Source organism: Parasteatoda tepidariorum, chromosome 3, assembly GCF_982258835.1.
Source record: "Parasteatoda tepidariorum strain Cologne lab strain chromosome 3, Ptep-v5.0, whole genome shotgun sequence".
Classification (NCBI taxonomy): domain Eukaryota; kingdom Metazoa; phylum Arthropoda; class Arachnida; order Araneae; family Theridiidae; genus Parasteatoda; species Parasteatoda tepidariorum.
Window position 1 is genome coordinate 69,341,108 of NC_141757.1, and position 129,596 is coordinate 69,470,703.

General features: G+C 28.0%; 4 protein-coding genes and 1 long non-coding RNA gene across 12 annotated transcripts; 1 reads left to right on the forward strand and 4 right to left on the reverse strand.

The window, feature by feature from the left end:
* Window positions 1–25,826: 25,826 nt before the first annotated feature.
* On the reverse strand, window positions 25,827–33,250 carry LOC107454161 (uncharacterized). Its single transcript, XM_016071234.4, has 3 exons — window positions 33,100–33,250; window positions 30,441–30,503; window positions 25,827–27,670 (listed from the first exon to the last, which is right to left on the reverse strand). The coding sequence occupies exons 1-3, from the start codon at window positions 33,109–33,111 to the stop codon at window positions 27,173–27,175; spliced, it is 573 nt and encodes a 190-aa protein (XP_015926720.1). The 5' UTR covers window positions 33,112–33,250; the 3' UTR covers window positions 25,827–27,172.
* Window positions 33,251–42,135: 8,885 nt separating this feature from the next.
* Window positions 42,136–61,933, reverse strand: LOC107454182 (deubiquitinase DESI2). 3 transcript variants are annotated; one of them, XR_015432596.1, is made up of 6 exons: window positions 61,642–61,933; window positions 56,231–56,303; window positions 49,224–49,317; window positions 48,052–48,193; window positions 43,007–44,723; window positions 42,136–42,868 (listed from the first exon to the last, which is right to left on the reverse strand). XR_015432596.1 is itself a non-coding variant. In XM_016071278.4 (5 exons), exons 1-5 carry the CDS (start codon window positions 61,678–61,680, stop codon window positions 44,529–44,531), a joined length of 543 nt encoding a protein of 180 aa, XP_015926764.1. In that variant the 5' UTR covers window positions 61,681–61,933; the 3' UTR covers window positions 42,136–44,528. The 3 variants fall into 3 exon arrangements, 2 of the variants coding, with proteins under 2 accessions (XP_015926764.1, XP_015926765.1); XM_016071278.4 differs by having other exon boundaries at window positions 42,136–44,723; XM_016071279.5 differs by lacking the exon at window positions 42,136–42,868 and having other exon boundaries at window positions 43,295–45,240; window positions 61,642–61,929.
* Window positions 61,934–64,695: 2,762 nt separating this feature from the next.
* On the reverse strand, window positions 64,696–87,176 carry atms (RNA polymerase II-associated factor 1-like protein antimeros). The gene is made up of 13 exons (XM_071180972.2): window positions 86,969–87,176; window positions 86,548–86,640; window positions 81,968–82,089; window positions 80,602–80,668; window positions 79,377–79,478; window positions 77,658–77,763; window positions 76,369–76,437; window positions 73,942–74,030; window positions 72,712–72,828; window positions 69,945–70,070; window positions 69,727–69,832; window positions 67,323–67,494; window positions 64,696–65,120 (listed from the first exon to the last, which is right to left on the reverse strand). The coding sequence occupies exons 1-13, from the start codon at window positions 87,037–87,039 to the stop codon at window positions 64,873–64,875; spliced, it is 1,488 nt and encodes a 495-aa protein (XP_071037073.1). The 5' UTR covers window positions 87,040–87,176; the 3' UTR covers window positions 64,696–64,872.
* Window positions 83,157–85,325, forward strand: LOC147813888 (uncharacterized). Its single transcript, XR_015432303.1, has 3 exons — window positions 83,157–83,292; window positions 83,738–83,825; window positions 85,315–85,325. It is a non-coding gene; the product is annotated as an uncharacterized LOC147813888 (long non-coding RNA).
* Window positions 87,177–90,395: 3,219 nt separating the features above from the next.
* Tbce (Tubulin-binding cofactor E) lies at window positions 90,396–121,265 on the reverse strand. 6 transcript variants are annotated; one of them, XM_087159505.1, is made up of 15 exons: window positions 121,242–121,265; window positions 118,930–119,026; window positions 117,173–117,257; window positions 115,271–115,465; window positions 112,783–112,971; window positions 111,067–111,166; window positions 108,921–109,096; window positions 108,599–108,728; window positions 105,726–105,875; window positions 101,074–101,227; window positions 99,677–99,742; window positions 99,309–99,368; window positions 97,243–97,334; window positions 94,594–94,694; window positions 90,396–90,483 (listed from the first exon to the last, which is right to left on the reverse strand). In XM_087159505.1, exons 2-14 carry the CDS (start codon window positions 119,021–119,023, stop codon window positions 94,602–94,604), a joined length of 1,584 nt encoding a protein of 527 aa, XP_087015631.1. In that variant the 5' UTR covers window positions 119,024–119,026; window positions 121,242–121,265; the 3' UTR covers window positions 90,396–90,483; window positions 94,594–94,601. The 6 variants fall into 6 exon arrangements, with proteins under 6 accessions (XP_087015631.1, XP_087015626.1, XP_087015627.1 ...); XM_087159500.1 differs by lacking the exon at window positions 121,242–121,265 and adding an exon at window positions 120,314–120,452; XM_087159501.1 differs by lacking the exon at window positions 121,242–121,265 and adding an exon at window positions 120,314–120,452 and having other exon boundaries at window positions 94,590–94,694.
* Between the last annotated feature and the right edge of the window lie 8,331 nt (window positions 121,266–129,596).

Here is a 129,596-nt window from a genome sequence, read left to right on the forward strand (position 1 = left end):
GGCGCAATATAAGGCGACGAATTCGCTTAAAGTTTATAGCTATCCGTTTATATTTTCACCTCGTTTGACCATGATTTTACACTTTCTTTTATGACAATGCCAAGTTACTTCTGCTTCTATCCACATTTTTTAGGCATGTGACAAAATATCTCGATTTTTTCTTTAGAAGATAGGTTTTTTTTTAGAAAAAAAAATTGGTTTTACGAGTTTTTATTTTCGCGATTAAGAAACTAAACGTAAAATAAACATTACATAATTAAGAATATTCAAATTTATTTCATAACCACTACAACTCATATAACGAAGTAAATATAATACATCGTTAAAATTATTGGACATCTACAACATTAAATTCTATATTCAAGCTTTCTTCAATTGAAATTCTAATTGCGAAATTGGGAATATGTGATTGTTCACTGTTTTAACATTATACACTCTAAATTTATGTATATGAATTACATGGTTGCACTATTATAATTTATTTTTAATATGATTCATTATACGTGCTTGATATTTATAATAATGTATTATATACATTAATATACAAGATATATCTGAATTCATGATTCAAATTGAGAGAAGTGATAATGCTAGTTGAATTTTCGTGAATTTCACCTTTTGTTCTGTGGTAAATTTTAAACAATTGATAGCTTTATCACCTTTCTGAATTTGCCAGTCCAATGACATGTTTAATATTGTTGAACGTAATTCTAAATGTTTTTAATATTACATGCAGCTTTATGCATATTAGTTACATGATGGCATATTGCAAATTCAGTTTGTTCTTCTTGTTTTTTAATATAATTCATTGTATTTGCTTGTTATATTTTTGCATATGTATTCAAACATAGCATTCAAGCATAGCAACTGAAAATTGAACTCAGATACACACTATTTGAAAAATCTTGCAAATAGAAAATTCCTTTTTTTTTGTCTTTAAAAAACTAAATAATAAAAATAACGTCACTGAAATGCCATATTTCACAAAATGCTGGAACAAAACACGGGAAGAATGATGGATTATCTTTCTTGTAAAGAAAGAAAACTTAAAAATATGAATTCATTGCAATTCAAGGTGCGAACATTCTTTTCTTAGAAGTAGCTATAAAAGTTATATATCACTGTATGAATCCTATGCATGAATTTTTTAATTTGATGTGTTTTTTCCTTCTAAAGATTCATCTGAATAATGTAACAGTAAAAAATAAGTGTAACTATTCATTGTTATTTTTATTATTTTATTTATTATTTGTTTGCTTCGTGTAACAAAGTTGTCGTGTAACAAAAAGCACGAGGTGGCTAAAAATCACACTGCAAGGAAGCATGATTTGTAGAACAGATGGGCATCCACATAAATTCTTATACAAATCACAACTGAAGCACTTGCGACAGTTGTTTTAAGCACATATTTTATAGAATGAGTAAGCATTGCATGTTAGGCACTAAAACCACTCTTCCTACCAGTTGTAATTTCGATAGAAGTCTGCCTTTCCTCCTAGCGCACTATCAAAACAAGTATTAAGTCGCAGCATTTCCTCTTCATCCATATTGTAAATATGAGAAACCTTGTTTGTCATATTTTCATTTTCAAAGTTTGCAAAGGTGTGTTTCAAGAAATAGAAGTACTCGTATACCAGCTTCTTGTCCATGCTAATGGTTCAAACCCTATACAGATGTTTTTTTTCTCCACAACCAGTAAAAACTCACGACTAAGAACACACAGAGTCAATTATTAGTCAGCCATTTTTATTTTATATGTGTTGAACCAGTGAATGATATTGTTGATTTCGGTAAAATTAAAAGCTAATTTTAAATGATCACTCTTAGTATACACAAATCAAATATTTTACATTTTTACTAAAAAAGATCTTTATACGTTTTCTAATCAAGAGTTTTCTTGAAATTACCAACGACTTCTGTTGGTCCAAGGTTTTTATTTTTATCGTATTCCAAGTGAAGAGAAAACTGCAATGTGTGTCACTGTAATATAAAAAAAAGTCATTGGATGAGAATCTGCCAATTTTTTCCGACTGCAGCTTGCTCATCTTCCGAAAAATTGGTAATTTTGAATGTATTGAGTCAGGATAAGCAACAAAAATTGATTGCCTTGAAGTTTGTGAAATGAATCTATGCAACCCCACTTGACTTGATCCTCAAGCAAAACTTTGAATATGCAATACTGCATAAAAAAAAGGTTATCTTAAAAATGTGCAAAAATGTGCAAAAATAGTTCCGAAACAAATAACAGTCGAATTTAAAAACCCCATGTATTCAAAATTGAAGCAACCTATGTTTATTTTTGAGCACGGTCTCAAAATTGATGAGTAGGTATAGGAAGAAATATGTGAGAGAGATTCTCGTTGACTACCATCGGCAAGATTCGAATCGAGGAACTCCGAGTTCGTAATAGGATGTTCGAACCACCAAAGTAGCACATAACCCAACTCACTGAGAGTTAGGAGACTTTTCATAGTGGCTGCCGCAATCACGCATCATGATACACAAATTTCGAATTTCACTGGTATAAAGAATTTTAATTTATAAAATATAGTCCCAAAAGAGTGGCTGAATGTTAGCGTTTCGCACCCCTGTGCCACAGGTCCTGGGTTTAATCCTCGGGCCGGGCAACGTTAATTCAGTCTTTCATCCCTTCAGTGGGTCGATAAATGAGTACCAAGCATGCTTGGGTACTAAACACTGGGGGTTCCGCGTTCGGCTGACCACGAACCGGAACATCTGCTCTCTCACCCCAGAGCCCAAGGTCAAGAAAATTGAGCTGGGCACAGTAGGCCTTGGTCTTCTATGACCTGTCACGCCACTGAGTTTGGTTTTTAGTCCCAAAAGCTTTGTCGGGAGATTTTAATTTCACATTTCGCTTATTTCACAATATCTTAAAAACTTTTAACTGCGACCACTATATAATAACTTCCTAACTCATTCTGAACATGGGTGTAGAAGTATGGTGGTTATGACATCCAACTATAATTTCGGAGGATCTTGTTTCGAATTCTGCTGGCAGCCAGCGAACATCTTTCTCATACATTTCTCACTCCACATCACTTCTGATGCGTTTTGCTCAAAATTGAGAATATCCCGTTTCAATTTTAAATAATAAGTGTTTTCATATTTAACTTATATTTATTTCAGAGCTATTTTTGCTCAATTTTGAGAAACCCTTTTATATAGTGTACCTTATGTAACTACTTTAGCTTTTAATGAAGTGAATGGAGCTTATTTTTTCCTGCAATTTTGCTACTCTCTGAGTTGTATATTGCTTTTTCTTACTGTTTTCTTCTGTTAATATCCGTACATTTAATTTATCTTCTCTGTTTCGAACGCTGTGCTACCATCTAATATGCCAAATAAGAATTTTGAGGGTTCGCCCATTTCTTTCATATACTTTAATTTTGAAGTTATATTGTGAATTTATCATTATTCGAGACCTTTTTTACGTATTGAAAATTTCACAAATCATTTTTTTTATGCTAACTTACTAATGGTAAAAAAGTTCTCTTTAAAATTAAATTTTTATATAGAAATTAAAATAATATTCATTTTTCGAATGTACTTTATTAATAAATTTAATGATAGAAACATGCAATAGAAAAACTAGCCATGCCAAACTTAACAATATCTCCTCTATAGTCCTTGATGTTTAAAAATCATTTAATAATATCTTTACAAAAAATACTTTTAATTATATTTTTTAATATAAAACAAATTTAAGATTAACCTTATCTTTAAGTAATTCTAAAGAAACTATTCATTTTGTGTAATTGTTCAGAAATCATGAAGCTTTCCCTTAATTTAAGAGCAAAATAAAAATGTATTAATAACTCTTAGAGCTGCAAACAATGTTATTAATTTATCATTAAAAACAGAAAATGAAAAAAAGATCCCTCTAAAAGATAATAACATGATTGCTAAAAGAGTTTGTCGAATGCGGTAATGGCGTATTACAATAATTGCAGTAGTTGATGAGACATTGCCATCAGTAAAGAACAATAAACACCGTGATTGATTGAAAAATTGCTGCCAAAAATTAATTCCACTTAATAAAAGAGCAAACGATATTTAAGAAAACTTAAAAGAATTATTCCACTTCAAGTTTCAAGATGAGGGAAAAAAATCGTTTGAAAAAAATGTTATCCTGATAAAATAACTAACTCTCTTCCCCTTTAAATTTTTTTGTGTCGAATGAGGGTGAGGCAAAGAATGAAAAAAAATAATAATAAAATTATTCTTTCTTTTTACACTTTTATTCTTGAGGAAGTGGTAATGTAATTTGCCAGTCGATATCCCGATACAAGATTAGCGTCATTTGGTCATAGATCACTTCACTTCAAGGCAAAGTCATCAACCACTACTTGAGCAGACGATATCTTAAAAAAATGAGAGAGGATGAAGTGCTAGGGTTGAAAGAGACGACAAGAATACGGTCGTAAAGGCAAACGACCATGAGTTGTTAACTGTCATTTGCAAAAACCTTCTCTGTTCTTTACAAATGATGCCTTTCCACGCGTTCGATTCGCTAATTCTTCGGGATGATGATGATGACTTCATGCGAGTTGAATTGCTTGCTTGCTGCATGTTGAGGAGAGAAAAGACGGTAAAAGATTTCATTTCTTTTTTTTTCTACTTTTCCGCTTTTGTTTCATAATCATTTTTTCCCTTCCTACCCCATGAAGAAGATGAGTTACTTTATTTTATTTTTTCATTTTATCTTTGCTCATCCCTATAGAAAAGGGAGAAAATGATGAAATGGAAAATAAAGAAATCATGAAAAAAATTATTAAATTTTGTTGCATGTGTGAAACTCAAAACGACGCAAACGATGCCACTGAATGTCTCACAGGGAGCGCCACCATGCGTGAATGAAAGTTTTCACGGATGAGGTAGTCACCTCCCACCTTACTTTCCCCTCTCAAAATCATAAAAGTAATTTACAGCAAAAATGGAAAAAATTAAATTTCGAATGGAAGGAATTAAAAAAAGATACTTTTAAAATAAAGTGTCACTGACTAGTTTTGGATATCATTAGAATAAATTCTAGATTTTCTTACAAATGATGACAACTTTTGAATATATATTGATTAATCCTAGTTTTACGATATTTTATAGAGAAGTTTAAAAAATGACTATTTCCATTTAACCTTTCTTTAATAGGAAATAAAAAAAAATTTATAAAACTTCAAACATACGTATTTTATTGAAAAAATAAAAAGCATTTAAAAAAAGTCAATTTTTATTTCCAACTTTAAAGACATGTTACAAAAGTATAAATTAACTGGCCCATGCAATGATATTTGATGATATATTAATGATATATAATGATGTATTAATGATAATTTTAATGATATATTAATCTTAGTGATATCAGGTTGTAAGAAATAGTTAAAAATTCAATCTGAAACCTTTAATAAAGAAATAAATTAGAAAAGTTTAAGTAAATCTGAAAAAGGAACTATCTCTGTTGTTCAAATAATTTAGACTTCGTACTCCTTTCTATTTCTTTTTTCCTATATTTATTTCAAGCAAAGATACCGAATTAAAAAATTTCACTTACTGGGCATTTACCATATAAATTTATGAATCCACCTATTATATTTAAAAAAATTTTCTAAAAGCATTTATTTGCAAATTTAGTGTCTTTTTTTACCGTTAATATTTATTGTAACAATACTGTTATAATGATGTGTTTTTTTATAATTTTTATTTTGCTCGGAATTTATTTTAATTTTCTATTCTGTACAAATTAAATATTAAAATGCGAATTTGTTGAATAATTATATGCATTGACGAATTTAATGCAATTATTATGCATTTAGACCATAATGCCCTTTAACTGAAGCTGTGCTATTTGCCGCCTGCTGCTTTAAGCTCGAATCTTAACTTTTTTTTACCTTGTTTTAAAAATCTTAATTTAAAAATCTTAACTTTTCGCTGAAGAACTTCCTTTTTTTAAAAATAAAAATATTACTTAAGTTCTATAGAACCTCCCTTTTCACGAAGTCTATCAGAAAGTTTAAATTAAAACCGACGTTTAGATACAGTATTGTTTTAAAAAATATTCTTAACGTTATTTTCTTCTAATGATAAAAATGAAAATGAAAAACATACCTTGTCTTGTCGAAAAATATACTTTAAACAAAATTTGCTTTGGAGAAATTTTCAAAGGAAATGTGTTTTCTTTACTTTTCACATTAGGAAACAATAGACTTGACTTAAATCGAATTGTTCGTGCTCTTACGAACAATGTGATAATAATCCTAATGTTAGCATTGCGTAACTCTTGTAGAAAATGTGAATATAGAGTTTACCTAGAAGTAATATTAGGTAACAATTGCCTTAATAAATATCGTTTGCAATCTGAGTGCGATATAATTATAAATCAAATGCTAATTTTTAATAATTTTTCCAGAAAACGCATATGCAAAGCTTATTTTAACATTAGGAAACAACCTTTATAATGAATATCGTTTACAATGATTATAAATCGAATGCTAGTTTCGTCCAATTTTTACAGAAAACGAGAACATAGAGTTTACCTATACCAGATATGGTGAAACTATTGCACACGTGCCACTACGTGATGAGTACTTTGGAGACACACGTAGTAAACGTTTGGTGGCATGCTAGTGAATAAAAGAATTTTATTCACTAACATCATGGAAATCAACATTTCATAAAATCTCCAATACTCCAATTATCATACTTGGATTCAGAAACAGTTACGATTTTGAGTGCCATTGTGACATTTCAAAAACTGTAGTACCCTCTCAACTAGGAGAGTTAATATTATAGGAGAGAATGATTTTTCTTGGACTGTAGTGAATATTATAAGCATAGGTGTAGCGTGACGAGAAAAAAAATTGGGAGAGAATTTATTTTTAAAATCTTCTAATATAAAGAAGAAGAAAATTAAATCTTCTATTTAAAACATAAAATAAATAAATAAATGAAAAAGAACAGACATTAATAGGTCGCCTCATGATTTTCCTAACATTTTTATTTTATAATGATAAATTTATTAAAAAAAAATTCAAATAAAGCTTTAAAATTTACTTTTTTTTTTTAATAAATTTTATTATGAATTAAATAATGAATCGAAAAACATGATAACTAAGCAAATATTTATCACATAAGGTTTTAAGTTAAGATTTTTATAAATGAAGGTAATATACCCATTATATTATTACATTTATAATATTCTCTCGAAAGAAATGACACCATTTCAAAACATACTTACTAAATCAAATGAAAAACATTCTATCTAAATGTACATCTATTGAACTTTTAGAAAAAAAACTATTTCTTACGGCAAAGTTCGTTAAAAAAAACTACTAAAAATGTCTTATAACTTATATGAAAGTAACAACTGAAACTGTAGTCAATAAGTGAACACACTGAATCCAAATTGCACAAAATTCTCAAGCATGTAAAAATGCGGACAGTTTGAATTAAATATGTAAACAAGTATGTTAAAAAAATAATATTAAATAGTATTAAAGTCAATTCCTACTTAGGTCAACAAAGAAAAAAATTAATTAATTAATTAAATTTATTTAATTAATTAATACTTGAAAAAATTATTAACATCAAGTTTCACTCATTACAAGTTTTAAAAAATGTATTTGAACTTGAGTGGATGAATAAAAAGTATTTTATTAACGATAAAAATTTGAACGAGATATATAAATATATATAGGAAGAGTGAGAACTTATAGTAGGAATGGAAAATAAATAAAGTGAGTTATTTCAGTTCATATTCGAAAAACATTTATGTGTATTTGGAAATTATAAAGGCAATTTTGCTTACATTAAACGCTAGAAATACTTTTATAACATCTGCTGGATAGAAATGACAGCATTTAAAAAACATATATACATAATCAAGTGAAAAACATTTAATCTAAATGTATATTTATTGAAATTTTTCTCAACAAATTATTTCTTAGTGGAAAGTTCGTTAAGAAAAAGACTACAAAAAATGTCTTATAACATAAACGAAAGTAACAACTGAAACTATAATCAATATTTGAACACAATTATTTGCACTGACGCGAAATTACATTTACGCATTTACTAAATTGTACAGAGAATTTACCACCCCGAGAGCATTTCACAATCTTATAATATGCTGTGAAAAACGCATAATTGCTTCTAAGCTTCCTTGGAATATAAGGAGAATATATTTTTTCTGATGTCATATTTCGATGTCAATTTCCGATGTCATATTTCGTTGTATTAAAAATAGAAAGTAAATGAAATAAAATATTAGTAAAAACATGATTTGAAGTGTAATATGTATTGTAAAACATAGTTGTCGCATAGTATGTGGAATTTATGGACTTTATAGTTTCGAAAAGAAGGATACTTTATTTTTGATATATTATCATTTTTAAGGATAACAAAAGACATAAGAAAACATAATTTCAAAAGAAGATAGCAATTTTTATATCACTTTCATGGACACTAGGAGGGGAATTAATTAAAATAAGTAACATTAAGTCATGTAATTCAAATATAAAATATTCTAAATCAAGAAGAAAGGCATTTTAAAACGAAAATATTTTTTTAGAAATAAATATATAAAAGAAGAGAATTATTTACTCTGATTTTTAGATAATTATGACAACTGATATTAACGCGCGTAAGAATCAAATTATTCAAAAATTAGTCAAATTCTTTAACACTAAGTGTGCATATTTGAATTATGTAACTAAAAAAATTTTTAAATAAAAATAAGCATTACTAGAGAAATAAAAAAAATTTAAAACTTTATCTTATTTAGATAATTTAATAACATTTAGGTCTTATGAAATATGATCGATTTTATTTTTTAATTTCCTTCGGTGTGCTAGATTTGCCCCTTCCAAGGATTTCTTCAAAATTAGGGGAGATTAATCGGAATTTTATGCTATCACTGAATATTTACATGTTTGGTCGGGTATATAAGGGTAAAAAATGCATGTCACGGGCACGTCGGGCAATTTAATTTTCGAGCCGTGCTCACAACAGCATTTTAAATTTATGCTTTCATACTTGAATGCACTACATATATAAATATAAACTTTAAAAAACAAAAACAACTATCTAGAGGGAGGAAAAATGTCGAATAAACAAAACTCTCATCAGTGAAAAAATAAATAAATAAAATAAAATGTCGAAACTGAAATTACGAGAACACTAAGACATTTTTCACTCCAATCTTTATTTTAATTCAAACAGTAGCTAGATTAGTGACAGTTTAAATTGAATTATGAATATTCATAATTTATTATACCCTTTTATTTCCTCCTTAAGTATCAATGATTGTATGGTAATGAGTTTCTCTCATAGAAGCTTTAACTTTTAAAGAGTTTTATATAAATAAATTCATTAATAAATAAATTCTTTAAGTATCAATGATTGTATGGTAATGAGTTTTTCTCATAGAATCTTTAACTTTTAAAGAGTTTTATATAAATAAATTATTTTTTATGGCGATATTTATTATATTGAAAAGGAAGAATTTTATTTCTTCCCTAACATCTGCAGGGTTATTTCTTATGCAATTATTATTATTATTTATGTCCTGTTTTGTTTTGATTCACACACACACACACCTTCTGAATTCAAAACTTTTACTAACTTGAGTTTTATCCACATAAAATTAGTATGTATACCGGTAAAAATGACTAGTTAAAAAAATAATGATAAATTTGTAAAATAAAATTATATATTATTACTAAACATTAATGTAGCTAATACAATTTCCAATAAATAATTTTTCTGTAAATTTCAAGTAAAAATATTTTACTCATCTTAAGGTTAATGCAATGTTTTTAAAATGGAAAAAGATAAATTTTTTAAAGGGAATTTTATTTTCTAACGAGTGGTAACGTTCAAATTTTAAATGAAATAACCGATTTTGTTTTGAAGGACTGAACTTACGGACGAGTAGAATTCCAGAAAAGGGTGCATTACCGAAGTCTTAATTAGTAATTAACGATCCCTCTTACCCTTTTAAAAAAAATAGACCGATATTCACTTCACCTGCTTTTTCAATCAGCTGCCATTACCAGCACCCACGAGTTAGTACATGGAACAAAAATACCCTAATAGCTTCTTAAAGCGAACGACTGTTAAGTCAATAAATTAAAATCTCTTTCCCTTTTTAAAAAGCGACCTACATTACATTAAGTACGTACATTAGAATAAACATTAGTGCATTAGATTAAACCCAACTAAAATATTAATATTATTAATAATAATAATAAGCGGGAAGAGATTTGAATAAAAAAAATGGGATATTGGATGTAATAATCTTAATTTTTGTTCAGCAATTAAAAAAAAAAACAAATTTTTTTAAAAATTTTAACGGTTTTTTCAACTGTGGAAAAATTTGCATTTTGACAAAATATTAAGGAGAGGGGCACCCCCGATGCTACGCCTATGGCTCTGAGATCTAAAGAGGTAACCCAAACTAAATTGCAAACTATAAAAATGCTTCCAATTTGTTACAATTTGCACAATGTTGTGAGCAGGTGATTTATTACATATTTGCGTAATAAGTTTTACAAAATCGACAAAAGAAAAAAAAAAACTGCCATGTTTCAGATTTAAGATAGTCTTCTATATGTTATCACAAGCAACGAGTTTTACCCTAAATATAAAATAACATGACTAATAAGGCACGGCACAACAAGTGTTACACTAAGTAAGATTAAATGTATGAAGTTTTTAATGTTATAATGTAATGTATGGTTTAAGTATATGCTTTAATGAATGTATGTTGAAAAGTCAAAATCATATTTAGTTACAGCGTTTCAAAGAAGGCACCATTTTCAAGCAAAAATATAGAGGCGAAAAAAAAATTTGAACTATATTGACACAACTTAAAAATACATTAAATATTAAAGACTAAGAATTAAAAATATCTTAAAGTAATTTCCACAATTTTATTTTATAGCTTATTACATTTTAATATTGTTTGCAGTCTGTCTGTATGCACTATGATTATAAACTGGTTGGCCATTCGAGAACGCAACGACCCATAGGGGGCGTTGTTATTTGAGACGAATGACTACTAGCAAAACAACACGATCATCAGTTGTACAAGAGATTTCTTCAGTGTAGCATGGTAAAGTTACTTCTTTATTGTGTTTTATTGAATTTAAAAAAGAAAAAATGTTTGATATTCTATCTTATGCAAGCGAACACAAAATGGAATAGCTTTTTTTAGAGAAGGAACATCCGAAACACATTGGAAAAATATTTGTAAACAAACAGAAAAAAAATATGTATCTTTTTATTAGAGTTAAAATCTAATGCCTGTAAAATAACTCTATTAAATTTAATGATCTAATATGAAAGGTCTATTTGAACTTTATATTCCATACTTTTCCAAATCATATAGCTTCAAACATTAAAATATGCAAAAAGTATATAGAAAAACATAATGTTACATCGTTTAATTTAGCAGAAAAAGTTTTCGACATTAATTTTCATCAAAAAGTTTCAATAAAAAATCATTATTTATAAACTAAAAAACGTAAAATAAAGAATGCTTACGTAAAAAAAAAAACGATACTAAAAATTCCTTATATTGAAATAATAAAAATTTCATACTGTTTTTTTTTTTTTTTAGTTCTTAATCAGACGTAGAAAATCATTCTGTAGAGAATTATCCTCAAATTAGACGAAAAATATTAACAAGCAAATTTTTATTATTATATAAATCATAACACTTACCTGCTTTATAAATCCCGAGAATTCCAAATTGAAATATACTTCCCTTGAAAATTTTATTCTCAAATAATACATAAACATATATTATCTCTTCATTAATTTAAAATGATATACCACACAATAAAATTTTATAATTGCAAGATCTCGATACTAATTTCGAGAACTTAAAAGCAATGAGCTTATTTAACTTAAAAACAGAATAACTGAATTTAAGTTGAAATTAAGCATTCAAAATTAAAAAATAATTGCCAAGAAAATGATAAAAATTTATTAATAATCAACACAAATGATATTATTTCAAGTAATTCGAATGATTCTTTATTGTTGTTCTCCGTATTATATAGACACAGAAATACATACTATTCTATAAAGAGGAAGAATATTCTAGAACTATTACAGTTGTGTACTTTCTGAAATCACATTTATTCATTGGAATAAAGTAAGCAATGTGGAATGAAATATCTTCCCTTTAATTTATAATAAACTGAAGACAAAACAAATATATTTTACCTTAATACACACATCTTTAACAGTGTGCGATCATGAAATCGGAAGTTATAGGTTGCAGGTTTGTTGATAATGAAAACGAAAAAATTATTGAGGAATTGCTCTTTAAATGTTGGACACGTTCTGTTTCCGAATGATTTACCATTGTTCTGGGTTGTATTTTCAAGTTCTGCGTTTTCCTTAGGGAAATTTTGATTCTTATTTGCTGCTAAAAAAAAAAGTTCTTCTCTACCAATGATTCTGATAGAACTAAATGAAAAAGTAGTAAATAAAAGCCTGAAAATATCGTCCCCACTAGAGGACGTATTCAAGTGTTGCGATCACGAATTTTGAATGATTTTAATGGAAAAGGTCGTCAAACATCGTTTGCAATCGATACGCTGTGTGATTATAAACTGAGTAGTATTTCTGAATAATTTTTATAAAAATGGGATTGTCCTACAATGGGAAATATATTAAACATCGTTCGCAATGTGATTATAAAGTCAAAGCTAATCTTGAATAATTCGAATAGAAAAGATGAATGTATAGTTTATCTAAACATTAGGAAACACTTAAATAAACATATATTGCAATCTGTATTCAGTGTGATAATAAACTGAATGCTAATTTTAAATAATTTTTAGAAAAATTTAAATTTATAGAATATTTCTAACTTTTGGAAACACTTTAATGAAAATCGTTTGCAATTTCTATGCAATGTGAGTATAAACTAAATGTTCATTTTAAATAACTTTTCAAGAAAAGATGATTTTATAGCATTAGGTAATGCATTAGGAAATACTTTAATTAACATCATTTGCAATATGTATGCAATTTGATCATAAACTGTGTGCCAATTTAATTAATATTATAAGAAAATGAATGCTAATTTTGAATAATTAAAATAGATATTTGTATTTAAAGTTTGTCTAATATTAGGAAACAACAGCTTTAATAAATATTGTTTGCAATTTATATTAAATGTGATTATAATTTTAGGCATAAGTTTTTGATTTCAAAACTTTATTATTATTATGCTCGAAAAAAAAAAAGAAATACATATAACAAAATCAATTCATGTTCCTCAAGACTCTAAGGGGGAAAACACTATATTTAATCCCCATATGTTCTCAATCAGAGAGAGCGATGAAGCATGGTGAATGAAAGTAGGCATCTGACTCCTCCATTTAGAGCTCTAAATTGCCCGATGAATAGTTACAAAATGAAAACAGCAAATGAACGAGGGAACAAACGGGATGACTGACTAAATCAGTTTTGTTTCCCTCCTTTCTTCTCCAACTTCAATGAATTTATGAGCTGCAAGAATATTTTTTTCTAATCCATACGTCGCGCTCCGCACCTGTTTGGACTAAAAGTGTAATTTTAGGATTTTTTTTGCTCGCAATCGTGACTCAACTGGTTATTAAAACAACTGTTCGATACATTGATGAATGCTTTCATAATTAAATTTACTTGGATTTTTTCCATGTTTTTAATGAATTGATTTTTTGAGAGCAGCAGTTGTGTTCAATTCTTAATGCCTTGTTCATATTAACAGCTTGTTAAGCAATAACAAGAAATATGTAGGCCTACTGTTGCAAATAGAATTACGAAATATGTTTCAGTGCTGTTGTTCCGACATTATACAAGGATAACATTATGCAATGCCTTCCATGAATTATTGACTATTATTTCGTTAATCACTTTTAAGAAAGGCTTAGTTTAACAAATTAAGTTTTAAGTATTTGCTAAAAGCACAATATAATGTTTAAAACTATTAAAAAAAATTATAATGTTTATGTAAAAGTCATAAAAATTGGTGAAAGGGTTATACAGTGTGCAAATGATTAGAAATCAGTAAAAGAATTATGTAATGTGCAAATGATTTGAAGCCAGTGAAAGGATTGCAGAATGTGTAAATGATTTAAAGTTATAACATGTTTTAGCCAAAAACATATAAGTGACATGACATCTAAAAATTATCTTTTCTGAAAATGATGTTTCTGCTTCTTATATCACTTATCAAAAAAATATTATTTAGTTTTGAAAATCATATTTTGAAACATTTGTTAAAAAAAATGTTTAAAGTTTAAAAAATAATATTTTTGTGCAAATGATTTGAAGTTATAGAGTGTTAAAATTGACATAAATCATATTGCGAAAAAAAAAGCCTAAATGGCTTGACGGATTTTATAAATGTGTTTAATAAAAGTAAAATTACTTTTTAATGTTGCGATAGTACTTTTTTTAAAAGTTAGGATGTAGATGAATTTTATTTTTACATTTTAAATAAGGAATATATCAAAGATGGTTTTCAAATTTCACATAACTAAAAACAGAGGTTTAAAAATTTAAGCGAAAATTATGTGAAATTGAAATGTTGTATTTTTCCATTCTTTTATAAGCATATTGAGAAGAAAAGTGTGGTCAAAATTACCAGGATATGATAAAATTTATGTGTTTCTGGCTCTATGAGAACGCCAAAAAACCCGGTAATTTTTACCGAAGCTCTTCGGTATGGATTTTAATAAAATTAACAATTAAATATCATTTCATGTGTGTTAAAATTTGCTAATTTTATTATTATACTTTAGTACTTGAGATAAAAACCACTTATCCACGTATACATTTTTATATATTTACTAGCTTACCCGTTCTTCGCGCGGGGCGAATAAAAAATAAGTAAAGAATAAGTAAATCATTTCTGAGAAATACTAAAAAATCAAACTCAAAACTGAAAAGCATATAACAACACAGTTAAAGAACTTGATGGAAGGACCAGGTAAGGAAAATTTCTAGGGCAATTAATGAATCAGAGAAAATAACGAAAAGTGGTTGCATCAATATGGATGTGTTTAATGTAACAGAACTGTTTTTGCCTTCACTTTAACCTTAACATAACTAATCCACAACAGTTTTTAGTATGCTGGCATGACTTTTATTTCAAATTAGACAGTGATAAATAAAATAAAGCAAGGAATTATTAGTCCCGCTTCTAATAAACTGGTAATAAAATAGTTCGGATAAAAAAAAAATTTCGTTCTGAAAATGTCACTTACCTGGTTCGTTCACTAAGTTTTCAATTAATATAGCTAAAATACTTTCATTTTTTAATGTAATATAATTTGTGGCACTTTTCGGTGTCTTACGTTATTGAAGTAAGCAAAACTCAGCTCTTGTTGTTCATCTCAATAAAATAAATATAAAATGTACTTAGCATCACTTGGCGTGATGCTCGCGACCAAAATAGTCAGAATTTGCTGCTATCACGCAATTTCTATCGGTACATATGCCTTTTAATAACACTTATCCCCTAACTATCGGTATTGAAAACTACTTAGCATCGGTGCTGTTATAATCATCACTAAATATATTAATATAATATTAGTATATTTGATACTTATTACATAAACCTTCAAATTTGCGTTGCGTGAAAAATACATTTGACAATGACAGCCAACTAAAGCCTAATTTATTTTTTTTTTTTTTTAAAGAATAGAATTCTAAGTCGAACTTTATGAGGATTTTGGAGCATGACCATTTCTCAATCTGACTTTTAATTTACTATTGAAATATTTAGAAGTAGTGGTAGAACAAAGTTCTTTTAATTCTAATTCATTAAAATATTAATACACTACCTCTTTACCACTGAAAAAAATATCTTGTGAATCTACGGAACCAGTTGTAGAATTCTCAACTGCACCAATGACCATTTTACTAATAGTACATATTACCGTCAGTAGTACACAATAATTAAGTGTCATCCATAAATGGCGATTTTCTACTGTTTTTCTAAAATTTTCCAATAAACTTTTCCAATAAACTTTCCAATAAACTTTTCCAATAAACTTTTCTCCTTTAACTTTGCTTTTTAGCCAAACTTTGGATAATTCTCCTGACCAAACTATGGGGATTATCTTTCCCATATTGCTGCTACCCTATAATTCGTGGGCCAGAAACCTAATTACGTCGAAAAAAAAGTATGTTTATTCAGAGAAAGTACGGTTTTGTGTCTGATTTCGTAGCTTGAAATATCGCCTGAACCAATTAATTAGCATATTTAAGGTCACCTCCTCGAATCATTTAGATGAGTTCTAAAATTAGATCAAACATTGTTCATGATAGTCCGCTTTTTTTTTCTTTGGTGCACTGTACATTGGCACAATGCATAAAGCATAATATATTAAGTATAATGAAACAAACAAAAAAATGGCTGGGAAAAAATAGCCATAAGCAGGGTTTACTATGACCCCGCATTTTAATACATTTTCCTTTTTTACCCTTTCGGCCCCACCGGGACATATAATTAATATATTACCGCTGCAGATATTTCCCCAAATACCCTATGAATTAAATAAGTCTGATTTTTATACGAATGCATGTACTACTAGTTTTCTAACTACATGGTAATATTAACATTTTAGTCTAGTTGGAGAATATTTTTACCTTATTTGATATATTAAAGTCTTAATTAGCTTTTTTATAGGAAAAGAAAAATTTGGTCTTGCAAGGTTTTAAATGGATTTTAAAATTTTAAAACTACATCTACTTTACTAAAAATACACACTATAGGGACAAGTAACAAAGTGAGAAGCAATTATTTATATTGCAATTATTTACATTGCAATCATTATATAGCCTAAACATAATAAAAATCGAAACAGCTGGGCTGGTAATATCTTCGGAACAGCTAAAAATATCTAATTACGTGAGTATAAATTACACATACAATAGATTAAGTTTTCTTTAAACTTGGTCATATTTCATAATTGCCAATTTCATTTTTTTCGGATTTTGCGTCCAGCAACGTTAAACTTGAACAACTATTGAATAATCAGAAGAATGACAAGCGTTTTGTTTTAGTTAATTAGGTCGAGATCCTTATTATTGTCTTTAAAATTAAAAAATTTCTTGTTTTCAAGTAAACAATAAAATGGAATTCTATGTTCAATTATTTTTACGATCAATTTACACAGAGAGAAAAATTCTGGTTAAATGTCCGTACCGTATGGTAATGACATTTCTGGTGGAAAAGAAACAACATAATTCTGGTTAATAAAATCAAAATGTACGATATTTAAACCATTCATTTAGTAATATTTTCGTTCACATGGTTTACCGGATATCGTGGTCTTCTAAATGATAGTTCTTATTACCATACATATTACCACAATAAAAAATGCATATCTGAAAAGCAAATTAAAACGAATAAATAGTTTTTGAACTATACTTTAAAGGTATCGTGATAAAATTACCAAATATTACCACATTTACCAGGTTCTAATTTTATTCAAAGCATAATAAAAAACAATATTTTATTGTTAATTTTACCAAAATTATTACCAAAGCGAGTTGGTAAAAATTATTACGCTATTTGGTGCTCCAATATAGCCGGAAGCATGGAAAAATTTCAAAACGAACAGTGTGAGTATATAAAAATAAAAGAAAGAAAAAAACGTAATGGTGTAAGATGGTCTCCATAGTTATGGAACTAATAATTCTCTATTTCAACTTCTCTATTCATGTATCCATTTTTAAAATTATAATTTAGTATATATATAAGTAATATAAATTTGATATTTTCACCTTCCTTTTGATTGATTAAAATTTAAATGAAATGTATATTATCTCCTTTCATGAAGTGAAATTTGCACTTAATCTTTTATTTTAACCACTTGTACTTACGTACGGCTGGTTTCGAGATGGTATTCATTATGGTTGCATAACAAGTACTACAGGAATTCCGACAATAAAAGCTAAAAAGAAGAAATTAAAGAATTTATTTGAAATATGCTACATAACAGGCTTTTTACAATAGAAAGAAAGAAAAAAGAATATCAAAATATGTTGACATCCTTCCACAATATGCCTTTTTTTTTTTTTTTTTTTGAATTTTCTTATTGGCTGTTTCATTCTTTATTTACATATTGCTCCACTGAACTATAAACTATAGAGCTTTCTAATACCACGAATCTATTTCTAAGAATTTGTAAGTTAAATATATATAAATCACAAAAATCCTGTTTAAAATAAAAGAAACGGTACTCTTTTCCAACTCCCAACTCGCGCCCATGTTTTATTTTTGTTTCACTTCAGTTAATGTTTTGACTCGCATGCGTGCTCGCTTAACGCGTCGCTAAGAACGACGCGTGCAGCCTGCTGGTATCATCAGTTATTAAATTAACTTAGCGTTTCAGACAAATGGAGGGGATGATTCAATGGTTGTGTAATGGTCAATTACTGGCACTAAATGATGACCAGAGAACTTCTTTTTTCCTTACAACCCATTATTTTCTCAGCACCGTCAGGTGCAGAGATTTTTTTTTCCCTTCACCTTTCGTATCCATAAGGTACGACATGTGGTTAACTGGGGATAGAAAGTAGGGTTTCATGGTTGGAAAATTCTCTTCTATTTTTTTTCAAATCTGTTTTGTGTTGAAACTCGTATATTTGTACTAAAAATTTTATTTATCATATTATTTCAGGAAATCTTTTGAGTCCTTGTTTGAGTTTTCAAGTTAATGGTATTTGCGTACGTAAACATTTATATTTGTTTATATAAAGTGCTGAAATTTCTTCGGAAGATTTCTTCAGAAGATAATAGGTTTATGAGAGTAAATATAAAGGGGAAAAAAACGAAAGAAACAAAGAAAGGATATGTGATGCTTAATTAACTATGCTTCTCGGAACTTTATTTACCCCAATTTCTCAAGAAGGTAGTCAAAACTTAAAGTCTAGATATTAAATATTTACAATTTTGTCTTACTTTTGACGTCAATTTTCTTCTCTATTCCAATCGAAGTATTTTACATTTCCCGTAAAAAAGCAGGCTGGCTTATTTATATATTTGTAAATGAAGTTTTCCCTTCTTATTTAACCTTTGCCAAAAAAGGAAGCAAAATTCGAAGAAAAAATATGTGTAAGTAAATGAGAAAATGAAGTGATTTGCTTATTCTTAAAATAAAATATTTTGCTATGCTAACACTATTAAATAATGTGCTGTTTTAAAGATATATATATATATATATATATATATATATATATATATATATATATATATATATATATATATATATATATATATATATATATATATATATATATATATATATATATATATATATATATATATATATATATATATATATATATATATATATATATATATATATATATATATATTGTATGTACAAAGCTTTAAAGATTGAAAGAACAAAATTATTTTAGGCCATTTCATTTGGTGCATTTTTCTTTAGTTTTTCAGATTTAATTTACAATTTTCACGATCGGCCAAACTTTTAACCTTAAAATTAGGTATTAAAAATTAAATAATACATTGTTATTAAATTTACATATTTTAATACTTTTAATAATTTACTTCTAATTTCTGTACTATTTTTTTAATCGTTTTTTTCTAAAGAATGAAAATGGACTAAAATTTTTTATCTTTAGTTGCATTTCAACGGACAAGTTTGGCCAATACATTCTTTTTTCTTACTTCAAGTTTAACAGTAAAGTTTTAATAATTCCAGAATTAATCATCGAATGTTGAATTTTTTTTTTAGTCCATTGTACTCCTTGTACAGTTTTTTACACACCTTTGTGATTTTTGAAGCTTTTAGTTTTTCCGCAGCAAAACAAGATGTAACATATACACACAGATGAGCACCCGAAACATCTTCTGTACTTACGATTTTATAATATAAAGAGATAGTTAAAAATGACCTTTTCTTGTGAAATCTTTATTTCAATCAAAATAAAGATTTTCAATATACATTATTCAATTTTCTTTGAAATGAAAATTTTGAATTAAAACTAATGATTAAAGTAAATTGAATCTCTCTCATAATACCTTTGAGTTCCAGAATTTGATTTAGTCTGAGATAAAAACAGCCTTCAACATGTTTTTAGTATGCAACATAATCAGTTTTATTCATAAATTACTCATTCTTGGAATATTTTTGATTTAAGCATCATTTGTTCTGGATCAAAAATTCGAGCAACTTTCAAAAGTATAATGCTAGTTGCTGAAACTTGGGCTCGCGTTTTACACTACGTTTGAAGAATTGAAATAGGAAAAAAGTTGCAGGGGGGAAAAAAACGTAAAGATACACCTTTTTTAACATTTTTAACCAAATTTTTAAAATTGATTCGAAATATTTTTAGTAGTATATTTATTCAATCTGAAATAAATCATAAAAGGAAAGAAAAAAAAAAGATAGATATAAGAGTTTTACTAATTAATTTTTCTTCCCTGTTTGCTCTTCCAAGAATGCTTCAAAGATTGCTGCTGCCATCTATTGTAATAAATAAAAACTATTTATTTATTTGGTTAAAATGCTTAAAAGTATTACCATATTGCATTACTTTTTGTAATGGTATTTCAAATAACACATTTCAATGTTACGTTTCAAATAACTCAAGTTTTTAGATTGTCTTATTTTTTTGCTGTCTTAATTCTTGATAATTTAATTATTAAAATGTTAATATTTTTGCAGAAATTCCGCTCGCATTGTTTAAGTAAAATATTAAAATTGGAAATATATATATATAAATTACACGAAATAAACATTCATAGCACAGACCATAATAATGTGAAAGAAAACTACAAATAACAAAAAAGCGTACTTAACCTCGCTTTATTTTTGAACACTTCGTGGTTTGAAAATTTTCTAACTTCCGAAATTGGAAAAACTGTAATTTTTATCATTGTTAATCTGATTTTGACGATTTTTTTTTCTCTATTTCAGGAAAGGTAACTTTTAGTTTTGTGGTTATCAATGTTGGTTCCAGTCCAGCAGAGCTATCGAAGGCGGTGCAGCCGGTCATATTCACAGGTCCGAAACCGATTTCTTTTATTACTAAAAATCATAAATATATCAATTTTTTTAAAAAAAAAATCCTTTGCTGTTTTGTTCATAGATAGTTGCCATACTGGTCAGGAATAATATTTGTTAGACGAGCATAACATGCAGAATAAAAATGAAGGGGGGAAATTAATACTCCTAAACGTAATTTGTCAAATTGAGGGGATTCAATTTATCGACTATGTCAACTTTTATCTATCAAAAGGTACCTCTAGTGGTTTCAAATTAACATGTGTTATATACTAGTGATTTGTTATTTAATATTTGTAGTGGTAGTTACGCCACAATACTCCCCTTTTAGAATTTTATCTGTGATAGAATTCGACGAATGGATACCACTAGTTGGTCATGCTGTCTTATTTATTTATATTAATTTTGCTCATAATATTTTTTTTCTTCATTTTTTTTTTGCTTATAGCAATTCTCTCATTATTATTTTTTCATTATAGCATTTTGCTCATTATATTTTTTTTCTTCATTTTCTTGTTTGTTTTTTATTGACCGGGAAACTTAGTTTACTTCACCGGATTTTTTTTCTCTTCATTTTTCCTAGAGCAGAATATTTTTAAGCAAATCAACTGTTTAAAGTGGATCATCCATCGAAATTGACATGTTCTTCTCACGTCCGGGTCGCGTATTGACAAAACATACCGTAGATTATAAAAGGGTTGGCGAAACTTTCAATTGGCGTTAAACGAACGTTCTCGCAAATTGCCAAACAGCTGTGTGCTTATGTTTTTGTTTTGTTTTTTGGTATCACGTATCTATCATTCACCAAGTTACATATGGGTGTGACATTTCAGAGTTTTAAATAAGCTGATCTTCATTAGATTCTTCTGCATTAAATGAAATATAAAGCGTATTTTTTTGTTATAGCTCCGACATAATCGTTTGTATCTGTTGACACAATTGCGTTTATTAGCGTTTTTTAGAAGGTCGTAATAAAACTAAGATAAAAAAAATTATATATTATAACCTTCATAATTCTGTATTTTCATAACTTTCATTAAATGTATTTCGAGTAGTGAACTTCTTTACCTACTCATCCACTAATTAAAATTAATAATTTCACAATAACCTCTAATCCTTAATAATGAAATAATTATTACAATAAAGTTTGTTTACTTAAAAGATTAAAAAAAAATTTATTGTTTAGCAGAGACTTTGTTACTAATTCTATATCAATTAATTAAACTTAATGGTTCTGCTCGTACAGATTATTTAGCAATAATGCGAAAAGCTGAAATTTGTAAATGTATAATGTTTATAAATGTTTAAGAGAATTTTTAGCAGCTATTTTGTATTAATTATTTTAGTTGAAATGTTCATTATACACAGTTTTATAAAAATAATCGTAAAATTCATTGAACGATTGAGTATTACATTTTAAAATGCAAGTAGAATTCAATAATTGTTTCATTTTATAATTGCAAAACGGTAGATAAGTAACTTCGTCATAAAGTTTTACATGATACGAGAATATTATGCGATTGCTTTATAATGAAAGAACAACATTTTGAGTTTTAAACTTTTTGTGAAAAAGAAGAAAAAAAAACAAATTTTTTTCCTGTCATCGGTTTTAGCGATTAGAGAGTGTTTTATCGTATAAATATTCAGTCAGTACTGTTCCATTTTAAATAAAAATGCATTTTGCTCCGGAAAAAAATTATTTTAATTTGTCAATAGAAATTCCCTAATTATTGCAGCAAGAACTTTTAAATTTCTAATCAAACTTTCCTTTCTTATAATTTTGTGCAAATAATTATTATTAATAATATAAATGACTATTAAAAGGAATTAATTGAGAATATCCAATTTTAATAAATTAACTGTTTACGCAATCAGATGAATAACTTTTTTCATAATTTACAAATGGAGAAAAAGTCTTTTGCAGTTTAAAAGTGAAGAGAAAAATAAAGTTGAGACTAAATTTATAAAGTAAGCATAACTCGAAGGAGGTTGAAGTAAGGGCATTAAAATCAAAATTTCAAAAGAAAAAAAAATCACGTTTTAGTGTACCGTGAGCAGTAAACGAAAAATCTAAAACTAACTTTTGATCTAATGATCAGATGTTTACGTTCTAGGACTCAAACTTTAGATTTAGAATTTCCTTAATTCCCTACTACTATTGTAAGATATTTACTTTTCACCTAATTTGCAAAATTATAAAGTTTAGAATTCCTTACAAAATCACTCAGGCAAAGAGATTGTGTTTTATTTAAATATTATTTAGAAAGAATTTTTTTAAAAGTATTTCATTTAAAGTTTTTATCAAACTTTTGTTTTTTATTTATCTATAGTTATTGAAAGTTAAGTTGTTGATTTTTAAGTTGAAATGAATGCCGCCCTGCTTTGCATATTTCAAATATTATTTCTAAAGAAATGTATAACTTAACATTAAACACCCAGGACTTACAATTGTAAATCAAACAATCACTACATTTATTTATTAGAAAACACTCTTATGACCTGATAATAAATTGATTTAAGTCTTAAATGTGAGTTTCATAACATCTAATTTATTTAAACTCAGCACATACATCTAACCTCTGTTGTCGCCAATGTCTCAATTTTAAAATATAGTTTTTCTTTTAGAAATTTTCAAATATGTTCATATCAAGGATTGTATTAAATTCGAGAATTAAAAATTTGTGTGCAAAAAAGCTGTTAAAAATTATAATTATTATTAATATTTGACAACAGGAAATTTTTAATTGAAGGCTGACATTTTTTTAATTATGTTATTTTTTTAATTACGTTATTTTTTAATTATGTTATTTTTTAATTATATTTTTAATTGCCAAACTCATATAACAGTATTTAGGAATCTATAAATTTATGTTACGTATGATAGTTGCAGAATAACCTGTACGCAATATATGTAAATAAAATATATTTTTAAAATTGTGCATTTTCTATTAATTGCATTTATTATTCTTATATTGAAAAAGTATCAAGTTATCTATGACCTCCATAATGAATGAAGTATTTACCGACTTTTATAAAGGAATTGAATCAATTTTTCACAAAGCTTAAGATCTCATCTCATTGCAAAAAAAGTTTTTTAATAAAATTATGCAAACAAAGTAATTTAATATAATTTTTTTTTATAATGAATGCTTCTAGTAATGAAACAAACGCTTTCAAACTTTATTTTAAAAATATTGTTTATTTCGTTTACAAGAAACTATTACTTTAAAGCGTGATAACATTTTTGAATACTCCATTTTTTTTCTAGTAAATAATATGTCTTTGTTAATTTCTAAAATAAATAATCTTTATAAAAAAGCTCACATTATTCTTTTATGGAGAATATTGATTTAATAGAGAATATCACTAAAATAAAACAGTTTATGTTTTCTTACAAAAAAAGCTAAATAGAATTAATTCTTCAAAATAGCGTTTCAATAAAACATTGTATTAAAATGTTACATTATTTTTTGTGATCGGTTCATTAATAAATTATTTTTATTTCTTCGCAAACACAATTCTTGCGAATTGCCAGCACAATTCTTCTAAAAAAAATTAAAAAATTGAATCTGTTATATCAAAAAACTAGATCGTTTTATAAAATATAAATTAGACGCGTTTAATAAAATATGAATACAGTGTATTTGTAAAGTGATCCTGACAGTAAAAAGGTCATTTTCTTTTTTAATTCTCTTCTAAAAAGAATTAATGAGTTATTTTTATTCATCATGGCTAGTCGAGGAGGGGGGGGGGGAGAAAAAGAATATCGAATTACACTGTTTAGGTTAATGTAATTTCGTTCTCCCACCACATTTACGCGTAATCCATCGCCAATTCCTCATGCAATCGCCACGTTTATAATCTACGGTATGTTTTGTCAATACGCGTCCGGGTCACCAATGAAGGGGTTTAATTATCGTCCATGTCAACCTTCATCTATCAAAAGTTACCTCAAGATGGAATCAAGTTAACATGTCTTATATACTAGTCATTTGTTATTTAATATTTGTAGTGGTAGTTACGCCACAAAATATTATTTTGAATTTTATATATTGTTTAAGCCTAAATCGTTAATGCCTATAGACTTTAGAGAAATAAAACTAGTAGCTGTAGGGGCTGAAATTAGACATACGACAGGAACTTTAAAAGGAGCTTTAGTAGCTGACAATAGACATGCGACAGGAACTTTAAAAGAAGCTTTGATTAGATATACGACAGTGATGGCTGATATTTGACATATATGACTGTGAAGCAAAGGCGGCTAGGGAGCGGTGATGACCACATTACCACAATTATGTGGAATCTTAACCTCCATGACCCCTTTGGCCCAAAACAGGCTATTGCGTGGATGTTTTTTTTTTTTAAATTTTATGTTTACTTTTAACGGAAAAACTAACACCCTTTTGCAAAAAGAAAAAAAAAAGCTCTCTATGTGTGTAATTGTTATAACGCCATAATATTAATTAACTTTTCTTTTCAGAAACAATCAAGTTATGAGCATAATGTTAGAGAACAGAAGCTTTGAGCGTTATAGAAAAGCAGACATTTTTTTTTCTTTCTCTTTTTCCTCTTTCAGCTAAACATAGGCGTAGCGTCGAGAAGAGAGCACATGCCTCCTCAATAATTTTTCAAATCTTCAGCATTACTTAAAAGTTATTTATTTTAAACCCAGAAAATTTTTCTGTTTACTTAATGTAAGATTAATAATTTTGGATAGTTTATAGATAATTTAATGTAATAATTCTTTAAGAATTCAAATTTCCAAACTCAAATTTCAGAACGTTTTATTGTCTAAATGAAACAACACAATAAATGAATATGATATGTATATTTACAATGAAAAGAAATATTTACATGCATATGTGTATTTACAAGATTTTATGCTGATTTCCTTACAATGAATTTTTCAAGAACACAAAAATAAACAAATCTAAAGTTATCAATACTTTTAAACAACGTTAATTCTTTCTTTTTCAGCGATTCATTAACCAATTCTTACAAGAAAAATAAAATAATTACATTTTCGCCATCCCCCTTAAATTCGTCAGACATCACTAAGTAGTACAATATCTGTTTTAAAAATTTAAATCAATATCTGTTTTAAAACTTTATTTTAAACAACTGAAATGAATTATCTAGATTATTAATACTTTTTTAAAGTTTGGCACGTATAAGAATGTTTTATCTTCTAGGGGTAGGTACAAAATTCTTTATCTAATTTGCATGTGAAACGATGCGCACTTTCAAGAAAACGTTCCCAAAAGATGACTCATTTTGGAAATCAGCTGCAGAATATAATTAGGTGAGGACCAGCATAAAGATTAAATAAAAAGTTAAATTGAATCAGTATTTGCTAACTCTCAGTTGCAATGTGTGATCAAAAAGCTTTCTTGTACCGAGTCGTTTTTAAAACATGAGCTCTTTGAGTAAATTTGATTTATGAAAATATTGTTAGCAAATAATTATGCAATTTTATGAAATGTTTGTTAATTTGCTGTACGTGCTGTTCTCAACAGCTATTATGTACTTCAAAACAAGATTAAAGACAATTATTAAATTATACAATATAAATAAAAATGTGAGAATTTAAATTCAAGCAAAACGAAATCTAAAGATAAACATGTTAGCAAAAACAGCACTTCATCAGGGGACACACCGCCTTGCCAACATGCTGATGCCGTTTTGGCTAACATGCGCATTTTTAGATTTCGTTTTGCTTGCATTTAAATTCTCCCATTTTTATTTATATTGTTTAAGTAACACAATTTTGGTTGCAGCTGCTTTTTAGCGCTTTTCCATTTTGACTTACTGCTTTTAAATTAAATTTTGTTCTTAATTTTTGTTTAATTCTATTTTCATACTTTGATCAACGAGTCTCCAAAATCACGAATTCGCCACCTTAGCAATCGGCTCTTTCGTGGCAACGATACAATCTTAATTCCATGTATTATTCTCTAAAATATTCCAAAGGGTTTTAAATACAGAATGCAAATATAAAGTAATATTTACACCTAAATGGATGCAGATTTGTAAGATTGAGTTATATATCTCATTACACGACATTGATAAAAATTAGATGCAATCTAATTGTAAATAAATGATACAGGTTCTGTTCAAGCAACGGCGGCTACTTCCATAGGAAACCATGGACTTTGTAAATGACCATTAACCACATAGATGGGCGGAGTTGACTCTTCAGCAAATTTTTGGTACTTGTAGAACTTCTTTGGCTTTTCAGATTTCTCTACATTATTACTTTCTGATGGTACACGTCCATAGGGGAATGATCTGACAGGTACTCGACCAGAAGGTGTTCTTCCATCGGGTATGATGTTCTCAACTCCATAGATGGAAGCATCGTAGTCGGATGGGGGATCAGCAATCATCAGAACATCAGCGGGATTGGGCATATCCATTCCTGGCTCGTTGGTTTTGATGGCTGCCCGAAACCCTAGTTCGTCGGCTATGTACTTGACCTCACGGTGTTGGCCATAATTATCAATGTAGCCATATGAACCGTGGACTTTTCCCAATCCATCGCTAATTTCCGATCTCCATTGATCGCCGTCTTTGTCATGAACTTCATAACCAAATGTATAAGGTTTGGGGATCTAAAGAAATTTAAAGATATAATTTTTTTAAAAACAAAATGCCTTTTACTTTACTTTGAGCTTTTTTTTTAATAATAATTGTACTGGCATATCGAAAATATAAATAACTATAAAAGTACAGAAAATAATTGAAATCTTTCAAAGGTGTTTCTAAGCTACCTTAAGCTTTATTGAAAACTTTTTTACAATAACTGAAACACGTGCAATTTTTTTTAAATTTTTTTTTAGTATCTTTGTTCATGAGGTAAGAAATTATAACCGTCGTTGAACAGACGACCCAATTTCGAGTTTACGACTACCAATGTTCAACTCCGTAGCTTTTTTTTTTATATATATATATACCCGTCGTTGAACAGCCGACCTAATTTTTGGGTTTATTACAAATGTTCAACTCCGTATCCTTGTAATTTTGAATCCAATCCAGAAGACAAGGAAACTCCTGGATCAAGTATTGGGAGAAATTTGCCTTTGTGGAGGACTTTCTAATGGAACTAACCCGCATTTGCGTTACATGGAGAGGGAGACCACGAGAACCTCCCACGGTTAGCCTGATGGCAAGGGGACTCTAACCCATGATCCGTCTACCATTGAGGATGTTTCACGTCAGCACTGTGGTTGCTGCAAGCCGAATGTCGAATTCGCATCGACCAGCCATCGCCGGCATCGAACCCCGGTTCACCTCATTGGAAGGCGAACGCTTTATTCCCTGAGCCATCACGGCTCAACACCGTACCTTTGTAATTGTGAACCCAATCCAGAAGACAAGGGAACGTCTAGATCAAGCATTGGGATAAAGTTGTCTTCGTGGAGGACTTTTTCATGGCACTAACCTGCATTTGCGTTATATGAAGAGGAAAACCACGAAAATCTCCCATGGACAGCCTGATGGCAAGGGGACTCTAACCCATGATCCATCTGCAACTAAGGATATTTTTATGACAGCACTGTTGTCGGTGCGAACCGGGTGCGGAATTCGTATCGACTAAGCATGACTAACATCAAACCCGGGTCACCTCGTTGGAAGGAGAGCTCTCTATCCCCTGAGCCACCACGGCTATGGGGTAAGATAGAAAAAAGTAAAACTAATATTCATAGTGCCCAAAATAAAAATATTGCACTGTGAAAAACTAGAGTCCAAATGATCGTATTACGTACTGAGATACACTATATGGTTCCATAGATACAACTAAAGTATCTTAATGCTGACTATAACTTAAATTACAAAATCAGACATAAAACACAGTGATCTCTGAGAAAAGCAAGATAGCTTGCTTTTACCGTATTCAGATAACTGACCTTTAAAATCCAACTAGGGACAGTCTCAGTACCTTCGAAGTTGGAGAACCAATAGAGAAAAGTAAAAATAAAAAGTAATCTTATGAATGCAAAATGTGCCCATGTGGAAAAAAAAAAGACATAGATCTACATTCTTAATGAGATTAGTGAGTTTAAGATCAACCAAACCAATCCGAAAAGGGGTGTACAGTTTAAACCAAAGTTAAAGTTCAAGACATCAAAAAATGTTTGGCCATCACAAAATAGGTCATCAATGACCTCAAGGTTACAGAAGTAATTCCAACGAAGGGAAACCCTCGGAACAGCGAACAATCAAAGAGTCAACTCAGAGTATAAAAGAATAAAAATTTTAAAAAGTAAAAAAAAAAAAAAGTATAAAAAATGTTCAACGGATCTTAAAGTATCTTAAAGAGTGTATTGGATTTATTTATCGACTGCGTCAACCTTCATCTATCAAAAGGTACCTCTTGATAGAATCAAGTCAACATGTCTTATAGAATAGTGAATTGGTATTTAATATTTATAATGGTATAGTTAAGCCACATTACTCCCCTTCCAGAATTTTATCTGTGATTGAATTCGATGAACAGTTTCCACTAGTTGATTCATGCTGTTTTTCTTCTTCTTCTTTTTTTATTTCCTTTTGCTCATTTTATTTTTTCTTTTCTTCATTTTCTGTTTATAGCATTTCGCTCATTATTTATTTATTTATTTTCAATATTGTTTATTGACCCGGAAACTTTATTTACTTCTCCTTTTTTTTGGGGGGGGGGGCAGTATTTTTTTAAGCAAATCAACTATTTAATGCGGACCAGCCATCAATGATGGCAAGTTCATATCATGTCCTCAGGTCACCATTATTGGAATTTATTTATCGACTACGTCAACCCTCATCTATCAGAATGCACCTCTTGATAGAATCAAGTTAATATACACTAGTGAATTGGTATTTAATATTTATAGTGGTAGTTACGCCACAAGTAAAAGATTTTAAAAGAGTAAAAGATTCTAAATTAAAAAATCAATATACATAAAACAGTGAGGTCAAGTAAAATATCAAATGTTAAAAATTAAAATGATTCACATAAAACATATAAAATCAAATATAAATGTTGTAAAAATAAGCAAAATAGTCTATTAAAAGTTCCAGAGTCCCCTTTCAAGGTAAAATGCTACTCGGAGTAAAATATTCTAAGGTATACTAAAATTTCTCTGGGTAAGGTATAATCCAAATAAGATAGAAGACAAAAGCAAGGGTGCTGAAATCCTCTAAAATTCATAATTTCATTTTGGGTTAAAAGGTTAGGTTTTTTATTTTATTTATTTATTTATTTTTCTTTTTATAAATAAAAATTCGTAAATGAATTTCGGAAACCAACATGCTAACAAAAAAACATTTTTAAAAAATATAAGTAGATAGTTAAACGAGTACGTAATTCAACAAACTATGAAGGTAATAAAACTAACAACTTACTAAATCTTCAGCTGTTAACGAAGAAATCTCAGGAATCACGGCTGAAAATAAAATGAACAGCAACTAAAAAGAAAAAAAAATATGATACTTAATTTTATAACACAGTGAAGATTTCTGAAATTTTCTTTAATTTAAGCCATTTATTGTAATATTATCTATTATTTAGTGTTTTTTAACGTAAATCAGCGAAATTTTATTGAATTCACCAGTTATATAGATGTCGTTTAGTCATGTAATAATAAAAGTTTCGTAGCTTAAAGTTATTTTTGTAAAAGGATTTTATAAAAATAATCTGACGAAAGCAAATTTATTTTGAAAAAAAAAAAATAACTTTTACTTTGAAAGAAACTTTTTTTTTACTTTGGTAAAAATAATAGAATTTTAATTAATTAATAAAAATGAAATAGATGAAGATAAATGCAAGATGATAAGATGTTATGTAATATTCATTTCACAAAATAAGTAATAGGATAATGTATCCCGATTGATAAAATATTTTTTTTAAAAAGTTAAGTTGATTAAAAGAGAGCTTTAAAATTAAGTTGATATATCTAAATTATTAAAACCACATCCATCTGCAATCAGTTAATTTCAAATGATAAATTGTTAATTTGTAGCATAAAAAACCCCATACAATCTACACACTATTTAACAAATACGCTTTAAAATATAAGCAGAAAATATATTCAAATCAATTAAAAAATATTAAAAAAACTTTTTAGGTCAGAACCCCATTTGTGTGTCCAAGTTATCGCAAATGATTTTAAACAGCTGATTATTTATTTATACGTTCATAAAACTTACAGCAACTACAATATCAAAAATAAAATCGAATGTAATAAAACCTTGATAAGTGATTAATTGTAAACACTTTATAAAAGTTTTTAAGTTGTTTTTTGCATCAAAATAATTTTAGTTTTTCGCGTCTTAAAGACTAGTTTGATTTCATATCTTTTCCAAAGAGTCTATCATATTATAGGAATTCGTGCTCCTGTGTTCGACTCAATTTTTTCTTATAAATATTTGTTCTAATAAAACTATTAAAGAAGATTTTTGTTATCATAGCACAACATTTTTTTTTAAAAATACTACTTTTTAACTACTAAATGAGTGTTAGAAATAAAAAATTATATAATACAATTTCTTGTGTATTTAAAGTATATCTATAGTCATTTGATTTAAAAACCTTTGGAATTCATAGAATTAGGATTCATGTTGTAATAAATTTGCATAAACTGAATTAAAAATTGTGTTGATTTACCAAATAATTCCATTTAATATTCACCATGTTTAATACATAATCCATTTAATTGATCTCATATGAAATACATGCTTAATTTTCCAGGCATTCATTTTATTTAAAATTGCGCTATTTGTTTTCTTTTTTAATTATTTGCATAAAACTGCGATAAGCTAAACTTTATACTTCTTAAAATTTCATATACTTTCAGTCCTTTATTCATTAAAACCAACGAGCTAGAAAAAAAATATTTGTTTGTTAAAAAGAAAAACAACGTGAGTAAAACAGAAATCAAGTACAGTAAAGGACAAACTATAGTTTCAGTTCTCTAGACAAGAACCTTCCTCAGTGTCACCAAAACATACCTCAGTGTCAAAACAAATTTAGATTGAGAACAAGAACCTTTGTCAGAGCTTAAACACCAAAACATAGACACTAGGGTAGGTTCTTGTTTCTAGAACCGAAACTCTGGCATGCCCATTACTGTGCTAGATTTGTGCTTTATTCACGTTGTTTTTCACTTTAGTCTATGTAACACGAAGTATACCTTATCCTTTTAGATATTCTGGTATGAACTTGCTTATTAACACGTTATTTTTATTGATGGTATCAATACAGAAAAGTGCAAATCGAACATCATGTCACATTATTTTCTTCTAACAATCTTGAACCTCTGTGTTTTTAAAGTGAACATGAATGAATCGGCCAATGTACCTTTCTTTTCTTAATAGAAAAATTCTTTTAAGAAAGGAACATGAAAAGATTATTTTTAGAAATCCCAATTAAATGTGACTTTTTTTTACTACCGTGCCTTTTATTCCTCTTCTATTTAAAACAATATTATCAATAACATCTATAGCTATTGCCCACTATTACACTTAAGTCTTTTTATTGCTATTTTAACGTTAAATATATGTATATATTTGCTTTAAATGACGGAATCGCTATAATAGCAATTTTACCATAAACTATCGTTATAACAGACTTTTACTGCACTTTGTACTTTTTAAGCTACAAAATATAATTAGTACAATAATCAATGAAAAATATCTTTAAAACTATTTCTTCTTTAGCTATTACTTAATATCAAAGCAATCAAAATATAATAAATAAAATAAAACAGTATATTTCCAAATTTGCTAGTAATTTTTTCAACAGAATTATTTATTGTAAAAAGAATGAAGGTACACATATTTATGAAATAAATTTCTGTAGTTTTAATAAAAAAAAAAACGGAATAGAATGACAAGTATAAGTAAACCTCAGATATTGCCACAAATTAAATCATTTATAAAAAAAAAATTTCGTCGTTTGAAAAAAAATTCGTAAACAAATAAATAAATAAAAACACCGAGATGACAGGTTAAACCTCAAATGTATTTAATGGCGTTTTAGGTACGTGTAAATTGGTAAACTTACTTGAAGTTCCATTATTCCACAGAGCAAAGGCAGACGATTTCAAACGAGAGATGAAAATTCAAAACTGAAAATGAAAACGATTCGTTAGATGTATTTAGTCTTTAAATAGACATTCTTCCTGCTCCAATGGCCACACACGTTTAGTTGACTGATAGTGACGCCCTTGGCAGTGGAAAGGATTAAAATATGAAGTGGTTGTTGTCACTGTGAATTTAAGGAAACGACTACATTTTGGAAACAGATGAAATATGACTGAGAAGTTCATTGCTATGCGTAGTTTTACACATGGTTGCATTTAAGAGAAAGTAGTATTAGTTCTCAACAGGTAGTACATTTAGACTTATAATGTCAGAGAGTGTGTAAATACCTTTCCCTTTCTAATAAAAGCCGCGGGGAAATAAAAGTAAACTACTCGAAATTAATGATACTATTGCGTTATTATACTATCATTAAAATCCATTCTATATTGTAATTTTTTATTTCAGCAAACGGGACCGTAAAATCGCCATGAGTTTTATATAGTAACCTATCTTTTTAACTCTCGCCAAGGAAGTTTTTTGGGTTTTTCTTTAATTCAGTGTAATATAAATTGAGTTGAAAATAGTAATTTATCACTGCATCAGTTACAAAGCGATTTATGACACTATTTTGGTATAACCATTTCTAAGTTTCCTCATAATAAAAACACAATTATTCAAATTATTCATGATAACTCCATATATTGGAGAGAAATAAAATTGTGTCGATCAATGATTATGATCAAAGATTTGACGGAAGGCTATGATTTTGCATATGGAATGTCCCGTAATTTTGTATTCATGAAAGTTGCTTTAAAACATACAAGTTGCCTTAAATTGAAAATCTGTTTCCTTTCTCAAAATGCATAAAAATGCCATGATCTAAGGAAAATCGAAGATCCAAGATATAAATTTCATAAAGAAAAATAAAACAAAGTAAATAATGAACAAATTTCAATGAGTAAAAAATAAATAAAACAAAACAAACATTTATCATGGTTCCAGAAAATTAAAGTCATGGCTAAGATATTCACTATTGATATCCACTATAGGTGAATGAATCCACTATTTAGTATACTCATATTTTTTCCTAAGTTATTAAAAGAATTTTTTATATCAAACTTAAATTTTCCTTTTTTCAAAATTTAAGTTAAATTAAAAAAAAATTAGGTTATTGTAGTTTATTTACGTCGCATTAGAGCTGCACAATGGACTATTGGCGATGGTCTAAGAAACATCCCTGAAGATGATTCGAAGACATGTTATCACAATTTTGATCCTCTGCGGAGGGGATAAATTTTTTTAGGTTCTTCAAGGTAAACATGTATATAATTTGAAAATTAGGTACTAGCCAACATTCCATGCGCAATTTGGTAATGGCATAGAATTACATTATGTTATGACTAGAACACATGAACCGAATCTTAGGCTTACAGGTTTCGCTTGTTTTTTCTCATTTTTTAAACACTTTTCATTTTTAAAAATTTAACCCCCTGTGCAAGTTTGTACAAAAGTTTCTTTTCTCAGTACAATTTATTTTCTGCAAATTACTAGTAGATGTCTGCATTTGGTAATTAAAATTTAGATTAATCTCATAAGACCTTTTCTTCTTTTTTTTTTTTTTTAAGTTTTCAAAGTCTATTGCCCATAAACACCACCGCTTTGTAGAGGAAAATTCAAGACTCTGGTCAATGAAATTCAGTCACATTTTTGCATAACAGATCATTTGAAATTTTTGACAAAATAGTGCACTGGATTTATATATAAGTCAAAATATAAGTGCTAAACCACACTGGCCATTTACCCAATATGCTATTAGGTACATAAACCTATATTAAATAAATAAAAAATAATTATAAAAAATATTTGTGTTTTCCTTGAAATTACTTGTGTGAGCTTTGCGACACCCTGAAATATTTTAGAATTAATATTTTTTCAAAAATTAAATATTTTTAAAATTAGAACTTTAATACCCAGTTGATCTCAAACTAAATTCATTTGATTCAGAAGCTCATTTAAAAAAAATTTTTAGAGGCATATTCCTCAAGGTCTAAGGCTATTTTTTATCTAGTAATGATATGTTAAAATATTTCTTGGATAGAGATTGATTTATAAATAGAAGAGCTTTTTTTCATGTGAATGTAGAAGGGATTTTCAAAATTCTACCACTCGCGACAATTGGCCATAAAAGTGAACTTCTCTGCCTATAAAAAAGTGAATCTATTCATTTTGTGTTTAGAACTACAAACAGGACCCGGCATAGTAATCTCGGGGCCCTGGGCACAAAATCGCTTGGGGGCTCTCTAAAAGAGTCGATAAGCTTCAGTTAACATGCATAGTTTTTAATCATAGAATCAAAATATATAATTTTTTCCACAAAGGCAAATTGTAAACAACGTGAAGCCTAATTTAGAAGTACATCATACACAAATTCAAAATTACATTTCATTTGCCTAAACTATGAAGATGAAAAAATACTAAAATAAAATTAATTTTCAATATATCTATTAAAATTTTAATGTTATAAAAATTAATTTTAATATATATATATATATATATATATATATATATTATATGGCATCCCATCGACATTTAAAAATACGAAATTGGTGGTAAGTGCACTTACCACGGCCTTATAAAGGGTTACTAAATGTTTTACTATTTTAAAACGTTCTAGTTTCTACTCCGTAAATTGCTTTCACATCAACCCGTGTGTTAAACATTAAGCTTTCAGTTTTCGTATTCGAAATAGCAATAAAAGGCGATCTATTAAAAGAGTAAATTAACACCAGTTTCAAGCGAGACAAATCTTAATTTTACAACTCTTTATTAAGGAAAAAAGAGTGAAAGCACGGCAAACAACGAAAGTGTAATTTATCAACGGGTTGTATCTTAGGCTTTCATTATCCCCACAAGCGTGTCGGCTATTCTCTCAAAATAGCATCCTTTCAACATCATCTTGATCCGCTTTATTAACTTAGAAGGTTAGGACGAGTTAGTAAAGTAAAAGATCTTTTTCCGCTACTTATGAATAAGATGAAAAAAAAATTCGAACAAATTTCATGCGGTTTTTAAGGAGGGTTCAAAGACCAGAAAGCAATGAGGGGAATGTCATTATTTACCCACGAAATTGTCATATTCTCATTCTATCCCCTTCCTCCTGATCTCAGCAACTATGCTGGACTTCTGGCATCCCATATTCATGGAAATTAAATGTGTATTGAAGTTCGAGAACATATTTTCATTGATATGTTTCATCATCAATAAAATATTTTTGTAGAACTCTTTTTTATGACCGGTGTTGAGCAGCGAACCCAATTCTGAGTTAACGACTTAGAATGTTCCACTACGTGATATTGTAATTTTGAAAACCCAGAAGACAAGGGAACTCCTGGATCAAGTATTAAGCCTTCGTGGAGGACTTTTTTGATGGAACTAACGCATTTGCGCTTCATGAAGAAAGATACCACGGAAACCTCCCGTGGTTAGCCCGACTGCAAGGAGATTCTAATCCATGAACCGACTAAAATTAAGGATATTTTTCGTAATCACTGTGGTCGCTGTGAGCCAAGAGAATTCGTATCAACCAGACCAGCCACTGCTGGGAATTTGACTTTCACGTCAGAGGGAGGTGAATTAGGCAGCATCCTTCGATACCGCGCACAAAAAAAGGCCGCCACCCAGTTAGAATTTGAAATATAAAGCGCGGTATTTATATTTTCTATGATTTTTCTGACAAAATGATGCGAATATAATTCCGTAATCAACAGTCTGTGATAAGGAATTAAATAGTGAACAGTTTTAAATTTTTAAAAGGATCTTTGTTTTAATGCTATTAGTTTTAAAGTGATTTTTTTAGCGTCACCCATATCGGTGTTCATCAATTTAAATCAAAATAAAATTAGATTTTAAAAAATCTAAAAACTGAGAAATGTGTGGTTTTAAATAACTAACTCAAAACCACAAATTGCATAATTTCATTGCTTTAAAGTAAGGAGGAAAAATTCATAGAAGTTCTAAAAGTTATCAAGCGCTCTTCAAATAATAATACTCTCTTTCGTCTACTAATACTAATATTTCGACTAATACTTCTAATAATATTCTGTGTAATAATACTACTCGTATATCATTAAAAGTTTACTCAGCACAAAAATATATCGAGAAAATACAAAGTAAATATTAAATTTAAAATTCAAGATGGCGAGAGTAGAGGGCTTTAAACACTGTACTTGCGATTTATCGAACAAAATTACACACTTGCTCCCCGCAATGTACTTAATAGATAACAGGTTTTAGATTAACATAAGTAATTTTATTATTTGTTACAAACTCAATTTTCTAAAATGGGGCATCAATTAGGTAATTTTTAAAAAAAATTCAGAAAAAAATCATTAAGGTATCCGACTACCTTAAAAACGAGGATTTTCACAAAAAAATCACTTTTTTATTTTATTGCTTTATAATAATGCCCAATTTTTCTAGTTTTCAAAACTGTTTTGTTTTTGAATGCACGTCAAGCAGAACCTTAGTTATAGCTATTTTAGTAACAGATGACAGCTGTCTAACTTACCGGAAATTACAAAAATGAAACCGGTAGTAGTAGAAGTTTCGGTTCCATTTCTATTTGTGTGTTTATTTTTCTAAGATATTTAATTTTTAAAAGCTCTTAAACTCTCAGGTAATAATCTGAATTATATTTTAATTAGATTTTACGTTTCGTGGTTACTGTTTGTGGGTAACATGAAAAAATAGCATATTTTCTGATAGTTTGTTTACATTTGAAGCGTACTTTCTATATCTTGATTTTGATTTGTTTTGAAGAAATTTATTGATTTCTTTCAAAAAAATTTGTTATTTATTTTGATAAATTTATTGAGATGGGTAAAGGACGTACTTCTCGATCTAAGAAACGTAAATATTACGGTAATCAGCATGCCAACAAAAGCGATGATTTGAGTAAAGTTGATTATACCATTTCTTCAAAATTGTGTAAAGCTGATGAATCTATTACTTCAAGCTCTTCAAAATTATCGATTTCTATGGATGTCAATAAAGAACTGATCCTTTTGGATAAAAACAATTTGTGTGGCAATCGAATAATTGATATTTAGATCCTGATGATTATATTAACTTCAGTATGTTGTCCGGTTTGCTATGATAACAAATTGCATTTAGAAGAAAATTCTAGATTTGTGCTATTATAAATATTATAAAAAATATTTTTTACTTCTAATTATTAATAAAAACTATATTTAGACATATATAATAAAGTGTGAAAATACAGTAAGATGGTTGTTTAATAAAAAATTGTTCCTGAGTTAAATGCTTTATAAGTAGTAGACTTTTGATGTTATTCACTAAATACTTTAAAATATCGCTAAATAATTCGTTAAAATATCGCTACGTTAAATATCGCTAAATACGTTAAATAAAACTAAGAAAATATGTGAAGGAATGTGCCCCCTATAAAATATAATAACTTCCTACCGACAAACATTCATAGTTTTTAGAAAAAATGTAATTATAAACTTTAATTGTGTTTTTCTCAAAATGAAAATTTTGCTGTTTTTTGTCTACGGAAAACAAGATAACTCAACTAATTATTATAAATTTGTCTTCAAACTTTCAGAGATTGTTTCTTGTATTGGTGGTTATATAACAGACCTCCAGAATTCAGATAACTGCATTATTTTTTGTTTTATGAGATATTTTGCAGTTAATAATGTAAAGAAAATGTGAAAAAAAATGGAAAAATATGCTTAACACTCCATAAATTTTTTTAATTTCATGATATCATTTAAGTTGAGGTTCATAACACTTCAGAGGGTCATATGAAACAGCTCAAAAAGTTTGATAGCTTTATGTACAATAGTTTTTTGTGTAGAGTGTTTTCCGTTAATGAGTTATTTTCATTAAAATTATCTAAAAAATACTCTTTAAACAAAAAATTTCCTGTATATTTAAATTTTATCTATTAAATATGTTTATTTAAATTAATATACAAAATAAATTGCAATAATGTTGTGGAAAATATTTATTTTTCAAAAATTTTGTCCCGAAGGTAGTCGGATACCTTAAATACTCAGATTAAAAACCATTGAAATTTTTTAAAATTAAATTGGCAAATCAAGTTATCAACTAATTTGCTATTGATAGCAAAAATAACGAAATGAATAAATAGTTTTTTTTAGGAAATTTCGAGAAATAAAAACCAGTTTATTTTTTAAAGGCCCCGTATTCAAGCTATCATTTGATAGACCCCATACTCTCAGTCCGTTCTTAAGTTTTCGGATTCCAAAAAAAAATTTTTTTTTAAATGTTTCAAACGATTCCCTATAATGTGTTAAAAATATCTGTGTAAATTTCAAATTCTTAAAACTTTTACACAAAATGTTGAAAAAATACTTAAATGGATTATTAAAAATTAAAAAACACTATTTCAATGAAACGACCCATCGAACAGCTGTAGAATTGTATGTACAAACTTTATAAATATACAGGCGTTCCATGATATCATCTCCTAATAATCTTTGCAAACAATTAAAAACTTTGTAAACTATTTAAACTTTTTAACCTACTAAACTTAGTGAAAAAAAAAGAAAAAAAAAGCATTTAGATAAGAAGACGAAAACTAATATTCGATACAAAGCCGTTTTCTAACTATGACCAACCATTATTGAGCTCAGAAACAGCAAAAGTAGGATTAAAATTATTAAAAAATAATTTGTTTAGTAGAACTGGAATTCATTCATCTTTTTCAAGGATCTGGTTTTAAGCTTCCTAGTAAATTAAACCAATTTGAAGTGATTTTAATTTCTCCTTCACTCTTATAGTGATAAGCTGCAGCATATAGTTTTTAGTTTCTCTTCTTAAGAGTGATAATTTTAATTTATATTCCAAAAAAAAAATTTTCTTTAAAACCATTAAATTGATGGTTACGAAACTAATAATAGAATCACATTAACACACCAGTCTCTTTTAATCGGTTATTCATTTAATTTATACTTGAATATAGTCACTTTCTGAATAGTCCCGTAGTGGACTGATCGTTAAGACACGGTTCCCAGCAGTCTGCATAGGATCAGTCTGCGTAGGGATCGAGGGTGTGCGGTATTGGTCCTCGTTAAACTGTTCTACCGTAAAGCGCTCGACTTCGCGCTCAGGTCGTCGGGCTACCGAAGCGGGGGTGCCATTCCCTCCGCAGAAGATCAAAATTGTGATGGCATGTCTTCGGATCATCCTCCGCGGTGTTTCCCAGACCGTCGCCAATAGCCCAGTGTGCAGCTCTTGTGCGACGTAAATTAACAACAACAACACTTTCTGAATAAATAAAAAAAAGCTTAAAAAATGAAAAAAAAATTCGTAGGCGAGTGTTAAATATTTTTGTCAATTTGTCTTCGCTTCAAAAAAATTTTTTTTGTTAAAATATTAAGGTTTGAGCATATTTTTGTAGAAATGACCTGAAAATTGAGATTAAGTCACGTGAGTTAAAAGAAACGTACGCTTTGAAAATATAAGAAGAACGATGTTATTTTGGATGTCAACATGGTGTTTCACTTTCTGGGGTTGCTAAAACGGATCTAAAACGTTTGAAATTTGAAAATTCCTTGAAAACCAACCGGAAAATACGATGACATATTAAATATGTCAAATAAAAAAAGAATCTAAATTTATCATGAGATCAGCCCTGCCTTAGTTTTCTTAGGTATGAAAATGGTAGTGAAAGTCATATTGTGTAAAACACCATGGGTACTCTCTCCCACTATATTAATTTACTCATAAGTTGTTAAATATTTTTTGACACTACTATCTCGCTGAACATAGCACGTACATTTGACGAAATATCAAATGTTCACACCACCACATTTGACGTCATAAATATTCATTTTTTGAACGTTAAATTTGTAAGCCTGATCAGAGACTACCAGCTCACTCGCTTCTGAAAAACACTTTTGGATTAATATTATCTTGCATTTACGTTACATAAAACAAACCTCTCATGGTTAGCCCGAAGGCATTCGGAATTCTATCAGTGGGGATATCTTATCAGCACAACATAGTCACCAAAGGTTATTGCACTTTAAAACTTATTTTATAAAATTTCCTTTCTCTTTCTCACTGAATTCATGGGATTACGTAGTTCAAGTATCTACCCTTAAATAAGCTAATTAATTTGTACATATTTTAAGTTAGTAAATCAGACAAAAAAAAAACACTCTCTCTGAATTAGCATTTCTTTTTTTTTTTAAATGGATTCAAATTCTGAATCCTCTAAACATGGGGAGGGGGGGGGGAGCAGAGCAGTTGCCACAGTCTAAAAAAAAGAGAAAGATAATTTCGTGCAAAATATAATTTTCAAAAATTATTTATAATTCTTTACAGTATAATTTAATAATGAAAATGCTTGAATTTAAAAAGTACACAAATATTTTTCTCATTTGAAATTTAAAATAAGCAATATCAAATTAAAAACGTAAAATTTGAATAAAATAGGTCGAATGATTGAGCAAGTAAAACTCAATCAAGTATTACTTTTAAATGTTCACTTCTCAAGAACTATTCTTCCGATTCTGCCCAAATTTCGAATATTGTCATTGAAAATTTATAGTTCAAAATGAGCTAAAACTTGTATATTTTGCAATTCAAACTCTTTCGAACATTATTAAATTGTTTGGTAAATTAAATAGTAAAATAAGATATAATTTAAAAAAAAAAAAAAAAACTGCTTTATTTTCGAATAAACGAGTTTATTATATTTGTGCATCAATTTTTTAATCCTTTTAATACTTTCTAAAATATATATGGCGATATATAAAAAAAAGAGAAATTAACCACCAATCAACATAAATTAACTTAAAGAGAGATCAACATTAATCGAATTTTCAACCAAGCTCCTGATCTCTTAATAAATAAAAATCTGATGTATCATAATACAACTGCTGAATACTATATTGTCTCATGAACAAAGGTAGTAAATAATTAAAATCTTATAGTTAAAATTTAAAACAACCACAACGTATTTAAAAAAACAACCTTTATTTAATTATCTGAATTAAAATTTTCCAAAAACACAACACACAAGTATAAATTAGTACATCCTAAAACATTTAAATATATGCCACAAAACAAAATACTGAGCGTATCAAAATCACAGTCACAAAGCAAATGAAAGTTGAAATCGAAACTTCCACTCATATGGAAACGTGCAGCATAAAAACAGATTCATAAAGTTTCATTACAATATAATAATTGATGATTAAATGCTACAAAAATGCAATAAAGCTAAAAAATAAGACATTCCTGCACTTATCAATTAAAAAATCTTGACTATAAACAACATTAGAGACTACATTAGTTTTCTCGATAATAGCTTTATAATTATGAAACAGAATGGCTCAAATTAGACAAATTCCGCTACATTTTCCTATGAGATATATAATATTCTGAAAAGCATTTACTTTGCCAGAAAAGTAAATTAGAAACAGTAGCAGAATTTCTATAAATATTGGGACTTTTGGCAATAAAAAACTAAATAAATGTACTAAATTAAAATTTTGCTATACTAAAAAAAAAAGAAAATATATACCTAGAATGTCCCATATCCGTATCGTCGAGATTTCAGCAAGTTTGGGAAAATAGACTTTTCTTAACAATAAGTTTTTAAGGTAAACAAAGATCAAAACATGCATTATTTAATTAAAAAAAATAACGAATGGAAGATAATTAACGGTAATTCAATACCATAACGTTCTCTTGTAGTTGAAATGATCTTTGGTTAACTAAGAAGTGTTTTGTGATTTTCTTTAGTTAACTAAGATTGATATATACAGGGAATAAAAAAAGTTAGGAAACGGTCAAATATCTCAAGAAATATTCAAAAAAGTGAAAACTTTAAAGGTATTCAATGATATAGAACTCAATCTTTCACCCGCAATCCCTTAAGGCGAGGTGGTGGGAGCAGCTTTGACATTTTAAATATGAGCTTGTATATTTTATAGCAAAATTCAGATTCTCCAGGAAAAAGTAACTCTATTTGAGTCTTAGTTTCATGCATTTTGCTTCACAGATGGCGCTGTAACCAAGAAAAATTAAATAGGGTACAAGCTGTTTAAAATGGCAAATTTCAAAATCCATCAAGTTAAGAAGATAAAAATAGATACGTTTAAAAAAAATTTATCTTTTTTTTTTGGACAAAAAAATACCGAATTTTAATTTATTTATTTAGCAATCTGATAGGTCTCTAGTTACCAACATTTTAAACAGTTTGCAGCCTATTTTAATTTTCTCCGTTACAGCGGCACCTGTAAAGCAAAATGCATAAACCTACAACTAAAATAAAGTTACTTTTTCTTGGAGAATTCGAATCTGGAATAAGAAATAGGGGTTCATATTTAAGATTTCCAAGCTGTCCCCATCCCCACCAGGGGATGGGGGTGAAAGATTGAGTTTAGATCAATTCTAGAAGTAAATTTAATAACAAAAATAATAACAAGGAACAGAATTGTGAGTAGATTTTTTAATGAAAACATTTATAATTTAAAGGGAAACAAAGAGCGTCTCATAATATTCTTTTCTGATGGTAAAAAAAAATTTTTTTTTTTACTAATTCCTTTTTTTTAACGCATTGCAAATAAATAAATAAATAAAGATGAAAAGAAATGTATGCATTTTGTTTGTTAAAAAAGTGGGTAAAAATAGTCAAATAGATGTTCATAAACCAACATCCGGATATGGAACTTAGTAGTATATAATATAAAAATGCATTTTATATAATTTGAAATGAACAAAGCTTCTAACTTTTAGAGGACTTATTTATTCAATGACAGTAGCATACAATTCCATTTTATTTAAATATCAAAGTTTTATTTATTGTATTTTTGTTAATTTATTCAAAACAGATTAATGATAGTAAAAAGTTTATTTGACTTTTTACATTGTACCTACTCAAATAAATTATAGTATTGTAATGTATGTTCATAACGAAAGAAATGTTTTTACTTGCCCATATATAGCCATGTATAATATGTTATTTTATTTACTATTAGGTATTGTTATTTAAAAAAAATTTAAATAAATAATTTTTTGTAATAAATAGAATTTACTGTTTTTAAAATCGAAGAAATATCATGATGTGCAAATGTCAACATGTGAAAGATTATTTCATCATTACTGTAATGAAAAACAAAATTGCGTTGATGCTGAAAATTTCCACATTAATAGCCATCAACGTATAAACAGCACAGTAGCAAACATGTTGATGACGATCTTTCAAATTATGATGATTAGATTATGACAACAAGAAGACCTCAAAGGAAATCATAGAGAAATTTGAATAATTTGCAGTCATTGTATACTTGTAACTTTTTGATTTCCCACTTTATTCCATGAGCATATTAAAATTAATTGCAAAATTTAATCTTCATGATTATTTCTTCTACACTCTGAGGAGTTATTCGATGAATCCATGCTATCACGATCACGTATTGATGCTTGTAAGGCGATTGGACTCATCCACTCTTGAGGCAAACATTGTTGTAAAAAAGGAATACAAGAACTAAAGTAAGCTAATCTATTCACCCAAGATGGAATATCTTGCCCACAAAGTATCTGTAGGAAAATCAAATTAAAAACCAAACTTTAATTTAATATCGTTAATTCATATATAAAACCTGTTAATCAGTAAACAAATGAGGTTGAAATTAAGTTAAAAATCAAAATTTAAAAAACTTTTTTTAATAAAAAAAAAACATAAAGGTAAAAAAAATACTTAACAACCTATATATTTTGATAATGAACATTAAAATTAGGATGATTAGAACAATGCAAAACAATTTTTATGATTAAATTATCCCATAGAAAATCATATTGAAATTTGAATAATTTGCAGCCAATGGTATAAACTTTTTGGTTAGAATATTTAATAATAATAGGAAATTTAATCTTCGTGTTTGTTTCTTGTAGACTCGGAGGAGTTATTTGGTGAATCCATGCTATCATGTATTGATGCTTGCAAGACAATTGATCTCATCCATTCTTGAGGCAAACATTGTTGTATAAACGGAATGCAAGAGCTAAAGTAAGCTACTCTATTCACCCAAGATGGAATATCTTGCCCACAAAGTATCTACAGAAAAATAAAATTAAAAACCGAAATTTAATTTAAGATAACAAGTTCAAAGAAAGAGCCTGTTACAAGTAAGTTAATTTTAAGAAGGATTAAAAAAAGGGGTTGTAACACAAAAATAAATAAGATCTCCGGCAATGTTTGATTACTGAAATCTGTCTTTTTTTGTGATTTGGTAAAGTGATCAATTAACACAAGATGGCAACTAAATATTGCTACATTCAATATAATTCAAACTTATTTTACTGTTCAAGAAATTTCTTATCCACTTGTTTATTCAAGTGCTAACTTTTAAATACTTCAGACTGTTCATTTTTAGATATTTAATCTAAAATTATAAAGATGATTAAAACAAAAAAATAAGATGATTTAACAAATTTTTATCTTGAAAATTTTAGAGCAGTTAAAATTTCCTGGTTTTAAATGGAAGTTAAATCCTACATTTCTTAAATCAAATGAACAGGCTAAAAGCAATGGTAAAATAATTAAGAGAAATTCTTAATGTTACTTGCATAAAAAGAACTCCAAAAATGTATTATTAACTTATAGTTAATTATTACTATCACGATATGAAACTGATATAACCTTCAAAAAACCCAACTGTGATCATTGTTTTCAAAGATCAAAAAGAAACATAAAATTATATTATTTGCAATCCGCTATTTGATTCTACATTAAAGAGCCAGATACTTAATCGCAATTTTAGACCAAGAATGAATATCATAACTCAGACTCAAAGTCACAGTTCAGGCCAAAAATAAATATGAATCAAGAGTCTATTACTGACCATATAATTTCAATTGATTTATTCCTTCTGAACATAATATTTCATTTCTAAGAAGTAAGGTATCTGGAATGTTAATTACCAGCTATAATATTTTTTATTGAAAATAATTAAGCTTTGGTTAAAGGAAATTTATTAAAAAAAATACATTCTTAAATATGTCAAAAATCAAATAAACATGCTAAAACATTCATTAAATAATCCCAAGAAAATGAAGTGGTAAGACATTACATGTTTAAAAAACTCCATTGCTTCAAAAATGTACAGATAGAAGATAACAATCCACATGTTTTAAGCGCTCAAAAATAGGCACCCATTTTAAAGATTTGCCAAATGCGAATGATAAGAAACAAAAGTGATTTCAATTGTAAAATGTAAAGTTGCCAATGAAAAAAGTGAGAAACAAAACTAGAGAATCCTCAGAAGCTGAGTAAAAAACTCAGTAACCTTTTATTCCCTCTTGGCTACTGAGGTTTTCCTAGTTTTGTTTCCATTTTTATCTTCCATTTTTTTATTGACAACTTTACATTTTACATTTAAAATCACTTTTCTTTCTTCTCATTCGTATCTTTCAAATCTTAAGATGGAGACCTATTTTTGAGGTCTTGTAACATGTCGACTGTTATTTCCATTCCGTAAATTTTTGAAGCAAATTAAATTTTTTTAATCAGGTAATGCTAAAATGTTATTAAAAGCTATTTTTATTTTGTACGAAAAAAGGTGGAAAGGTAGCAACAGTCTGGTTACCCTACATGCATGTATGTTTCTCCTAAAAAATATCCAAGTATAAGTATATTTATCTAAGTATTAATTATACTTATATTTTATCTATTGTACAGATGGTTGTTTATTGAATATATATAACAGATGTCTGGAATAATAAAATTCAGTCACTAAGTTTTATCTTTGAAAAAATTATTAAAATTCTTTATTTCCTGAATTTTCCATATTGATTAAATTGATTTATTGATGACGCATAATAAAAAACAGCTATATACCCTAACAAGTACTAACCATAAAATTACATCGTGCAAAAAAACTGGGTTTGAAAACTAGGGTCAAAGTTGAAAAGTATAGTAAGTAAAAAAAAAAAAACTATTATATACTATTCTTAAGGAAAAACTGTCTTCAAACAATCACAAAATGGATTTTCAAAGCAATTGGGATACAGGCCAAAGAAGAGTTTTTTTGAGTCTGTGTATCTAGTTTCAAATTTTCTCAGAAAATAAAATTTAAATCACTAATTAGTGAAAAAATTTATTTATTATTTTCCAAATACATAATGTAATTTTTATACTTATCTCAACGAGTTTTTGAATTAATAATATTCTTATACATTTCTTATAAACTCATTATATGTAAAAGAGTTTGCCATGACATAAAAAAACAGACATATCAACTTGATAAACATAACAGAAGTGTATATTTTGATTCATTAGAGCAGAAGTTTTTTTTATTTTTTTTATTGAAAGTATCATATTTGTTATATTCAAAAATGCAATGTATTTTGGGAAAGAAAATTTATTTTAAGTGCAACATCAGAGTGAAAAATTTGAGAAACACTAAAATTGAGTTATGGATTAGAAGTAATGTAAAATTTAAAAAAAAAAAAAATCTTTTTAATATTGCTGGTATTAAAAAATGAAATAAAAAGATCAAATTGTTAAATTCAATCAATGAGTAAAAATTTATTGAAATTAAATAACCCTAGCAAATTATAGCCTCTCTTAATGAGACTAATTTTTTTTTTAAATATAAAATAATAAAGAGTTTAACGAAAAGGTATTAAGTTAACAAACAACATTGTACTTATTTCGTTACCTCCAATTTGATATTACTTTGTTAGAGCATAATTTCCCAGGCTAGACAGTTAGATGAAAAAGAAAAAAGAGACTTTAATTGCTATTAGCGATAAATTATAGTTCAAAACTTTCAGAAAGCACATAAGACCAAAAAAAAAAAATTCTGATTATTCAACAACAAAAAGTTATAAAAGTTTTTGAAACATACAATATGCAATATCATACCGTAGTTAATCGTCCACAAAAATTATTGCAATTCTTATTCATTAAATGATAGCCATCTCCTTTGAATTCTTTTCCCAGCTCTTCAATTACACGACGAACTTCTCTTTCAGTAAACTCTGTATAACCAATCAGTATGGCTTCCCTAACAATAGAATTAGTTTTCATTAATAAACAATATGCAAAATTTTTGTATCTATTATCACAAAATTTCAAATATCACAAAATTATTTCTATTATCACAAAAACCAAATGTGGTTGATTTTTATTAATAAATCCCAAAAATTTTTTCTAATACTAGTCGAATGAAACATTATAAAAAATCACAAATGTAATACATACATGACTGAAGAAGATCAAAATAGCAACTTTTTAATTTTTAACATGGTAACTTAGTTAATTTTCTTCTAAAGTTAAACATTCACATAAATACGTTTTTTATTTCTGAAATTGATGAAATGCATTCAGCTTTTTTTTTAATAATCTAATTTTAAATTTCCATATATCACATCAATAGAAAATATGTTATCGTAAAATAAATTTCCTCATTAACTGCAAAATTAAATGATACAATAACCAGAGGTAAATAAAAACTGCAGAGATAATCCTGTAAATGGCTAAACAATATAACTTGCGTTGCCATGTTGAAACCTATCTTATTTGTTGTTGGCATTCATTTTTTAAATATGTTATTACTGAAAAAAAAAATCTCTTTCAAATTAACAATAAAAAAGTAATAAACACATTATAAAAATCCTATTAGATTAGAATATTAGGGTACAAAAATAAATAAAATATAAATATTTATAATATTAAAATTGTTAACAGAACCATATCTATCATTCCACCTGCCTATTTTGCCTATACCTACAACTTCATTGTTAAATAAATATCTAATGTGGTAAATATCTAATTTGATATAATTAGAATAATTTAAGTAGTCATAACATACTTTATTGTGATACAAAGATATTGAACATTAACTTTCCTCAAACAAATGAAAATGCATCATTTACTGTCCATGTACCATATGTATGTTCACTTTCTATGTAACAAATGTATCATTTGTTCCCCCACATTATTAAAGTTCTTTAAAATGCCCAAAAGAAACAGCAATTTAGTACCTAACCAATATCCTGTAGATATAAATAATAAAGTATTATAATTTAACAGACCTGAATTTAAAATGATCACCTAAGTCACCAGCATCTCGAGGAACTATTTCAAATATCCCAGAAAAATTAAAGGGATGGCCTCCATATGCAAATTCTGAAAAGAGAGTGAAAATTTTGAGAAAAAACTATGGATTTTTTTCCCCAGCTAAAATACATACCTACTGAAAAATAGTAACTTTATAAAATTTTATGTTTCACGAAAAATGGGAACATTACTAATTTAAAATTATTGAATTATTACTTTGAGTACTTAAGTCTCTCTAACATGTGCATTGAAAAAAGGGACTTCTGATGTACGATTTCAATTATCATTCGAGTCGTGATATAATTTCATTTTAAAATTATGCAAGTACGCAGCAGATGAAAATCTAAGTTAATAAAAGTAAAAATATATTAATTAGATTTGTCCTACTATCTACAGTGCTTAGAGTTTCAAAAAATGTTTCTTACTGTTTTGTCATTCTAGGTTAACAATGGTAAAGCCTATTGGTAATTTTATTTTATTTATAAATCAGTTAGTGCACATGTAAAAATATTTTTTATTATTTTTTTTAAATTATTTCTATTAGTAAACAAAATTTTATCTAAAATTATAAATTTAATCTGATTACAAAATTCTATATAATATTAGTACTCAAAAAAGTGTAAATTTAAAAGTGATTTTCATAGGGACCATTTAATTATAAAATAAATATATAAATCATCAGAACACTATTGTAAGTATCTAATTCAGAATTGGGAAAAATAAGTTAATGAATTGCCTGTCAAATTTTTTTTTTTTGGGGGGGGGGGAAGAAAGCTGAAGCTATTCATATAGACTCAGACTTTTTTTCCCCCAAAAAGATAAAAGGCAATTCAAAAACTACATTAATTTATATTTATGATTCTTAGCTTGGTGACTATTGGCAGTACATCTACAAAATATATAATGTTTATATTATATATAATACAATGAATAAAATAGAATGAAATAATTTAAAAAATAGAAAGAATACGTAGAAAAATATCCATCTTAACTTACTTTTTGTTAAAGGAGCAAGAATTTTTACTTCACTTACTAAATTTCTAAAAAAATAACATGGCGAGAAACAAGTTTTGTAACTAGAGAAAGCAAGTGAAAAATTTTAGGTCAAATACTGCAGCGGCTGCTGCGTTTGAGCCGATTTCAAGCTAAACGCCGAAATGTGGCAAACTTACGTCGCCAGTTGGCGATAAGGACAATCACGATTGCAGACCTAACTGCACCTGTTTTTCTCCTCAGTTCGGTCTGTGACGACGCCTGTGTATGTTACTGGGACAACCTGTCCGCCACGATGTTTAATCTGGAATTAACTAACTTGTAACCTTAATTGTTATCCTTTTATTAAATTTATTATTATTTAATTATGGCTGGCATTCTGTTAATTGTTTCTATTCTTAATCAACTTAATTATTCATTTTTAGATCATCTCTCTATTTGAATATTATGTTTTATTTTAGGAGTCGCGTTAACTTCCACGTGTCTCCTCACTGGTGACCCGGCTTTGAATCTATGCAATCTTTCTAAATTTATGCGAAGACCAGCTTTAATTTTTAATAACTTTTGCTCCTTTAGAACTAAATTTAAAATTTAGCGTTATTTTTTGAATTTTTTTTTATTTACAAACTTGTGATCGCACGGAGATATGGATGGATGGACACATGGATATTTTAAGGGTATGTTATCGAGTTTCTGCTGTCTTTTTGTGATTGGTCATTTCAAAATTACTGTTGCTTTAATATGTTTAAATTAATGTATTAATTTAACTTACTGCTAGTATCTCTGATTTAAACTTACTGTTAGTATTGATCTACGGCATGTACGGAGTCTGTTATCTTAGTGCATTATCTTCCGAAATGTTTGAAAATCACTTTCATTAGCAATAATTATTTGAATCTTTTACCATTTTTAGTAAATGTATTTGCATTATTTTCGAGTTTAATTTGATCTTTGCGCTTATCACTGCATCATACAAATTGTTTAATTTTATTTGCTGCACTAACACTTTAAAATAATGCCGAATGTGGTGGAGCAGGTTAATGATGCAGATAATGCTGCACGTTCTTCAAATGCATCTCAGGTCTCCCATCTTTCGGTAAAAATTCCCCCGTTATGGAAATCAAAAATTAAACTATGGTTTATTCAGGTAGAGAGTAATTTTGAGCTAGCTAGAATCACTAATGATTTAACGAAATATAATTACCTCGTTTCATCAATAGATCCTGAAACTTTATCCTCAGTGTCCGATATTTTATTTGCGCCACCTGCTGCGGATAGATACAACACTTTGAAAGACCGGTTAATAGCCGAATTCTCTGCTTCGGAAAACGAACAAATTCGCCAATTAATTTCTGAATTGCATCTTGGAGACGTTAAGCCGTCCCATTTATTGAGAAAAATGCGCGAATTAGGGGGTAAAAGCGTCAACGATGATTTTTTGAAAACTTTATGGTTTCAGAGACTGCCTCAAGAAATTCAAACAATCTTATCAATTAGCTCTGAATCTTTGGACAATTTAGCCAAAATGGCTGACAAAATTTCAGAAGTCCGTACGACTCCGACAGAAACTGGCGTGTTTGCTATTGGGCAACACACTACGGAAAGCTCACAGCGCAATCCTCCGTCTGAAATAAGCGTTTTGCGAAACGAGATAGCTTCGTTAAGTGCAGAAGTTAAGAGATTATCTCGCGAGCGTAGTAGAGATCAGTCTCGATCACGATATAACAAATCTCCCCACCGACATCAAACTCCTTCAAGATCGCGAGGCGACCCAAAATTTTGCTTTTACCATAACAGATTTGGCGCTCGTGCAAAACATTGTAGAGAGCCTTGTTCTTATAATCAAACTAAAAATCCGGAAAACTAGATTCGGCTATCGAAAAACAAGTGTCTGCGACTGCAATCCCGATAGCCAAAAACTCATGTCGCCTTTATGTTTACGACAAGCGTTCTCATTTAAAATTTTTAGTTGATTCAGGATCCGATGTATCTTGTATCCCCGCGCCTAAGGTATCTAAAAAATTAAGACCTGAGCCTTTGGAATTATACGCTGCAAATAACACGAAAATTAAAACTTTTGGCTCAAAATTAATCAATGTTGATCTGGGTATTCGACGAAATTTTAAATGGCATTTTTTAATTGCAACTATTCCAACACCCATTATAGGTGCTGATTTTTTAGAGAATTTTGGCCTCTTAGTTGATTTAAAACGTCGAAAACTTATTGACAGTGTAACTAAGTTAGAAATACAGGGTATGTTTGCCCAACCTAAACCTATTAGTTCAATTAAACTCATCTCCGGAGAATCAGAGTATCATAAAATGTTAAAAGAATTCCCAGATTTAACTAAATTGTCATTAAAACTAAAAGATTCTAACCATAGTACTGTGCATTATATAGAAACCACCGGACCGCCCGTTCATTGTAAGCCTAGGCGATTAAACCCTAGATTATACGAATCCGTTAAAAAAGAATTCCAATTCATGATGGAGCAGGGAATTTGTCGACCATCCAAGTCACCGTGGTCTTCTCCGCTCCACGTGGTTCCGAAAAGTTCCGGTAGTATTCGTGTTGTAGGAGATTATCGCAGATTAAATGCGTGTACAACTCCGGATCGTTACCCAATCCCGCACATACAGGACTTTTCAAACTCTCTCTATGGTGCGAAAATTTTCTCAAAACTCGATATTGTGAGAGCATATTTTCATATACCAGTGCACCCGGAACATGTACAGAAAACCGCGGTATGTACACCATTTGGCCTTTTTGAGTTTCCCTATCTGAACTTCGGTCTTTGTGGAGCAGCTCAAACGTTCCAAAGATTTATGAATGAAATTCTTGGTGACTTTTCCTTTTGCTACGTTTATCTCGACGATATTTTAATTTTCAGTGAAACTGAAGAAAAGCATAGAAAACACGTACGTTTGGTTTTTGATCGTTTGAACAAGTATGGATTAACTATACAAACTTCCAAATGTGTTTTCGGTGTACCTGAAATTTCATTTTTAGGACACCTTATTTCTCAAGATGGTACAAAACCATTACCCGACAAAATCAAACCAATTTTAAATTATCCCCAACCTCAAACCGTTAATGAACTTCAAAGATTTCTAGGAATTTTAAATTTTTTCCGCAGATTTTTACCGAATATAGCACAAAACCAAATACATTTAACCGCGTATTTAAAAGGAGCCAAAAAGAAAGACAAAACGAAACTTGAATGGACAGATCAAGCTGATAATGATTTTAAACAGTGTAAAAAATTAATTGCAAACGCTGTGCTGTTGTCGCACCCTAAACCGAATGCCAAATTAATTTTACACGTGGATGCGTCGGATTTCGCAATAGGAGGGGCTTTAGCGCAAATTGTTAACAATGATGCACAACCACTTGCTTTTTTCTCTCGAAAACTTTCCCCAACTGAAAAAATTTACAGCGCATACGATAGAGAATTATTGGCAGCTTATGCGGCAATCAAACATTTCCGACATATGCTTGAAGCGCGAGAATTTTCTCTTTTCACAGATCATAAGCCTCTAACTTTTGCATTCAGAAAGCGCTCTGATAATTGCTCTCCGCGACAAGCGAGACAATTAGATTACATATCTCAGTTTACGACCGATATTCATCATATAAAAGGATCAGATAATGTTTTGGCAGACGCACTATCGAGAATCGAAGCAATATCTATGCCCAACACAATCGACTATAACGAAATTGCACAGGCACAAACAACCGACGAAGAACTAAATGATTTATTGACAAATTCCGACGTCTTAAAATTTAAAGCAATAACCCTGCCTGATTGTAGTAAATCAATTTATTGTGATTTATCAACTGGCACAGCTCGGCCATACATTCCTGAAATATTTCGTAAAAAAGTTTTTACTACTTTGCATAATTTATCCCATCCTGGGATTCGCGCTTCCTCAAAATTGATGCGATCTAGATTTGTTTGGCCGTCCATACGTAAAGATTGTGCAGAATGGGCTAGACAATGTGTCCCATGCCAAAGATCAAAAGTAACTCGCCACACAAAATCTGCAGTAAGTAATTTTTTAGACCAGTCACAAAGATTCGAGCATGTACACCTGGATCTTGTGGGTCCTCTTCCACCATCCAACGGGAATTACTATTGTTTAACTATGATCGACAGATTTACTCGGTGGCCAGAGGCTGTCCCTATTCCTGACATAACTGCACACACAGTTGCAAAGACCTTTTTTACTCATTGGATTTCCAGGTTTGGCTGTCCTGTCCGTGTTACTACTGACCAAGGCAGGCAGTTCGAAAGCTCACTTTTCGTGGCCCTGTCACAACTCCTAGGCATCAAACGCATCAGAACTTCTCCGTATCATCCTCAGGGAAATGGCTTAATCGAGGAGTTTCATCGTCCACTAAAGGCAGCCCTGAAGGCCTATAATACCGAGCAGTGGTCTTCAGCTCTACCTACATTGCTACTAGGTTTCCGTGCAGTCTTTAAAGAGGATCTAGGAGCCACAACTGCCGAATTGGTCTATGGAAGACCTCTCAGACTACCAGGCGAACTCTTCGTTCCTTCACCGACCAGTGCTTCCCAAAATCAACTTATCCTGGACTTGCAATCCCACTTCGGAAATGTGAGACCAGCCCCGATGTCTCGTCATGGACACAGAACAATTTTTGTTCATCCACATTTGAAGGACTGTTCACATGTATTTGTCAGACACGACGCTGTTAGAAAGCCACTCCAAGCTCCGTACGATGGTCCGTATAGAGTTCTGCAAAGAAGTGACAAACTTTTCGACATCGAACTTAAGGGGAAAAAGTATACCATTTCCATAGACAGGCTTAAACCAGCTTTCCTGCCCAAAGAGACTAATCAACATACTTATCCTTCTCCAGTCGAGTCGATTGAATCAACCGTTCCTGCAAAAAACTCAGAGACAGTGAAACCGATTGATCCAGCCAACACAACTCGTACCGGTAGAACAATTCGTAGACCTCAACGGTATGTCCATTTTTAACCGTTACACTGCGGAGGGAGTATGCAGCGGCTGCTGCGTTTGAGCCGATTTCAAGCTAAACGCCGAAATGTGGCAAACTTACGTCGCCAGTTGGCGATAAGGACAATCACGATTGCAGACCTAACTGCACCTGTTTTTCTCCTCAGTTCGGTCTGTGACGACGCCTGTGTATGTTACTGGGACAACCTGTCCGCCACGATGTTTAATCTGGAATTAACTAACTTGTAACCTTAATTGTTATCCTTTTATTAAATTTATTATTATTTAATTATGGCTGGCATTCTGTTAATTGTTTCTATTCTTAATCAACTTAATTATTCATTTTTAGATCATCTCTCTATTTGAATATTATGTTTTATTTTAGGAGTCGCGTTAACTTCCACGTGTCTCCTCAATACTAATAAGTTAACTTTTTTGTAAAATAATCTGTTCTGCTTAATAGAACAAAAAGTTCTTATGTTGTGAGCTGCCTTTTTTTTTCAGTTTGTAATTTTTAAAACATTCACTATTTTTCATACAGTTTAGACAACATTACAAAACATCCTTTACCTTCCTAGATTCCAAAAACCATGCGAACCTCATAAGCCGCCCGAGGGAAAAGATTCCTAAAGACTGTACAACACAAGTTTTCCTCCAGGTATAATATGGTTAACATTGACTTAAAAATACAAAAAAGTAAAGGATGATTTAGAATGTTGTTAAGAACGTGTGGCAAATGCTACAAGATTTTTAAAAACTCAAACTGGAACAAGGTACCAGTTCATTGCCTAAAATAAATTCATAACACTATGCAAAATGCAAAAATAAAGAGCAAAAACTATTAAAAAGTTAAATGTAATATCCCATTAAGCAATATATTAAAGTTATAAATATATTCTGTTCTCTGCATAATTGAAAGACATTTTTATATTCTTATTAAAATTTAAAAACATTTTTTCAAGAAATAATTTAAGTAAATGGAAACAATTTTAAGGCAACATACCAATATCATGAACTTCAACTCCTGAATGAAACACACCGATTCCTAAAGGTGCTGTATAGTCATTTGTCCAGTACTGAAAAAATTTAATCAATTTAATCAATCCAGTACTGAAAAACAAAGTAGATATATTTTGCTATTATGAAATTTTTTCATTAAATCAATATTAATCTACATAATGCAAATAAAAAGAAATTAATAAACAAAATTTCCACTAAAAATGTAATGTTTTAAAAATGAATTCAAGAATAGGAACGTTAATCCATGAAGATCAGGGGAGAAGAATGATTTATGCCCATTTTTCACAAAAATAATGATTTTCTAACCATTTGTTGCATTTTCAGGATTACTAGGTTTCAACAAATCAATAATTTAAAAAATTAGTTTTCTTTGAGAGTTATTATACAATGAGAGTGGGCAATGCTGAGGAAAATGGTTCCCGACTGCCTTGAAATTTGTTTTTCTCAGAATGAATTCATACACATAAACTGCTCTTCTCCATTGATCTTCACATATTGTCAAAAATACAGAAAAAAAATTTATAAATAAATAAAATTAAAAAAAAAGGAATAAAAAAAAATAAAGGGCAGTTAGTAATGTGGAAATGATTTTTTGTCTGTAACTAACTATACTTTGTTCAGTGAGCACTGAAAGCGAAGATAAACAAAGCTATCTGACACTTGACATAACCTTAGGCTGATTCACACCAAGGTTATGACAAACAACATTAATCTGGCTATTGGTCAATAAGGAAAGAATCAACAATTCACCAATGAACTAGCAGAAGCAGGTAATGTTAGCAATAAATGGAAAACCTTTACGCTTGTTTCCACTATCAATTTTCACTGTAAGTATAATACAGAGATCTCTCTACAAATATAAAAGGGCAAGGTGATTTTTAAAAAACAAGGGCACGTTCACTATTAAAGGACACTAATATCGCTAATTATATTAACTATATCTAGCCAGATTGTTGCCTTTAAAGCCAAATTAGAAATACTAAAATAAATTTGAAATACTTAAATAATTTGCAATAGTTATGGTAATCTGAAGTTTCAGGTTTCTGTGCTACTGCATTCTCTTTTCTAATAATTGCTTTATGTAAAATTTCAGATAGAAAAACAAAAGACTAAGTATTTTATTTTATAACCCTGATAAAATGGTAGACCCAATTTTGAGTTTACAACTTCCAACCAACTCCCTAGCCTTGTAATTTTGAACCCTGTTGCGGGTTCGCATAGGTAATATTGGAAAGCGGGAAATAGTTTAGTTGTAATGGAATGGCAACAAAATATAAAATATTATAGAACAAACAATCGATAAGTTAACAAGAAAAACGATGTCTAAAATAGTTATTCTTTCTATGTTTCTTCCTATGTAAAATGTCCTCGTCATGTAAATAAATGTGCTCTTGTCTAAAACAACCTGTATCTTCTTCTTGTGAGTCGTAGTTCAATATTAGTATAAAATTCAAAGTTCGACTTCGCAACATTAAGTGGCGTCCGTGTGATATTCAAGAGCCAAGCTTAAAAAAGAAAGGACAAAAGAAACAAAAGTAAGTGAAACTATCAGAATTTAATTAATATTTCATTTCATAAATGGAAGAATTAAAAACTAAAAGAAAGCCATTGCGCCAAGGATTTACTTTAACTGCCAATAATTTAGAAGCAGAGTTATCGAATACGGAGGTTAAAGTGGATCCGGTAAAGATTTTATTATCACAATTGACGAATAAATTCGAAAGATTAAACGATGTGCAAAATCAGATTTCTGAAAATTTATTAAAACTGGAAAATAATGATGATTATGAAAAAGATTTTGAAGCCAATGAAGAATATATTGACAGATATGTGTGCTTAAAAGAAACTGTTAATCTTCGTTTGGCGAACAATGAACCAAGTACACAAAATAGTGCGGAAATGAAGAGAAAATACAAGCTTCCAATGTTAGAACTACAGAAATTTAATGGAGAAATAAAAAATTGGCTCGGATTTTGGGGACAGTTCCGTAAAATACATGAGGACAGCACCATCGATGATGATGATAAATTTCAATATTTAGTTCAAGCAATGGTTCCCGGGTCACCAGCAAAAGAACTGGTAGATAGTTTTCCACCGTCAGGCCAAAATTATCAAAAAGCAATTACTCAACTAAAATCGAGATTCGCAAGAGATGATCTGATGGTCGAAATCTATATTAGAGAATTGTTAAGATTAGTGTTGGCACAGGCTACAAAAAAAGGTCACATGCCATTGGCGACATTGTATGATAAATTGGAAACACAGTTACGAGCTCTGGAATCGCTTGCCGTTAAAAGTGATATTTATGCCGCCATGCTTTACCCATTAGTAGAATCAGCTCTTCCAGAGGATCTTTTGAAGGCGTGGGAGAGATCTCGATCATCCGGAGAAACAAATGCTAGCACAGAAAATCTTACAAAATTATTGAAATTTCTCAGAATTGAAGTTGAAAGTGAGGAACGCCTGCAAATAGCTCGTAGTGGATTCGGTAGCCAAGGAAGTTTTGATGTAGTTCCACCGACTGCCGCTTGTATATATTCTGGTGATTCAAGAAATAACACAAGTGATTTCAAAAAGCTTAAATGTATATGGTGTGACAAGGATTCACATAGCTCAGTGGAATGTTTCAAGTTGCACAATTTAAATTATAACGATAAAAAGACAGTTTTAAAAGAAAAAAGAGCATGTTTCCGTTGTTTGAAAATCGGCCATCCAGCACAACAATGCAAAAGTTCTGTTAAATGTTTAATTTGTGATAGAAGACATTTGACAGTAATGTGTTGGAACATAAAAAATGGTGAAAACCAAGGTCAAACAAAGTCAAGTACTAAAGGAAAAAATGATGAAAATAGCAGTAGTTCTAAAACTCTTGTTAATCAACAAAAGGGTGAAACGTTGATGCAAACACTGATAGTAAAAGTTGAGGGCATAGATAAAACAGATAGACTCGCAAGAGTTTTGATTGATTCCGGTTCCCAAAGGTCCTATATAAAAACAGAGGGGGTAAAAAAGCTAAATTTGCCAATAATTGGAGAAGAAATTTTAAACCATGCATTGTTTGGCGGAATAGAAACTGGTCAGGAAAAACACAGTGTCTATGATGTCAATATAAAATCCCTAGATGGTCAATTCAAAATTACCTGTCCAATGTTAGCCCAGACAAAGATATGCAATTTCGTACCGAGATTAAAGAATCAAAACATTTATCCCATTCTACAGCAAAAATCAATTAACTTATCAGACGTTGGGGACAATCCTTTAGAGATTAAAGTGTTATTAGGTGCGGATGTATTGCCTCAAATTCTCACGGGGAAAATTGAAAAATTGGATGAAAATATTATTGCTATTGAAACTCGGCTTGGGTGGACAATAATGGGTCAACAACCTAGAGAAGGAAAAACAAACCCTATTTTGAGCTTATTCTGCCAACCCAGCATTGAAGACCTTTGGAGCTTGGAGACTATTGGAATACGAGATCCAGCCGAAGCTAAAGCAACAAAAATGAAGGTGAAGAAGAAGAGAAAGAGAAAGAAGGCTCAACTTGTACAGCGTGGTAAAGAATCAAATAACAATTTAAAAGAAGGAGACGTGGTGCTTATTGGCGATGATAATGTCAAAAGAATAAATTGGCCTTTAGCAGTTGTCTTAGAGTTATATCCCGGCAAAGATCGCATATCAAGAGCTGCGAAATTGAAAACAATCCAGGGAGAGAAAATAAGACCCTTACCAAAGCTGTTTCCCTTGGAAATTTCACCTGAAGAAACAGATTTTTACATACCGAAATCAGCAGTCCCTATTTCCGAAGGAATGCGGGAGAATATTACTCGTTATGGAAGAAAGATAAAAATATCAAATAAACTGGACTTGTGAACTATAAAACATTTTTACATTAGGACATTAAGAGTTAAAAATATTTTTATAATCAGAAATTTTTGTCTTAAAACAAAACAAAAAAAAATTTATTAAAAGTTTAAAATTTATTTGTTGGTGGGGAGGATGTTGCGGGTTCGCATAGGTAATATTGGAAAGCGGGAAATAGTTTAGTTGTAATGGAATGGCAACAAAATATAAAATATTATAGAACAAACAATCGATAAGTTAACAAGAAAAACGATGTCTAAAATAGTTATTCTTTCTATGTTTCTTCCTATGTAAAATGTCCTCGTCATGTAAATAAATGTGCTCTTGTCTAAAACAACCTGTATCTTCTTCTTGTGAGTCGTAGTTCAATATTAGTATAAAATTCAAAGTTCGACTTCGCAACAAACCCAATCCAGAAGACAAGAGAACTCCAGGATCAAGTATTGTGAGTAATTTTTCTCTTGTGGAGAACTTTTTGATAGATTTAGTCCACTTTTGCCTTACATGGCGAAGGAAACTGCGAAAACCTTTGGTTAACTTGAAACAGTTAGCCCGATGGCAAAGAGATTCTAACCCATGTACCAATCTAAAACGTTGGATAATTCATGACAGCACTGTGGTTGGTGCAAACTGGGCACGGAATTCATAACAACCAGCCATTGAGGGGATTTGAATCGGGTTCACCTCGTTAGGAGGCTAATGCTCTATCCCCTCAGTCACCACAGTGCAGTCCTTAAATATTTTATTTTATAATCATCGTGGAACAGCTGACCAAATTTTCAATTTATGACTACCAGTGTTCAATTCCGGCCTGCGAGAATTTAAAAGATAAAACATCACAGAAGGAAACCAACTTGATGGGTAGAAACTATTAGCAACGTTTAAAAATTTCAACATTCTACATATTTTCGTTTTTAAATTTCTATAAGTTTAGAATTTCTTTGGCACCTTACCATTTGTGGTTGGCAAAATTAGGTACTGACATAGAAATATCCATATTTTTTCAATAATAAATATTTGGACCGTTTCAGGAAGGAGGGAGTATAAAAAGATGTTAGAGTTATTATTGCAAAAAGTAGCTAATATAAGTACTTAGATAATCGACTTATTGTAACTATATAAATACCTCACAACTTAATATATGTCATGTTAAATATAGAAAAATTATTAATGCTTAAAAAACATTTGATTAATCGTGTTTCTAAATTAATTTAAATAACTTCAACTATTTCTAACCCTGTATTATTTTAAAATACCATAATTCAGTTTAAATGAAGTTTAAGAAATAGAAATTAATACCACTATGTTTACATAAGTATAATCCCGCGTGCAGAAGCAAAGTTAGTTATACGGAAAAAAAACTGTTTGATTAAATTGAATAATCAGCAACTGAATAATAACATTTATACTTAAAAATTGCAAGCATTTCTATTTTTCGAAATGAACTGCACTCGTACATATGGAAATTGAAAATTCCCAAAGTTCTCAAAAAATAATGCACAAAATATTAAGCAATATAATTATAGTACATACCATATCGTACACGTTTAATATTACTGGACTGCTAGGCATTCTACTCAAGCAATGAAAAAAATGGATTACAAGATTGTCAGCATAAGAATGTATTATTTTTGATAAGAAATTAATAAATTATTGGCAAATAAAAAATATTTTAATCTATAGCCTCATAAAGACGATAAATGATACTAAATCATTTTATACATTAATTTATAAAAGAACAAACTAAAATATCGTGAACATTAGAAGTTCGAAGTCGTACAAAAACACATCAAAATGTCAACAATAAACAAAAACTACATGTGTTGTTGCCAATAAAATTTTATATCTAACTTTTATTTAATCTCAAACCACATAGCAAATTTTGTACAGATGGCGCTAAAATCTTTAAAAAACAGATGCCAAAGATGAATGCAATGCATGCATAAAAGATTTTTTAACTTTAATTAATCTCATCAATAAACCACATTAATGGAGATTAATTTCATGAACTTTCATAGAATAAAATATAATTAGCTTCATGCAATTAACATGAGCATTATTGAATTAATAATATCACATTTTATTTATAATTAGTTGTTGTAAATAACACTTAAAAGTATTAATGAAAAATGCATTTTTCGAAAGTTATATTCTAACAAAAAATTAAATTTGAATCATTAATTAATTTATAATTAATTAATAAACTAATTTGTGATTAATTAACAAAGAATTAATTTGGATTTATTTATAAAATAATGTATTAAATTTGTAAATTAATAGAGTATCTTTAGAGTTAAATAATACATTTTAATTAAATAAAATATGTGTTCGATTGAATACCTTTGTAGTCGCTCAACACATTACTCGTAATTATAAATTGTTTTACTGTTCATTAAAATAAGGAAAAATTGTACCGTGCATGTTTTGAATGGTATTGCTTCGATGATTCCAGATACTCCAACTAAATAAATAAAAAAATGTGGAATTGATTTATTAACAATTTATCTTGTACTTGAGTGAGTTTTGAAACCTAACAAAAATAAAACATTATCACTAAATCAAAATATATACATTTATTTGACTTTTACAGATCCAAAACTATTGAATGGGTAGTCACGTATATCCGAAGGTTCAGTAAATATTGGAGAAATAAAGTGTCAATAGGATGGTTATTTTTGAGGTATTGGATATTGCTTCGTCATCGCTAGTTTGATATTGGATATAGCTTAAATAAACTCAAAAGCTGAAGTTTTGGAGTTGTCTCTACGCTTTTGCGTCTGCAAGACACAAGTTGTTTCCCACAACCTTTTCCACTTCTTTTTTGAAATTTGACCAATGGTTCAAGCAAAACAGATATTCAAGAATGCCAGACTAATTTTTCAAACAGAAAACAAAATTTAGCAAATTTTATTAAAAATTTAAACAATTAGATATTGCAATGAATTTTTATAAAAAATATTGATGTTAAAAACGTTAATAATACTTTCACTTTGGACTAATAGCAAAATTTTTAAAGCAAATTTTTTTTTATATTATTGAACAGTAATGAAAATTGTGTTATTATATAAATTAGAACTTGATCTTATTTTACAAATTGCTAATTTATTCGTCTTAAATAATACAATATCACATTATAGGTAGTAAATTTAATTCATAACTATTTTCTTAGAATAAATGCCATGAACCCTATTTGTAAAAACTGATTAAAATATTATTGATATTTACATAAAAACCCCAGAAGAATTTTTTAAAACTTTGTTTTAAGTTGCTACATTGTCAAAGTGAAATTTCCGCTGTCTCACCCATGTGTGAAATAGATAAACAATGTAAAGGCATTGAACCAAAAAGATAAAACTGTAACTAATATAAAGAACTAATTGCTTGTGAAAAAAAAATTCTGAAGAGGTCAGATATAATGGAGAAAGGCCATCTTAGTAATAAAGATAAGACTGCAACCATAGATAGTAAAAGATAATGATAACTTTTATAGATTCTTCTGAGAAGTAACGGAATTCATTTCAGAGAATGATGCTTTGATACAAGCTATATAAATAATTTATTAAAAACTACTTGTTTTAAGTTAAAAGTTTCTCAAAATTTGTGCATTATTAAAAAATTGCATTATATACATATAGTTCTAATCAAATTTGAAAAATAAAAGGATTTTAAGTACAAAATCTAAGTTTTCTAGTGATGGTTCCAGTTGGAATAGGAAATAATTTGATATACTAGACTTATTAAAAATAATACGATTTAGAGATTATTAAGTTTAAACACAGAAGCACAGCAATTATACACAAAAACTATGATATAATATCACCACTTATTATTTTACCATTTAATATGGAATTAAAGTAATATATTCTAAGTATTAATTACATGCCCTTTTCTCCCTGTGTCGAGCTAATCCAATGTCGCAAGTGCAATGATGAGCCAACTCGTTACCAGTCAGCTGTGTTTGGGCATGAAAATACAATTTAACACATCACCTGTCAACGATTTAAAGTGTCAAAGTAATATAAAAAATGTTTCCGGAAGATTATAAAAAATGCGAATGAAAAATATATATGCCAGCATTTATGTTAGCTTACTAACTTCACAGAAAAATTAAAAAAATTGAAATTGATAACTATCTAGTGATGCATAACAATATCCAGTTGTAATATATTAAGCCAATTTTGTTAAAAAAAAATCAATTTTTTCAACATATGTGCACAGAATGTTCGTTGGTTTTAGTTTCACAATTTCACGTTTAGTTTTTTTTAACATATAACTTTTTAAGAATTATATACTTTTGCTTGCAACTTTGTCCATTAAAATTTAGAATACATTTTATCAAATTGAATATCTAATGATTGTTGAGTTTTATATAATTTAAAATATAGAATATAATAAATGCAAAATTTGTCATTTACTGAATGTAAAATAATGCCTTAATTACAGAAATTATCCATAAATAATTTATTTTAATATGATGATTTCATTATTCCTCCAAGTATAAAAGACAAATTTTTTTATTTATGAAGTAATACTATGTTCCAGAAATTTAAGACCAAAGGAAAAAGAATTGTCAACAGCAAGATCAAATACAGATGATTATTCATTTATTTATAAATTGTTACAATAAATACATATTCAACAAAAGGAAAGGCAAAAAAATTATTCAACAACTAAGCAAAAAATAAATAAATAAAAGTAACATCATGAAAGTAATTTATTAAAACATATATACAAGAAGATACATCAATTTATTAGTTAAAACACTTAGTCACTGTCACTGCCAAAGATTTCTTCCTCATCTCTCTTATTTTGATCTTCATTCTCATTTTCAGCTTCACTTTCACTACTAGAGGAGGAAGAAGATGAGGACGATGATGATGATTTGGAACTTGAAGAGGAAGCTGCTTGTTGAGTTTCTGTTTCCTTCTGTTCTTCATTATCTGAATCCTCTTCCATCTTTTCATCTTTTTGGTTTTCAGTTTCTGCTTCACTTTCACTGGAAGCTGAGCCTTCTGTTAAATATATAATAATTTGCATTAATAGAAGCTCACTCAGGAATTAATAGAATTGTATTAGTAAAAAATTAAGAGTGACAGGAAAAACTGTAGAAATATTTGAAAAACAATTAAACTTTTTTAAAACTACATGCTCATTATTGGTTAGGGTTGTCAATGAATGCCCGGTTGTACTAGTGGCTTGCAGATTATTAATATTTTGATGTCCTGCTGAATCTTGTAATTCAGTTAGACAAGACAATGAAAAACATCATAGAATGACATTTCAAATGGTAACTGGTAGTACAAAATTAGTAGATGATACTAATGAGAATAACAAATGAGCCTGATTATAGTGTTTGTTTATTAATTTCTTAAGACCGAAATAATAAAACACAAAACTTATTAATGAAAAATAAACGAAAAATTCGGTCAACAAAACAGGGGTGCTACTCAAGGCAAAAAATAAAATTCCCTGACTTTTTCAGGACTTCCAGATATATTTCAAAAAGACAATGAATTCTAATATCTTAGTATTTACAAGCAGCGCTACGGAAAAAAAACATATAGAACTATAAAAAAAATTATATTTTACACTTAAACATCATATTATGTATTTTAATTTAATTAAAAATAAACTTCCTTTTTCACGGCAAATGGGAAAAAAAAGCTCTTAAGCAGGTAATGTGTTACTTAAGAAATGTTAGCACTAACATTACAGACTTGGTATTCACCAAATCAAATTAAACTGAAAACTTAGTACATTACACTAAAATTAATTGTTATATCCCCACCTACTAAAACATTTCTTTCACTTTATTACATTATAAAGCATACATGTGGCCCAACAGGGAATTTTGAATTCATTTATGAGGCTCCGTGACGCGAAAGATAGAAGAACCCTACGATAGTTTCTGTTTACAATGCATTTTTACAATGAATGTTTGAAATAACTAAATATCTAGTAATATTATTTTGAATTAAATTTAAACGTATAAAGCAATACTTAAAGTACATAATGTTCAACTAAGTAAACTACTAAGGAGGAATTATTATGTTACTTAACAAAACTATATTTTCAATACTGTAAGGTTACAAAACATTGCTCCAATGTGTTCTTTCAAAAAATCATGTCCTGTATATTTTATATACTATTATAAATATTAATTTTCCCACAGTGCCTAAAAATTACCTATCTAAATTCTATAAAATTATTGAGCAAAAGCAAGGATAGGGCATAAATTTAAAACTTGTGATGCATTTTCATTACTTGAAAAAGTTGATTAAAAAAAGTTATTGCAGAAATAGATTAACTAAGTATTTAAAGCGTCTTTATAGTTACACTTTTTACAACTGATGACAAAGTGTCAGAAAACAACAAATTTTACTGGTTATTATTTTTTTAACATTACTAATTATTAATTTTTATTATTAATTCTTTTAAGCACTCTACATTTGATCAGTAAATCAGGGATAATATATTAAAGAGATACAGTCGAACCCTATAATATTAACTTCTGATTTAACTTGAAGTCGGATTTAAAGAGGAAATCAAAAATACTTGGTTGGTACAATGTTTAGTCCATTGGAACATAGCTCACTTTTAAAGAACAAATCCCAGATTTAGCAAGCAATATTTTTGTAGTTCATAAAATTTCTACAAATGACAACCTCTCAAGCGCAGGTAATCTCTAGTAGGAAAACTCTGTAAAACTATAACACTCAGAAGAAAATTGAATGCTTGTGATAAATCCTAAATCCAGGTTACTTAATTTTTTTTCTTCGAAAGTATGGGTGAAAATTACTATTTTGTATTGGACTATGAGTTTCATTTTAAGAAAAATAGCACAACAAAGAGACAATAAGACGGTTCAATCAAAGCACATTAACTAACTCACTAATTTTTGTATTGTATGGAAATAAGAATTTTTTATAATTGCATGAATTTTTCAGGACCCCGCATTTTACGAGCACTTGGTTAGAATAAGAAAATAGTGCGGTCCCTTTACACTCATTGTAAGCGAGTCCGACTGTATATTATTATACATAAAAACAAATTCAAATTTTAATGCTTGATTTTCTTGCTAACATTAAAATGTCAATTACATTGTTTCATTTCCAAAAAGAAAAAAATAATAGTTTTAACTAAATAATGTTTTAAAAGATTTTTACATTGAAATTTCAACTCTTTTTTCAATTTTTCTAATATTAATATCAAACCTTTCTCTTTCTCTTCTTCTTCATTTTCTTCTTCAGCTTCATTTTCTCCTTCTTCATTCTCTTCAGCCTCATTTTCTTCTTCTTCATCCTCTTTTTCATTGTTAGCTTGAGTTTCTTCTTCTTCCTCCTCCTCTTCCTCTTGTGGTGGTTCTAATTGTAACATTCTTAATTCCTGAGGCAAAGAAAAATAAAAATGATTGATTTGATAAAAAAAAAACAAAAAAACATTGTCTTAATGCTTTATTGAAATTTAATCTTTAACTAACAATCAATATGAAAAAGTGAACCATGAAACAAATTTAAAAGCAAATGCTACAAAAGTTTTAAAAATAAGACAGAATGAATACATAAAACAAAATATATAAAATATGTTGGACTCAGCCTTTCATCCCTTCAGTGGGTCGATAAAATGAGTACCAAGCATGCTTAAGGACAAAACACAGTTTTTTCCCCGTTTGGCTGACTTCCCAACCGGAACATTTGCTCTTGCATCCCAGAGCCTAAGGTCAAGAAAACTAAGATGGGCACAGTAGACCTTGGCCCTCTTTGGGCTGTCACGCCCCTGAGAACTATATTATAGAAGATAACTAATCATCCACATTTAATCCTCTCTTAAATAGTGCGATAAAAAAAAACAAATTACTCAAATTTGGATTCTAACAAATGTTTTATAAACCTCTTTGTAATCATTTAATTGTACCAATATTAAAACTTTACTCATATTTATTTAAAATAATTATGAATTTTAGTAGTAGTAGTCCGGACAAAGCTTGAAGGCTTTTGTATCCCCCCACTCACACAGTCAATTATATTTATAATTTACTAAATTATAATTTACAAAATTCTTCTGATTATTTTTTAAATGATTAAATTCAGCTTAACTACATTCCTACTTTATAACTGAATAAAAAACAGCCGTATTTTAATCGTTTACGCATTTCCATTTCACCTTTTTCTTAGTAAAGTAAAGGGATACATTTTTCTCCTTCTTCTATTTAGTGATAGGCATGTGCAATGCATTACCCCTACCTCATTGTAAATCAAAGAGAAAATTAAATCAGCATGCCACTCCTTTATGTTTGAGTGACAGAAGCTTATCAGAAAAACAATGATTCTTTCACACACAGGGGAAAATAAAACATTCATATCTTTCCTGGTCCTTCTCAATCTAAAGATATTCAAGGTCACAGAAGAAATATTAAAGTTTTCTCTAAACAATCCTGAAGAAAAATAGTCCCCTCCCCACATTCTCCTCCACTCAACTTCAAGGATGAGTCAATTTCCGTTTCCCCCCTCAATTGTTCTAGTTTAAAATGGCGGGAAAACAGAGCAAAATTTTTTCCAGTTTTCTGGATGTGTGAAAAATGGTTCCATGCAATAACATGAGTTGTTAAGATAACTTAATTTTAAAAACCTTAAATTTAAAAAATTTCGCACAGCCACTTTCAGAAGGGGGTTGCAGAAAACAAAATTTTGGCACTTAAGTAATGCAATGTAATTACTTGCTATATAAGTCAGTAATGAGATATTTATTCCTTTTTTCAAAAATAAAAATAACAAATTCTTAAAATTTTTAAAACAAATCAATGCGTGACACTTTTGAATTGAAAACCTTTTGCAGTTTGCACACTTTGTCTCCTTCAATAAAATAAAATTAGAGTAGATTTTCAAACTTATGGGAGAAAAATTATTATTATTTGTTAACTGCGCAAAAACTATTCCCATATTTAATTATTAAATAAATCCAAGTATGTTTGTTTTGAAAATGTATCAGTTTAAAAAAAAATTTTCTTAAAAGGAAATTAAAACTTTATCAAAAATTAAAATTTTTTTTACTCTTTAAATAATTAGTGTCAATATGAATGTAGAACAGGAGTATCTCTACATTTTAGAATTGAAATTAAATAATATTTTTCAAAGTTTTTGCAATTAGTTGGAAGAAAAAGTTAGAAAATTTCTTTTGTCAGTCAAATAGTTTTATTTAATTAATTTTTGATTAAAAGCCTGGGGAACCCTAGTATATAAACATTAAAAAATTGAGCACTTAAATCGGGAAATTATTAGGTTTTCTTTTTAACATTAAAACCCCCTATTAAATTAAAAAGCAGCTGGATTTCATTTATGAAATAATAACTATATATCAATAAAATGCTAGTATGAATGCAATTTAATTTAATAAATTGATTTGATAAAAAACATTGTTTTATTGAAATGTGTTATCAACATAATGTATGCCATTATCCGAAACTGATATTTGTTTATCAATATTATAATTAATGAATACAGATTTGCTAATATTAGCAAGTTATACTCTCTTGTAGTGTTACAAATAAATCTACATTCATTGTTAAAACAATAAAAACTGTATTTTAGCACTAACAAAGAAAATTGAATAGCAAAATACCTGTGTCTTAAACTCTACTTCATTTAATGTTCTATGCCTGACCACTAATTTTGAGTTGGAATTTGGTTGTACACCTGGTTTTAGTCTTCTCTTATTCAAACGAACTCTAAAAAATAATAAATAAAAAAAATAAACAACACAAAACAATGTAAATGTTTTGAATTTAACAGAAAATAATTGTTTGTTATAACCTCTATATTTTTTAAGTAAACACTCACCTAGTTTCTAACTCATTATAAAATACTTTGTTTTCTCGAAAAACAAAGAAATAGTTTTCTTCATAACCTTTGGAAGCTTTGTTTTTTACATTCCAATTGTACTCTCTAGCCATTTTGTACTCATAGCTGCAAAATCAAAAGAAAACAGTGATTAAAAAGTGAAAAAAATAATGGAAGTAAACAGATTTGAGAAGCATAAATCTGAAATTTAAAAATTTATAGATTCTTTTAATCTAGATGCAAAGATCTGTTTTTGCTTTAAAGAATTGCATAATGCAGTTAAATATTTGTGTTGAACTATTGAACTCAATATTATGTTCAATAGTTGTAAATAGATTTTAGAACATTGTTAAGAAAATATTTAAAAATTATTATTACTTTTTTTTGTAATTAATTATTATGAAAACTAGAACTTATTCATTTAGAAGAAACGTAAAAAATATATATACTATTATTGATGCCAATGATACTTAATTAATTTAGATAATAGATGCATATTGAAATAAAAGCAATTGACTATGTACTAAAAAGCAAAATAAATAGAGTAAAAGAGAGGAACTGTAAGCTACGACTATTATTGACAATGACGCTGTATTAATGATACTAATATGTATAGATTAAATAAAGTCAAAAATTAACCTATGTACAAAAAAGCAAAGTTAATAGAGAAAAGGTATTTATTGGTTTTGAGGAATCGTAGAAAATTGCAATACACAGATAAAGCTTAATTAATTTTAGTGATATGTACTACTGGTATTATGGTATACTATTATGGTATTAGATTATACTACAGGTATTACAGTTTTAATAAGAATTTTACAATGGATTTTCCATAGTTTCAGAAAACATTTTGTCCAGTGTTAGCAAAGATAGTGTATTAATATTTTAATTAAAAGAACTTTTTTCACCACTATTTATAAATATTTTAAAGAGTATATTGAGGATCAGATAGAGAAACAGTCATAGTCTTTTGAATGATTAAGTACAGTTTTGAAAAATTGCATTTTATAATCTCTGTAATATTTCCGGTAATTTTAATTTCACATTTTATTTACATTCCTTACGCAATTTTTAACACATATTCTGCTCTAGTGGTTATATTGTTTTTTCGGTCACCCTAAGTCACTAGGGGGATACTCTGCGGCAAATGAAATTATTGCCAAACCCGAATAAAAATAACGAACTTTAGAGCAGAATGACTAGATGATCAGAACGTTTTTTCCAGTGTGGCAGTGAGCATGAAAAGTAAAGTAATAAAGTTTTGTTTTCTGCCAAGAATGTGATTTTTTTTAAACAGCAAAATGCTCATTTTTTTTAAATCTTTAAAAGACAATCTAATACGGAAAATCATTTAATTATCCATAATAAGATTCTAAAACTGGAACAGAATAGAATAGTGTAAAATTCTGAGAAATTTCCTCCACTCATGTCAAATTTACAAAATGATGTGTGAACAGGTTTGATACTCAAAGAGGTTTTATTATTGAGATTTGTATTTAAATTTGCACATATTTTTATCATTCATAAGAATTTTCTGTATTTTGGAAATTCTACAAAGTCGCAAGCCATAAATCAACTTAAGGAAATTAATAAAGTGACATAAATAAAATAAAGGGGTTTAAAGTGTTATTTTCCATTTCTTACATCTTCAGCTAAAGATAAAAGGATTTACACATTGAATAGTAAATATCATAAGCCATATTGTAAACAGTAGAAGTATAGTAACAATATAGGATTGCACGTTCTTTAAGCTTGGATACATATATAAATCGGAAATAACACAGAAGTCTGATTACAAATTTTAACCCTTAGCATCATTTGTCCTGAGCTTTATGGGGTGCTCAATCCATGGTTTAAATTACATAAGAACTATCATGAAAAATGCAAATTAGCAAGCATAAATCTCAAATAAACTATTTGCCTTAAACATTTATAGTTTGTTACCCCAGAGTTTCTAAAAACTTTTTCTACTTGAGATGACTTCGCAGTGAAAACTTTTATACAAATGCAAATTTTTACATGAAGTATATTGTAGTCATAGATCATATGTTTAAGATTGGCATTATAGTGCTTGTAATTACATTCTTTTAATCCAATTGAAGCTTTTATTCTCGCCAGGTGATCAAAATTTCATTAATAATCAAGCTCATGTGATGCATAGAAAATATGATAATACTTTTTTCTATAATATCACTTTGATGTGATTTATGATAAAAATAATTTATCACCTAAGTCTTTCAGTGAATTTTAAAAAAGAATTTTCTTTAAATTGCCTTGTTTACCCCATTTAATTCAACAAAACTATTAGATTTTGGAGGCGATGATGGAGTATACTTAGTGTTATATTTAGCTTCATTTTATAAAATACAGTGCTTGATCTTAGAAATTTTTTTACGAATTCAGAGAAAATTTTTGGTTAAAACTTTTTCAATTATATGAAAATAGAAAAATAACTCCATGGAAAAAGATTTCTAAGTTAATATTCAATAGGAAAAATAAAAAGGAATCTGAAATATCAAATTTATGTTTATTATGTTATGACGAATTTTGTTTCTGAAAATACTAAAGTTCTATATAGGGACAGAAAATTTTTGTAGCAAACAAAAATTTTGTAACTTCATGGAGAAAGAAAAAATTCTATCAACTAAATTTCAGAAACCTCCTGCTTCTTACATTGGAACATAGTAGGTTATTAAAAATGTTTCTCATGACAATACAACATGGACACAGTATTTAAGAAGCTCTGAATAAAATGATTAAAACTTACAAATCTTCATCATCATATTCAACTTCATTTTCAGCATCTCTTTTTCTTTTTTTCATAGTTTCTTCAGTTGGTAAGAAATAGGCAACAAACTGTTCTCCTTTTTCATCCATCACACCTCTAAAAGAAAGAGTTTTATTCTTTAAATTTTTAACATCAAAGTTAATATTTTCCCATTTGAAATACATTAACTTATTTTATTTTTTCATTATTATCATTCTAGATCTTTACTTTATTTTTCATTAACTTATACTGCCAAAAAAACTGATATAGAAAAAAAAATACTACTTAATAGCCATACTAATATTTTTAGCAATGTAATAAGTATTATTATGTATAGTATAGTATGTATGAGTATTAAGTATTTTTTATAATTGGTATAATAATATAGTACGCTAATGTAGAAATAAAAATCAAGGAGTTGACAGTAAAATTAAAATGGAAATAACACATAGCATACTAATGCATGTTTTTCTGGTACTCACGATGCACCAACGAAAAAAAAAGAAGACTATAAACATTAGGTTTAAGCTGATCAGGATGCGTAGCCAAATCTTTGAATCAAAAATAAGCACTTTTTAAAAACTTTTCAAGCACTTTACAAAAATTTTCAAGCACTCAAAAAATTCATATTCAATCAATGATATTATTGAAAAACAAAAACTTTTTATGAACAGTTTTAGCGTTAAAAAAAACCCAAAAAGAAACGGGCGTAAATCGAAACAATCAGTACTTTCCCACATCACCGAGTGAATTCAACTTGACCCTGAACTTAGAACAAAAGTACCCTTACCCCCTACGTCAATAAAAGTGTTAGAAATAAAATGAAATAAACAAGAACAAAATTAAAATAAATTAAAAAGAAAAACATTTCATAAGGATCTGATATTCTCTATCCGAATTGGAGCACTCGGGTTTCGGGTTTCAAGTGTGCGCGCATGCGCAAGTCATAACGTTGGTATGACATGAAGTCCGCGTGAATGATTACGTAGCAAACTCCCCATTTTTCGTGAAATGCATGGGATCCACCAGATATCACTGAAGGGAAGAAAAAAATTATTCGGAAAAAAAGCACTTTTTAAAAACACCAGCTGAAAAAAGCACCTTTAAAAGCTTTTAAAAACGAAATCCCCAAAAAAGCACCTTTAAGTACTTTTTACAAATGCTACGCACCCTGCTGATGATCTTTTTATCTAAGAACTTTATTTGAAGCAAAAAACATGAAAATTGTACCTAATCATAGCTTGTGACATTTCTTCTGTCATTGTGCTTGCAACTGGTTCTGCATCAAATATGACTTGGGCAAAAGGATAACGCCAAAGCTGGAAGATTTAAACATAAACTTTAATGTCACAATTTTTACACTTAAAAAAAGAAAAAGAGATAATAATAAAAAATATATACATTTCTGCACTTCTAAAAGAAATATATATACTGCAATTCTAAAAACATATGTTATATAATTTTGTATAATGTACAAAGTGAAAAAAAAAAGAAAAAAGTTTTTTTGTTTTTTTTGTTTTTGGAAAGGTTTTAAATTTTGCATAATTGTAATTTTGAAAACTTTTGGAATTTGTGAGTAACTTTATGAAGGAAAATAAAAAAATTTATTTAGGGCTTCCAGTTAATTACAATAAAAAAGAAATTCCCTGATATTTTTCTCTATGTATATTAGGTAAATTTAAACATAATTCCAGATCATATTTTATTCAAGTAATTTTTCATGACTTTTTTAATTTTATTATCAGTTTCAAACATTAGATTTTGAGAGTAATGAAATATCACTTAGTTAGGATATGATAAACAAGTTTTACTGAAATGCAGAATTTTTACAAAGAATAATTATAATAAATGTTAGAATTATTCATCGAAAATTGATTACTGTTAATGACTGTTCTAATATTGGTTGTTTTCTAGACATGCAGTTGGAAATTTCAGGTTTTTGTGAGAAAAATGTAGTTTTTCCTCACTATTCAATGATTTTTAAAGACCTAATTAACTGATGTGATCTGAACTTTCTGATCCATGGAAACCCTGCTATTAATTAACCCCTTAACACACAGATTTTTTGGAGAAAAAAAAACGGCCAAAAAAAAATTTTTTTAATGTAAAAAAATTTATTCTGCCCCTGGTTTAACTTCTGTTTTGGTGGACAATTTTGATATACTGAGGTTTTGTTCCATGGAAAAAAGGCTATATTTTATTCTTGAATAAATAAGTTTTATAGCTTACAATCCTATGTAAATGATAAATATCAATAAAACGATTTTTTTTCTTAGCTTTCACATTGTTATTTTCAATTCTCCATCATATTCGAGTGTGAAAAATTATAGCAGCATAAAATACAATGCCACTTGAATTATATCGAGTGTGCACAGTTTGGCCTGTTTGGAGCGTTCGAATTATCTTGAGCGCGCAAGTTAAAGGGTTAAATTTGCAAATCAAGTAATTTTTAGTGGTTGAATTAAGATCCATTTACTTATTTACCATTTTTCGACCATGCAAATCCAATACAATGGAGATTAACAGTTTCAAAATATTCCATAAATCTGTTTGTACAGTGAAAAACTGAAAAATCATTTACAAAATGAATTTTCGTGAACAATGTCTGCTGTCACTAGAAACTTCTGAAATACTTCTTCAATTAAAAACATAAGTTTTTGATAAAGAATTATTTAACCCAATTTGAAATTTTCACAGAATACTTTTCAGATGAAGTTTTAAATACCAAATAAGAGTACGATGAACAATGAAATTTTGAAATATCTAATAGAAGGTCATTCCCTAATTTTAATTTGTAAAATTGTTTTCTTTGAGATTTCTTTTTTCAGCTTTTCACATCATATCTTAACCAATTTAAAATATTAAATAAGAAAGATTTTTCATAGTAAATGTTTCAACCATTATGGTAAGATCACATCCAACAAATTCATTAAAAAAATTTTTTGAAGAGTATTAGGTTAAATTTTGAGTTATCAATTTTTAATGAAATAATTATGTAAGCTTCAATCAAACATTTTACTGCTAAGTTCCTCATTGGATTTTGTTTTACTAAAACAACAATAGATTGTGGAGTTTATAAAAAACTCACTCTCTCACATTTTTTAAAATATCCAAAAATATTTGATAATCTACAATATTGTTAAGAAATTAATTTTAAAGAAATATTTATTTTTATTACTTCAAAATATGGCAAACATTATACCAAAAAGAAGTAAATTGAATAAATATTTGCTCAATCACTATATTACTAAATGATTGTCATCCTATAAAAGAAGGCAGTATCCCACAAATGTTTTTATCAAAATAACACAGATTTTGGTAAACAGGAATGAGTCACTTTGAAAATATATTTGGTTTCTCACATTACTTAATTTTGTTGTAGCTGCAGTATCGTCTAATAAATACTGTAAAAGAAAAATGAAAATAGCAAAAATGTGAGATACTTCCTTCTTGCTTAGAATGGCAAAGAGAAGTAAAGTATGACAGTACAATAGCAAAATCAACCATTAACAATTAAAAACATACAGCATAAATTAAAAATTATATTCCGTATCTACCACTTGGTTTATATGTTACTATGTAAGTATTTGAAGAAAAAAAATTTAAAAAATCACCACAAAGTGAATGATACCATAAGAATATAAACATAAATTTTACCTGAAAGTCTGCAAAAACTGGAAGGCTCTCAACAGCATGAACATTTGGCTTGCTATAATGTTCAGTAATCTATAATAATAATAACTTTTCAGAAAAATATTAAAATTGAAAGAAAAAAATTTTTTCAATTGAATACTTTTTTTAGAACTGGGTTTAAAAGCCCACAATTAAAACTTTTAAAAAAATAACAGATTTTAAATAACTTTATAACTTAAGTTGAAATTGTATCAAGTTTTTATCAATTACTTTTATCTTTATTTCATCACAGAAGAAAAACAGGGGGCTAAAAAATTAAAAAAAATTATAGAATACCGAGGTATAATAACAAATTGGGATCTGTTAAAGAAGCATTTGGGTACATAAACAGACCATTCCAGAATTATTTCATAGTAAAAGTGGATCATTAACAAAATATATTTTAAAAACTGACCTTTTTTAATTTTATTCATTTTAGAAAAAGAGCCCTTAACAATTCTTTCTTTGAAAAACACAGCATTATATATCATTACTCTGCATGTAGCAGAAGAGGAGATAATTGCTGTGCTGAATGTTATATTTATTATTTGTAACGAATATTAAATAAACTTATTACTAACAATTTAATTTCAAAAAACTTTTCCAATAGTTTATTTACTCTTATTTTAAACTCAAATTTTTATTTTAGAGGGAACTAAATAGCCATGATGATACCAAACCATAGGTTATGACAACATGACAGCATAATGGCATGCCCCATGTCTTAAATATTACAAAAAGAATCTTTTTTATTCTCCTTATTTTTTCAACTAAGGCATTTTTTGTTTTGGTATGTTTGGAACTACTATGATAAAATGTTAGAGCAATGTAATAATAAATTAATTCAACTGAAAATGTAACTCTTTTCATCGTTAAATATTATTTATTATTATTTTTCTTCATTTATGTGTAAAAAAAAATTAATAATAATACATTCTACAAAAAGTCTTAAAAAATCCCTGCAAATATATTATTCAAAATTATAAATTTTCTGTGTTTATGAAAAGGTTAAAAACTGCTAGATAAACATGGAGAAACACACAACTCTGAATCTCATGAACAAAACCAGGAACATTTATATTTTTAAACATTAAATTAAATATGGGAAAAGGATAAAGTAATTATCTTATAACACCAGGCTTATTTTAAACGAAACAAAATAAAAATTAATCAGAAAGATAGAGTGAAAGAAGTCTAAAAAAGAAGAAGAAAATTTTTTTTTTAAAAAAACTAAATTACAAAGGGAAACATAACACATTACAGTATAAACTTACAGGAACTTTAGCATCTGAAAATGTTTTGTTGATAGCAGCAATTTGACTCTCTCTATCCATGTATAAGTTCTCTTCCTTAAACAGTTTTTTAACATTGTACCCAACTCTGAAAAAAACATAAATTTTAAAATTAAAAAAAACCACACACAACAATAAAACTGCTAAACATAATAAGTACAACCTTCAAAGCACATTATAAAATGCATCAAAGTTACATTACAGGGGTCTGTCTAGGTTTTTCTGAGAGGTACCTATTTTGTGAAAATTTAGACATAATTCGTGAAAATTAAAAATTATATTAAAAAATCAACACAAAAATACGGTAAAAATATGGATTTATAATTTCTTATGGGATACAAAAATAAAATTTTTAGAAAAAGCATTTAGTGAAATTTCCTAAAGTTGGAATTTGTGAAAGTACCACTAAATGGTAGTAAATTTGGCCTGGACAGACCCCTGCATTAGCAAAATATCTGTTATTATTTAAAAAAAGAAGCACGTTTTAATGCTAAAAAATATTCACAATTAGCAAAACCTATAAGATAAATAGAACTATAAGAATTATATCTATAAGATTAATAGAACAGTAACACATAATACAGTAAAGACTCGATAATCTGAGTTCTGTAAAATTATGCTGGCGAGAATACGGGAGTTGTTATCAGTCCCTTAACATTGTGAAAAAGAACCACTATGGTCGAGGTGGTCTGGGTAGCATCATTGCATACCAACCTTCATGTGAATGCAACAACATATTTTTATCTTTAAAATTATCTTGCAATAATTTTATTGCAAAAATTATCTTGTTGTAATATTCTTTTTATAAGTTTTATTTTATAAACACTGGTTTTATGATACTACACTTTTTTTAATATGAATATGTAGAACAACAAAAACTATTTAGTTGCAGGTAATACATACGTATATTGTTATGATACTAAAACAATATAAGAATCCAAGTTAGCCAGATGATATTTTACACATGAATCTTTTGTTAAAAGCATTATTTAAATAAATTGAATTAAAATGAGGGACAGTACTCACATTTTTAGAAAGTAATACAAGAAATGATTAAGTATATGTTTTATTGCTTCTCAAAGTATTCTCCTGCAGCATTGATACATTTTTGCATTTGAATAAACTAAATCAATTTTCAAAACATTTACGCATTCTGAACATGGCACAGCAAAAACGTGGCATTTGTTAGCTGCAACTGTCTCTTCTGGGTTGTTAAAATCTTTATGACCTTGGGTTGTTGAGATCTTTACGACCTTGGGAAAATTCTTTAAACCAGTTGTAAATTGTTGCTGCCGATGGTGCTTCACAACCAAACATCGATTTCACTCTATCACTACACCGTTTCTGTATCAAACCTTGTTGTAAGTCATAAAAAACCATGGCTCTGAATGTTTTTGGCCTAACTCTGTAATTACTTAACACTATGTTTTTTGAATAATCACAGTAAATAGAATTTCACAGCTTCTAATGTTCTATCAATGTTTGAATTTTTAAAAAAATTGCCTGCACTGAAAGTAGCTATGTTTTTGTTGCCAGATTCTAAAATTTTAAGTACTTACCCTCGTATTCCTAGAACTACGAAATAATATAACCTGTTAAACTACTTGAAAATAAATGCAAAATATTTGATAACATTAAAAAAAACCTAATTTTTCTAGACATCACAAAACATGGATAAAAAAAGATATAACTATAAATTACTTTGTTTCTGTTTTCTCATTAAGATTTCCATATCTGTTGAACTCATTAGAGATATATTCTGTCTTTTTTAACCAGGGTACTGCTTTATTATGATGACGTGATCTGAAAATAAAAAGTGATGAGAGTTATAAACAAAATTCCAATATTTAAAATACATGAATTACAGTATTTTTCTTTTCTTTTTTTTTTAAAAAAACCCCACCTTTATGAAACTGGGTTCAATTAGAACTAAAATTATTCAGTTTAGAAAGAGCTTTCAGAAATATTTAATAAGTTACTCTATTTCAAAGACAATATGTAATATCCATTTTAACAATTTTATAATGTCATACCAACAACCACGAAACATACAAGAAGGTTAACTTTGCGTAACTTTTGTGATTAATGTATACTCATAGTTTGATTATTATTATTATTCAATTTACAGTACCTAATTCATTTATAAAAGCATGCATATTTATAAAGAAATTTAAAGCTTTCATTTGTAACAAAAATGTAAGTTTAATACTGTATATTTTGATCAATTATGAAATTAGGGACTATTTTTAAATCATGGGAATTATCCAAAATTAAACTGATATAAAACTTTTTATAACTAACAATAAAATATTTTTTCAAACTTCTTGAAATTAAAGATTAAAAAAGTATTTCATCCTTTTTTTTGCTTTTTTTTTTTTTTTGCATGAAACTACTTTTAGGTAAGTCAGTTTTTGTATTTGTGTCAATTACTCCATTATTTCTAGAGACTAACATTTTTGAAAGCTGATTTAAGCAATTTTTCATGAATTATTCTATGTTTTACTTTAAAAAGAGTTTGACTTATTCTGTATGATCATTATATATTTAAACAACAAGCAAATTTACATAATCATGCAAGAAATTATGTAACCAACTGTTATTTTAAAGCTTTTGTGATTAAAGCAATTAGAGACATTTTTTGTGGGTCACAGACATTGTCTAAAAAATAAAACAAAGGAGTGATAAACAAAATAAGATTGCACTAGCTTAAATGCATTAAATACAAAATATGTAATGCATAAGTTAAAATGCATATTAAGTTTGCAAATTACTTAATTTTTTTGAAATAACAAATTACAAGTACTCATTATTAAAAATTTTAAGAACTTCTTAAAGAATTTCATTATTGCATAATAAATCATGCATTAGCATACATCAGTTTCAATTTCATAATGATTTAAAGATGAATGTTTGAAAACTGTTCAACCTTTTAGAATCTTGTGGAGTTAAAGCATCTTCTTCCAATAACCTCTCATCATCAGGATGAAGAGTGGCTAAAAATAGTTAAGACAATAAAACAAAGTAAAACACTTTTCAGCATAAGATAATAGCAACAAAACATATTAGCTAAAATTTAGTTTTTATCTTTAGAACAAAACAATACATTCTAAACTGATCAGGATCATATAGAAATTTCATCAAGTACACGAAATAGGATGTTTGATATGAAATCGCGAAAATACAAATCCTGATGTAGAACTTAAATTGTGTGAATACGATGAGCATTTTTTAAAAACTGGAACATGAATCGTATTGTTTGATTTTAAAATTGCATTAATACGATTGTCGTAGTGACATGGTTAGTACAAAATGTTTGTAATTGAATTTGATATTTTTTATTAATATGTATTTAAGTTTTAACTTAAACATTATTTCAGGTGGGGGTAACCTTTTATTAGACACATTAGTTGCATGGGGATCTAAAATACCCTTCATTCTAATCAATGACTAATAAATATATTTATTTGGTATGGATATTCAAGACCAATGATATTTATGGGAGTGGATATTCAAGATGGTTTGCTAAGGAATTAAGGAAAAGAAGATAGATTAAGGTTTCATGAAGGCTTAGAAAAAGAGTGATCATCAGTTGAAAAATGACTTTGTCAGGTTAAAAGATGGTTTTCATAAATGTTAGTTAAAGATGCTGTTGAAAAGCCTAAAAAGGTGAAATATATTTTTCCGTATGTGACTATTTAGAATGTTTTGAAATATGTGGAACATTTGTTTAAGTGGGAAATTTAACGAACTATTACAAAAATAAAAATTTGACATTATTTTCTGATGTATATGCAAAGAAGACTCCCTCCTGATGGGATTATTTCGTGAGAGACATTTTGTTCTTTATTGTTTACCCTATTGTCCCTAAATCTAATTATTTTCATGAGTTTTTCTCAATTTGTTGATATGTTGCATCAAAATAGTATTTTACTTCCCTATTTTTTTACTCTAATGTTGTAAGAAGCTAAATGTTGCAAGAAGTACGTTTTGAAGCTCATTCTCGCAGCTGTATCTTCTCTGTTATTAATGAGTGAACAAAATTTAAATATACTTTCTATAATATTTAAAACAACAAAATCTTGATAATATATAAATTTTTTTAATAATGGATCATGGTATAAATTAGATATAAATGTTTATATTATTTTTCGTAAGATAAGAAATTCAAATAAAAATAATTGCAATAAGCTTAATATTTTTTAAACATAATATTGTTATCAAGCATATTTATTAAGACTTTTAATTAAAAATATAAGATGCACTAAATAATTAAATTTGTAATAGCACCTTACCATGAGGATCTATGGCATAAGCATCAGGATTAATTAAATCAATAGTAACCCCTAAGTCATGTTCAGTCAGTAAGTCGTGCTTGTAATTTCTTTCTAATGATGTCGGTTTAAATTCAACAAAACTGAAATAGTGGTAATATTTATTAAAAAATTTTGATCAGCACTGTAAATAATGCATTGTTCTAGCAAAATGACTTTAAATTTTCAGATTACACAATTTATTTTAATTATCAAACAAAAGAAAAATTCAACTTAACAATAACAATTATAGTACAAACCCAAATACAATCAGTAAAATTAATGCGATCCAAAAAATAAATAAATCTATAGATGAAAATGAACAACAATTTATGATAAACTGCATATTTTTAAGTTAAATTTAAATTACACAATCTTGTATTAATTGAAAAAGTTAGGTAGCGTTTTTCCTCTAGGATATTGATAACAATTTTATTATGCAACCATAATATGTTGGAATTCTGGTAAAATTTTACAACTTAATTCATTTTCTAGGGAAAAAAAAAAGGAAAGCGATACGCAGTGCTATAAATAGTTCAACAATAATTACCAAGAAGGGTATCGTAAAAAAATAAAAGATGGAAATAATCTAAAATTGCCAAATACAACATAAGTTAAGAATAGAGGAAATTACTTTCAAGTAATGAAGCAGCTACACAAATTCAGAAAATTTGTTTCACCAGATTTTCCTTATTAACAAGATAAATTATATCTTCGACTTCCTTGATCTACATAATGTATCATTATTCATGTAGTACACAAAATGTAAATACATTAAAACAAATTTTTTAAGCTAAACTAAAATCTAGATTTTTTTTTTAATATTATGACAATATAGTAGCCAGCTTAGCCAATACCTCCTAGAGAGGAATCAAGCCCCACAACGGGTTACTATAGGCGATGATGACGTAGTAGAGTTAGGCCCAGAGGAAAACAAGTCAGGGTAGCTATTTTTACGAAAAACTCTGAATCTGATCAAACGAGCCATTGGCGATATTCTGAAGTATTATAACCTGTGTCGGCATTCAGCCAATTGGTGAATATTTTTGAATTGAATTTGTAAACAACCGTCGGTGCTCTGATGTCAACGTTCTTCGTAAAATTTATATTTATTCTACAAATGCTATAAATGTCAGCATTAATTTAATTCTTAGTGTTATGAATAATTGCATATGAGTGCTGTGTACCAAACTGCAGAGGAAATTACAAAGTTGATGGTACAAAAGTATCAGATTTTGGATTTCCCAATACGTAAGAAATGGCTTGCCGCCATGCCAAGAGATTTTGAAGTTGCAAAGAATTCTAAAGTGAGTAATACTTGTTTTTATTTTCAAAAATTTAATTATGATTCTTTATTATATTTTTACTAAGAGTAAATTATTTTAAATTGTGGATAAATTAATTATAATAATTAAGTTGTTCTTATTAATCATATAGCAAACTATTGTAATAAATTTTGTGTATAATGATAAAATAACTATATAGCTATTTTTATATATATAGTTATTTTTATAGAATTTTATTTTATAAAAATATTAATAATTTTAGTATTTTATTAAATTTTTGCTCAAACTTTAAAAATTTTTGTTTGACCATAATATATTGTAACTGCTTAAAGCATTTTTTTTATTTGATTATGAAATTTAAATCTATTAATTTTTCTACAAAAATCTATTAATTTTTCATACATGAATATAGTATATACTATTTATTTTAAATGCACATATAAATATTGTATTCATTTTGTTATAGGTATGTGAGATGCATTTCAAGGAAAATGACATTAGAAAAGAGATGTTAAATGACATTAGAATTATTTTAAATGTTACTGAAAGTTTCAGTAAAATTTGTGTTTACATTTTATTTATCATTTTTTTAAATTTTTTCTATTTAATAAAATATTTGCTATCTAAGGTTGCTTACTTTAATTTTAGTTTATCACTTCTAACAATCACACTTCCACAGGAAAAAAATACAAATAATAATCATGCTTTTGATATGTTTTTTTTTCTATCTAAACCTTGTTTGAAGACTGCATTTGATTTTCTAAATTTTCCTAAGCTCATTTTATGTCATTGTTTATAAACAATTTCTATTTTATTTCGTATGCTCTAGTTCTAATAACATGCAAAACATATTCATTAAAATCCAAAATAATCATCTACTAAAAATGTAAGTATCATATTATAAAAATTAGACCCCTTTCTTAGTTTTATGTCAAAACTATAATAATAATAAATGTGTAAAATCCCTTTAAAAATATATTTCTTTGTTTTTAATCCATACATTTTATAACAAAAAGTTAGATAAAATTTTCCAATTTATAAAATAAAACTGGTATTTAATGCTTAAAAATATTTTTTTTTCATTCACACAGCAGTTATTTTTGTTAGAATTGATTTATTGTTAATCATTTCTGAAAACAAATAAATATATTAAGCATTTTTACACAATTTAAGAACATTTAATCTAGACAAAAAAAATTATAATAATAATTTGTAGAAAGTAAAAAATTAGTAGAAGAGTAACGAAAAAGTGTCGAGAAACAGAAGGAAAAAAAACCTGTCATCGTCAGAAGTGATCAGCAAATCTGGGCCTAACTGTATGAGTCATCGTTTTGCGTCCTTCGGCTTTCCTCCCATCTAGGAGGTATTGGCTTAGCTGTGCTCTAACAAAACTATGCGTTATTGAGAAGGTTTCATAAGAATAAGAGGAGTATGACGATGATAATTATTGAATACGATGTTATTAAGAGTTAATACATTATTATTTAGACAACAAATACATTGCATAACATTGTAAAATATTTTTCTTTGACAATATAAAAATTTGCTACTTTATTTTCATATTGACCAACGTTGAAAAGCAGCTGTCATCACAGGGTGCAAATAATCGATAAATACATACATTTCTTAAGAGAGGCCGAAGAATCAAACATTTTAACTACATTAACTTAATCTAAACACTTTTCCCTAATATTTGGATAATTTAATAAAAACATACTTATATCTTCCTTTAAGTTGATAAAATTCCCTGCTCGTATGGCACCTTGTGGTAGATATTTTCCTTACACTCATAGGATTAAGTATTATATGATTAAAAGCTAGAATTTCGGAATGAAATTTTGTCCTTGAAACTAAGAAAATAAGAATTATTGTTATTTTTTTAATATTTTCTCAAAAAAAAAAAAAATTTGGGTATTTCAACTTATTGACAATGCTAAACAGAGGTTTTATGGGCCTCAGGTTAAAAGTACTATGGGTTCCTAACTCTGAACACCATATAACTTTGAAACACACTAATTCTGATCTTATTTTCATATTTTATAGAATTTGCATAGAGTATTTGTTCAAAATTATAGTTTTTATAAAAGTATTAAACAATTCTCTTTAGCTTTCTTTTATAACCTATATTCTTTGTATCGAATTTAGACTGGGTCCTAGGACAATTAATCGCTCCTCCCTGTAAAAGATCTTGCTTGCCAACTACATTTATTTTTTCAAAATTTGTCTTCACCTGAAAACTATTTATCAAAAGCATGTCAGGATCACCAAAAATGAAAAAACCTTTCTATATGTCTTGATATAGTGTTTCAATTCGCTGATAGATTAAAAACAAAGCATATTTTTGTGAAATTTTTTTTTCTAACAAAGCTAAAATATTACATGAATAATCAATACACAGGTAATCTAGTGAATATTGATTCTATATTTAAGGAGTAAACAAAGTATTCTAAGATTCAATCTTGGGAAATAAATAGAATATTAAGCCTAATAACTACATAACAGAAACTATGTTTATTGATTTGGTTGTTAACATTGTACTAGAGGTACAAAAGGCTAAGTGCATACTTAGATATAATGAAAAACTTTCTGTGAAAACAAACTCTTATATAAAAACGTTCTACAAGCAATTTATTGATTCATGTACTTAGTTTCAACTCTTAGATTACCACACGTTCTGACGGCATAGGTTTGTAAAACATAAATTTTTTTTAAGTGTATTGACTTTCTTAAAACTCTACATAGGTTATTATATACCAGCATATATTTCCTTACATTTAGCAGCTTTTTAAAGACATAAAGCTAGTTATTGACTTACCAAATTAACTGTTGTTTCCTAATTTTGTAAAATTGATTGCAAGATTAGCATATGGATATCAGTGTAAAATTTCTGCAGTGGTCAAATTTTTATCTAATGGCATATGTATATTATGCATGCCTGGGTAATAATGGTGGTCTGGGATTCATCCTTAGCTAACTTATTTAATAAAATAATTGCAAGAAAAGTTTCTTAAAAGATCACAATTTTTTTTAAAACAGCCAATAATTAAATATATGTTTTATAATTTATTCTGGAGAATAAGGATAACTTTTTTATGATGACAAGTCATGAAAATTAAATGTATCATATAGCCTAACGAAGAAGAAATTAGAATATAGCTGCTTTAATGCACATATTATTACAGAAAAATTTTATCAATTTAGTGGGAATACAACAAGTTACATACTGCCAGATTTTACTAATACATTATAGAATATTTGATTCACGCAAATACTCACCGACTAGACGAAAATGGATAAGTGATAAATTTAGGATCAAAAGGAATGTCTGGCAAGGTGTTGCAATATTTTACCCTGCATACTAAGTCAGACCTAAAAAACAGAAAAATAATAATCAGTAATTGTGCTATTTCTAATATTCAAAACAAATACGAAAATATCTAAGATGTAATATTATTTGAAAAACACAAAAAAATTATAAAACGAAGGGGGGAATATATCGACCTGTTCATAAAAATGAATATATAAAATCTTATATAAAGTATAGAACAAAAATAGAAAATACTACATAAAATAAATCCATAATGAAAGCAATCAATAACGGAGTCTTCATTAAATCCAAACATAAGTAGAACGATAATGTTAAACACAATGAACGAAATTGGCCACCATTATAAATTTATAATATATGCAACATTACCTTTTTTCACCAGGTCTCAATTTTCGATCACGATCTGCACCAGCATTTCCTGCTTGGACAGTTGGAGCCATTATTTAATCTCCCTATAAAAAACTTAAGTAAACAATACCTGTTTATTATTCAAATGCTTACGCTTAATTTCTCATAAATAACAAATCTGTTTTGTGTATGTTTGTATCAATAAATGCGGCGACTTTGGATGCCTACTTCTACTCACTCTATAACCTGCTTCAAATAACCCAATTAAATTGGTCCCTAAATTAGGGACCACTCTCACTGCCAGTAATTTTCTTTTCGCGGAATCAAATTGGTGTGCATTCGTGAAATCTCGTATCATTTGAATGCAATTTTTTCATAAGTAGTGGGTAGATACTTTATTTACTATGCACTAGAGCTGCACAATGGGCCTTTGGTACTGGTCTGAGAAACATCCCTGAGAATCGGCGATCACCACGCTCGAATACGCCATCTGAGGACAGACCGGGTTCATGCCTTTGGCCCTTCTCCCTTCCCTCTCTTCATCTTTTTAGTTGCATACTAATGTACTACATTTTCCCTTTTCTTAATATTTTTCCTTTTTATTTAACAAAAATATTTTTAAAATTTTCCGTGATGCTTTTCTTTAGAACTATGTTTTATGTAGTTTGCAGTTCCATATAGTTTTCCAACTTAAAAGACTTTAATCTATATGAAAATCAAGAGACAAACCAATGTACTTCCTTCCTCTATGACTCTCTACACGCTAATGGGGAAAGCATATGAAGCGCTGGCTGCCATAGGTAGAGAGTTCTGCTCTACGCCACCTGCAGCCTATTTCGATTGCAAAGATTCGTAAACATGCCATTACAGTTTTGATCCTCTGCAGAGGGGATGGCTCCCCCGCTTTAGAAGCCCAATGACCTGCGCGCGAAATCTAACACTTTTCGCGCCCTCAGTCAAAGTGATCACCCATCCATTTACTAACCGCAACAAGTAATGCTTAGTAATCGATCGTTAAGATAGTTCTTAAATACGGGGAACCGCGTAGTTGCGATCAGTTCACAGAATAACCATATGCAGTGGAAATGACCTATAATAATTTTTAAAAATAGATTTTGGATAAAAACTAAAGCGCGAACTGGAACTTCCGACTTCTTTGCAAAATAAAAATTTTATGAAATGCCATGGTTGGTGAATTTAGCGATCATTTCGTTCTCAACAGGTGATTAAATTTAATTTCCGTTTTAAAAAACGTACATTAAAATGTACGTTTTTTAAAATTTTCATAATAGGTATATTACAATGCATCTGATCAGTCGAGACTATTTCCACGAGATCCACTCCCTGCTTGCTCATTTTAGGAAATAATCGGCACCGGTACTTAGCAAGTTGATAAGTTTTTGCGACAACTAGCAAAGACACATGAGAAACTAATACAAAAATAAAACATCACAGAAAAAGACCAATTTGTAGTCAGTCCTGGGCAAAATACTACATACATAAATTTTTTTATATTTTGCAAGTACAAAATATCCTTTGGTGAAGGCAGTTGGCCCAGACAGGTTCTGATATGGAAATATTCACTTCATTTTAGATTAACGGAACTACTTGTCTTTAATAGGTTCTTATTACCGGAAAGATTTCTGTAAAGGTTTCTAAACCAAAATAATTCAGAAATGATTTTTAAAAGATGAGAATCTATTAATTAGGAATTTTTGATTAAGTTTTGCACCTATCTTCGTTAATACAAAAGCTATTTGAAGGGAAAAAAAAGCAGCACATTTCCGTATAGGAAATATTTTTTAAGATATGGGTGGCTATGACTTATACCTTCTGGTTAGTCACCGTCTATGATTCTCGTGAGCCACAGCTTGGAAGTTCCCAAAACTTCGCGATTATTTTGGATCAGAAACCTTTCCGATAAATAAGGACCCATTAAAGAGAAATAGTTCCGAACAGCGAAGTGTCAGGCTGTGGCTCACGAGAATCATGAACGTGAATAATCAGAAGGTATAAGTCATAGCCATCCATCTCTTAAAATTCCAATCCGGAAATGTACTGCTTTTTTTTTCTTTTCTTGAAATATCTTTTGTTTCAACGAAGATAGGTGCAAAACTTAAACAAAAATTCATAACAAATGGATTCTCAACCTTTGAAAATCATTTCCCAAATTCTAAAGTTGAGTTTATTTTTTTTAATGAATGATAGAGTCAAAAGTAGCTTTATCTTCACCAGAATCTTTCATTCTTTTTAAAATTATTAATATGATGAAACAAAAGCTACCATCACCCTAAGGAGTTCTAAATTTTCTCGTTAATTTCAGATTCAGTACCTTCTTTTTAAAGTTGTTTTCATATATTTTTTTACATTTTTGTTCTTATAAAAATACCTTGTATCTATAAAATATTGCACAAATCCTTAGAAATTTACATTCTTTCGGCATACATTAAGCCCAATGGCCATGTGGTATACTATAGACTACAGAGGCTTAAGTCGGAAGAGTTTTAATCCTAATCCAAGAAGGAATTTTTTGAACCTGAGCCAGCCCAATAAGCACAGGTCAGATTGGAGCCATAATCCACAAAGCAAAAAACCAAATAAGATATGTTGTTAAAAGAATGTTTTTGGATCATGATAGATTTAATTCTTCATTAACTTTTATGCTTGGTGATTTTTTACATTCTGCTTATGAAAGTTATTTCAAATGATGCAAATTTTTATTCCCTTGGAGTTGAGACTAACTAGTAAAGATGTAATTTAAAATCCAAAGTCAAATATAGATAAAGTAGTAAAGATTAAGAAGAAAATATTTATGGATGCTTTAATAGTTACTCAAAATAAATAATAATCTTAACAAGATTAAAAAAAAAAAAAAACATTTCTTTTAAGAAAACACAGATAAAAGTTTGAAGACAAGGTTAAATTTTAAGCAAAAAAGGGATAACTTTGTCCAGTATTTAAATCAAAGTAAGGACAAAAAATATGATAATTTGGGTACTAAATCAACTAGTACCAAGTGTAGTGAATAAGCTGCTTTATTAGGTACAATTGTATTTCTGTTTATAAACTTCTAGAATTGTATTTTTGAAAAGATTTAGTAGAAATTGCTATAAAAAAAGATTTAACATTTAATAAAATATTTTTATTAGCAATATGTGAATGATCTACATTAACACTATTGGTGAAATATTTAAGTTCTCGCGCCAAGAATCAATTAAATACAAACTTAACATAAAATAACTCCTAATGTTAGTTACTAAGTGAAAACTTTTAGGCTATAAAACACGAAATACAATTAATAACTTTATGAGCTAAAAAATATTAGAATAATAATATGAAGGCATTTGTAGTATATTTACTTTATATATAACAATCTAAAATATATATAAGATGAAGAAAAATTAAAAGCTGTGTGAATAGTTTGAAGTTTGAAAAAAAGGAAACAAGGTTGTAAAAAGCATTATTTATTAAAATAATATTTACATAAGAAACAACTTAAAATAGCAATAGCACTTTTCTTTTCTGCAGCAAAGCATCTGAAAATAATAAAAAATAACAATAATGACTAATGTAAACTAATAATCATTTCAGTGTTCAGAAGTTTACTTTCAAAAAAATGAAAAATTCCTGGCATTATTAATTAAATTCATATTTTAATATTATTGTGAATAAGAAAATCAAAATTCATTTTAATTTTAATAAACAATAAGAGTATTTTCCAAAGAACTGTATTGTTTTACAATAAATACACCACAAAAAGAAAAAAAGTCTTTAGTGTCAAGATGCAGTGAGTTTTCTGTTTCATAATGATACTCATCATGACGATGGGACTCATTAGTGTTGAATGCCATTATCATTGTTGCGAGCAGGAAAAAGTTTTTTTTTTTTTTAACTTAATTATCAATCACATTAACTGTTTTGTATGCATTAGATAGGTTATCAAAAATATAAAAAAAAATGCATTTAGGCATATAAAGATCTAATTTCTAGGGAAAAAGTTACTCAAGTGTGACATATTATAATTTGTTCAGTGTACATATTTATTTTTATCTAACTTCATTGATCTAATTATTTAATACTAGCCGCCTAAGGCGGCCAGCTGTCCGCCACGCTGAAGGTTTTCACAAATAAAGTTTTTTAAAACGTAGCAGGAAATCTGAAGATTAGTGGACATTTAAAGTGTTCCTGTCCTGCAATTTTGTCTTCATATCCAGTTCTGCTGCAGATGTGTTATAGCTCTTGAGGATGTTTGAAATTATATAGCTACAACGCTTAAGAAAAAAAAAACTAAAATGCTAAATACATGAAAAGAACACGAAAACGAATAAATTTTTTATGGTATCAATTTCTATTTCTATATAATTTTTTTATAGTATCAAATTCTATTTCTATATCTGTTACGTCAAGCACTCAGGTATTATAATTTGATCTAGTTGTGCTTGTATAATTTTGATCTAGTTGCGCTTTCTACGTCATTTTGTTAACATCGTTTGGTTTGTTATTTAACATCGTTTGGTTTGTTATTTCTAAGTTAACTTTCAAAAAATTGGCTGGCATCAGCATTTTTATTCTTTAAGTTGCTTATTTTTTCTTTTGGAATTCGTTCCTTTTTAGCAAAATGTTTTTCAACCTAATCGAATTCTTTGCCGACTGTTCTCTGTATATATAAAGAAAATAAAGTAAATATTTTTAAAGTGTTGTGAAAAGAATTTTTAGTTGTATAAAGTACTACAATATCGCTACAAAAATTATCGTCTTCGCTTAAGAAAAAAAAAAATAGAGTGTGGAAAGAAGAAGAAAAACTTATTATAACAATTATGAACAGCGACAAATATATCAAAGCGAAGCGTTCTATTTACGTATCGAATATGTTGCCACATTTTTAATACAAAAGTTAAACTTTTCTCCACTTTAATAAATGTAAACTAATGCGAACTTTACAATTAAATTATTAATTCCTTCGTATATCATTGGTTTAAGTTGTCGAAAATTAATATTTCAATTGTAAGGTTCGCATTAGCAGACATTTATAAGAGTGGGGAAAAGTATATGCATTTTTTAATAGTTTTTTGAATATGGCTCTTTGAAGACGAAAAAGCAGACGAAAAGCATAGACTTACAAAATGACTGATAACTAAATAACTAATCCAAATTTTTAAAAAAGAAAAAAAATACTTCTTCATTATGTCAAAACACAATTATGTGCCGAGTTTCGTGCCTGGGCGAGGCTTCTGGGGCGATATATTGTGATTACAGACACACACACACACACAGCTGCTTTTATTATTATGTATAGATTAATCTAGAATCTGTGCACAGGTATAAAAACATACAGTGAGCCAAAAAAAAACAGATCACTTTAAATAACTTCTGATGTAATGACTGGATCTTCACGTTCTAAGACTCAATCTCAATGGTTCAGGAGATTACCTCAAATATGCTAATTTATTATTACAGACGATATTTTAAGTTACGAAATCAGACACAAAAACATAATTTCTCTGAACATGCCCTTTTTTTACAGCTTTGGATTTTTGACTCCTAAAATATAGGGGGTAGCTGCAATCTAAGAAATAAGGTCCTAATAGTTTGGTCAGGAGAGTGGTCCAAAGTTTGAACCCCTTAATGTAAATTCTATTTTTCGATTATTTTGCCATATCTTGAGAACGTTTGAAGCAAACTCTTTAACAGTAAAGGGTCCAAACTTTGGATTGCTTGCTGGACCAAAACTATGGAGACTATATTTTCCAGATTGCGGTTACTCCTATATTTTAAGGGTCGAAAATCCGAATCTATCGAAAAAAGAAGAGAAATAACGAAATAGGCAAAACATGAAATTAACGTTAAGGGGTTTAAACTTTCGACTGCTCTGTTAGTTAATTTATTGGGACTAAATTTTTCAGATTGCGACTACCCAATATTTTGAGGAACAGAAATCTATATCTGTTGGAAAAAAGGTATGTTTATATGGAGAAAGTACGTTTCTGTGTCTAATTTCGTAACTTAAAATATCGTCTGCACTAATTAATTAGCATATTTGACGTGACCCTCTTGAACCATTAAGATTGAGTCCCAGAATGTAAAGGTCCGATCATTGGATCAAAAGTTGTTTAGGGTGGTCTGTTTCTTTTTAACGCACTGTACATATGTATAAAAAAGAAGAACATTTTTAAAGACATTTAATGAATATTTAATATTTAGGTGCCTGCCATGCCATTATAGGCATTACATATTTCCTAATTTTTTAACTTCTTTATTTTAAAAAATGTATAAAATTATTATTTCTCAATCCTTTTTTGAATAGATTAAATTAGTTAATTAATTTTCATTTAATTTCATAAAATGCAAATAATTTCATCTTTTTCCTTTCCCAATAAATGTAACAGTTAACATATTATTCAGTTATTATGCATAATTAATTATTTTCCAAGGTTATTTAACTAAGTATGAAAATCTATTTTTAATATTCCGGTTACAGGGCTAGATTAAATTCTAATGATTGTTTTGGTGTTTAAAGAGTATACCAAATTATTTAAATTTAACACTAGATAATACCAGTTCAGTTTTATTTTTGGCAGTGTTATTTTACGATAAATCCTCAGCAATGGATTTTTTTCATGCATCTAAGCGTCAGTTAAGAGTTTGCAATACACTTTTCCTTTGATAACAGCGGCTAAGGAGCTGGGGGACTTGCAGTCCCATGGGGCCTCAGTTTGATGGTTGTGAAATTTGTAGAAATTTTTTTCTTCGAACTATCTTCTCTTTAATGGGGATCTGCAGATCTTAAAAAATGTGCTTTGTGTGGGTGTGTGTACTTGGTAAGATGTAAGAAGCAATTTGTGTCGTAAAATGGCTCTATTTAAAATAAAAACTTTTACTCATACCTTTCCAGAATTTTTTTTTTAATTCTGCAAATTTCTAAATATGAATTTTTAAAAAATATTATTTTTTTTGACTGAGGGGCCATGGAACGCCAATACTGCCTAGTGCTGCAGCCGTCATTATCAAACACAAAGTGTATGTTTATTCTATAACTGATGCTTGGAAAGAGATCAATTACTAGCGATTTATAGAGAAATAACACAGCCAAAAATAAAGCCAAAACCGCATAATCTAAAGTTAAATGTAAACAATTTGGCATACACATCAACTGCGAAAATGACAATTAGTATTCAATGTAGTCTGGTAACTGAAACAATATATTTTTACGCAAAAATAAAATTAATTTTAAGAAAGGAAGTTTAAAAATATTTGGATACTTATTTAAATAACCGTGAATAATAATTTATTACGTGATTCAATTCAATTAAAAATTAACCATTATATTTATTGAGAAAGAAAAGGAACATTTGATTTCCATGAAATTGAATTAAAACTAATTAGCTAATTTATCTATCTAAAAAAGGTACTGAGAAAAATTAAAATGAATATAAATTTTATAAAATAAAGAAAATTAAAAAGTTATTAAATATGAAAATTTCTATGATGGCATGACAATGCCATCAGCTTGTATCTTTTATGTTGTTCGCAAATCAATCATTATTTCTGAAGACACTTTTTGTTATTCAAGTTACACCATACATAAACATCTGTTAAAAATAAAATAAGTAGCACAACTATCAAAATTTTTAAGCATGTTTACTTACATATAATTTCACCATTCAACAGCAATTTTATCTTTATCAGAAATAGAGTAGAAGGATATCTGTCTCAAATTATTATTCAAATCAGTTCTTTGAGATGGATCCTATAAAAGAATGACTTTATCACCAAAAGTAAAAAAGAAAAAAAAAATCATAAATTTTCATCAACAATTTAAATCTAATTAGGACACAGTAGGGGATATTAAGGTATGGCGCCCGTACAAGATTTAAAATTATCTCACAGCTCTCCAGTCATATAATGGTAACATATGAAACAGGTATGAAGGTAGTAAATGATGAAAATATAAACATAGTAAATACAGTTCACACTTAAAACCCACTTAAGTATTAGAATTGTGAGAAGGTATTAATAAGATGTAATATGATAATAACATATTAAAGAAGTATAAGTATATACGTATATATATATATATGTGTGTATGTGTATATGTATATATATATGTGTGTGTGTGTGTATGTGTATATGTATATATATATGTGTGTGTATGTGTATATGTATATATATATATATATATATATATATATATATATATATATATATCAGAACGTCACCAAGAGGTTGCAATAGGCAGGTTTCAGGCACCAGGGTATACATAATTATTATTTATTAAGACACATTCATGAAGAGCTACCATCGAAATGACACAAAATCGAAGAGCTACTCAATGAAAAGTTAGGGAGAATCTTGCAAAATAAATCCGTAAAAATGTTTTGTTTTAGGGAATAAGGGAAATATTAATAATTATAATCGGTCTATTAAATAGGTCAAGGGAAAAGGTCTTTCTCAGGAGTTTGTAAAGGGAAAAACGTTAAAATGTATACTTGAAGCCAAAAAAAGATTAAAAAACAATAATATTAAAGTGTAAAATATTAAAGTGTGAGGAAGAGCATTTAGTTTCAAATAATATATTAAGAAAAGGATTTAGATAAAAGAATAACATAAAAAGATTAGTTGAAGCTTTTTATGTTACATACATATATATATATATAAAGAAATCCCCATCCGCACATGAAAATATTTTGTATTTGTTAAGTGTGATGGGTGCACTTGTTGTTCATTGTATAAATTTTCAAATCGTAGAATAAAGCTAAATATAGCTTTACAAAGAATAAGATATCATTCCTTGAGTGTAGTTTTTTTTAATATTTTTCTTTCGGCATATTTTACTCTTTAGAATTGTCTTGAACAACAACTACTGAGTCTCTGAATGAAAAAGGGGGGGTTAGGTTCATCGTTTGCAGCCTAAAATCATTCACCAGGAGTTAGACACATGGAAGTGATAATTAAAAATTCTGAGTTTAGAGAAAAGTTAATCAAATTAATGATGTGGAAAGAACTCAAAAAATGAACATAAAAAAAAAAAGATTTAACATTAAAATTCCATCAAACACTCGTTCAACAATTTTAAAATATAAAGAAACCTTTCTAAAACTGCCATGAATGCATGAGCCCTCATTCAAAAAGAATGAAAAAGTGTACCTTTTCAGAGGTGAAATCAGCTGTGTTTAAATGGTTCCAACAACATAGGAATTCGAATAATGCAGTTTCCATAAGCAGGATTTTTCTACTTGATAAAGCAAAGAATTTTGCAGCTTTGATGAAGATTGGGAATTTTAATGCAAGCTCTGGGTGTCTTGAAAAGTTTATAACTAGACATAGCATCATTTTTTAGTCTACACTGGAGCTATAAATGTCTCTAATGAAGTATGTGAAGAGTGAATTAACGAAACCCTAGCCAATTTGCTTTAAAAACACTTTAAGAAAGAAGTTCTGAAATTGGGTTTTTGTTTTTAAAATGTATTCTTAATGATGTTCAAAGATTGCTCAGGAGGCAAAATGAGCAAAGTGTGCTGAACATTCCTAGTCAGAGGCAATGCATCCGGTACCAAAAAATTGGCTTCTATTGTGACTGGAGATTATCAAAATCCCTGTTGTTTCAAAAATTTGAAAACGTTTTTTTTTTTTAGAGTATAAATCTTGAGATCTTGAAATCTTTGTGAGGAAATTAGATAGAACATTTCATGCTAAAAATTAAAAAGTTATCCCTTTGTGGATAAATGTACTGTGCCTAGTTGGCAATAAACTTTCAGTTTTAGACAAACACAACAATGAGGCAGCTGCTGATGGATCAGGGCTTCATAAAGTGCCTCAAGCAATATTATCACAGAAGCATAGTCTAGAGAACAATAAACCATATTAAGAACAACTTTTCTATTTAGAGTGATATGCTTGAAGCTAGGAGATTGGTTTCCTGTGCTTGGAATAATGATGCAAGTGAACAACACTGAAAAATTATTTTCCAAAGTGTGGATTTTTTTTTAAAGAAATCAACAATGAGAGAGAGCCTTTGCCAGTGATTATAGAAGAACTTAATGGAGAGTGAATGTGTATATGTGTATGGAATGTGAATGTAACATATCTGTTTTGGTAAATAAATTCTTGAAACAGTATATGTTTTTCCTTTTTACTTTCATAGTTAGTTCAAAAGAGAAATACTATACAAAAAAACATTTTAATATTTTAAAACATTAATATGATAAAAGCACGTAACTTGAAAAAAATAAACTATTTCTACACAAATTTTAAGTGAAATCTAAAAGGTAATTATTTAAAAAGGCAGAAAAACTTACATCATTAGATATAATGGATAACTTAACTTCAAGAGAAGGTACTTTGAATAATCGCTTCACAAGAGCTTTTAACTTCCCAATGGTCATTTCCGCTTGAAAAAAAAAGGAAAGAAATAGGCATGAAAAAATTATGCACATAACATATATTTAACAAGAAAATTGATGCACTTTCATGACATTAATAATCTTCACAGTAAGATAATAAAATTTAACATTTTAAATTAATTTCAGCAAAAAAAAAACTAGCCTCAAAAGTTTGTGAGCAATAGATTGAGAATTGGTTTCACATTAAAAAAATACATAATATTATAAAAGTTGAATAACAGGAAATTGTAGCATGTTTTAAAAGAAAAGTAATGTTTATTATATTTTTCTTTTTGCTTATAAAAAAACTGGGTGATTCAAAATTTCTTTCCACTTAAAAATGTATCAAACTGTAAAATCTATACACAAACTTGAATTGTGTCTGTTTCTAAAGAAAGTTTCATACAATTAAAAAATGAGCTATACACTAAATACAAACATAATTCAAGTTAACCTATATATCTTACACTTTTTTGATATATTTACTCACAATCACACTATACTTCTAACAGCACGCTAAATCAAGTTTCTAATAACAGAGGCCAAAGGTAGACTATTTTTAGTAGCAGTTTAGTGAGATAAGTGTTTACAGATAAAGAAAGATAATTCGATTTGCAATAGCTTCTAAAATAACAATTAGGAATGTTGAAATAAGACATTTCCACAATAAGAAAATTCATATGTCATACCAAAAATCGAGAAGACAAGGGTTGATAAATAAAACTAATTTAGAAAAACTTTTACATTTAATGTGTGATGCTTTTCTGCTCTATTCGTAAGTTTTTATTTATTACTGCCTTCTTAAACTAGAGAGAAAATAATAAATTCCCCGGTGACAAAGCAACATTTTCAAACTATTTAAAATAGTTTGTGAAGGTAGAGATTAATTTGGGATTTTTAACTTAATACTCATTTTTGAACAAAAATTTTAGCGAGATTTTATTTTTGTGAACAATTTTAGCTTGTCATAATTTTCTGTAAGAAAATAACTTCAAATAAAAGATAAAAAAGAAAAATAATAATTTTGAAGGAACCATTTTCCTTGATAATATAAAACTATTAAAATATTGCTTACAACTTTTGATAACAAATAATTATATAATATGACATTTACTATCTTGGTTACAGTATTTTTACAATTAAAAAATTTAATAATATACACATGATTACCCAACATATGATCATATGTAGTAGAGTCAAAAAGTTCCTGGAATAGGTCAATTACAAATTATTAAAAAATTAAACAATAATTTTATATTATTAGCCTTCAAAGTACTTTCCTACTGCATCCTCACACTTCTCCCAGTGAACATATAACTGCTTGAAACACTCCTGGAATCCATTTTTTGAAAGGTCCTTGAGTTTCTTCATCTCATTTACAATCACCTCATCAGAATCCACAAAATGGTGTCCTTTTAAATTTTATTTTCAGCCGTGGAAACGGGTAAAAATCCGCTGATGCTAGGTCGAGAGAATAAGGAGGGTGTTCTAGAGTGGTAATGCGATGTCTGGGAAGGTACTTTTTCATGATCAAAGCACGATATGGGGAGCACTGTGGTGTCAAGAAACCAATTGTTTGTAGCTCATTTTTCAGGTCGTTTTTGTCTGCTTGCATCTTATAGTCGTTTAAGGATCTCCAAGTAAAGTTGCTTATTGATAGTTTAGCTTTCAGGAATAAATTTGCAGTGAAAGACGCCCTCATAATCGAAAAACAATTTCATCACTTTTCCTCGGCTTTTGTCCAAATGAGGTTCTTCCTTACATGTTTAAAAAAAGAAAGTTATTAGATGTTTCGACACTATTACAACATTATTCTTCATAATATGAAAGCCAAAAACTTATGTCACATTGCGACAGCTGCCTCATAACAGTTCGATAAATCAAGCTATTTATTTTGAGAAAAAATTTGTAACTTCAAATTATACATGTCATAAAATATTCACAATTCAGCAAAAAAAAGTTTTACCATGAACATAAATTACCTGGTAATTTTTTTGAAAGCTGAGGTTTGCTTGAACTTGACGGGCAGAAAAATTGAACAACTACATTGAGTTAAGAAAGTAAAGCAAGAAACTGTCTTATATTCTAAAGGTTAAATGATAAGAACATCAAAATAAAATAATATAGCTAGAAATAATGTAGAGCTAGAATTTTAAAATAATATAGTAACTAGAATAATGAAATAATGCAAGAATACAATAAATAATGCAATTTTTTAAACATGATTTCATATAAATGCCCTTTGTTCATGTTTATGAAATTTTTTTCCATAATTTATACATTTTTGTATTAAAGTTACCATATTTTACCAATTAAAGAAAAGGGTGTAGTGGCATTAAAAAAAGGATACAGACTAAATTATCCTTTATTAAAGTGCTTTTAACTTTAAATTCATTTTCATCAGGAATACCATGTTCTGAAAAAAAAAAATAAAATAAAATATTGATTATATAAATGTAATAAACACACAAAATAATATGTAATCTAGCATGCAATTTAAATGTTGCAATCAATTACATTTTCAAAGAACATTTAAAACTTTTAGAAATGGTGATATTTGTACAGATGAAAAAACTGTACTAAAATTTATAAGTGAAAAAGTTTAAAGTTTTTTTTTTAACAAGAAAAGAAATACAATAATGAAAACATATATTTTTTCCCTTATGAAGCTGAAAAATACTTTTAAACCAAAATACATACATTTTTATTACATGAAAACTGGAAAATTTTCTTCATTATTATTATAAAATATTAAAATGAAATTATTTATTCTATGAAATTATTTTTAGATTAAATGAAAAATTCCTTTTTTTTCAGAATTAAATTAAAATCAAGGTTTACAAAAGATAAGAGAGATTAATCTAAATTATTCATAAAAAATATCTAATTTATGCAATAAAAAAATGCACATTTTGAAAATAATAGACCCAAGAAAAAGCTTGTTTTAATCACGAATCTTACAATTTATTCATTAGAAAACTTATTAAATGGCAATAGTCAAGAAAGATTTAGAAATATACTTTTTCTTTGTAGATATAAATACTACACTTGGCTTTTCTTAAACTCCTTTTTCATTCTTATCAATTTTTTAATAAGCCAATTAGGTATATATGTTAAACATAAAATCTGCAATTTTGAAAAAAAAAAAAAAATTTTCAACACCGACTTATTACCAGAAATAATTTTATAGCTTAATGTTTTGCTAAAAACAATAGACACCAACTCGATACACATATACTGCACCAAGTAAGAAAAAGAATGGATGTACCAGAAATAAATTTTCTAAAAACTAAAAAATTCTGGAGTGTTATAAGGACATTTATTATATATACATATATTTTTTTGTCTGAAGAGCCATAATATACTTGTACATGCAGAAGTTTGCATTCTAGTAAGAAATTTCATACTTAAGAATTAATTGTGCAAAAAAAATAAATAAAAAATCCTTTTCAGGTATTAGAATACCGTTTTTAATTGATATAAAAGATTGTATTGAGGATTAATATAAAATTAAATGATAGGTCAAGCTTGAAAGCCTTAGCAAAAGAAAACAGTACTTGGTGTAGAAATATTATTCTGAAAGCAAATTAACAAAAAAGAATAGCAAAAAGAAATTTTTTTAAACTAAAGAAATTTTTTTTTTTTTAAAGTTCAAATAATCATTCCAGTAGTTTCATCTTTTGTTGAAAAAATTTCTTTTACGGACAATTTATATTTTCATTGCAATATAAAACAATAATTCTTTACTTTTGAGTAATTCTGGATAGGTTGGATGCAAAGTTAGAAATGGAGATGTAGATTTACTGTGTAATTCACATTTACTACAATCATCTAGAAGCCAATCTCTGTAGAATTTTTTTATGTAATCCAGTTCAGCTCCTCGTCTCTCTGATCTTTCTACCTAAAATGCATAAACGTACATAAGTAGCCAAACATCTAACATGCATAAACCAAAATTACGTAAATTAGCACAAAACATTATTACTAAGGAGCATATCTAACCAGATCCTAACTTTAAACCTTTTATATAAACAATGACCTCGTAATTACTTTATTACTAGGTTCATTCATTCATAATAATAATGTAATTTCCAATTTTGCAGGATATTTCTTCAGTTGGAACAAAAAACAGTACAAATTAATAAAAATTATAAAATAAAACTGAATAATTCTTCACCATAAATAATTTCAATACTCTGAGGAAAGAAGATTCTAAAAATAAATCAGAATCAACAAAAGAATTTGTTCTTAGAATTTTTTAAAAGTTTTATTTACCCCTTTTTATAAAATTTTTATTTAAACAAGTACTATTAATTTGCTTGCTCGGAAAAAAAATTATTAGAATCCTTTTTCAAAATTGTGTTTGAATAAGATTTTTATAATTAATTTAGTGCAGGGTTGCCACAGTAAAAAATGAGCCAAAATAGTTGCTTTTAGTAGCCTCAAGCATGAAAATAGTTGCCTGAACAGGAACAAAAATCTATCAAAAATAGTAGCCAAATAACTAAAATTATACCTTAATTGAAAAATACTATGACTAGGATTGGGTGGTGTCAGAAATTTTAAATTGTGATACATCGTCAGTTAGACATCGCGTTAAAGTGATGTATAGCGATTTAGCATATGTTCAAAAATTACCTATGGGAAATCTTTCAATCAATCAAAAATTAATAAAAAGGAATAAATTTATTACGAAAGAAAATATTAATTCTAAACATATTCTACTATGACCCCAAGCTTCATTTCATTTTTCTTGAATTAAAAATAATTTTAGATTTATTGTTTTAAAAATAAATACTGTAACAAAATATTTTACATACATGCAATGAAAATTAAAAAAAAAAAAAAAAAAAACGAAAGTGGAAGACAAACCAAAGAAATGTTCACTTTAGAAAAAAACATTTTTTTTAAATTATTTGTTGGAAAAAAAACCATGCTTTTGAAGCATCATTAGACCTTTTTTATTTAATTATTTAAAATAATAAAAGGTAGTATTAACTAATAGTCAAATTCTGTACTTAAGAAATACTTATTTATTATTATTTTTTTTGAAAATAAAATCGACTAAAGATTTATTTGTTTAAAAATGATACTGACTATCTAACAAATTATAAAACAAACAAATATTGAAAGAATTTTAATAAAAAAAAAATTAAGTATTAATGTCAAATTATTAAAAAAGCGACAAAACATTACTAAACTCTTTATTTAATTAAAAAAAAGTTATTTGTTTTTTTCTTTTCTTTTTTTAACTAATAGCCAAATTTTTCAAACTTCGTTTTAATTTTCTCAAAAATAAAAGAAAACTAAATAAATGTAAGCTTTGTTGTAATTTTTTTATAGTTAAAAACGATTGGACATTTATTGGTTTAACAATAATTAAATTATTATACTTACCAACATTTAATAGATTTTAAAAAAACGAACTTTTTATAACAAAGTTAAATATGAAATACCCCTATTAAATTGTATCGCTTAAAATGAAAAACAATAATGGAAAAAAATCAATGAAAATCTTTTTTTATTTTATTTACATTTTCGTTTCATTGATCTATTGAGTTCAGAACGAAAATTTAAGATAACAGCGATTGTGCAGCAATCGCAAAGTAACCGTAGGTCTACTAAAAATAATTGATAGGAATCGTTAAACCCAGACAGAAAAAAAAATGGTATATCTGATGGTAAATCCGACTGAAAATAATTTACAAAGAACCTGACAATTATTTCTGACAAAATAAAATGCACAACAATTGCAAAATGACTTGCCGCGATTGTAGCCTTATTCCGGCTGTTTAAATCAAATTTCTGATGCATCACTTAAAACGAAAGTCACTGCATCGGCCTACCGATATATGCGTTAAATCGATATTTCGCGATACATCGATTTATCGCCCAGTCCTATCTATGCTCCAATTCTAAATGTATACCTTTTCATATTTGTACAAATATAAAAAGGTATAGATCTTAGAAAATAGGTACCTAAATAAGAGTCGAATTACAATAAAGGGCAATTCCACGGAATAAATATAAATATATTATAAATATATTTAAAAATATATTCAAAAATAGCCAAAGTCTACATATTGCCGTTTCATTTTTGATAATTTTAAAATTTTTGAATCTGGCAGCATTCTAAAGTAATCACATGGCTGACAAGTGAATTGTTCACATTTGTGCTCAAATTGTTTTCTTGAAAAATACTTTTAAAATAAAAGAAATGTATCTTTCTTTTGCAATATTTTGATAAAAATATGCATATAGAACAAAATTTAAACATTTTAAGTTTAATATATAAAATAAAAGTAACTTCTTTTACGTCATTCCGTCACATGTCTTAATAATGCATAAATTTCCTGAGAACGAAGGTAAGATGTGACATTGGCAAGTTAGATATAAAATTTCTTCAGAGACAACCTAATTTTCAAAATGTTGAAATTTTTACTAATTCTTACATAAATATTAATCCTGTTTATCTGTTACATTCTGTTTATCATTTACATATTAATAACATTTTTTAAATGAAGGCTTTCTTCTAGTAAACTTTTTGTCATTCAGCCACGGTCATTCTGTCACAGCAAATAGATGCTAATAACTGCTAGCCAACCTGAGGTTAATTTTCCAAATTCACATTTTACATTGCTTACACATTATACTAAAAGTATAAAATAGTTCAGAAAAATAATAGCTGCAAAATTCGCAGAAACTACCAGTTCTAAGCGGCATGCCAAAAGCTTGGTTGCCAAAATGTCATTCCGTCACGCAAATAAAAAGTTCGTAAATTTAAAAGTAAAAAAGATAGAAAATCCTGCTTTTTTAGTTTATGAAGCGCATTATGCCAATAGTAATGATATGCATGAGAAAAAATTTTTTTTATTTGAAATTAGATACATAGAAACTTCAATTAATTGTTATTTTGCAAGTCAAAATGTCATTCCGTCACATATGGAATTGCCCTAAAATATGAATATTAATAGAAGGAAAAAAACAATTAAAAATAACAAAACTGCTCCTCGGAGAGAAAAAATAACAAGTATACTTTATTAAATCTAATGGAAATTTAAATTTTTGGCTTTTTGGACATAAATAATTGTATAAAAGTTTGCTTTCTTTTATTAACGTTCTGAAAAGTAACGTTCATTTATGCGAAAAAACTTCGCTAAGAGTAAAAAAGTCTCCTAATAGTCGCCTATTCCTGAAAATAGTTGCTTTTTTAGCCTCTTCTGGCAAAAAAAGTCGCCATAGTCGCCTAAGGCTGAAAATAGTAGCAAATAGTCGCATTTTAGTCGCCTGTGGCAACCCTGTTAGTGTTATAAAAATCTATATAACACTAAGGTTTATTCAGCGTTATTAAAATTGTTGTGTAACGTTATTTATGCTCTTTTATAACAGTTGACAAGTACCCATTAGCAAAGCAACTTCCATGAAGATTAATTACTATCGAAAGTCTGTGTGAAATAAATTTATGATAATAATTAAGATCCAGATTTTGATGACATTTGAAGTTTGTTTTATATATTTTTAGACAATGTTTTTCTTTTAAGGCATTTTTGGACATTTTCCCCGCGGGCAACGAATTTCACAAATCCGGTGTCCGCGCGGACAGCCATTTTCCCGTTAATGTTCGTGATACATTTAAATTTTTGTTATCTTACAGGAGTCTATCTACAATACAGCAACATACTGCGCATGGTGGAATTGATGTTTTCTCTGTCTGGGAGTACTGCAGTGGTTGAAAGGGGCTCTCCAGCAATGAACTTACAAAAAACACATTACGTACTGGTCTCAAACAAGAAGCGTTAAACGCATTTATGAACATCTACCTAAATGGAAAACCCCTTTCAGATTTCTGTGCAGAAACCTCTGTAAATCATTGGCTTGATTGTGGAACTGGTAAACGTCATATTTGATTCATTTAAAAAAATGCAGAACCCTCGGATAATCTGACATTCCAGAGAACTTGACCTTTGGCATTAAAATTATTTCATAAAAGGAATAAATTATTTCATAAAAGAAATTCTAGGTTACTATTAGTAACCTAGTATTTCTTTAATCGTTGCATAATGTAATCCTAGTAACTACTAATTCATTGTGCAATTTATATAAATGTTTGTAATAAATAAGAGAAAATTATATTTTTACTTATTTAGAAGCTACGGGTTAGTTTCAAAAGAGGATTGGTATATTTTTGGACAAGCCGTCCTCAGGGACGGGTAAAATTTTTGAGTCTTTTAGAGCCCTGATATATATATATATATATAAATATATATATATATATATATATATATATATATAGTATATATATATATATATATATATATATATATATATATATATATATATATATATATATATAATTTTCATTTTAATATAAAGAAAACTCAAACAAAACAATAGTGTACCTCAGTCCTACTAAGTCTTTCCAGATTTTGAATTTTGGCAATGATGTATTGTCTGCAAGTTTCAGGACTTTCCAATGAAAGAACAGGATTATTGGTTACAACAAGATTTTTCAAACTGATAAGTTTATTCAATTCACTAATATCTTGCCACTAAAAACAATCATAAGTAAAAAAAAATTAATTATTGCTGAATAGTCTTAAGTAACAATGCATAAAATACGTAAAATCTTAAATATCTTTTGATCCAGAAATCAAACTCTTACAAATTCTGATGTAGTCTTCAAGGTTTGAAGTTAAACAAGATATGCCAATTGATGCAAATAATAGTTTATTTTATAAAATCAAATACATAAAACACAATACCTCAGAATTTTCAATGGAGTTAAGATTTCCCAAAATAACTTTTAACTTGAAAATATGATGCCAATAGTATATTCAGGAGACCAAACAAAGGTTTCAGCTTTTAAATGTTATATGCGGCTGTTTTCTCACATCATTAAAACTTATTGTGCACAGCAAAATATCTTTGTACTTACATAAAAAAATCATCTACATAAAGATAATTTAATGCAAAAATAATTTTTAATAATCAGACACTGTTTTTGTTTTTTAGTTTAATAACAATCATAATAATTTTAATTATAAGACATACAATTTTTCAAGCACTAAAATAAAAAGTAATTTTAAATATCAAAATCTGAAATTCAATAGATGTTAAAGAATAAAAAATTCAAAAATACGACATTTTTTAATTATTTTCCCAAAAACAATTATTATCCAGTTTCATTCAATAGTTTTTGGATTTTTTTTATTATAAAAAATATGAATAAATACAAAAATTAAATTAATAAAAACATGTTTAAATATTAAGAGCAAAAGTATTTTTACTGGTGTAAATAGTTGCAGAGATAAGGAGAAATATGAAAAAGCATTAAATAGAACAAACTTTCTAACATTATGTTCTAAATAGTAGCTACCCTTTTATTTATCTTGTAGGATAGAAATTTGAATTCTGCAAGAAAAATGAATGTTTATTCCGAATAAGTACATTTCCATGCCTAATTTTATAGAGTATTATTATTTATGGAGTAACCGCCACTAATAAAATCATTATGTCGTAAAATCATCAGCTTTTTAAAATCAAATTTGCATGAAAGGCATCATTACAACAAAACATATCAAAACCATCCCTTTATAAAATCCTTATCACTGTTTCATAAAATCAAAAGGAAATATTTTTAAAATATGGAAAAACTTTACTTTTTCTTGTTCAATTAATTAGAATTTTCTATTTTTGAAGTTTTGAAAGCATATAAACATTAAAGTTCATTCTGTCCTCTATGAACAAAAAGAACTAATTGGCATAGATTGCACTTCTTAGGGAAATTAAAGGGCGAGATAAAAAATTATAAAATGGGACTGTAACAGAATCTAAAACAGTTAATGAATTAAGAAAAGTCATTGACTGTCTTTCATCATTCAATGTCAATGATCATCATTCATTGAATAACCTAAATCTACCTGCAATAGATGTCAGAAAAACGACAGATATTTTAAAATGAACTGTACCGCAAAGAAAATAAAATACTGAAAGTTACAAAAACTTTTATGAACTTTCAAACCATATTTAAACTTTAATTTTAAATTTTAATAATTAAAAAAATACGCTACTATTTTAAAATCCTTCTGGAAATTAAAAAATGTTGCTCATTTTTATTAAAAAGTAGATTCAGAGGAAATTAAATTTAAATATAGTAATCAATTTAACTTTCAGTGAATTCGTAAATTGTAATTCTGATCTTTAACTTTTTCATTTATAAAATCAAATGTCTTATAAAATTATATATTCTAAGAGAGAAAGTGATTTTCATGGGCAGTGGTACTATAATATATTTACTGTACTGTAATGCTTGCACTGTATATGGACACTGTTCTGCATTTACTTGAGGGTAATATAAGTGTATATTAGAAAGGCTTCTCAAACTATTAAGATTGCATATGATTAGATTCAAATTAATTAAAAGTGTAACATTTTATATTTCTCACCCTATATATACACAGAGTTCTCCTGTGGATAGAAAAGGGTAGGGAGCTTACTCTCAGAAAAAGGCACTTAGAGTTTTGAAAGAGTTACACTTAACACAGTTGAAATTTATCAAAATATGTAATATTATGCAAAAACTGAATTTGATCATTAATTTTTAAATTACTCTTTTATAATATTTTATGTGCATATTTCACGAAGTAATTCTCACTCATTATCAAGATAGCAGAAAAAGTTGAAGATTTTGAATTATAATTAAAAGCAAGCTAAAAGTCAATAAAATTAAAAAAAAAAAGTAATTGAACAACTTTAAAGCTTTTTTTTTACATTTTAAACTGAAAATTATGAGAAAATAAATATTTAAAGGGGCATTTTTAAATAAAAAGGTATTTATTAAAATTAGTAAAATGGTAAAATTACTAAAAATATATTAATATATCCCCCTCTCAAATGAAAGAAGAGAATATCTCTGAGAATATCTGCCGAATCTCACGCTAATTTTAGCTATAAAACTAGACTACATTAGAAAAATCTTACTAGAATGAAGAAATGAAATTAAATAATTATCAATAATAAAGTAAATCAGAAATGGACATTAACACAGGTGGTTAAAAAATAATATTTTCCTAAAAAAATAAATAAAAAGACAGTGTTTTTAAGGGATGGCGGCTTACTTTTACAAAAAGGGAAGAATGGATCATCTATAGAGATCAACGGGTAGAGGGGGCGGCCGCCCTACTAAAACCGCTTAGGGAGAGCACTGCATACATATTTGCCAAAATGTTACAAGAAATTACATAGATCACAAATAAATGTCTAAAACCCATACCTTTTTTAACCAATTATTCTTTACAAATAAAGACTCCAAATTTCGAAATAATTCTGTCTTCTCTAATGGTGAGACAGCAATAAATTCTATAGAACATAATTCTATATTATCTAACTGCAATTCTTTCAAGCTAAAAAAAAAAGAAGAAAAGAAATACACACTTAGTATAAACAATCATTAAAACAAATTCAGTGCATAAATTCTAACTAGCAAAGATTAAAACTAATAAGATGACGAATAAAAGTTTTTTTTGCCCAGAAGTTACTATAAGAAATATTATATTGAAGTATGAAATATAAATTGAAAGAAAATAAAATCTTACCTTTGTAAAATGCCTAATTTGCATATTTCACTCCAGCTAATGATACAATTATTGTTCAAACTTAAACAGCTCAAATTAGATAACATGGAATACAATGGACAGTCCAGGTTAGAAATATAATTATCTTTAACAGATAGGTTTTCAACATCAGGCCACATCATAGCACAAGTAAGTATCTGAAGAAGTAATAAAAATATATATTAGAAGCTAAATAACACAAATTGTTTTACAAAAAAAGATTAAACACTAAAATATTAAGCAGATTTCTACAAATTGAATTTTAGAACAGAAATGGTATATATATAAGAAACGAATACTAATTCTCATGCATATGATTTATTGCAAAATTGAAATGCTCAAAATTAATTTATGTAGTTGAATGAAAATTAGATAAATAAATATAATTTAATGCTTTAATCTGAAAAAAGTATTACAAAATGACAGAAATATATTTTGTTTATTGTGGTCAAAATAATGAAATAAAATGTATTACACCACACAAAGCCAAATTACATATAATAAAATACTAGCAGATATACAATCGAATCCTGCAATAATGAACCTGCTACATAGTGAACATTTGGTAGTAGTGCACTCTTTTGGAGATCCCAACGGAATTCTCACTTTACTAATGTTATTAACTAATGTAATTTAATTAATGTTAATATACTTATAGTGAACAGCTGAGAAATAGATAATGGACTCGAATTTCACATACATAGATTTTTTCCTCCTACATTAATTTTAAACTTGCAGGAATTGGAACTACAAGAGACAGCCTTTCTTTACATTGTGCAAAATGTTATACTTTTATCTTCATCACCGTTACCTACAGCAAACAAGCTGTTAAACAGCATATTCTATTGATTCTCTATCCCCCTTCAGATACAGAATCAGAGCTCTATTCTTCCCTATCAGCAAATTTTAAAAAATAAACTTCTGGCCACTACTTGTTAAGCTGATCTACTAAATCTTGGAATTTAATTATCTCTACAAGCCCCTATTATTTACAAACCACCGCTTGAAATTGAAGAGTTAAAGAATTTAACTGGTTTAACAGTTGCTCTCTTCATATTATTACATATTCATTTGAGGTAGGTAGGAATTTTCCAAAATAAGCGAAAAGGAAAAATTTTGTAAAGAGAATAGCTTTTTCGATTGAGTATAAAGTAAAAATTATCAAACCTATTAAAAATGGAAACATCCAATTGGCACTTTTTAAGGCATTGTTCCTTTGTATCCAAAGTTAAACAAAATAATGTTAAAAAAGAAGAAAATGTTGAAGAACTAGAAATTTTGGCACCAACTACATCGGAAATTATCCTGAACGTTTTTTTTTTCCTACAGAAAATATAGATCAGAAAATTTTGGACATTTTACTGATTGTTGATTTCAAAAAAAATATAGAAATCTACTTAAAATTGATTTGTATTCAATTAAAAATCACTACTTTTTTCCATCGAAGGTAAAATTAAAAAAAATTTTAGTTAAGTATTTTCATTTTATTTTTTGATCCATTATTCATTAAATTACAAGCAAATTATGCGACATCATAATAATTTATTTCCAGCAAAATAACTGTCATTTATTAAAAAAGTATTTTTCAAAGAAATTCGATACAGTGAATTATGGTTCATAGTGAGCACATTGATAAATCTGTTTAAGGTTCATTATATATAATTTAGAAAGCTACAACAGGCTTATTTTTCAAACCAAGGTTAAACAAATTTTTCTTCTTTTAAGCCATGAAGAAATTTTGGGAATCCGAATTAAAGGATTAAACTACATTAATTACAATATTAAAGGATTAAACTAAATAAATTATGTACATCATTAAAATAATATCAAACACATTAATTTTTCAATATAAATGGTATACACATGAGAAATGAATCTTACCAAATTCTAAAAATCTATTTAATTTATAATTTTAGAAATCTATATAAAGCAAAAACAATAAAATGCGCAATAAATTTACACATTTATACCATACTTGTGTAAATGGAAAAGAAACATGGCACTAACAACACATATAAGTACCACACATAATACTTGATTTCAAGAAATGCTAAACAAAATTAGAACAAAAATTACAAGGTACCATATAGGATTTTCTGGAAAATTGAATGGAAATAAATAAACATACTTTTCGCCAATCATAAGCCATATCATTTATCACAAGTGTTTTCACATTTTTATAACAATCAAGGTGTTCAGGAGATTCAGGTATCTGCAATCTATTTTTACTGAAAGAAAAAAAAATAAAGAAAGAATTAAATATACCTATATACTATTAATGTAGCTAGGCACTAATACAGTACCATATAAAATCACAAGAACCTTTTTAAACAAATTTGTCCAAATCCAGAGTTCATACATACAATAACTTTATAAACGTATCAAAAGAACAATAATAAATTGTGCTGAAGTAGAAATTTCTCTTTTAGATATAAAATTTAATTTATATTGCTTAAATTTAAAAGTTGAAAATAGAATTCTTCTCAAAATAATAAATATCTGAGAAAATTTTCAATTTTCTCTCTTTTTTTAAATTAAAATAAATGTATTCCACAGAAGTAATTATTTTAATATTAAAAAAATTAAAATTCGTTTAAATTTGATAAATTAAAGCCTAAATAATTATTAGTAAAGCCACAGTAAAAATGTCAAATATTTCACCTTTTAGAATTTTCATAACTTTATTTACATTTTTTTCCTCATAAACATCATCGAAAAAATGAATTAATAAATTTACCAGCAACAAGAACACTAAAATTTGAATCATGAATGAACAAACAAGAAGTTTTTTTTTAATGTATCCAATATAATTTTTGGATTAATACAGTAACCACTTAAGATATACAAGAATAAGATTCTTAAATTTCAGATATCTTTTACATACTATGTAGATGTATTTAATATATATATCTAAACCTTGCAAAACCTCCAGCAAATACAAGATACAAGACCATGGAAAAAATGAAAGAGAAAAAAAAAATTGTTTTTAATAAATATATTAAAAATTTAATACAGATAACGATAAGGTAATAAATAAGATGAATAGCAAATAATTAAAAAAATAAGTAACAGAAAAAAAATTATAGTTTGCTTGTTAAAGATATAATTTTCATGCCAATCTTCGCAATGGAGAACTTTGATAAGCAAAAATGCTAAAAAACAATACGGTGCCGAAAAAAATTAAGAGTAAAATATGTATATTAATAAATATCACAATTTGGATGAAACCTTTACAAAAGCTTTTAGATAGAACCACAATACAAAAGTAGTGAATTTAGAGATCAAAATGTTTAATTATGCTTAAATAACAATGTTTAACTATGTTGAATAACAAAATAAATAGCATTAGAAGCTTGTTAGATTAAACATCGCAGCAGATAATTGAAATGCACCAGCATAATCTAAACTGGAATAAGTAAAAAATAACAATGGTTTGTTTTACATTGTTGTCTGAGGATATTGACATGATATAGTACCATCAAAACATGTGTGATTCAATTGAAATAGCAATTTGAAGTAAGCTTGAAGTAATAGTAATAAAGAAAAAATTTTCTTCTTCAAATCAATTTATCACTAATCTTACAACTATGGCAATGTGTATCAAGCTAAAACAATTTTAAGAAAACAATACATAAAGAAAAAAAGTATTACTTGAACTTATACAATTGATATTTCAGATTAATATATAATTAGAATTTTTTTGAGCTATTAGACATTTTGAATATGTAATTTGAAATCTCTATAAATAAATATGGAAAAAGAAAAAAAAAATTTTTTTTTCATTCCACAAACAAAGAAATAAAAAAATTTTTAAGAAAAAAAAAGTTTGATAGCTTCAACTTACGAAAGGATGAGTGTATCAAGTGAAGGTAATTGTTCAACTATCTCATTAACAGATTTCCAAGATGAAAGCAGATTCTGAGATAAATCTAAGTCACGAACATTTGGTATTAATTCTTTCAACTCATTCACTTCTCCTGGATCATTAATTAGCATTTTTGACAGTACAACATTAGTCAAACTATGGAAGTTACTGAAAACATTTTTAAAAACGATAATCAAATAAGGATATATTTAAGACTCATTTATATTTTCAATGACTAAATTATATTAACACAATATTGCAATAGTATAATTACATTAAAACTGCATTACAATATATAAGAAGCAATAGGTATTATAAGACAGCAATAAGATTGCAAGAAATGTTAAATAACAAAACTTGATGTGGGACCTATATATACATTACAGTTTACTAAATTTGCTACCTTTTAAATAATTTATTTTTTTATTTTAATTTTTTTGTCGCTATAACATATCATTGTTTCACAATAATGTTTCAATTATTTGATTAATATTATTTCTTGCAAGGCATGAATTATTCAAGACTTAGATAATACTATTACAATGATTTCCTTCATAAAACAGCTTTAAAAACTGCTAAAAACTAATGCAACAAAAAATTTAGAATAATAATAAATATAGCTGACGTGCTCTTAAAAAAAATGAGTAAACAAAATGATTTTCTATAAAAAAAATTACTTTCTAACATAATAAACATGAAGAACAACACATTTTCACATTATTAAAAGAGTTTAGAAATCCCTGTTTAAAAATTCTGTTCAACCTCAGAAATGGGTCCTTACTGATCTGGATGTTTTTGAGTCCAGACCAAATCCACAAAAAGCACACCTTCATTAAAGCAAAAAAACAGTGTAAATAAATCACAAATAAAACTACAAAAATGGATATACTATAGTTTTGATTCCATAAACAAGAAGCTTCTTTAGTGTTTCAACACAAAATGATAGAAGTAAAAAGCAAACATGTGCAAAAAGGTTTAACCAATAGGGACAGAGGGATAAGTCTCAACAAGATAATAAAAAAAGCGACCAGAAACAGGTGTGAGGGAATTTGGCATGATCTCAAAGGTGCAACAAATTAATTATAATAAATATAAAAATATTGGAAAATGGTGAGATACTAGAGAGATCTTTAACAAAATTTTTCAGAAGAAGATTTTTTTTCAGAAGAAAGATCAAACCTGTGATAAGAATTCCAGTTATGTAGAGCAACGAAAGATAGGTTTATGTCCTGATTTTGGACATATCTCTCATGTTCTTTAAATCGAAATTAAAAAATGCATTTAGTTTGTTCAATATACGCAAAACCCCATTGGCACAAAATGTGATACATACCCCAGCTATTAATATCAACAAAAGGATCTTTAAGATAGATGAAATTTTATTTGCAGAGGAAAAAACGGCTTTCAACTCAAATTTATTCAAAATCTTAGCGAATTTCAGGTATTGATTTTCAGATAAGTTCAAATTAGAGAATTCAGTGCATTACAAGATTAATTTTCAAGAGAAGGAATTAATAATATTAGAAGGAAAACTGTAAGTCATGGTTTTTAATAATTTAGTTAATGATTTTTCTACTATTCGACAGTTTCTTAATATTTGAAAGTCTATTCTCTGTTGCACCCTGAGGCACTCGCCAATCCAAATCTCCTTTTGCATGTTTCTATATATCCCCTTTTATCTTTTATCATTATTTGGTGTTTAGACACAGAGGAAGGTTCTAGTTTATAGAACCAAAACAAGCAGGTCCCTTTCTGTACTTTATTAATTTGTGATTTATTCACGTTTATTTACTTTAGTGTATCTTATCCTTTACAAATATACCCAATCCCTTTTGGACCCACCTTTATTGTCAACATTAATTAGCCTATTTAGTGGCCTAGACTAAAAAAGATCATTAATTAGCCTAGACTATAAAAGATCTTGAAAACAACTTTCAGGGCAATATCATTGGCGGATGAGTGAATCTGTATTCACCATGAAGAAGAATGACTCTTTGTTGATCAGAAACCAAATTTTAAAATCACTTTATGCACCATCAGGCAGATTACACATCACCAATGACAATACAAGATTTCGAAGCTGTCTGAATCTTCATGCTGGCATGCAAAAAAGTAATTATGCCATATAATTTTTACTACTTTATAGTATTTACTATATAACGTTTGGTAAATAGCTCCTTTTGACATAAATTGTTGTAGTTTTATTGTCTATCAGAGGTTGAAATAAATTACTACTCTGAAATTTAACATTCATTTTAGATAAGTCATTATCTAAAAAATTTTTTATTTGTAGTTATGAATTATAAATCACGAAATGATTAATAATCCTGTGAAAATATAAGTAATAATTTCTTTTAGTTAGAAATAACTGTTCAAAATCAAAAACTGGCAGTAATCTTAAGGCAAAACTTTCATTTAGTTCTGCAATATTACAATAGAATAGTTAAATATTTAACAAAATAGCTACCTTTGTTTTCCCATAATTTTCTTCATTCCAACCATCTCAACATGCCTTTCAGGTCCACTTTTCTGTGGCAGATAAATATAAGTTGGAGTTACGGAGGATGCATCTTCATGACCATATTTTAGCCTCACGGCTTTTGGACAAGAAATTCCCAAGTCTGCTTTGGATTGACGAATGAAACTGCCTGCATTGGGAATACTAAAATAGAAATTGAATATAGAATAGCTGAAAAGAATAATCCTAAGAAACCAGTGCGAAAAGGCATAGTACTTGTAATTGAAAAAACTTCATTTACTTTACAATTACATATGGTGGACATAAGAAAGATAAGAATGTCACAGCAGCTCATCCTGATGCTCCAGAATCTTGTTTTATTCATATGTCAATTACCAAGAAAATGGTATCAGTAAAACACTTTCTTCATTTTGGTTCAAAATGTATTCTGCAGTGATTGCCTCATTTGGCTGATGCTGGCTTTCTTGTTATATTTTCACTTTAAACTTCTTTTTCATTTTTTTTTATAGGCAACTTAGCATTTTCATTCTTAAAATCAGTTCTGTTTTCATCATTCACATGTGGTGAAACTAGAGAATGTTTAGAATGCTCAAATCAGGGTGACTTTTTCTACACCTTACATAATTTTGAAGTTAATAAAGTCTTTCTATTGACAAATATACAATAGTTGGTTGGGGAAAAAAATAAAAATTTTTTTTATATGGAACAACAAAGCAATTTTTTAAAAAGATTTTTAGATTTTAGTTAGCTATAAAACAAAACAAAAAAATGTTTGGAAATTAATACTATCGGGAGAATTTAAGACTGGAAAATTTTGAACCAGATAAATGATTACTTAATTTTTTCATTTTAAACTAAATTGAAAAAATAAAATACAAAAAAATTATGCATACATAGTTTCAGATTATCATGCAATTATTTTTTTATTGATACATGGACAAAAAGAAAAGTCAATTAGAGCTTTAACAATAATTTTGTTCACACAAGTACAACCAAAAATGCAAATACTTTAAAACTCTTTGGAAAAAAAAAATATAGTGATAAAAACATTGTAACTATAAAGTATTTTGATTATGACACAAGTATCACATCTGAACTACTTTCAACATGCTTTTAAATATTTTGAAAATTTTAGCCAAAATTTGTGTGAAAAGGGAAAAATTTGGTAAGAAAAATATCCAATAAAGAGATATTGTCTAATAAAAGGATACGTAACTTTTTTCTGCTTATTGACAAAGAAAAGCTCTAAATACATGAAAATTATGCAGATCAGACAAGATTTCTATATTTTCAATATTAAAGATTTGAGAAAAATATGTTATAACATTAATTTTGAATTTTTCTAAATTATATTTTTTTAAACTTAATCTGTTTAATTTAAACTATGTTTTTGTAAACATAATTAAAGATTTTTAAAAGTTTAAATCTTATGTACACTTGATTCAACCAAGTTTTGTATTTTTTTTTAGGAGTTTCTCATACTATTAATAAAGAAAAGTTCTTTACTTCTATTTAACAATAAACAAATAAATTTGCTTAAGCAATTTTTTTCTTAAACAAATAAATACATAAAATTTAATATGGAACCATAATATAATATTAAAATATAATACGCTCAAAGATATGAGTGAAATGCTTGAAGAAGGAGGGAAATTGTCTCTTTGAATAACTTTTATTGGAATTTTAAAATATAATAACAAAAAATTAAAAAAACTCTTTTTCACTAACTTGTTATTTAAATTTAGAGACTGTAATGTGGGAGACTACTTATGGTTTCCAGTAAAGGATTAAAAAAATATTTTAAGACTAAAAAATAATTCGAGAAAACTAGATGAAAACACTCAGTTTAAAAACTTGTGTTTCCACCTAACTTATAATGAAATTATTTACCTTGTTTGAAAGTAATTGATATTATTGTAACAACCACTATGCTTTCCTCTTGTTAAATTGTCCCATTCAACACCAAGCCAAGTTCCTAAAACACAAATTGAATTAATTTTTTTATATGGACAATAAGTGTACTGCCAATAAGTGTAATTATACTTTTAAACCAAAATGATTCATTATTATAATAAAATTGTACATAAAAGGAATCAAAGAGCAAACCAATAAGTATGGTCATTATAGAAGTTTCAATGTAAAAATAATGTTTTAGAATAAGTATTTATAGGAGACCCTGCATTTTGCATGCTTAACCTACCAACCCCTATGATTGCTGAACCATTTTTATTTTTTATAATTAAAGGGATTGTTATATCTAAATTAAAAAAAATATTCATTTAAAAGAACATAAAATTATTTATTACAGATTTGGTACAACAAATTTAGTTTCCAATTTTATTGAGATGAAATTAAACCTAATCATTTCCTGCAATACAATTGCAACTTGATCTAATTTTTTTTCTTTCCTAAATAAATATTTCATAATTCATTCAAAATTGAATTAATATTCAATAAAATTAATATTCAATTTTGTGTTGGTTATAAGCCTTCATTGCAATGGCAAGTGCAAGTATTGGAGTAGTGTGGGATTTATCAAATAGTGAAAAAGATGGCCTGGCCTTTATACAAAAATACAACATTTTACCAGACAGTCGGGAATGTCAAAGTGGATGAAAGTTTGCTAACCAAAAGGAAAAATAATACAGGTTGAGTATAGCCAGAACAGTGGGTTTTTGGCGGCATGTGTAGAGAGACCAAAAAAATACTCTTATCAACTGTTCCTAATAGAACAGTCACTACTCTTTTCCAAATAATAGTTGAAAACATTTAAGAAGGAAGTGTGATTTACTCTGACAGTTGGAGAGTGTATCAGATGAATAAAATGAATTGCAGGATTTCATCATAAGGAAGTCAATCATAAGTAGAACTTCATCGACACCCAAACAATCGAAAGAATATGAATGGCGGAATAAAAGACAATGTGGAATATCGTGACATCATCTCGAATCATACTTATCAGAGTTCATTTGGCGCCAAGTTCAAGAAAAAAATTGTTTTAATTCTATTTTCCAATCTATGTCTGTACATTTTTCACCAAAATGTAACTGAGATCATGCCAAATAAAAGCAATATTTATCCTGGCTACAACCGTTTCATTACTTTTCTTAATTTATTTTCCATAATTTATAATTTTTCCTTAGTATTATTTTTGTTATTTTTTTCATTCATTCACTTATTATTGTTATTATTATTTACAATTGTATTATTATTTATTAGAGTTAGTTAGCCGGGATAGCTCTGTTGGCATTTTTCTTTATGGCGACTTATGTTGCCAATATGGTTGCAATAGCACGCAAGTACCGGAAAAAAACTATAAAACTGAAAACTCAATATAGCAGGTATGCCAACATTTTAATTTTTAAGAAAATGACTAAGTTCATAATACCTAAAACAAATACGACTCATTAATAGAACAACAAATATACTACCAACCTTTATAAACTAAAAAATGCTTGAAACTTTAAACTCATTTAATAGTTCATAAGCCAATATTTTAATCAGTGGTAATTACATACAAATGAACATAAGTAAAAGTGTTTTTGGCTTAAAATAAATTTTAGTCAATTACACATGCATAAAATTCTTCATATTTAATTGATTTTAATTTTTCTTCAAAACATGAAAAAAAGAAAAGAAAAACTCACCATCAATTCCTTCAATTGGACCAACATAAAGGACAGTTCCAAATTCTCCTTCAAAATGTACTCTACAACCAATTTCAACAGAAGAAACACCCATAACCTACATAAAAAAAAACTATATTATTAGAAATCAGTTAGAAAAAATATTTTAAACTGCTGTGCACCCTATTATTAGGAAATATCTCATCTTGTCAAAAATTGAAAGATTTTCTTATAGAAAAAAAAAACTCTATTAAAAATAGGTAATGAATGGCTATAGGCAATCTCTAAATCTTCGTTGAGTTTTTCTAACTTAATTTTTGTTTTTTTTCTTAATTTTAGAGGCAAAATCATTCATTAAGTCCATTTTTTCAAGTATTTTGTTTTATAATACAAATAAAGTTGAAATGAAGTATAGAATTGCTACAATGATTTAAAGTATCAATATATTATTCCTTTCTATTAATATTATTTTTGTCAGAAAAATTCACTCATATTTTTCCACAATTCTAAAATTATATTAATTTGAGGAATATAACAAAATTTCTGGAGAATATTACACTTTGTATATTATGTAGAGGAGGATAATTCTATATACCTGTTTGAGCCAATTATAATTGCAAAAGGGTTTTTTGTACTTGTAAAAATTATGTAATAAGTAGCAGTTTGCTTGAAGGTGGCGACGAGTTAATTACATCCCTATATTTACTCTATCAAGAATAATAAGTCTTGCAGTCTAATACAAAAAAGGGGTATCTTCAGGGATGGAGAGCCACATAAAATAAAAAGTGTGGGCTTTTTGGAAAGCAGAACAGTCCTAGAGATGCTTGCCATTCAAGGCAACTAGTTTCCTACAGAAAATGCAGTCAATTGCTCCAATATTGTACAGATAATTGGGGATATATTACATTTATAATTGCTCAAATATTGCTTACTCTTTGAAAATTTACTTCACACGACGAAAAGGCTATTTGTGCGAAGATTTTTCAGAAAATATAAATCACTGATTTATAATTACAACACATGTCTCTTTGCGTACTTTCTAGATGCTGATGCATTTCGCAAAATAAAATGCGTAATATAGTCACATAAATTTATATTTTATTCCATTTAATTAGGAATATTGAAACTAATGAAAGTGACTGGTAAAAAAATGATAATAATAAAAAGTTACTGATTTATTTATGATTAACAAAACACTGAGACTGTTTGAAAGAAAATTAATATAAAGGAACGAAATAATTTGCAACCATTAACCGGTTTCAACTAAGTTCTCTATGTAAATTACCACCTGATAAATTATTAAACTGTCCTTATTGTTTCAATTAACTTGACTATTTTTTTAATTTAAATTATGTTTTCAATTTCAAAAAACATGCTATTTTTTAAAATCAATTATATTACATACTTTCAAGACTTAACTTTATAATTAAATCAAAACTAAATCCAGTGGGGAAAATAAATATAAACAAAAGTGATGTCATAACTGATAACTACAATTACAGTTATCAATAAAGAATGAAATAGAATAGAATTTTAAGTTACATTTCGGCTGCTAAATTGAGGGAGCATTCTCACTGCATAAGGTTGCCACATGTCTTATTGCCTGCTGGAGAAAAAGGGCACATTCCTATTCGCACTGGTGACACTGGTTAAAGAGTACCTGATTGGTGAGTTTTTCACGATAAAATATATTTCACTAATCAGATTCTCATATTTCCTCGACGGTGATCGGAGATGTGTGAATTAAATGCAATGATAATGGACCTTGATAATATGATTATTGATAATTGATATTTTATCAAGGTTCACTGTTGAAGTACATTTTTTTAATTTAACTTTAGCAACTTATAGACAAACATAATAATAAAACATTTCACAACTGCACCTTTGTCTCGACTTCTTAGCAATGTGTAGTCTAGAAATTGCTCCATTTTTTTTTTAAATTTTACACTCCGACTTTGTTTTAACAGTGAGAGGCAATCAATAATTGTTATCGCAATTTTTCCAATATTTTTCATTTCCTCCTTATATTATTTACATTTGGGTCAAAGTGCCACACGTCCTATTCTTACGCCCTCCTCCTCTGAAACATAACAAGCTATAAACTAAAAACTTATTAGCATTTCAGAAACAAACACATGTTATAAATCGTATTTCAAATTTCATTTTTATACTATGACTTAACGATTTGTTTTAAGTGAGTTTGTGAGTATAACAATAATGATGAGACGTGTATATATTTTGATGAAAAATAATAAATACAAATAACATATTAATATTTTAAACACTGATTATAAATGTTTTTCTTTAAACAAAAATACGGCATGTCTCACTTCTTTTTACTCCTCCCTCGTTCTTTCACAAACTGATACAATTTCACGATTCTCCTCCCATCCAAGCAGGACAATATTTGTGGATGGCTCCTGATGGGATACAAAACATTCAAGAACAACTATGTTTAAAATTTGTTCTCGGTTTATTAGAAAAAAAAGAAGAAAGATATTTTAATCAAATATATAGATATTACATTAACTAAATTGGGAATTGTGATTAATGTTTTTATTAAAAATGTCGCAGTTTTAAATAAGGTTGGAATTTTTAAGATAATACATATTTTTAAACTTTCCTCCTTTCCTGATATAAATGTACCTGGAATGCCGTCACTGGTTGCACAATGCGGAAAAAAAAGAAGAAAAAAAAGGAGAAAACTTTTATACTAATGAATAGGTTTTCACGTATTAGGACTCAATCTAAAAAGTTGACAGGATCTAAGCTTAAACATGCTAAATAATTAATGCAGACGATATTTCAAAATACGAAAAGCAGGCATAGCACTCATTTTTCATGTTAAACAATCTTAAAGGTTTGTTTAGCATGAAAAAATTTGGGCTTTTGACCCTCAAAATACAGGAGTGGGATAACTGTAATCTGGCAAGTAAGGTATTCATAGTTTTATCAGGAGAGTGGTCGAAAATATATGGATCACATAATGTTATTTTCACTTTTTGCGTACCTCTCTATATCTCCGGAACTAATCTAAGCGGATTAAAAATTTTTGCACACAATTATTTAACTTGTTTATCTAAAGATATTTCCAGTTAAAAAATAATGTTAATAACTTTTTATTATTTTTTTATTACTTAATTTACTATTGGTCAAAAAATTTTATTGTTAGGTTTACAAACTTATATACTAGTTTAATCTACGTAATTCTACGTAAATTAAGACTTAATTCTTTAGAAATCATAAAAAAAAAAAAAAAAAAAAATCATAATGTTATCAAGATCAATATAGTCTACTTATGGATAGAATTTTATAAATTCAGGACTATTATATATAGGGGAGAGTGGGGTCAATTGTAACAGGGTACGATTGTAACAGAGCAAAAATTTCGAGTATCGGGTTCTAGATTTGGCTCCTAGGTGGCGCACAAGGTGTATTTAATAAATCTACATGTACACCCCTGATGGCAACCATTTTTATGTACTTTTGAAAGAGTTACATCACAAAAGATATTTTCACGCCCCGAAAGTACTTTTTTTGGTATTAGAATATTATATTGTAACAAAGTAATTTTGTTTAAACAAATAAAAATTAGTAACCGAATATGTAAGTGGACACCTTAATTAACATTTCAATAAAAGAAAAGATTAGTTTTGTTCATTAACTAGCATTGTTTTTAACAAATGAAGCTGAAATGGTGTCTTGGGGACAATTGTAACAATAAGTAAAGGGACGAATGTAACAGCTGAAAATAAATAATCTTATGTTTACAAACCATTACTTAACTCTTTAAGAACCACCAATAGTTTCCTATATCATTTATATTATGTTGCATGTGCATTATTTCATTTGTCACCTTTCACAGCATAAATTAAATTTTTTAACCCCTTAAAGTTAAAAGTTTAACCCTTTAGGTCTCTGCTCATTATTATTTTTACTCCTAAAATATCACTACTATTTTGATCAATAAAAAAATATATCACAACTATGATAATATGTATAATTAACTATGTTTTAGTTGAATTTATGAACTGTTACAATTGACCCCGTAAGTGGGGACAATTGTAACAAGTGCACGACTGTCAAAAATTGTTAATAACTAATATAATAACATTTAAAATCAGGTATTTATTTTTTTTTCTAGTAGAGGATAGTCTACTTTACTCGTCTGTCAATTAATACTAATAATATATAGGATTTTTTGTTAGTTAAAAATAGTTAAGTAAAAAATGTTACAATTGACCCCACTCTCCCCTACAGTCATGGTTGATACATATTATTTCACGAATGATGAATTTGAAATTTTTTGTTATGTTTTGTATTTTTTTTATGTTTTTTCTCTTCATTTTTTAATAATGATATGAGAAATATACATTGTTATGCTGATATTCAATGGCTTGAAATGCTTACATACTTTGTAGGAAGTATTATCATATTTCTATAATTTTTTTTTTAAAGAAGTTGGAACTCTTCAATTATTTTTAGAACTTTGCACCTAGGACTCAATAATTCATACATGTCTAACACTTAGGCTTGATTCATTCTATTCTTGACTATCTACAGAACAAAAATTATAACTTTTGCAGTTACCTGTTGAAAACTTCATTTGCTTCAAAAATATACTAATAGAAAATAAGTCGACATGTTTCAAGCGCTTCAAAAATAGGTGCCCATTTTCAAGATTTGCCATACGTGAATGTAAAGAAACAAAAGAGATTTGTAATAGAAAACGTAAAGTTGCCAACGAAAAATAGAAAAATAAAAGTGAGAAAGAAAACTATAAAAGCTATAGAAGCCGAAAGAGAAAAAAAAAGAAAAACAATACAAGAAAAACCTAAATTCACGTCTGGCAAATATTTAAATTGGCACTTATTTTTGAAGCGCTTGAAACAATTCGACTGTTATTTCCTATTTGTATATTTTCGAAGCATATAATCAAGAATCATCTTACAGCTTACGTTTTTTTCCGATTATTTGCTTAATACCTTTTGCTGTTGTTAAAGTATGACATTTTTGTTACGAATAATAAAAAAAAAAAATTGTAAGTATATAAAAATACATTACTTACGTTCAAACTGCGAAGCAAGTAGTAAGTATTAGTTTTTTATTTCGTTATAGTATTCCAGAAAATATTAATCTCTCTTTATCATAGATGTTTACCACGAAGTGTAGATAATAGTTGTGATAGCATAACAAATACGTTATAAATTTAGAATAGTGTAAAAAATTTCATAAAATAATTTTACACACTATATTTTGTACATAATAACAAGCAAACAAAACAGCTAAATTATTTTGGTTTAAATGTTTAAGTTTTTCATTAAATTTCGACGTACTTTCAAACTAATAATCATTCTGTGTCATAACTATTTCGATTATTTTTTAAAAATAAATACTAATCAATATTTCAATATATCTAGAGCATAGAATAATAATAAAGACTCAAATATAAGCATATTATGTTTAAGATGTTCCATCCTTGTTATTAGTGTCTTAAAGTCAGATATTTGAAGGTAAATTAAAAATGAACTTAAAAAATTCAGGAAGAAAAATTATTTCAAGTTAACCAACAGCAACAATAATGATAATAATAATGGCCTTAATACTAGATTGCCTAAGGAAGTCATTTTGACTGTTTTTAATTTCAATTAGAAAAACAATGATGTATATAATGACACAATTTCTTAGAATTTTGTGACTTTTTGTACACCATATAATTTTTTTTTATTGTTCATATTTACTAATAACTTGCTATATAACTGTAAATAATATAAAAAATTTTAAAAATTAATTTTAAGCAAATTTATTTACGCATTCACAATGCAGTTATTTTGACTGCTTTTGGGCAATATAGGTATATACTAATTTTCCGTCTTTCTAGTGTTAACAACATGCCAAATTTTGTTTTAAAATGCCAAATTTTAACACTCCAACTGTATTTATTCTTCAGTCTAGGCGGTAGAACAAACAAGTGGTGGCAATAGAACAAACAAGTTTAAAAAAAATTTCTTCTCCAGGTCGCTTTTAAACTACACGTTTAAAAAGTTTTCATATTATTTCGAGCAGTTTTCTAATATTTCCAAATGTTTACTTTTGGAGTGAAATAACTAAAAGAGACACAGTTTCAAGAATTCAAAATAACATGTTTCTTTTACTTTTTTCTTCTTCTATTTAAAAAAAAAAAAGAAAAAAAAAGAAATTGTTGATAGTTAATAGTCAATCCATCTCTTATCCTCTTATGAGCTTAATCAAAAATAATTTTATCATGGCAGGTGTACATTTTATCATGGCAGGTGTTTTACGTGCTTCTAACTGGAGCCAGGGGATAAAATTATTAAAAAAAAATGACCCATGCATTTTTTCCAGATTCAAGATAAGGAGTTCGTATTGTTATTAAATTGTTTTGATTTAAAAAAAAACAAAAACGAAAGAACTATGAGGAAGTTTCGAAGTAATTTTATACAAAAAGTTTAAAAATAAGTAATAAGTTTTGAAGTCATTAAAACCAACATTTTTAAGAATTTTAAAAGAACTTGAAAAAAACTAAAACTACCTTTTTTAAATTAGATTTTTATTTAATATACTAAAAATTATCCTTAATTCACAGAATAAGGAAAAAAACGACTGTTATCTGAAAAAATAGATCTGCGCATCGTTTGGCTCTCTAATAGTCCCGGTACAGGCACAAAATTTTTGGAAAAACCTACACATCTAGCTCGAAAAATTTTATCCTTGTTCTTTCAAACGAATTTTAGTAAATTTAAGAAAGAGCTAAAATTATAACAATAAAATATTTCCGAAATGTAAAAGTACTAAGGGTTTTAATCTTTCGATAGTTCCATGCAAAATTTCCTTTTTGTAAAAGTTTACTAGAACATGTTCATAACAAATGTAGATCAAAGATTTAGCTATACAGAGAAGAGTCGGAAATTAGTTTCCATTATCTAAAATTAAAAATTTACTGTAATTAATTTCTTTTTTAAAAAAAGAATGAAAATACAAAGTGCGCAGAACTTCAAATGTTTCTTCTTTTAATTCGAAAACATTACCCTTATAAACTTTGAAATATTATAAACAATTTGCTGTACTTTGTCTTTTAATTTTTTAAAGCAAACTGATATTATTATTATAACGCTAAAAAATATGGAATTTATATAAAAATTCAATAGATTGCAGCGCCCAAACAATCTTTTTTCGCCAATTTTAAAAAAAAAGTTTAGCATTCTTAGTCTAAAAGCATACTAAGTTTAATAGTTCGTCAGTAAATCAATCAATTAATTTCTTCTAAGGATTTTTTTAAATTAAAAAAATGAATAAATTTATTAAATTGTGAATGAGTATATAAATGGGAATTAGAATTTGAGAATTGAAAAATTGGGTTTTTAAACAATTACATGTTTACCTTTTTCCTTAAAATTGTTTATTTTTTATTTTACTTATATAATGAAAGATTTCTTTGACTACAAACAAAATTTAAATTAAACTTTTATCTTTCATTGCTCATTAATCCTAGCTCAGCAATCAAACTTTAAATCAAACTTAGCAATTGAATTGGTACATATTTAACCAAGCAATTCGTTTTTTAACCCTTTCGGCTCAGCAAATTTTGATTGAAAATTTTAGATAGGCAGCACATTAGCAACTGCGATCGTACACCGAAACTTCTAAGTAAGCAGATATACCTAATCTCCATGTTTTTTTTTTTTTTTTTTTTTAAAGTCTTTTCTCAAAAAAAACGGTGAAAGTCTGGAAACAAATATTTTTCCATATTTAGTGGTTTACTTGAAATATTTTTTGAATAAATGTTGCGAGATTGAGCCGAAAATGGTTAATGATCACGCGGGTGGAATAAATAGTTTTTAAGGTAGCACAACAAAATAAATAAATATATAAATCTAATTTAATTTAAACATAATTACTAGAAACAGAGAAAAGAAAAATATTTGTGAGACTATACGAACGTTTCCCCGCAAGCATAATATATTAACGGAAAAACAAACTTTACAGGGTGCAAATTAGAACTGAGATTCTTTAATTGCTCCATTTTAGAAGAAATGAAAATATGCAGCTATAGGAAAAGCAAACAATTGGTTTCAAAAGTAAATCAGATTGCTATTGGTTCGGCTAACTTTTATTTCTGTATGACAGTAATAATGTCATTCAAAATTTTATGTCATATAGTGTATAATGTCTTACAGTGTCTAATTTTTAAATTCTTTTTTTTTTTTTAAATTCATCGAACTGTCACGTATTAGAATGTAATCTTAATGGTTCGAGGGACTAAATGTTAGTATGATAGTTAATTTCTGCAAATGATATTTTAAATTACGAAAACACAGGCAAAACCGTGATTGTTCTGAATAAACACAAATTTTTTCGATGGTTTGGATTCTTGACTTTTGAAGGAGCTACATAGCTACAATCTAAAAAATGTGATTCTAATAGTTTAGGCAGGAGAGCAATTGAAAGTTTGGCGCTAATTTCTTTTTTTACGTATTTCACGATATCTCTGAAACTAATGTAAAAGAGAATCAAAAAACCTATTGCTCACACTCTTAGAACGGGTTTATACAAAAACAGTTACTCGTTTGTGCGTGTTTATTTTTTTATTTATAAATTACACATTAACTTTTACGATTTTAAATGTGGTTTAAAAACTTTGAATAGTAAGCTATAAGAATTCTTTAAAAATTTTTAATTAAATAATTTTTAATGATAAGGTCTAAAATTGGAACGGAATAAGTCGAATATTTCTGGTGAAATGAAAATTTAGCTCATAACCTTTTTGAAATTCCATTACTCAAAAACTATTCCGCTGATCTCGTTCAAATTTTGTACATAATCATTTAATATAGCATACTTCGGAATCAGGAAAAAAATTTGCATACGTTACAATTCAAGAATTTTCCAACCATTATTAAACCAAAGAATGCAAAATAATAAATTATTATAAAGGACCATTTTTAAATATAAATTTCGACAAACAAGTCTTATAAATCTGTCCAAGATGTTTTTTTTTTTAAATTTTCCTAAATTAAATTTGTATTTATTTATTTATTTTTATTACATTTTTTATTAAATTTTTTATTATATTTTTTATTTTCTTTAATATGATGAATTATGCAAAAATTGGAATCAAAACTAATAAGATCATGATCGCTTGCTGTCTAGACAATTGGGTCCATAATTTCCAGATACCAACAGATAGTCACTAACCCGAATTTTCGATGATCAAAAATCCAAATTTAATCAAAAACTTATGCCAAAATAATTCAGAAATCAAAATATCGTCAGCGGAGATTAATTAACATATTTAAAGTTAACTCTTTCTGCACGATCGGGATTGCATGCTAAAACGGTAAAATCAAAATCAAAAGTTAGTCAGGCGTTATGTTTTCTCATTTCTTATTTTTAATTTTTATACATATTTCATAATTTAACAAAATGATTGCGAGTGGGTAGTTTTATAAGAATATTATTATTAACGGGCAGTAAGTGAAATTTTAATTAGTATAAGAAAGGAAAGTTGGGTAGATTGGGTAGCCCTGGTCTCGATTTCATATTATTCATAACTAGTAAAACATTCTAGAGATGGAATTCGGGCTCATTTTTAAAGGTCCGCCCCCCCCCCCCAAGAGAGAAGAATTTTAATCCGAGTCCAAGTTACGAAAGATATCTTAGAGTACGAGTGCACCCGAGCCCGAGTTATACAGCGGATAAGGGCCGAAATCTCTTCACTAGCTCTTTCTTTGTCTACATAAGGAAATTGGTTTGTAAAACATTTTTTATCATTAGCATGCAAAACAAAAGGCGGGGGGGGGGAGATTTACAATTTAATGTTAAAAAGAAATGTCGAAAAGTAGTTGTCAACAACAGCAAACAAAGCTATTTTTTTTTTAATCGTCTGTAAGAATCCCAATCATAAATCCTTATTTGGAAATCGCAAAGCTTAAGAATTATTTTTATTTCTATCAGTTTCGTCAACTGCATTAATGCTCTTTTTTAATATTATAAATACTTACATATTGCATAAAGACAAAGATGGCTTTGATAAAAACAAAGTGTAACACTTAGAGGCAGATTTTTTTTAATTATTATTATTATTTAAGCTTTTATGAGATTTATCAATGTTTGATTTTATTGTTTCGTTATATTTAATTGTAACTTATTCTTTGATCATATTTGGGGCCTCTGAAAAATTTTATGAAAATTTCGACCTCGAAACCTTTTTTCAGTAAAAGATGACGGGCTGCGTCTGAACCGACTGAGCCCATTTCATCTCTAAAGCATTTCTGCAACAGCCCGTTGAGGGCCAGGGGTTCATGGAGGTTCAGAAGACTTCACAATTTCGTAATCAACAGCACGGTAATGGCAATGTGGTCAGCATTGCGCTCAAGCTGGTACCCCATCTAGCTGGGTGTGCTTCAAGTTGCTAGGAATAGAACCTTATCCGTTCACAATGATTATTCATAATTATTTTATGTTTATTGGCAGCGATTAGTTATTCGCTTATATTAAGGATAATGCAATATTTTGTAATATAAAGTCAATTAATCGAAAATAATTTAACTATTGCACTGTGTTTTTAGTTAATTTTCTTGTAACAGTTAACAAAATTAAAATTTTTAATAAATATTTTTACTTTCAGAATGTTTATTTTTTTTTTACAAGAACTATACAGTAAT

What these genes read in the sequence shown, in the direction of transcription:
- LOC107454161 (XM_016071234.4), bottom strand. An exon ending in CGTTAACAGCTGAAGATTTA is followed by an intron (nt 27,671 to 30,440) that starts GTAAGTTGTTAG and finishes AAATTTCTTTAG; the next exon opens with ATCCCCAAACCTTATACATT.
- LOC107454182 (XM_016071278.4), bottom strand. Translation starts at nt 61,680, where the DNA reads ATGCCTAGCAGTCCAGTAATATTAAACGTGTACGATATG. An exon ending in GGTGATCATTTTAAATTCAG is followed by an intron (nt 48,194 to 49,223) that starts GTCTGTTAAATT and finishes TTCTATTGTTAG; the next exon opens with GGAAGCCATACTGATTGGTT. An exon ending in TTTGTGGACGATTAACTACG is followed by an intron (nt 44,724 to 48,051) that starts GTATGATATTGC and finishes ATTTTCCTACAG; the next exon opens with ATACTTTGTGGGCAAGATAT.
- atms (XM_071180972.2), bottom strand. Translation starts at nt 87,039, where the DNA reads ATGGCTCCAACTGTCCAAGCAGGAAATGCTGGTGCAGATCGTGATCGA. An exon ending in ATGTCACAAGCTATGATTAG is followed by an intron (nt 72,829 to 73,941) that starts GTACAATTTTCA and finishes TCTTTCTTTTAG; the next exon opens with AGGTGTGATGGATGAAAAAG. An exon ending in TATAATGAGTTAGAAACTAG is followed by an intron (nt 69,833 to 69,944) that starts GTGAGTGTTTAC and finishes ATTATTTTTTAG; the next exon opens with AGTTCGTTTGAATAAGAGAA.
- Tbce (XM_087159505.1), bottom strand. Translation starts at nt 119,023, where the DNA reads ATGGGTGTTTCTTCTGTTGAAATTGGTTGTAGAGTACATTTTGAAGGA. An exon ending in CTTGATACACTCATCCTTTC is followed by an intron (nt 111,167 to 112,782) that starts GTAAGTTGAAGC and finishes TTTTTCTTTCAG; the next exon opens with TAAAAATAGATTGCAGATAC. An exon ending in AAAGACTTAGTAGGACTGAG is followed by an intron (nt 101,228 to 105,725) that starts GTACACTATTGT and finishes TATGCATTTTAG; the next exon opens with GTAGAAAGATCAGAGAGACG.